Source organism: Vipera ursinii (genome assembly GCF_947247035.1).
Source record: "Vipera ursinii genome assembly, chromosome: Z".
Lineage (NCBI taxonomy): Eukaryota > Metazoa > Chordata > Lepidosauria > Squamata > Viperidae > Vipera > Vipera ursinii.
Genome location: NC_139517.1, coordinates 12,277,647 through 12,394,968, shown reverse-complemented (window position 1 = coordinate 12,394,968; position 117,322 = coordinate 12,277,647). Strand labels below are relative to the sequence as shown.

Genomic DNA, 117,322 nt, shown 5'->3' with positions numbered 1-117,322 from the left:
ACGCATCTTCAAGTTCCTAAGGTTGGGAAACGCTGTTCTAAATGATCATCTCAGCCTCCCAAATTCTTTATTAGCAATTTGAATAATTAATAATATATATTATTAATAATTATTAATATATTAATAATATATATTATTATTCTGAGGTTTTCGCAGGTGTTTGAATGTGGTTATTCGGGTTTTTTGGTTATTCGGGTTTTCTTTGGTTATTCGGGTTTTTTCCCATGTAGAATTGAAGGTGTAAAAGCAACGTTTTGACGAAAGCCCATCCGTCATCATCAGGCTGGTGGCTTCTGCTTCCTATATAAGCAGTCAACGAGGTTCAGCAGCGAACCACCAAATGGAGTTTTCCCGTCCGGGGCTATTGGGAAGAGACATCTGAAGGGAGTGAGGATCACCCTGCTAGCTTCTTCCCCTTGAGTCTTCTCTAAGGTTTGTGGGAGTGGGAATGGGTTGTCAAAAGGCAAACAGGCTCTAAAATAGCATGTTTTTTTAAAAAAAAATCTTGGCCATTTTAAGATGGGTGGGCTTCATGGCTGGCTGGGGAATTCTGGGACTTGAAGTCTACCCATCTTAAAGTGGCCAAGATTGAGAAACACAGTTTGAGAAGGTTACACTAGTAAAGAAACTAACGCCTTAAAGGAGGGCGAGCTTTCAAGTTTTGTTATATAATTCAGATGTGGGATCTCTGATATTTCATCATTCAGATGCAAAGCCCAGAAACTGGGCCAGCCTTAGAGTCATGCTATAAGGATGTTGCTTATGCTTTCTTATCAGCTTAACCAACAAAGAGTACAGAGCCATATGTCGGCTAAATAACAAATGGGATTTTTTTCAGACTGTTGAATGAGGAAAAAAACCTACTTTTCTGATAACGGTAAATAGCCAGTTTAAGGGGAAACAGCTTCAAACTATTGTTTGATGTTAATTCCATTCTTCTCTGAAATCTATAGAAGATCCATCTATCTCATTTGTATCGATTTGTATCGATTTAATCTGAAGTTCACTAAAGTAGGTAAAGGTAAAGGTAAAAAAGGCACATGAGTGCTAGTCGTTTCCGACTCTAGGGGCCGGTGCTCATCTCCGTTTCAAAGCCGAAGAGCCAGCGCTTGTCCGAGGACGTCTCCGTGGTCACGTGGCCGGTATGACTAGACACCAAAGGCGCACGGAACGCTGTTACCTTCCCACCGTAGTGGTCCCTATTTTTCTACTTGCATTTTTACGTGCTTTCGAACTGCTAGGTTGGCAGAAGCTGGGACGAGTAACAGGCGCTCACTCTGTTACGCGGCACTCGGGATTTGACCCGCCAAACTGCCGACCTTCTGATCGACAAGCTCAGCGTCCTAACCCTCTGAGCCACCGCGTCCTTTTCACTAAAGTAAGAAATGTTAAATTAACATTAAATTAAGTCCTGATTGTATTTTCCTTCTTAATCCATTTGTCCCAAGGAATTAAGGGAACAGATATATTTGCTGTCCTCTAATTTTCTTTACCCCTTCATGGATTACTGCCTTGTCGTGGCGAAGAGGCTTGCGTAATTCAAGGAAGCTATGAGCTATGCCGTGCAGGGCCACCCAAGACGGACAGGTCATAGCAGAGAGTTCTGACAAAACGTGATCCACTGGAGAAGGAAATGGCAACCCACTCCAGTATCTTTGCCATGAAAACTCTATGGACAGTAGCAAAAGGCAAAACGATATGACGCTGGAAGATGAGCCCCTCAGGTCGGAAGGCGTCCAATATGCTACTGGGGAAGAGCAGAGGGCTAGTACTAGTAGCGCCAGAAAGAATGAAGCGACTGGGCCAAAGCCGAAAGGACGCTCAGCTGTGGATGTATCTGGTGGTGAAAGGAAAGTCCAATGCTGTAAAGATTTATTCTCCATAGGAACCTGGCATGTAAGATCCATGAATCAAGGCAAGCTGGACGTGGTCAAACAAGAGATGACAAGACTGAACATCGACATCTTAGGAATCAGCGAATTAAAATGGACAGAAATGGGTGAAGAGCCTAATGCTGGGAAAGATTGAGGGCAAGAGAAGAAGGGGACGACAGAGAATGAGGTGGCTGGATGGAGTCACTGAAGCAGTAGGCACCCTGTCTGACTAGCATTTTATTATTAAAAAGACTAAGTTTTCATGAGCTGCCTTCTAATATAATTTGTTAGTTTAAAAAAATGCGATCAGATTTCTGTGATAGATGATTGACACATAGATAGACAGATAGATGACAGACATTTTTGCCACTGTAGGCTATAATAATAATAATAATAAGTTGGAAGGGACCTTGGAGGTCATCTAGTCCAACCCCCTGCCAGGCAGGAAACCCTATACCATTTCAGGCAAATGGCTGTCCAGTCTCTTCTTAAAAACCTCCAGTGTTGGAGCATTCATCACCGCTGGAGGCAGGTTGTTCCACTGGTTAGTTGTTCTAACTGTCAGGAAGTTTCTCCTTAGTTCTAGGTTGCTTCTCTCCTTGACTAGTTTCCATCCATTGCTTCTTGTCCTGCTTTCAGGTGCTTTGGAGAATAGCTTGACTCCCTCTTCTTTGTGGTAGCCCCTGAGATATTGGAACACTGCTATCATGTCACCCCTCACTCTTCTCTTCGTTAAACTACATATACCCAATTCCAGCAACCGTTCCCTATATGTTTTAGCCCCCAGTCCCCCAATCATCTTTGTTGCTCTTCTCTGTACCCTTTCTAGAGTCTCGACATCTTTTTTACATTGTGGTGACCAAAACTGGATGCAGTATTCCAGGTGTGGCCTTACCAAGGCATTGTAAAGTGGTATTAGTACTTCACTTGATCTTGATTCTATCCCTCTGTTAATGCAGCCTAGCACTGTGTTGGCTTTTTTGGCAGCTGCAGCACACTGCTGGCTCATATTGAAGTGATTGTCTACTAGGACTCCGAGATCCCTCTCACAGTTACTACTATTGAGCAAGGTACCACCTATACTATACCTGTGCATTTGATTTTTCCTGCCTAAATGTAGAACCTTACTTTTTTTACCATTGAATTTCATTTTGTTAGATAGCGCCCAGTGTTCTACCACAGTTCTTATAATATCTTTCCATATCAGACTCATTACAGAATAACAGAATAAGAGAGTTGGAAGGGACCTTGCTATAGGCTGGGACTACAACTCTCACAATCACTTGCTTCAACCATGCTGTTTTGTGTTCATAAATTGTTCAACACATCTGGAATGTGCCAGCCTAAATGCTTTGGAAGTTAATGTGAAATAGGATCAGCTTATAATGTCCAACTTCTAAATATGTTGGATAACAATTCTCAGGTAAGGTCTTCCGTGGTATGATAAATTTAAGGTTAATGTAGATTTAAGAATCATTGTATTAGAAGTGCCATTTTGAGAATATAAAAACAGACTGCACCTGAAAATGCCTCTCTGGATTTCAGCACAGGGAGCATTTTACAGAAAAGACACAACAAGAAAAATGAGTGCCTTGTCCAAAGTTGCTAGAACAGGAATATACAATGAAATCGAGAGGAAACTGGCTGCCGAGGAATTTAACTTTCAATAGTTTTTCTATGCCTAAGAGAAAGATTTAAGGTAGATAACAGGACATTTGGAATTAAGAAGCAGAAGACAGAAATTTAACTCAAACTGTGTACACCTGATGAGCATATAATTGGAATAATGATTAATTTTGTATGGAACTTTGAAACAGAAGAACAACTGAACGATTACCGGTATATTATAAAATGGTCTCCAACGTACTGATGGAACAGTGGGAAAATATGTAGTTAAAAGGACTGAAATCTAGATTATAACTGAAAAGAGAATATTTATAAAAGGTTGGTGTGTGATTTTGGAAAAATTGTCGAGAATGTACGAAAGTTAATCAAATTTCTTTGGGAAATGTGGACTACGTGGACATGTCTATAGGCCTTGTGGAAAGGGGAGAAATTGCTGAGTTCAGATGCATATAATGATACAAAAAACTTTAAAGATTAGCATTCAACTGAAACCAGGATTATTCTCATTGGAATTAATGAACATTAAATTAGAAAACACCCATGGAAGATTATTTTTATAAATGATTACTGCTGCATGGTTATTATATGAGCAAAAATGGAAATACTTTGAACTACTCACAGCAGTACAATGATTGATGAAGATCAGTCACTAGCATATTAACCTGTTGGATTAGAGAAAGATCAACAACTATGTTTATTAGTGACTGAAAACCCTTTATGGACTTTTTGATGGAAAAAAGAAAAATGAATTTGTGATTTATAGGTTTCAAGATCAGAAAGGGTAGCTTATGGAAAGAAGTAATAATGTAGCCTTAGAAGGGGGGCAAAGTAAAAATTTTATAACTGTCAAAAAGATCAGAAGTATCTCCATTATAATCTTTCTTTTTTTTCTATTTTCTTTGTTATGATATATTTTTTATTAGCTGTATTCTCTCTCGTGGTTTTTACTTCGTTAAAATGCCTTTAATTAAAAATTATGGATAACAATTCCCAGACAGATTGGAGAAAATGGGGATTGTAAACTCTTCTTGCTGGCAAAAAGTCAGGTTTGATTGAGGGCTATCAGGTTTCCTACCTTAAACCTCAAAGTTGCATTATGATAATCAGTATTAATTTAATTGACACAGTAGTCTTCTGAGATCAATTTTGGACCCAGGCTTATAAATGGAAACCGAAACAAAAATATACTGAACTTCCATAGCTCCATTTAAGAATAGAGCTGAATTCAAAATGTTTGGACTCCATTTTTATATATATATATAAATCCCATTTATATCCCGCCCTTCTCCGAAGACTCAGGGCAGCTTACAGTCTAAAGCACAAATCAATGTGCTTAGCAATAACAATATATTGTTGACATGATGTCCTTCTAAAGAGCAGGAAAACTCTGGAAAATATAAACATTTATGACCGTGGATGATAAGGACTTGTCATGTTTGACAAGAGAGAGAATATTCCAAAATGATATTTTGGGAGGAAGTGCTATATTATTTTGAGTTATTATCATTACATTACGCATCATTACATTAGTCCTTGACCTACAAGCACAATTGAGCCCCAAATTTCTGTCGCTGAGTTTTGCCCCATTTTATGACTTTTCTTGCCCCGGTTGTTAAATGAATCACTGTAGCTGTTAAGTTGTTGAGTTAAGCCCTAAATCGTGCTTTACAAATCACAGTGCTGGCTTCACCCCATGCCAAACAAATTACATGCTGATTCTGCATGAGAGATTAACTCAATCTGGGAAGCCATACTGGGGTTAGTGGTCTTTGATGCCCCAGCTACAACTCTTAAGATCTTGTTATGATATTATCCATGTTTTAAGGCCCACATCACATCCATGTAAATAAGATAAACATTGAGTATTAATTATGCCATCTAAAGGAATTTATTACCTCTGGCAGCTAAATAAATGACTAAGAGTCATGATGGTTTATACAACTGCCACAAAAGAATATCAACCTCTGAATTGTTGTTGTTAGCTGTGAAGTCGTGTCCGCCCCATCGGGACCCCATCGGGACCCCATGGACAACGTTCCTCCAGGCCTTCCTGTCCTCTACCATCTTCTGGAGTCCATTTGAGTACCAGTCCTTTAAAAACAAGAGATAGGAGACATGGTTGTTCTTATGTAATGGTCTCCAGCCTTGGCAACTTTACAATTTGTGGACTTCAACTCCCAGAATTCCTCAGCCAGCATGGCTGCTGAGGAATTCTGGGAGTTGAAGTCCACAAGTCCTAACATTGTCAAGGTTGGAGACCCTGTCCTTATGAATCCTTTAGTTCAGTTTCCAAGAACACCTGCTATGGGAACAAAGAAACTAGAAGAGGTGGACTTTGCGTCTGGTCCAGTACGGCAATTCTTATCTTGAATATTTATCTTCTATCGATGACTCTTGTTCCAGTGCAGAAAAATGTTTGCAAATCTTCTGATTTATAAAACCAAAGAGTCCACAATATAAATGGTGATGAAATGGGGAGTTCCCAAGCAGGAAGCGGAAACTCGGCTGAAATAAATATTCTATATAAACTCTAGAGTACAAATAGCATGTTTGGATAGGAGACGGAAACACAAAAGCGGTGTTTGCACAAAAATTTGCTAAGTACAGGTTACTGTAACCTTGGTTGGTGGTTTTGGCAATTTGATGGGCCAATCCACCCTTTGCGATTAATTTATGGCTCTCTTTTTCATTCCAACCCCGAAAATGGAGAAAACGGAATGAAGCACGATACATTTACTCTCTTGGGACAGGATTGGGTAGCTAGGGCCCCTTTACGACCTGTGGACTTCAACTCCCAGCATGTCTGGCTGAGGAATTCTGGGAGTTTAAGTCCACAAATCGTAAAGGGGTCATAATTGAACACCCTTGCTGTGGGAGAATCATGCAAGTTGTAATTGTTAGTAGAAAAATAAGGATGGAAAGATTATTGTTGGATTCAGGGATAAGAATGGGACGATGGGGTACTTGAGTGGGGGATCAAGAATCTGAAGAAGAAATGGGTGCCAGAGATAACATTTTTGAGAAGCGGACAGAGGGTGCAAAAAACTTTGGTAAATGGAAAGGCCAGATTAGTCGAATCCATATTCAATCTGTGGTTGAAAGAGAACGATACTTTCATTGATAGCAACCGTGAGGCAAACAAGAAAGGAGACTAGAGACCCAGACAGAATTGAAGGAAGTAGATATTTTTGGACTCCATTTCTCTTACTTTAACCCTCTCTCTTCTTCTGTTTCTTGGCCCACAGATCTGCTGGTTTCACCTGTTCCAATCCCAGAAAGGCTGTTTCAATCCTTGAACATTCCAGGAATTCCCAAGTTTTGTGTTCTGGTCAAATGACATGCACAAAGGAATGACTCAATGTCTGTCAGGAAGCAAAAGGAAAATTAAAGTTTTCCTGTCTCGTGACACGTGAGTCAGCTTGTTGGCCATAGCAGGTAAGCCTCAGGGGACAAGAAGCATTCCTGGCTACTAACATTCCCAGATGAGCTTTGCAGCACATCTGGATGAGGCTGTAGCCTTCTGAAAGCGTGCGTTATGTGTTGCTAGACGGGCGCAGAGGAGATCTGTGTTTAAGACCTGGGTGATGTGGGTGGCTCAGGTAGAGAAAGTCCATAATCAGTTCAGAAAACAGGTCTTGGACAATTCACTGTTGGTCTAAACTTGCATTCAAGGTTGCTGTGATGAGCATGCCCACCATGATGAGTACACTTCGCTGCTTCTGATGCCATTTCTCAACATCTAACTATCATATTATCATCTACTATCTACTCACAGTGGCTCAGTGGGTTAGGACGCTGAGCTTGTCGATCAGAAGGTCAGCAGTTTGGCGGGTCGAATCCCGAGTGCCGCGTAACAGAGTGAGCGCCTATTACTCGTCCCAGCTTCTGCCAACCTAGCAGTTCAAAAGCACGTAAAAATGCAAGTAGAAAAATAGGGACCACTATGGTCGGAAGGTAACAGCGTTCCGTGCGCCTTTGGCATCTAGTCATGCCAGCCACATGACCACGGAGATGTCCTTGGACAAGCGCTGGCTCTTTGGCTTTGAAACAGAGATGAGCACCGGCCCCTAGAGTTGGAAATGACTAGCACGCATGTGCGGGGGAACCTTTACCTTTACCTATCTACTCAGTGGAACAACTTGCCTTCTGAAGTTATGGGTGCTCAATCGCCGGAGTTTTTAAGAAGTGATTGGACAGCCATTTGTCTAAAATGGTCAAGGGTCTCCAGCTTGAGGAGGAGGTTGCATTAGATAGAAGACCTCCAAGGTCCCTTCCAACTCTTTATCCTGTTATTTGAAGGACACCTTCCCCCTTGAAGACTGTTTTATGATCTACACCAGTTGCTACGAAGGGTAGAAAAATAAGAGGGCTTGCCCCACTATTTTAAAATCCATTCTCCATGTATGGATAGAGTATGTCAGTTCTGTCTCTTGGGGTAATGGAGAAGCCTTAATGGAAAGTTTGCAGATTCGTCATCTTTAAATTAATGTTCTGTTCTGCGACAGTGAGGTTTCAGCTCCCTGCTTCATGGTGAAAATACCGAGGTGATCTTTGACTGCCAATCTGCTGCACCAAATCTTTCTCACAGCATCTTTGGGATGATAAAGTAGGCAGGGGAAATTCTCTGTATACCAGTGCAAGCATTTGCTAGGAAGAGAGAGAGAGAAATATAATACAATTGGGGAAATGCAGATCTATGTTTCTCAGCGTTTTTCCCCCTCTGCATCCCTGCCAACTTTGTTTTTCTCCTATCCCCAACATCACCACCCCTGTCCAGGCCGTATCACTAAATATGGTCATCAGGCAAAAAAGCTAGTGCAGTTTTAGTGTCAATGACACAGTATTTGCAATGTAATAAACTTTGCTCTTCTGGGCCCTGCCTTTACATGTCTTTCACCTGTAGCCCCCTTGAGATATCCTAGGGCCCCTGGAGGACCATACAGTCGCTGGGTGAGAACCATTAGTTTAGTTGACATCCTACTGGAAGCAAAGATTTAGCTTTTAAAAAGTAGATGTTGGAGGTCACTTATTTCTGGATGGACAAACATCTTACTAGTTAAGCGTTGTTCCACATTATAGTAGATAACCCTTGTTTTGCTGGAGGCATTTAAGCAGAGGCCAGAAACCTGCCTGCCATCAGTTAAGCTGTATGAAACCATGGCTTATTGGACAATCTACAATTGGATAGGCCCACATGGTGCATTAAGCTGCAAACTGTAGTTTACAGACCGTAATAGCTGAGCTCACAAATCACAGCGTACTAAAACCAAGCAGACAATCCCTTTCTCGTTTTTGCATGAATCCAACATACAATTTTTTTTGGCACTTACTTGTTGATTTATTTTTGGAGGCCACAGAGGCCATGCAAGAAGAGGGGCCCTCTTTTGTGATTACCAGAGTGGTCTAGAACGACTCACTGTGGCCAACCCACCAAGGCCAACTAATCATGGGGCAACTCGCCACGGGACAATTCAACGCTGTATTTCACTGTTGTTATTATTATTATTATTATTATTATTATTATTATTATTATTATTATTAATAATAATAATAATAAGTTGGAACGGACCTTGGAGGTCATCTGAGTCCTTCGGGAGAAGGGCGGTATACAAATTAAATTATTAAATTATTAAATTATTAAATTATTAAATTATTAAATTAAAATCTAGTCCAACCCCCTGCTCAGGCAGGGAACCCTATACCATTTCAGACAAATGGCTGTCCAGTCTCTTCTTAAAAACTTCCAGTGTTGGAGCATTCACCACTTCTGGAGGCAGGTTGTTCCACTGGTTAGTTGTTCTAACTGTCAGGAAGTTTCTCCTTAGTTCTAGGTTGATTCTCTCCTTGACTAGTTTCCATCCGTTGCTTCTTGTTCTGCTTTCAGGTGCTTTGGAGAATAGCTTGACTCCCTCTTCTTTGTGGCAGCCCCTGAGATATTGGACCATGTTTTCGTCAAAATTATTGTAATTCTTGTATTTCTGGATTGACTTTATTATTATTGGCCACATTCTGTTGAAATTAATTTAACTTTTGTAGTTATTGAATTGTCCCATGGTGAGTTGGCTGTGCCAAGTTGGCCAAGGCAAGTTGTCCCGTTCCATGAGTCTGGAGTTTGCGCAAGAGCACACACACCACACTGTGTAACACCTGCATCTTCCCACAAGCACAGAGAGTTCTTGCATAGTTTTCAGAAGCTCCAGAGGCCACACAAGAATGTGGCGTGCTCTTGTGTGGTCTCCAGACTCTCTGGAAGTCACACACGAGGGCCCTCCTCTCATGTGGTTTCTGGATTCCCCACAAAAGCACATGACAACGGGATGTGTTTTCCTTCCTACAAATCAAGGAAAAAATATTTACAATTATGTAGGGCTGCCTAAATTTTCTCAGGTGAGGCTGATATTTCAGACTTGCCTATCTGGGAAGAAAAGGCCAAAGAACATAAACTTCTATTGCCAAGATAATGTATCTTCTTAGCTGGACAATATGATTTGATTGAACCATTTCACCAACTAAAGCTTCAAAGAATCTTTTGTTTTAAATGAGCAGGTGTGAATGAATTTATCTTCTGCTTCTCGGCGACTCTAGTACTAGGTCTATTGATTCTTGCAGAAAACTGTTTCACCGCTTTTGAATTCTTGACATAAAGGAGTCACTGCCTTACAACCTTTTGTGGATTATATGCAAAGGGCAACTGGCAAATCCAGTCCCCCCCCCCCCCCCGTGCAAAACTCTTTTGACCTGAGATCAGGTCAAGTTATCTCTGGTCTTGATCTTGACCAAGAATACCATTTTTCTCCCAAGGGGGGTGGTCGCCAAAAACTGGTTTTACAAGACCAGAAGCAGATTGGAGCTTTGTGTCCAGGGAATATCCCTTTGGGGCAAAAATAATCTGGGGTAGTAATTACTACAGCTGGTAGTTTCTCTGACTGCTCTGCTTGCTAAATGTGATATACCTGCCTTAAGGTATGTGAAAGATCAAGCAGAAAATAGAAAAGAATGGAATTTCTATTTCAATGGCTTGCATAGGAAAAAAAAAAGGAATTTGCAGAGAGCCAATTTGTATCGAATAAGGAATTCAAACAAGGAATTCAATTTTAATGTTGTTTGCATGGTTTCTTCCTCACCCATTTTTTTCTTTCCCCACCCATTCAATTCTTTGCCTGTAATCAGTCAGTCATCCTTTTCCAAGCAGTATACGTAATTTTCCAAAGCGGACTAAAGCTGAAAGATCCAACTTGGCTCTCCCTGGATTAACTCTTTAATATTCAGAAAACCTCCTTTAAAAAGATGAATAAATCAAAATTAAGAAACCTGTGTTATAACACTGATAGCCTGAATTTCCTTTAAGCTGCTCAGGGCAAGTGTACTTTTTCCCTACAGCGAGTTTATTGGAGGCAGAGATAAAGGACAACTCGAAGCTGATTTAATGGGATCGTGCTGAAGAATTTAAAACTGGATTACCCGGCTTAATTGATCTTATTCTGCTGTCAACACTTCTGCTTGTCACTACCCCTTGATCTTCCACCTCACCCTTGGGTAATCCAAAAGAGCACCTGCTTTGCCACGATCCCCCTTACTCAGCTGTTAGTCACAAAGGGAATTGATGGAATGCACAGGGTTAATATTAGTGACATCCTCTGTGTCGTTACATAATCCTAACTTGTCTCGAGTTCTCCGACAGCCGGAAATCCACCATTACAGAACATTGTGGCCTCCAGTAATTGAATAATTGACAATCATATGGCACCTTATTAAGCCTGAAGGACGGAAACAAGTACTTACAAAAGGATCTGTTCTCAGCATTGAAATGCAGTTATCTCCAGGGTGAGATCAGGCTGACTTACAAGTGTGTGTGCGTGCGCGTGTGTATATGTGCACCCAAGGATAGGATGTTGCCTCAGACAAAAATGCTGTGCCATCTACACCAAATTTTACAATGTCCTATCCCATTTGTATGGCCCAGTTTGATCTCCGACTTCTTCTGAGCTGTGTTATTGCCTCCCAAATTTATGCAGTTAAGGAAGGGCTGAAAGAAATGTGTAAACCAGTCAATTTGAAGTCCTTGGTAAACTATGCCTGAAAGGGCCCCACTAGTTTATGTGATGCACACCCAAATGCTTGGAATCAAGGATGTTTTAGCTTTACTCTCTCTGATAGTCTTTTCTAAATAACAGAGAAATGGAACAGACCTAGACCAATAGGATAGAACTGGATCTTGATCTTGTACAAAAATGGATCCTTGAGAAGGGTTTTAATATTGGGTTAATTGATTCAACAGGGATGCAGGACTGAACAGGATTACCAAAGGTGGTCAGAATCGGGATGAAACCGAATTCTCAGATGATTACAAGCAAGTATTCTCTTCAGCCAACTTCTGCGTACAGAAATATAGCGTATGGCTCATCATTATGAATCATTTTAATGTTTGCCCCTTTTTAATGTTTGTAAGCTGCCCAGAGTCACCTCCAGACGACATGGGCAGCATACAAATCTAATAAACAGATGGAGGTAATGCAAAGGCAAGAACTGCTAAGCGGAGGGTCTAGAATATTCAATTGCAACACCTACAATTACAGGTGAAACTCGAAAAATTAGAATATCGTGCAAAAGTTCATTTATTTCAGTAATGCAACTTAAAAGGGGAAACTAATATATGAGATAGACTCATTACATGCAAAGCAAGATAGTTCAAGCCGTGATTTGTCATAATTGTGATGATTATGGCATACAGCTCATGAAAACCCCAAATCCACAATCTCAGAAAATTATAATATTGTGAAAAGGTGCAATATTCTAGGCTCAAAGTGTCCCACTCTAATCAGCTAATTAAGCCATCACACCTGCAAAGGGTTCCTGAGCCTTTAAATGGTCTCTCAGTCTGTTTCAGTAGGAATCACAATCATGGGGAAGACTGCTGACCTTACAGTTGTGCAGAAAACCATCATTGACACCCTCCATAAGGAGGGAAAGCCTCAAAAGGTAATTGCAAAAGAAGGTGGATGTTCCCAAAGTGCTGTATCAAAGCACATTAATAGAAAGTTATGTGGAAGGGAAAAGTGTGGAAGAAAAAGGTGCACAAGCAGCAGGGATGACCGCAGCCTGGAGAGGATTGTCAGGAAAAGGCCCTTCAAAAGTGTTGGGGACTTTCACAAGGAGTGGACTGAGGCTGGAGTCAGTGCATCAAGAGCACCACACACAGACGGATCCTGGACATGGGCTTCAAATGTCATATTCCTCTTGTCAAGCCGCTCCTGAACAACAAACGTCAGAAGCGTCTTACCTGGGCTAAAGAAAAACAGACCTGGTCTGTTGCTCAGTGGTCCAAAGTCCTCTTTTCTGATGCGAGCAACTTTTGCATCTCATTTGGAAACCAAGGACCCGGAGTCTGGAGGAAGAATGGAGAGGCGCACACTGCAAGATGCTTGAAGTCCAGTGTGAAGTTTCTAGTCTGTGTTGATTTGGGGAGCCATGTCATCTGCTGGTGTTGATCCACTGTGCTTCATTAAGTCCACGGTCAACGCAGCCGTCTACCAGGAGATTTTGGAGCACTTCATGCTTCCTTCCGCAGACGAGCTTTATGGGGATGCTGACTTCATTTTCCAGCAGGACTTGGCACCTGCCCACACTGCCAAAAGCACCAAAACCTGGTTCAATGACCGTGGGGTTACTGTGCTTGATTGGCCAGCAAACTCGCCTGACCTGAACCCCATAGAGAATCTATGGGGCATTGCCAAGAGAAAGATGAGAGACATGAGACCCAACAATGCAGAAGAGCTGAAGGCCGCTATTGAAGCATCCTGGTCTTCCGTAACACCTCAGCAGTGCCACAGGCTGATAGCTTCCGTGCCACACCGCATTGAGGCAGTAATTGCTGCAAAAGGGGCCCAAACCAAGTACTAAGTACATATGCATGTTTATATTTTCCAGAGGTCCGATATTGTTCTATGTACACTTGTTTTATTGATTGCATATAATATTCTAATTTACTGAGATTGTGGATTTGGTAAGCCATAATCATCACAATTATGACAAATCACGGCTTGAACTATCTTGCTTTGCACGTAATGAGTCTATCTCATATATTAAGTTTCCCTTTTTAAGTTGCATTACTGAAATAAATGAACTTTTGCACAATATTCTAATTTTTTGTTTCACCTGTATACCAGCAAGGCCATAATCTTTCTTCCGTAAGGAGTTGGACAATGGGCGCCACTGATTTATGCTGTACTGTAATCCTGTTGAGGTTAATATCCCTGCCAGCTTGACTTTTGCTGAGAGATCTAGGAATTGAAATTGATACATTTGGAAGTTGGGAGTGTAGATAATAAGTTGGAAGGGAACTTGGAGGTCATCCAGTCCAACCCCCTGCTAAGGCAGGAAAACCTATACCATTTCAGGCAAATGGCTGTCTAGTCTCCTTCCAGTGTTGGAGCATTCACCACTTCTGGAGGCAGGTTGTTCCACTGGTTAATTGTTCTGTCAGGAAGTTTCTCCTTAGTTCTAGGTTGCTTCTCTCCTTGACTAGTTTCCATCCATTGCTTCTTGTCCTGCTTTCAGGTGCTTTGGAGAATAGCTTGACTCCCTCTTCTTTGTGGCAGCCCCTGAGATACTGGAACACTATCATGTCCCCCCTCACCCTTCTCTTCGTTAAACTACACATACCAATTCCAGCAACCGTTCCCTATATGTTTTAGCCTCCAGCCCCCTAATCATCTTTGTTGCTCTTCTCTGTACCCTTTCTAGAGTCTCGACATCTTTTTGACATCGTGGTGACCAAAACTGGATGCAGTATTCCAGGTGTGGCCTTACCAAGGCATTGTAAAATGATATTAACACTTCACGTGACCTTGATTCTATCCCTCTGTTAATGCAGCCTAGCACTGTGTTGGCTTTTTTGGCAGCTGCAGCACACGGCTGGCTCATATTGAAGTGATTGTCTACTAGGACTCCGAGATCCCTCTCACAGTTGCTACTATTGAGCCCACCTCAAATACCTCTTCCCTCTTTTCGGCTTCAGCTTACAATAATTTTTTATACACATTTGAACTGCATGGATCTCCTTTTTTCCCCAGCGCTTGTCAGGGAAACTTATCAACAATGCTTATCCTGTTTTCTTTGATAACTTGTGTCAAAGAAAAAAAAGAAATCTGGGTCATTTTTCCCTCTTCCTTTTTAGAACCTGCTATCCCTTCCAGACCTCCTGTAAAATACGGCCATCCTTCTGTAGGCGTTTACCTCATTCCTTAGCTGCATCCATTTTACACAATCAGCAAAAAGATGGGAGATTTATTTGTACATCCACATTCCCACCTTTCTGTATTTGCATAGACAAATGTCTGCACAGGTTACAATCTCAATTATTTGCACTTCAACGCATAAAAAGGGCCAGTGAAAGCCAACTTTTGCATTCAGTGAAGGCAGACCTCTTTTTAGCAACCATCTGTAGTTGCAACACTGACGGAAAAAAGTTAACTTTGTGACCAGTTCTCACGCTTACAACCTCTGCAGGTCTGTAAAGCAAAGAAGAGCGGAAGTAACATCGTAAGCAACTGCAGTGTCACAAGCTGCTTGTCCCAGTTGTGGCTGCTAAATGAGGACTGCCTGTACCTCATGGGAATTTCAGTGATGTAAGTAAGTAGGAGAGCAACATCACTCTTAATAAGACTCTGTTCCTTGTATTCTTACATGTGAGATTTTGAAAACAAATGAGCCTAATAACCACAAAACATTTCTACACTGGTTTTTCCTCAAACATTTATAAAAAAAATTTTTACAGGAAAAAATGTATGCTGAAATTAACAAAATTAGCCCCGGGAGTCTCTTAGTTCAGACCTGAAGGACAAATTGAATCTAAAGCAATCTCTTTGGCGTTAGCATTTCCTGTATGACACAAAACCAATACAATTATTTTGAGAATTGACTGAAAACATCTTTATTATTCAGCTCTATGTCCGCCCCTGCCTTGCAGTTACAACCACACAATGAAAATATATTTTTGTAATCTGGGATTAGTCCAAGTACAGTCAACAAAAAAAAAATAATAAAGACAGGCATACAAAGTCTGTACACAAACTCAACATGGGGTACACAATTTGCAATGAAGTTAGACATCATACAAAATAAAAAAAAGTTTATAAATTCACACGGTCTGGGATCTTGGCTCAATAAGGTCTCTCACGGCGGTCTTGTCTGTGGTCCCCTCTGCAGGGCGAGAAGAAAAAAAAATGAAATTTAAAATTACAGATGGTGACTACTAGCTATAGTTAGCAGTACTCCAGAGGCAAAGCTATTATGGGTGAAACTGGTTGGTGCTTAGGAGTGAAAAGCCTGATACACATCCTAATAGCCTCTGGGAGGCTTTTTATTCAGGTGCAGAAATATGGTATTTATTAGCCACCCATCCCACTCCTAGAAATAAATTTTACCTAGAGTCCATTTTTCCTGGTCCAAAGCTGCCTCTGTCTCCGCCTCTTCCACCGCGGAATCCACCTCGGTCTCCCCCTCGGCCTCCCCGGAAACCACCTCTGTCAAAGCCTCCCCGTCCCCGTCGTTCTTCACCAAATCCGCCCCCTGGGAAAAGAGAATAGATTGCTCATCTCAAAAGGACAACTGTTGTTTTCCTATATTCAGACCTTTCCATGAAAACGCATGTCCTGCGTTTCACAAAATGAAAACAAAAATTATCTTGGCCGAAGACCCGTCGTACATTTGTGTCCTTCCCCATTCAAAGCAAACAAGAAATCTCACTCCTGTAGATGATGCTTCTCTTGTGGTAAGAACTCTTAGTAGTTAAGTGCAGCTGATCCACTCCCTAATACTCACCCATATGTGGTCCCCCAGGCCCATCTGGTTTGGGTGCTTTGCACTGATTGCATTCATTGCGCCACGAAAAATTCATGTTCTCGCAGGTCCTACAAGTAGGCATCGTGGGAAGAAAGCCATTACAAACCAAATCAAATTCACAACTCACTACCATCTTCCCCGCCACACAAATTGCTACAGATTTTACTTACGGATTGGGACACTTCCAGTCTCCAGCACGCTGCTGCCCGCCTCCGCCACTAGGGAACCCACCCCGGTTGCCTCCACTGGAGCCACTGCTGCCGCCGCCGCCACTGCTGCCGCCGCCACCAAATCCACCACGGCCCATTGGTCCTGAAGAAAATTCAAGGGAGCAACTAAGAACGTTTTCTTGCCAGGATTTACTGCCTCATCCACTGTTAACAGTTGTTTCTCAACCTCAAGCCATTTCACACATCTTCCAATTGCTGAGGTCAAGAAGTACTGCACTATAAGATATTCCTATCCATTTTTACCTCCACATCCTACAACAGAACTTGGTCCTTCACTGCTGTGCTGAAGGACCGATTCTTGCTCTTCTCTTAAAATAGGGACAATAACATGACAGGAAGATGGATAAGCAGATGCTCCATTACTTTTCAGTTCCAAAGATAAGTCTTACTCACCTCCTCTACCGCCACGGCCTCTTCCAACACGGCCATTCCCCCCTCCTCGGTTGAAGTCTGCTCTCCGGGTGGCAAATGAAACTTTAATTGGGTTGCCAGAGAACTCTTTCCCTATGGAATTGGGGGGGGGGGGGAGAGAAACACTTTTGTCCATTACTGTGTTCATCATTAACACTACTTTTTATTTCACTTAAATTCCAATGGCACTGAGACAGTTCCTATCCTATCACTTTGAACACAGCCATACAAATTCCCAGCAATAAATATACAATTCCAAATCAGCGGCCTACCATCAAACCAATCAATGGCAGCTTTTGCAGATGGGGGATCATCAAAAGAAACTGTGGCTTCTCCTTTCAGTTTTCCTGTCTCACGGTCTGTATACAGGTTAATCATAGGCTGCCCAGTTTTCTTGTTCATCTGAAAAGACACAAGAGATGACATTCTGGTCAAATGAAGTTTTCATTTCTGCTCATACTATTTAGGGACAATATTTGTTTGCTGCTCATTTCTGGAGACTGTCCCCCATCTCAAAATATAGGATTCCGGGCAGCTTACAACATTAAATAAAAACATAAAACCCATAGCAGCTGACGCTTACTGTATAATCAACAAAGAGCAATTGATCAAATAAGCAAGGAAGCAAGCAAACAGAAGCGTTCCCATCTTGCATTGGAGCCCCAGGTTTAAGTACAGAAGCAAATTTTTAGGGCCTTTTTTCTGTCTGTTATGTAGATTTTGTCTGTGAAGTATAAAAATGTTAACTAGCCTTTAGGTGAAAGATACATTATGAATAGAAACATGTGAAATCATCTTGGAATCTACTATTTTCTTGCTTCAAGAGCAATACAAATTTTGTCTTTATATGTGATTCACAAACTAGATGGGTGTTCCTCTGGATTCCCACTAGCGTATTGCTAAATGGATCCGTGATAGTGTGGAGTATTTGCTTACCTTGATGAGGCCGATCTGCTTAAAGTATTCTGAAACCGACTCAATGGTTACATTTTCACCAAGTCCTTGGACAAAGATGGTGTTATTGTCAGAATTATCCTGCTCATTAGCTGCAAGAAAAGAATTAAGACTTTTAAACAAAATAAATCCCAAACAACACTTTAAGTATCAAATCATTCTGGGTTGTACAAATTTTCAATTCCATTTCAAGATTCCTTTTTATCGAAGTGAACATTTTCTTTGACTAAGTGCCACAAATCACCAATCCTGCATTATTAATGTTGAAAGTTGTTTGTTTTTAACACAACTGAAATCAGCTAGTTTAATGGTTTGTTATTCACAAGCATCCCAGAGGTCATAAGGCAAATTTGAAGATGCCCATCAAAGTCTCAAGTTATCCTTGAGGACTGCTTCACTGGCCTTGAGGAACACAAGTCCTTTAAGACAGAATACTTATCATCAATTCAAAGCTTTGCTTCGATTATTAAGTGGCATGAGTATCAAAGCAGTCAAACAACCACTTACCAGAATCGTGACGTGAGCCTTGGTCCCGTGGTCCTTTTGTCACATGAAAACAAGGAAGGAAAGATTCAGTTAGACAGAGAGTGGGCTCCCCACTTTTTTTCACATCATCACCATCACGACCACATTAGAAACAGGCCAGTGTTGAACATATGCAGCCTCACGATTAGAATATAGGAAAACATACCCGCCCAGTCAGAAGCACACCATGTCTTAATTGTGAGATTATTACATAACCAGTTTAAGCACTCTTTCTGCCAGGACATATAGAACCTAATTTTTGCAGCTTTGAAGGGAGGAGCGTGGCCTCCAGAGACACACTCAAAACGGTACAGGATAACCACCCGGAGGAATCTACTTTTCCACTTTCAGAGCATACATTAGTCACTGCTACCCAGAGTCTTTTATTGACCCTTGATCAGTTTATTTTTTTAAACCTCCAGCACCATGAGGCCTGTGGCAGAATTCTGCAACCTATTCCACTTCATTTTCTTGAACACAAGAGCTATGTGTTAAGTAGACACACCACCTTATACCACAGAACGCATTTTGAGTAAGTCCTTTTACAAGATTAGATCTTTAGTTTTGATAAACCATCAGGTTCTTTACTCGCATCAACCATTCTATTAACATATTATATACACAGATTTCTTTAAGAAACATTTTGACACCTTTCAGCACATCCAATCATAATTACTTTTGAAAGCGTATGCCCAACACTGGTCTCAAATGCATTAACAATCCTATGTAGACCATTTTAAAATTTTTGTGCCAAGCCTTTTTCAGCAAACCCTATGGGAACGTTCCTTAAAACCAATTCGTTTAGTTTGGTACATTCACGTGTCTTAAAAAAAAAAAAAAGACCACCTTTTATGTAACTTCGTATTAAAACCAAACTTTCTTTAGAATAGAAGCCTATGAAAACATTTATTTGTCGAAGAGCTCTTAAGAGTTTCATACAGACAAAATTATACATTCCGGTTTGGAGGGAGCGGCCCCTCGCATTTCCTTCTTGTACCAGTGGTTTTTTAAACAAGGTAACATAAACCTTCATTTTTCCATGTTTCTTCAGGACTGCATGCACTTCCATTAACACTTTTTAAGCCAACATTTGCATGTGTGTTTCTAACAAGGGACAACACACAAGCCCAACATTTATGAAGTGAATTTTTCCACGTGTTCTCCCACAAAACACAAGTCTAGGTTTCATTATTTTTTTTTCCAGTCTTGTTGCATAACATACAACCAAAATTGGCCCGAAGAACTTGGCTGAGTAGAAAACCCAGAACGTGGAAATCAGCGCCACAGATAACAACCAACCATTTTGGCATATGTGCCACAACAGGGAGTGCTCCCATAGGTTTTTATCTGATAAACGGTGGCTTTTCATTTCTTTGGCATACAAACACGAGTCTCCGAAAAATAATATAATAGAAATACACTTTTGTGGTTCAAGTTTTTGAACTCTTTGGACTTACCACCAAATTTATTGAAGCCACCACCTCGCTCACCACCGCTGAGGAGATAAGTTAGAAGATAATGATGCTTTTTCCATGGCTAAAAAGGTTTTGTTGCTAGAAACTACACCATATCCATTAAGATGCTGGCCAACACTTATGTTTGATTCTTCCTGAAGATCTAAAGACAACCTGCTCCACCTTTTTCTTGCCCTCAGCATTTTTTTTTAAAATAAAGCATGATACCCTTGAAAAGGTTTGCAACTGCTAATGTTTAGTCAATCTTGCTTCCGATCTTGAACCCGTTACATGTGGCGTCCTGATGCAGCTTTGGGGACAAAGTTGTTTTCCTTGTAGGTGTTCCTAGTCTTGGCATGACTGGTGAACCAAGCTTTTGTTTTTAAAATATTGCATACCGTGCACACTGTTATTTCTAGGCCACTTTTCTCAAATTATTGTTTTTGCAAAGCCTTTGTTGCATACAATCCTACGTGCAGATATCTGCTTTGAAAGCGTGTATAAAACCCATTCTCTCATCAGAATACTCGTAATATTAAATCACTCAGCTCTAAACACTGCATTATCTGCCTGCATTAAAGATCTCTCTCCCTTCCTCAGACCCTTAACTAACATGTGGAAGGTGGAGATTTGATTAAAGTTCATTGACTTTCACACCTGTGGCACACAAAATGCAGAATTTGTTAACAGAGCAGGTATTGTTAACAGAGCAACAACTTTTCATAAGCAAACAATCCTTCAACTACCCATATCTATACTCACCTCTCTACTATCTTGTCTCCCCCAAATCAGAACCCCCACATGGTCAATGTTGCTTAGCAATCATTGGCAGTTATTTTCAAATACCAACTTTAGTCACCCCTTGATTAAAAAAAAAAGGAGGCAGTACAAGTACCTAAGAACAGTTTGAGGATACTACATGGTCACTCGTAAACCACAAGTACAAGAAATAAGTAAACATGAACACATCCATTTAAACCCAATTTGACAGCCATTACATGGCTAAACCATAGCATTCACCCCAAGGAAAGCTGGCTTACAATTTGCCCAGAAGCATGTTGCTGAAACAATTGTAGAAACCTCAAGTTGCTATCAGCATATAAACCATGCCCCTCATTAGGTTAACACTGGGGTGGAATTGAAGGGACAATCCTATTATCAATCTCCTTTCTGCAAAAATTGTAGTAGTATTGTATTTAGTAGTATGAGAATCCTCTACGTACTTGTACATGACTGTAACGTGTCACAGAGAAGTATAATTCACCTTTGAAGAATGGTACTGATACTCATATCAAGTGCACCTTTGAGGTTGTCAACAAATCCAGGTAGGATTACAAGATGAAAATACCGTATTTCACCCCATGCACCAACTTGTTACTGCGATGACTGATTTGTCAGAAATTTTAACTCCTTCACATGCAGGTAATAGAATACCTTTTTGACAGCCATTAAGAATTCACCCAGTACAAAAAAAAAGCACACCAATTGTGTACAAGGTGGTTTTCCCAGCCTTTTCCACCAAAACTTGTTTTCATTTTTCAAATTTTGTACCCTCCCAGAAACGCTTAGCTTTTTTCAAATACTAAGAAAAAAAAAATTTTAAACCCGCTCCCTCTACCACAACAACCTGTTAGACACCTACCCCATGCCACCTCCACGGCCACCTCTGTTGCCACCTCTACCACCACTCCGATCAAAGCCACCTCTACCATATCCTCCGCCGCCACTTCCTCCTCCACTGCCTCTGCCACGACTGCGGTCCTGTTGACCCCCGTATCCACTTTGATCCTGGCTGCCATAGCCTCCTCCACTACCACTTCCGCTCATGGAGGACTGATCCTGGCCATAGCCACCAGCTGGAGAATGGGGAAAAACAAAACAAAACACCACGCACCAAGATTATACAACATGACCTTTGACCTCCGACAATAAGAAAACATGAGTAGGGAAGAGTAAAATTCTTGCGGTGGTCCTACTCTCCATCCCACCAGAATCGGACATTATATTCTCTAGACTTCCCCTTTGCCAAAATCTAAACCAAGATGAAGCCAGGTGCGTGAATCAAAGGACAATGAGTTGGGAAAAGAAAAAAAAAATCTACTCACAACCGCCGCCACCTCCTCCGGTGCTGCTGCTGCCATATTGACTCTGCTGGCCGTAGCTCTGAGGTGGGTTGTAGGAAGGTTGCTGCCCGTAAGAGCTTTGCTGCTGGCTGCCATAGCTTGACTGCTGGCCATAACCCCCGCTTTGGGGCTGCCCGTAACTGGAGGTTTGGGAACTGGTGCCATAACTGCAGATTTCACACAAAAAACCAAGCATAAAGAATACCGTTCTAGCCTCATTCAAAGTACACCCATGTTTTTAATCCTATTAGGATTCTTCAGGTTCCCAGCTCCAGACCCATCCCACAACTCTGAACAGGAAGGGGGGGAAAAGCCCAGGAGTTAGCCCATTTACCTTCCAGTGCTGGAACTGGTTGGCTGCTGAGAATAGCTGGGATAGGATGATTGCTGTGCATAGGATGACTGTGACGTCTGACTACTGCCATATCCCGTGGATGAGCCATAAGCTTGTGGTGTGGACTGAGTGCCATATCCAGCTATTATGTTTAAAACAAGGGGGGAGGGAGTTCAGCAATAAATCAGCATTAAATCTGGTGTCGTTATCAATGGCTGCCGGATTTCCCACCATTACTTACAGCTTTGAATTAAATACAAGAGTTTGCATTTGGTTCAAAAGGTATGTTTGTTTGGAATATGCAGGAGGATGTAACACAACACCTGCCTACAACCCACTAAAGAGATATATTTGTTGTGCCAAGACCACATAGCTGCATCAGTCTCCCAACAATAGCTATATCATCCTGCAAAATGACATGGTTGCTTTAATAACTCAAAGGGTGCTGCATTTGCTTCTGAAGTACAGCACAACCGTAACACGGATGTTTTCATGAACAGACACTATTGCCAAGTTGGGAAATACAAAGGTCTCACAACCTTACAGTCATCTTTCTAATCCCAAATCAAATTCTATAATTTTAGTGAACAAGCAAAGAAATTCCAATAATTATCACCAAACTTTATCATGGGATGGGATGCAACAGGGTCATATCCATATTTTTGCCTCTATAAACCAAGTCTATATGTTGGTGCGTTATAGAACTGACTTGGAAAAAACAAGCCAGAATCACTTATTTCCCCAGCTCAGCTGATCTCTCACATTTTCCTATGTAGTTATGAAGTTCAAAAATAAGACTACTGTACTCACAGCCCTGCGTCTGACCATAAGATGAGCTGTAACTACTTTGGCCATATCCAGAAGTATCCGCTGATTGCCCATAGCCACCATAACTCTGCTGTCCATATGGCTGGCTAGTTTGTTGAGAATAACCTTGTGTGGGTGGAGTTGGGTAGGCCCCATAACTAGTGGAAAGGAAGAGATAAAAATCAGCCAAGTAAGGAACTTATTTCCACAATGAACTTTCAGACTGTATTTTTGCTTTTCACTGTATATCTAGTGTATTCTCTTTAAATTACAAAGGTTGCAGGTGCATTTCCAAGATAGCTGATAACTCCACAAATGAGGGAATTGTGCTGTGTAACTCTGAAAACTTACTGGAAATACTCAGAAATAGACAATACATTAAACTTCTTCTACTTTAAAAACAGCTTTAATATTCTCTATGGTTGGAACAAGTTAATAGTTTTCCAGGAGCCCTTGGAAACTTTAGCATTATGGGGTCATCCTGTTATCAAATTGCATTAGGCAATTTAATGAATATTCTAAAATAAATGAAATTTTAAGCATCATTCCCTAAGGGCAACTGGGCTAGACATACTATTTGTAAGGAATTATGGTTATTAGTACAGTTTAATCGCTAATCAAGATACAAGTCTGAATTTGTGAATCAGATTTCTGGACAATTCAGTGCCACAAAATCTTCACATTTTTATAGAAAAAAAACTTGCCTACTGAATGCATGATATATCAAAATATCAGAGAGAGAGAAAGAGAGATAGGTAGTACCTTTTGATAAACAAAATAAAACAAACATGTTACTCATAAATAGAAAATTAATTCCAATGTTATTTACCTCTGTGTTGTTGACTGGCTATAATCTGCAAGAGAATTGGGAAAATTAAAACAGATCCACTTTACAAATTTTGAGAACCTAACACAGTGAAAGGCAATCCCCAATTTGTATTACATTTCACAGCATCCCCAAGAATCAGGGCCAAAAGATGCCCAGTTTTATTTCAATTTCTGAGATGTCACAAGTTATATAGCATTGGCCATACATCTGTACAAAGAACTGAAAATGTTTTGCAGTCCATGGCTGTCATTCACTACTCAGAATAGATACATATGGTCAAGAGCTGTATCCCAGTGCTGGTTCACAGTATTGCACAAAAAAAATCTAAAATCTGTTTGCCACCTTGGCATGAGATTTGCAGAATGTGACAATAAAATATATTGTTACACTTCAAATGCTACCCATTATGCACAACACAAATGTGAAAAAGCAGAGCTTGCCCCTGTAACATCACATTTAACTTTGTTGTAGCTGTTACCTGGATTTTCAGGTTTCATTAGTTTTTTTAAATATTAGCATTTAAACATGGCATCCATGCCTCCTTTTGAAGTTCCAGAAACCATTTTTTTTAACCAAGCTAATATTTTTAATGTAAAAAAATAATCAATCTTTCAGCAATTAAATGGAGAGCATATTCTGGGAATCCTTGGGATACACTTGCCAATATTAAAAAAACATACAAACCTGACTCAAAAAAGGAATGATGTATGTAACCCATAAATTTGTTGCTGACGAAATGTTACCTAGAACCAGTACTTTCTACTATTTCTCGTCCAATTCATATCTTCTACTGTTGTTTTCTAATACATCAGATATACTGAAAGCATCATTTTGATAACCTACAAAAACTTGACCACCCTCCATCTTCAATTACATCTTTTGCTTTGCCTGAAGTATCCATGACTCATGGAATGCATGTGTGAAAAAGCCAACTTTGCAAAGTTAGTGTCTCTTTCCAAATTCAGAGACCATATTTTTCATCTTTACACCAATCTGGATGCTTGAGTTTTAGGCAACAGCTGGGGATGATTCTGGTAGTCAGTTTAATCAGATTTGCAGAACTTTTTTTTTGGGGGGGGGGGGGCAAAATTCAAGAATCCTTTCAGTTCAGAAGGGGAGGGGGTAAGAATTAAAAACTTTGAGGGAACAAACTGTTACCTGGAATGTTAGACTTCATTATTAAGACTTTTAAAAGGGTAATATTAGCATTTTTTTAACAATTGCAATCTAGGCCTCTTCTCATAATTTTAAGAAAGCATGTTTTTCTCTTCTTAGCCAAGGCCATTTTGGTATGTCAAGAACTTCCTTTTTTGGCAACTACACAAATCTATTCTGGAAGTCCTTGAATATACTTGCAAGTGTTGAGATACAAACTTGACTAGGACAGGGAGTATGTCACTCATAAATCTGCCACTTGTAATAATAAATAATAAACCCTTATTGTCAAAGTACAACATGTGTACATTGAGATTAGCTGAGCCTCCCCCCCCTTGCTCTCTCCCCCCAACACACAGTAACAAACCCTCCATCCTACCACACCATGTGAACCAACTACACCACACACCGGCCTCCCAAGCCAATTCTGCATAAGATTATGTCCCATTTAAAAGCCTAACAGCCCACGGATAAAAGCTATTTTTCAGCCTGTTGGTACGGCTGGCTATGTTCCTATATCTCCTACCGGATGGTAGGAGAGTAAAGAGATACCGTCCAGGGTGTGAGTCATCCCTGAGAATCTTCCTCACTCTTCCAAGGCAACGAGCCCTGGCGATGTCATCCAGTGGTGTCAGGGAACAGCCCACAATGTCTTGTGCTGTGCTCACTACCCTCTGTAATACTTTCCTATCCGTGGCTGTCAGACCAGCATACCAAACCATAATACCATACGAGAGGACGCTCTCTATAGTAGACCGGTAAAAGAGGGTCATTAGCCGTTGTTCTACCCTGTTCTTCCGCAAGACCCTAAGAAAGTGAAGCCTCTCTTGGGCCTTTCTAGCCACCTGGGTTGTGTTAACTTTCCAGGTCAGATCTTCAGAGGTAGACTCCCATAAATTTAAAGGAGGAAACTCTCTCTACACAGTCCTCCCCGATGTAAAGTGGGGCAGGTTCCTCCTTTTTCCTCCGGAATGTTCAGGTGCAAGTTGTTGTTCCTACACCATATGGATAGTTTTTGTACCTCCGCCCTATATGCTCTCTCATCCCCACCTGTAATAAGACCCACCACAGTTGTATCATCTGCGAACTTATCGCAGTGGATGGGTTAGATGATACACAATCATAAGTGTATAAAGAGTACAGGTAGGGGCTAAGCACACAGCCCTGTGGCGTGCCGGTGCAAAGCTTCAGGGGGGGTGGACAAAGCAGACCCAACCCTCACTGTTTGTACCCGATCCCTAAGAAAGTCTTGAATCCAATCGCAGATGGCAGGGGAAGAATTTCAAGTCAGTAGAATATATGAGAATCAATGTCTTCTTATTGTTTAAGTCTCATACATAATCAATGTCTTTATTGTTTGATCATTCGCTTACTCATGTTTCACATGTACTTAATGTATCCCATCATTTGTTTCTGTACCCTATATAAAAATATCTGATCCTCCTTAATAAATGCTTTTTTTTTTTTTGCTTTGCCTCAATCGCTGCATTCGGTGTTTTGGATTTTGGGATAGGTGAAAAAGACCCCCTTTGCATACGTAACGGTGTTTTCTCTCAAATTCAGTCAAGTTAGGACTGCCCCGACCTGAAGACCTGGCTCTTTGAGCTTTCCGGCCCAGGCTGAGAGTTTTTAATTGGGGTTTTATATTTTTCAGGGATCAAATTTAATTATTTTTAATTGTTTTTAACTTTTGTATTGTTGACGTTTTTTAAATACCTTGTAAACCGCCCTGAGTCCTGGGGGGGGGCCCGAAAAGGGCGGTAGATAAATTCAATAAACTTCAACTTAAATTAAGGTTTTTTCCTTCAGCTCTAGCCTGGGACAGCAAGCAATTCCTAAGTGCTCCAATTCTCCTTGTGCAAAGGTCCATTAAAAAAAAAAACAAAAAAAACCCATCCAACAGCCCACGATGGCAAATAACAAGCAAATAATAAGAACAGCGGGGGGGGGGGAAGAGCCAAGGCCGCGCTGTCAAAATGAGCGACAAGCTCAACAAGGACTGAGGGGATAATTCACCTACCCATAAGAGCAGAAAACAGCTGTTCAGGCTCAGTTACGAGCTTGAACAGATTTAGATTCGGCTGAAGGTGTGTGTGTGTGTGTGGAATTGGGGCCGAGCCCAGCGGCTCCTTTTCCAGCCCCAACTCTGAAGGGAAGACGGGCGGGGAGTAGCGCGCGCTTCCCTCAGCGGCCGAGCAGCCGTTTGGCCGCGCGTGGGCGAGCTGGCATTCTAAACTCTAAACTATGAGGCGCAACCGTTGAGGAAGAACCCGGATGTAACACTGCGACAAAAAAAAAAAAAAAAACCACACATACCAGGCTTCTATGCGCACGCGCCGCCGGCCCACACGGACTCGCGGCTAGACGAGGCAGCGCATGCGTGCTCCCGAGTTGCCTGGCGGTTCAAAAAAGCCAGCTTCGCCCCGGTTTTTTTTTCCCCTCCTCCAAACGTTCCGTCTCGCGCATGCGTGGTTGTCGCGGTCCCTCAAGAGTTCCGCGGAAACCCCGTTTCTCTATCTCTCTCTCCGCTCCCTCCCTCCCCTCGGGTTCTCACGCTTTCCTAAAATGGCGGCAGCGGATGGCGCAGTTTTAAGAGCGATGGCTAAGGGGTCGGCAACCTCGGCTCTTTTATGACTCGTGGACTTCAATTCCCAGAATTCCTGAGCCAGCTATGCTGGCTCAGGAATTCTGGGAGTTGAAGTCCACGAGTCATAAAAGAGCCGAGGTTGCCGACCCCTGGTTCGATGGCGATGGGCAAAGAGCCTTCCGCGGACAGGGAGAAAGTCAATTCGTTCAACCTCCCTTCCCCGGTCTCTTTTCAAACAGGCCAGGATCTAGAAACCAGCCCAAGAGCTCTGGCCGCCCCCTCCGTCCGTCAAAAGGGGGGCGGCTTGTCCCGCTCCCCAAAATAAACGGGGCAGAGGCTCCTCATCTCGACCGATGCCTCGCCTCTCGGCCGCCCTGCGCGCTCTCTCTCAAAGCCCCGCCTCAACGGAAGCCCTGAAATCTCACTGGCGGCTTTCTCTTGGCAGTCTCGCCCGAAAGCGCGAAGCGTCGGCTCTTTGGCTCCGGGTTCCGATCCGAGGCACGTCCGCCTCTTCCTCTTTCCCCGATTCCTCCCTCCCGCGATGGATCCCCCGGAATTGGCACCCCTGCGGTAAAACCTCTCCACGGAAACCCATTGGCCCTACTGCCCCATCGCTGTGACCACGAGGACTAGCGACTTGACCCTGCTAAAATCAAGCTTAAAACCCTGCGCGCACGCAAGCACGCACGCCCGTTGCCACGGGTGTAAGAGCCCGGCATCCCCTTCGCGGTCTCTCCGGCAAACCGATCGAGTCTCCTCTTGCCCTTCTCACCGTTGGATGCCATCGCCGCAGCTTCCCGATCAACCTTCCCTCCGCGTCGCCTTCGCCGCAAGTCCCGGCCGCTCCCTTCGCGGCAAATATACCCGCCCCTCCCCTTTCCTTTTGGGCAGCACCATCTTAGAGGGTAGGGGTGACCAGGGGAAGTCCTTTGAATGAGGCCAATTCCCTTGCGTTCAAAAAAAAAAAAAGAGAGAGACTCTCTCGTTCACTGATGAGCGTGCAAGCTCCCACCCGAAGTTTCTTTATTTGGAAATAAGACTTCCCGCATCAGCGGGAAGAGATTTAGAAAGCCAGCTTCTTTCCTCCCCCCCCCGCACAGTCGAACTGGTGCCAGCCCGTCCTGCTGGGTGGGCATGAGATCACGACGGCAGCCTGGGCGCAACCAAAGCACGAAGTGGAGGGGGGGGATCAGGGGAAGAAGCTGTCCCTGTGGGCCTCTGTGGTGGTGGAACCGGGGGTGGCGTCCTTTTTTGCAAGGCAACCCTATAGGTTAAATGTCAGAGGAATCTAGCGTTATTTAAAACGGATTTATAGACCGCAGGGGTTAGCACACTTCGGATCTAGTTCTGAGCAGTTTAATAATAATTTTTATTTATTTTTTTATTTTAATTCCATTTACGGTATATCCCGCCCTTCTCCGAAGACTCAGGGCGGCTTACAAGCTTAGCAGTAGCCTTCATTCTATGTATATGCCTGCTTATTAGGGCTTTCACACACACCCCAAGCGGCATTATTACAAAGTCAGCTTAATTGCCCCCAACAATCTGGGTCCTCATTTTACCTACCTCGGAAGGATGGAAGGCTGAGTCAACCTTGAGCCTGGTGGGACCCGAACCTGCACTAATTGCAGGCAGCTGGTGTTACTTAAGGAGGCATTAGCCCACTGCTCTACCAAGGCCCACTGCTCCACCAATAATAATAATAATAATAATAATAATAATAATAATAATAATAATAATAATAATAATAATAATAATAATAATAATAATAATAATTATTATTATTATTATTATTATTATTATTATTATTATTATTATAGTTGGAAGGGACCTTGGTGGTCATCTAGTCCAACCCCCTGCTCAGTTCTGGGAATCCAGCATCGGTCGCTTCTAAGAGGACAGAGGCAGGCCCCGTGAAAGGCATCGCTGCAATTCAGGCCCATCGTCTTTCTGGACAGGAGGGGGAGAAGATCTGGCCGAGCGGTCCACCCTGTTTCGCCTCTTGCCTGGTGTACTTTTGCACGCTCCGCTTCTGAAAAGGGCTCCGAAACTGTAGCCAGCGCTGGGGCAAAAATCTGGCAGCTCAGCCCCCCGATCTTGCTAAGCCCACTTAACCAGCATAGCACACAAGCCAACAAGAGCCCTTCAGAACATTATAAGCAAATCAAAAGACCCAGCAACCCCAGAAGAAAGGAACAGGAGTCACCTACAATATACAATGTAAGAACTGCAACAGTCACTATGTAGGTAGGGCAAACAGGCAGAAGACTGGCAGAATGCATCCATGAATACCAACTGGCCGTCGAAAAGGCATGACGAAAATTCTTTCATTTCACAACATGTAGACAGATTAGTTTTAGTTGGGGAAATGTGACAATCCTAGACCAGGCCAAATCCAAAGATGCCAGGGAATTTCTAGAAGCCTGGCACTCGTGACAATTCAGCCATCAATAGACACGTCACGTAGACATTTAACAACATCTATAGAATCTATAGAATCCCGAGTGCCGCGTAACAGAGTGAGCGCCTGTTACTCGTCCCAGCTTCTGCCAACCTAGCAGTTCGAAAGCACGTTAAAAAAAATGCAAGTAGAAAAATAGGGACCACTCCGGTGGGAAGGTAACAGCGTTCCGTGCGCCTTTGGTGTCTAGTCACACCCGGCCACATGACCACGGAGACATCCTCGGACAAGCGCTGGCTCTTCGGCTTTGAAACGGAGATGAGCACCAGAAACAACTAGCACACATGTGCGTGGGAACCTTTACCTTTACCTTATAGAATATGCAAAAGAGACAATCAACCAGCCCAAAAGAGAAAAAGATTCTGGCACCTCCCCATCAATAATCAGCACTCAGGTCAGCATAGATTAACTCCAAGGTCAACTTCAGATCAACAAGCAAGCAAGCAAGCAATACCCCAGTCAAGAAACTGCCACAGAGCCATTAGTAAACAGCCCAACCAAAGGATCCCTAAGACTGCCCCCACCCATCCAGACAGACAAGACACCAGAATATTAACTGACAGTACTAATGATGTTACCTACAGTAGTTTCAATTTTAATTTTAATTTTAATTGGGGGCTTTTACCTTTTCAGGGACTGTTGTAATTTTTTAAATCGTTTTTAACATTTGTATTTCTTGTTTTAATTACCTTGTAAACCGCCCTGAGTCCTTCGGGAAAGGGCGGTATACAAATCTAAATAAATAAATAAATAAATAAATAAATAAATAAAGTAATGAAACGTTAGAAAGAAAAAGGAAGAAAGCTCAGAGAGCACCAAGGGCCCCTTCATTTCAACCCTGAGCTACAAATATTCTCCTTCATTGGTACTAAAAGTGGCTGTTTTGACCTAGCAAGCCACAAATCCACCTCAATCAGCTTATACGTGCATAACGTGGGTTCAACATTCGAGGGAGTGCTTGGAGCAGGCAGGGCCTTTTTAGTGGTGGCCCCCTGAAGCAGCTCCTCAAGGATGACAGATAGGCTATGTTTGCTATGTTTCCCATGTGTAAGAAATGCTAGTTTGCGCCATCTGGCTTGTCTTCCTTTCTCTCATTCTGCCAACTACAATCCTCAGAGTTGCTTGCATTTCATTTTATTGATGACATGGAATTTAAGCATCATTTATGCTGCAGATTAGCACAGCGGCCTGTTTTTACAGAGAGACTGATTCAGAAGTGGATGCATCGGTATAAAACATGAATGTACAATAAATATAAGACTTAAAATGTATGAAGAACAGTTGCAGGCACTAGATATGGCTAGTCTAGAGAAAAGGACTAGGGATGACATAGCAGCATTCCAATATTTGAGGGGCTGCCACAAAGAAAAGAGGGGTCAACTTATTTTCCATCGGAAGGCAAGACAAGAAATAATGGGTGGAAACTAATCAAGGAGAGAAGCAACCTGGAATTAAGGAGAAACTTCCTAACACTCAGAACAATTAACCAGTGGAACAGCTTGCCTCCAAGAAGTTGTGGGTGCTCCATCACTGGAGGTTTTTAAGAAGAGACTGGACAGCCACTTGTCTGAAATGGTACAGCAGGGGGTTGGACTAGAAGACCTCCAAGGTCCCTTTCAGCTTGATTCCGATCCTGATATATTTTTTTTATTAGATCCCACATTTGAACCGATGAACAGAAATGCGTGCACTTGCACAAGCATTAACTCTGCTGTGAAATTGGCTAAAAGAAAATGGCCCCTCTGGTTGACAGATTTTGCATCCTATCCATAGCCTGCCTCTTGTTCAAATTTTCCCATTGACTCGCACAGCCTTCCAAGACGTCACAAAAGCGTGCGAGCTTGGGCTTTGGATGAAAAAGGGAGGAATGCAGTGGAGAAAGGCCGCTAAACAAACATTTTCATCTTTTGGGCAGCTAGTCTGCCTGGATACCGCGAAGAATTGATTTATCCTCCTAATGATAACCTGCCTGTTTTCAATGCATCAGTAACGTTGGTGTGTGGCAGCTTAATATTCTAATATATTGCAACCAACCTCCCCGGGCAAAAATGAGTAGGTATAATTTTCTACGGCAGTCTCAATTCTCCAATTCTCTTTGTTTTGCCAACATTTCAGATTTAGGAACTTGCAGCCTTCCCTCCCTGCTTCGCCAGAATGGTTTCTCCCAGGAACAAGGCTTTCCCTTTCTCTATCCCTAAAACCAGCTCCAGCCAGTTTTGAACCGCGCCCTGCCAATTTATGAATGGCCTGAAGCGTTGGCATAGTAACCCTGAGAATAAGGCAGCAGGCCAGAAATTTGAGAGATCGGTTGCAGGAAATTTTGGGCCTTTGCACGTTGCGGTATTTTGGGTTGCTTTTAAGGGCACGTACAGTTTTTGTCATGAACGATGACTGCAAAATGCATTGCTGGGATGAATAGAATAGAAGCTGGAAGGGACCTTGGAGGTCTTCTAGTCCAGCCCCCTGCTCAAGCAGGAGGACCTATATACCATCTCAGACAAGTGACTGTCCAGCCTCTTCTTAAAAACCTCCAGTGACGATTTCTGGAGTCAAGCTGTTCCACTGGTTGGTTGTCCTCACTGTCAGGAAGTTTCTCCTTAATTCCAGGTTGCTTCTCTCTTTGATCATGTTGGAAGAAAAGTCTCCATCGTGGTTCCTCCAAGTGGGGAATAAACATGGCAACTGCTTTGGGAAGAAGGTTGTACTTTTATTGCAGAGGAAAGGCAGACAGAAAGATGGATCCAACAGGAAAAGAAGGGCTGAGCACATGTGGGTAGTGGGTTTTTATACCCCCTGGACTCTATTGTCTGGAGTTATTTCCTGTTTCAAGCTTTGTATTTCCTTTGTCACGTATTCTGTCCTGAGCCTAGGATTCTTGCCACTCTAGGATTCTTGCTGGTTGTCTGTCCCAGCCCACCTCCCTGGGGCAGGGGTATGTAGATTTTACAAGTCGGAAGTCTTCTTAGCTTCAACCTTCCTGAATGGTTTACATCTGCATTTCTATAGAGTTGGTTTCCGCTTGGGGGAGGAAGACTTGGGGCTATTAAGAAAAACGGCATGCTTTTCTGCCTTTTAAAGATCCTTTTAGGAAATATATTTTCCTGCCCTTTTAATATTTCCTTCTCTGGGGAGCTGACTTCCCACAATCAGTTCCCAACCACTGTTTCTTCTCCTGCCCTCTGGTGCATTGGTGAATAACGTGATCCCCTCTTCTTGGTGGCAGCCGGTCAAATACTGGAATACTCCTGTGAAGATGACTCCAGCACAATGCAAGCTGAGTCGATCGGCCTCCTTTCTCGCTGCACCACCAGCATCTGGTTCCGGAAATCCCTCTGTTAATAATTCTGTCCCTGTTTTCCAAGTTACATTTATCCAACCCACCAGAGTGGGGCGACAGGGGACGTGACGGTTCCCCTCTCTTAAGAAGGTCCCTCTGGTGTGAGGGAAGTCAGCTCCCCAGAGAAGGAAATATTAAAAGGGCAGAAAAATATATTTCCTAAAAAGAAATTGAAGAACCAAGAAAGCATGCTGAGTTTTCTTAATAGTTTCAGGTCTCCTTCCCCCCCCCCCCAAGCAGAAAACCAGTTCTATAGACATGCACTTGTGAGCCATCAAGAAGGTTAGAGCCAGGAGCTTAGGAAAGACAAAGACATACCCCCAGCCTCAGGGAGGCAGGGGCTGGGACATACACACAACCAGCAAGATTCCTAGCAAGTCACACCTAGACTCAGGATAGAATACGTGACACAGGATATACAAAGCCTGAAACAGGAAATAACTCCAAACAATAAGAGTAAGGAGGTATAAAAACCCACTACCCACATGTGGTCAGTCGTTTTTTTCTGGATCCATCTTCCTGTCTGGCTTTCCTCTGCAATAAACTGTAACCCTCTTCCCAAAGCAGTCGCCATGTTGTTTATCCCTGGCTTGGATGGAACTACGATGAAGACTTTTCTTCCAACCGGTGGGACCAAAAAGAAGGGTCTTCTCTGTGATGACTCCCTCCCTGTGGAACATCATCCCCACGGAAATAAGATTGGTTCCTACCTTGACTCTTTCAAAAGGCCCTGAAGACCTGGTTTTGGCAATAGGCTTAGGGACCCCAGGGTAACATGGAGCCCATTAAGTGGTTGGTTTGATTGATTTTGTCAACAGAGGTGGGTGGGGGTTTATTGGCGTTTATACTGCAATTTAATTTTTATAAGCCACACAGTCACTGACTGAGTCAGGCAGCTGTATGAATTTTCTTAATAAATTCCTGTCATCTTACATTTTGTCAGCTTTTTTCTCATGAGAGAAAAAAGGTAAAATTTTGAATTACGGATTTGGGGATGGGACACTAAGTCAACACTGACACCATGGGACATCATCCATTGAGTTTCTTGAATTGCAGTCAGCACTGGATGTAATAAAGCTGGCTGTTCCCTTGAGGCCATAATCAGCAAGCAGAAACTCACATGCACTGGTTATTTGATGCAAGTGGATGATAGACCAGGAAAAAAAAAAGGCCTGTGTTTGGCAAGGTTAAGTGAAGATTAAGGGAAATAAAAAGATTTGGTGGAGACATGGCATAAATTGGTCTCAGGAACGCCCTTGCAATTTTTACACATTGCTGCCAGGGAGATATTGAGACAGTGGGCATCTATCCTTTCAGACTGTGAACTAAACTCAATGAAACCTAATAATTTTAACTATGATTCATATTAATATCTCTCAAAGCTCACACAAAAGTTTGCTACATTTGGGAAATATTTAAAATCACTTTTGAATGAGCTTTTTAAAAAATTCCAGCAGGGTTGATTTCAATACCGTAGTCCTTGTATTGTCTCCAGTGCTTTTTTGTAAAAGAAAAAGGTGCCGGACCTCACACATGTCATACAACCCGCCTTGCCTACCCTACAAGGTTCCAACCAAAAAAGGTGCCGGAACTCTGTTCTGAGCGTTCTATGAGAAAAAAAGCCCTGATTGTCTCCTTTAATCTCACAGAAAGACATTGCAATAGAGCAGACATGTCAAACACAAGGCCCAGGTGCCGGATCCAGCCCGTGAAGTGGTTTCATGTGGTCCACAAAGCCATCCTGTAAACAGTGAGGAAACGGCCCCCGCTGCCTTGGCCCCGGCCCAGGCCAGTTGGGAGCCAATGTACAATTTTGTGGTGGTCATCTATGCTGAAATACATTGTCTTAGCTCCACGAGGCTGTCTGGAAACAGCGAGGGACCAGCCCCTGCTGCGTCTGCACTGCCCATTGGGCGCACGCTGGGGAGATATCACCCTTTGTGAGGAATGAAGAAATGCACCATCGCTTGGAAGTGGCCAGCATATGATCCTGCCTACTTCAGGCAGGCTAGGGCCTGGGCAGCATTGCGCTTCTCTCCAGATTCGTGCCACCCGGCTCAGCCTCTCGGCACTGTCAGGAAAGTGCCCCACTGCCTGCCAAAACCCAGCAGGCTGGGCGGCATTGTGCAGATAACATCGACTCTCACGCTGCTCATGGCATCCCCTCCCCAAGAGCCCACCAAGCCGGATATGTGAAGTAGGTGAGGGCCATGTGCTGGCCACTTCCAGGCAATGGTGCATTTCTTCATTCCTCATGAAGGATGACACTTCCTCATCTGCGTTTCTTGCCTGTTTTTCTCCCTCCCTCATCTCAAATATTTTCCTACCACTCGAAGGAAGGAAGGAAGGAAGGACAGGGAGGGTCTGAGGGAAGTCCTGCCTTAGTCCTGCCCTGCTGCCCTTTCATCATCCCCTTGCCCCCTCCTCCTGGCCTATCCTGGGGGGTCTCCGATCCTATTGCTAAGGAAGCTTTGGATACAAAGCCAGGTCTCCTCATATGGAGAGGGAGTGGGCCTCCCTCTTGACTTTGCCCTCATACTCATCATGAGCAACCTGGCTAAGGAGAGCAAGCACAGCAGCAGCAGCCTTGAGGAGGAGGTAAGTGCAGCTGGGCACCACCTTGAGGAAGTGGAGCTGGGCTTAGTGCCGTGGGTTCTTGACAGCTGGTCTGGGCATTTGACTTCCATGCCACCGTCCAACCTCCCCACCAAGGCCTGAGAGGAAAAGTGAGGCTCCTCCAGTGGACCATGCCTTGGCACTTGCCCTGGTCCCATCTTCTTTGACCAGAGGCCCTCAGATCTGTCCCATTCCTGCCCAGGACCCCATAGGTACCCTTGATGCGAATGATGTAGAGCTGGCCACGCCCACCCAGTAGGCCACGCCCACCCGCCCCGCCAAGGGCAACTGCAATGCTGATGCGGCCCTCAATGAAATTGAGTTTGACACCCCTGCAATAGAGGGATCCATCCTCTTGTTAAATAATTCAATTTAAATCAAGATGCTGCTGCAAATGAAGCCCCGCCTCTTCTTATGCAAATAAAGCAAAGATCATGATGTCACGGCCACCATCTTACCCTTTTTTTAAACATACCTGCCGACACTGTATCCCTTATTTGCCCATTTCACTAAAGCTACAAAAAAAGTGACTTCCCCATTTTAACAGCAACCAGCTTTCTTTAAAGTAAAAAAAAAGGAACAACATAAAATATTGAAAAGGGCTCATAATCTGAAAATGCTTAGCCAAAGGCTCCCTTTTTTAAAAAATAAAGAGATCGGCTTTGAATGGACTATGGCATTTTCATCCTCAGGTGAATTCTAGTTGCTTAGGCAACAGGTGGAAGACCTCTAGTTGTCTTGGCAACAAAGTATGCCAAGTCTCAGCTGCCTACTCTACTAGCCTTCCCACACGGCGTTTTTTTTTTTTAAAAAAGCCTTTCCATTGTTTTCTGGAGTCATATGGATGGCCTTTGGAGTGCTCGGAATGGCTCTTGCGAATCTTTTAACGTAGGTATGTCTCTTTGCTTAGCAGTCAAGAATGAAAGCAGTGAACCAGCGGCTTGAGAGATTAGCAGAAAATTATTAGGTGTTATTCCCCTATCGTGGAAAGGAGAAAATAGCAAAGGAGGATTGTAAACCACTGTTTTTATGTGCCACAGATCTGACATGAGCGATGTGCTGGTTTATAAATTATGCTGCTTTCCGTGACACAGATATACAGTGGCCAGGCTTCATGCCAAACATTAAAAATGGAAGTGCTGGGAATGTTTTGGTTTTGTTTCTTCCCGTAATTTGCAAACCTGTCTAAAATAATTTTGTGACTGTGAATGAGCAAATCTGATTCCTTTGACAAAATTCTTTTTTGAAAATTATATACATATATCCGCAGGTGATCTTATAACTTCTTTGGTATGTGTCTGATGCGCTCTCTCTCTCTCTCTCTCTCTCTCTCTCTCTCTCTCTCTCTCTCTCTCTCTCTCTCTCTCTGTGTGTGTGTGTGTGTGCTTGTGTGTGTGTGTTTGTATACTTATCAGGAGAGACTGGAGGAACTGAATATGTACAGCCTGGAGGACAGATGGGAAAGGGAGGACATGATTGAAACCTTTAAATATATGAATAAGGTTCTAGAAGGCAATATTTTCAATATTAAGCAAAAATCAAGAACACGGGGGCATAACCTCAAACTGACAGGAGGGAAGTTCAAAAGTCATGTTAGAAAGTGTGACTTCACAAAAAGAGTAGTGGAAGCTTGGACTGAGTCATCAGTTACTCAGTTTAAACATGCTTGGGATAAATACATGTCCATCATCAGCCTTTTAAAAAAAGACTTCCCATATGTCTATATATCTATATCTATCTATCTGTCTGTCTGTCTGTCTGTCTGTCTGTCTGTCTGTCTGTCTGTCTGTCTGTCTATCTATCTATCTATCAATCATCTATCTATCTTAGATATAGATATAGAGATATAGATATAGATATAGAGATATAAATATACAGATACAGATATATAGATATCAAGAAGTTGATATGCAGTCCTGGCTTATGTGTTCCATGCCTGCTTTATAAGAATATGGATATTTTACCTTTGTGGTGGGATGCAGGTGTCGTTAATTAATTCGAGCCTCCTAATTGTGTAGTCAGAACATTTCAGGGGGAAAAATGTATATTAGACTCTGAGCTAAACTTTGTACTAAATTGCTTTTTTTATCCCCCACAAAAAACCCTGGCAGTTCTTCTCTGTGTAATAATCCCAAGGGGTTCCATTGCCTCCAGTTCCATTCTGGGGAGATGGTCAGATCTTTTCTTCCTACATTGCCACAGAATTTTGCCTTCCTGACAAAAAAAACCAAAAACAAACCATGATGTAAACAGTACAATCTGGCAAATGCCTGTACAGAAGGAAGTCTGTCCTTCCATTCCATGACGATTGTTCTGCTTTGAATTTAAAACTGCAGATATCTTAGTGGAAATGTTGGCATGTATCTTTCCTTACTTGCTTCCAAAGAGGATTTTGTTTCCTACCAAATTTAATGCCAGATCTTTCCCTCAGTTGATTTCTTTAAAGAAAATTACAAAAATTGGGCATTTTTCTGATATCCATAAACATCAAATTCAAAAGACCACTGAAAATCACATTTTTATTATCAAAACCATTTCTCCTCGCTACTAAAAAGGTTAAAGAGTCATTAGAACAGAACAGAACAGAACAGAACAACAGAGTTGGAAGGGACCTTAAGGTCTTCTTATACCAGGGGTGTCAAACTGCCGGCCTGTGTGCCGGTTGCATCATATGGAGGCTGCACCCAACCCGGCAATGCAAAAAAAGTCCCTATACATCACGACACATCATATGATGCGGCAAGTTTGACACCCATGCCCTATACCAGGGGTAGGCAACCTCAGCTCTTTTATGACTCATGGACTTCAACTCCCAGAATTCCTGAGTCGGCATAGGAATTCTGGGAGTTGAAGTCCATGAGTCATAAAAGAGCCGAGGTTGCCTACCTGTGCCCTATACCATTCCAGACAAAAGATTGTCCATTTGAATTCAACTCATCCCAGGCTGACTCAACCCGAACCCAAACCCTTTGTCTCCCTCAATATTTTTTTTGACTTTCCAGCCTCATCTACAAACCTGATATCTCCTGGTTGTTTCCAGTCAAAGACCTAACCAGATTTGTCTCTGCTTAGCTTTTCAAGATCAGCCAAGGTTGAGTAGCTGCTTCCATTGTGGGCTATATTGTGGAGGCTTCTTCCTTGCAGTCTTAAGACATTGTTGTGTTCTCTTGATTTTCACCTCTCCACAGATGTAGATGTCCAAACGTTGCCTCTAATTCCTGCAAAAGATGCAGGTGAGGTCCTTGCCAAAGAATCAGAAAAATATGACCCAAAAGTACCGCCTGTGAAGAGTAACCATAGTCTTCTGGTGTTTCGACCTCAGATAACTACAGATGTTCAACGAGAAATAGAGCCTCCATATGCCCCCAAGGTTGAAGAGCATTATTACCAAATCAACTGGCCACAAGCGGTGCTGCAAAGGTGGGCCACTGAGAAGTCTAACCGGGAGAAAAACCTTAACCTAGTCTTCAGCCAAGGACAAACCTTTGCGAGTAGAGAACCAGAAGCTAAGAAAAGAGACCACCAGGAGAGCACTGAAATGGCATCACAACCTCAGTGCTCAGATGATTAAAGAACATGACATTATATTGGCTCTTATTATAGGAATGTAGTGCTGATTTTACAGAATTGGTCTGGTTCATTTCAGCTCCCTAGTTCTCAGGCCTATCTGCATGTTTGCCTTTAATAAATATGATGACCCTTGAAAGGTTTTTGTGGGGCAGGAATGCTTTGGCTGGAAATGCGTTTCTATGGCTTTGTAAGAAACATAAAAGCAGTCCTGGTGATGTCTCATAATCTAGAAAAGGAATGGGGAGTCCTAAACACTACTCTGTAAATTTTTCAACCATGAAGCGTCCTAGGAAGCGTGACAGTTTAGCAGTGCAAATCACTGGAAGGAGTGAATCTGAAATTTCCAGCCTCATTAAAAGACAATATGAAACTTTACATCACTGCAGACGGATCTGAGGTGGCTCAGAGACCCACTACAATGGCTTCGTTTAGAATGAAACTCATCAAAATTAGTTGAAGCATCAAGAGTATTTTTTTGAAGTCCCAGAATGATCAGAAATTCCAGCTTAAGGCCATTGTTTGTTTCTTTTTTAATTACTTAATGAAATACAGGGTCTACAGAACTAGAACAAGCGAGGGCCCTGAAAACATGGTCTGAGATTCATCATCCAGACTTTTAGCACTGTGGAGACTGCAGGAGGAGAACCGTGGGAGACTGTGATAGCAGAAAAACAAACGAAATGAAGATCGGAGGGATCCTTAGAGTTCCATAGTAAAAGTCAAGTCAGTATCCGAAATTTTTTTCCGGTAGTCTTCATCAAACCACTCATTTTGAGCCACTGTGAAGTGGTACTTCCAGTCACCGACCGTCCCTGTAAGGCAATCACACCATATAGTCTGCTTGGAAATTTTAAGTGATGCTTTCTACAAGAGCCTTAGAAATGGTAAAAAAAACAAAAAAAAACAAAAAAAAACCCAACCAATAACTCTGGACATTAATTTCCTCTGAACTTACTGTACAGCAGTTATCAACAAGAGATAACTGTAATAAAAATGTCCTAGTGGGAAGCCTTTGCAAATTCAGCCTTTCGAAGAACATTATAGGTAGTCCTCAATATATAACCATTCACTTAGTGACCGTTCAAAGTTACAACAGCATGTGACTTATAGCCCATCCTTGCAGCTTACAACCGATGCAGCACCCCCCCCCCCACATTCATGTAATCAAAATTCAGTTAATTGGCATCTGGCATGTATTTACAATGGTTGCAGCATCCTGGGGTCATGGCCTAGGCCTGTTTAATAACCTATAATGTCTGGTCCCGATAAATCATCATGGAGGAATACTCCAGTTCCTAACACACATGTTCCGAAACACAGAAAACCTGTCTTTCTCCAGGATTCCTCTAAGTTTCTTGCAATGCAGGATACTTAAAGACAGTTCAGTTCTAGTGACTTGCCGGGAAGTGGGAGAAAGCCACACCTTTTCTCATGAATGGAGAAATGGACTGGTCCATGACAGACAGTGGTGCATTAGCTCGGTTAACCAAGGGGTTGTGCTTCATGACTTCGAATGAGGTGTGATGCACAATCTTGTCTAGAGTTGCCACGTCTAATTGCTTCCCTAGAAACTGCATGATCTTCTGGATTTCACGCTTTGGGTCCTGTGTGAGATGAAGGATAGCAGAGATGGGTAAAAGAGAAGCAGAAAAGAAGGGAACTTTTTTTGGAGAACGAGAAAAGGTGGTATAGGGGGCCAGCCTCCAAATCCTCAAACTGATTCAAGGTGTGCCTTGATGATCTCACCACCATTGTTTTGCAACAGTGCTGCCTCCTGGCTGGGCAAGAGAAACACATGTTGGCAACCTGCTGGCAACCAGTCCTCATGCTAAAAAAAAAAAAGACCACTCACAACGAGCAAATTGCAAACTTTGACCTAGTGGTTAAGGTTAAGTGGTTAAGCTAGAAACCAGAGGGCTGTGAATTCTAGTTCCGCCTTAGGCATGAAAGTCAGCTGGGTGTCTTTGGGCCAATCGCTAGGAAATGGAGTTCTAGTCCCGCCTCAGGCTTGAAAGCCGATTGGGTGACTTTGGCCCAGCCATTCTCTCTCAGTCTGTGAGATGGTCTCATGAGGTCGATGGATCGTTAAGGTGCTTCCAAATGAAAAAGGCAGCACGCAGAGATGCAACCATATGATGCTCTATTCAACGACAGATTAGAGAGAAAGAATTACTTGGCATGGAGGCATCCATGCCTGCGTGAGAGAACAGAGAGCAAGCAAGCATAGCATAACTGGAACAGAACAAGAACAAAGAGCAGCCCCTTGAGCAGAGGTATTTATGGGGGGGTCTCAGCCCCTCCCTAACCATAAAACTCTCTCGCCAATGGGGCTGCAGGGGCCGGGGACCCCTGACCCACCAGTGGAAGCAAAGAAGCCTCTTTGCTCCCATCTGATGACCTTTTTGGGTAACTGCCATGGCTGGCACAAAACATCTAACAATTCCCCTTCTTGCCAGCCAATGACAGGGACCAGTGTATGTGTGTGAGGGGCGAGCAGGTGTCATAGACATGCACAAACACGTTCAGAAGACCAAACACAAACGCTTACACAGAAGGTTGTGCCGGTCAATGGGAACAGGTTTGGTGAACAGATCAGCTATCTGGTCAGTTGTGTTACAATGCTCAACAAGAACAAAGAGCAGCCCCTTGAGCAGAGGTATTTATGGGGGGGTCTCAGCCCCTCCCTAACCATAAAACTCTCTCGCCAATGGGGTTGCAGGGGCCGGGGACCCCTGACCCACCAGTGGAAGCAAAGAAGCCTCTTTGCTCCCATCTGATGACCTTTTTGGGTAACTGCCATGGCTGGCACAAAACATCTAACACAGTCCACTACATCAGGCTCAAGCAACAAGCCAATTGATCAATTCCTGTCCCAACCAAAGACATAACGCTCATTGATCTGGGAAAAAAAATGAGAAGAAGAAAACAATGAGCAAATAAAGCTACAACCCTACTTACTTTACAAAGTAGACCGAAATAATGCCACGGCAGCACAGATCTTAACTTAAGCTCTCTTAACACCCAGTTAATTTTCATAACATTTTCCAAGTAAGTGGACATTGTTCCCAAAGGGGGAGATCATTGTTGCCCTTTTAAAAATTGTAATAAATTCTACGATCCCATAAAGAGGAAAAGAACTTTTATTTTTAAGATCCCCGTTGTTTTCATTGGATTGCATAAAATTGCGAGGACAATCTCATCTCGCCCCTTGCAGAAGAATGAGCTACAGAGGAAAAAAACGTAATTTTCCAATCCTGTTTCCATTCAGACTTTCCTTCCAGAACTCACTTTTTTAATGTCTTCATAAAAGAGATACAGGACACGGTAAGTATCTTTTGCTTTCCACCAATCCTTTACGTGATTGTACCAAGAGCCCCAGGCCACTGGAAAATACAAAACAGAGAAAGAGAAGCCATCTAGTTCAGAGTCAGGATCCCAGCGAGATGCACAACAACATTGTTTTTAAATATTTGGGGCTTCCTGCTCTTCCATTCATACCCTGAAAACATTGCAAAATGGCCCCCGTTACAAGCGAAAATGTGTAGCTCTTGGTTGAACTGTGGGGCCCTTGTTGCTTTCTGAGCTTGGTTGTTTTCTTGCAAACTAGATAAAAAGGATTTTGCAAATCCTACTCCATCTAGCGCTGACGAAGTTACCTAGTTGGGTAATGAAATGTGTCTAAGAAAACAACCAAGCTCAGAGAGCACCAAGGATTCCAGAACTGCTTCTGCCATCATCAACCTGCCTTTGCTGCAGATGGAGATTTTCCCTCTAGTGCAATTCACTTTCTTGTAATGTAAGGCTTACTAATAATGCACCTAATAATCATTTCCCGCATGGAATCTGCCCTTTCCCTCACCGAAATTCCCCATCTCCTTATTACTTGTTCTTTTCAACAAAACAAAAAAAAATATGAGAAAAGGGTGCTGACTTACCTTTGCCTGCCATGAAAATCTCCAAATATTCCTCCCATGTTCCAGGATGGGGTAACGTTTTGTTCATTCTTTGGAAATGGAAATAGGACACCAGGCAGTCCTTGGGATTTCTTGCCATATAAATGAACTAAGGCAATAACAGCAGGAAGAAAAAACAACAACACACTCCTGGATTAAGCAATAAGTAAAAATAGCACGTGCTTGAGCGTTTCAAGGCCTTGGCAACTTTGAGACAGGTGGACTTCAACTCCTAGAATTCTGGCTGGGGAATTCTGGGAGTTGAAGTCCACATGTCTTAAAGTTGCCAAGGTCGAGAAACACTAGAATCAAGGGAAAGGGGGGGGGCGCGGCGGCACCACAGAGAGTTCCTCCCCATTGCCTTTAACTGTCTAGTTCAGGGATAGGCAATCTTGGCTCTTTTATGACTCGTGGACTTCAACTCCCAGAATTCCTGAGCCGGCCATGCTGAGGAGAAATGGAGAGGTTTCCATGCTGAGCCATGCTGGCTCAGGAATTCTGGGAGTTGAAGTCCACGAGTCATAAAAGAGCCAAGGTTGCCTACCCCTGGTCTAGTTTAATGAAGAGAAGGACGAGGGGGGACATGATAGCAGTGTTCTAATATCTCAGGGGCTGCCCCAAAGAGGAGGGAGTCAAGCTATTCTCCAAAGAGCCCGAAGGCAGGACAAGAAGCAACGGATGGAAACTAATCAAGGAGAGAAGCAACCTAGAACTAAGGAGAAACTTCCTGACAGTTAGAACAATTAATCAGTGGAACAACCTGCCTCCAGAAGCTGTGAATGCTCCAACACTGGAAGTTTTTAAGAAGAGACTGGACAGCCATTTGTCCGAAATGGTATAGGGTTTCCTGCCTGAGCAGGGGGTTGGACTAGATGACCTCCAAGGTCCCTTCCAACATTATTATTATTATTATTATTATTATTATTATTATTATTATTATTATTATTATTATTATTATTATTATTATTATTAATCTCTTTCACTGCCAAATTCAACTCTGGTTTTCAACAGTGTTAATGTCAGTTAAGCAATGGAAGGGTCGAGCAGCTCACTGTTGAACTTTGCTAAGGGTGGGGTGGGGAACCTTGGCTCTTTTATGGCTTGTGGACTATGCTGGCTCAGGAATTTTGGGAGTTGAAGTCCACAAGTCATAAAAGAGCCAAGGTTCCCCACCCCTGGCTTAGGGCATCAATGGGCCTTAATCCAGCCCTGACAAGACATCTCTCCCCATGGGACAGCAGATAAGAGATGTATTTTCCCCCTCCCCAAAGGTATACAACTGACCATCTCGGCAAGGAGGATTTCACTCCATTCACACAAACAAATGGGAATGTGGAGGAATTGCTCCACTTAGGAGCCCAACCTACTTCACGTGACTTTTTCTTTTGTGGCAGGGGCAGTGGTGGGATTCAGCCGGTTCGCCCCCACTTCGGCAGAACCGGTAGCTAATTTTTTGTTGCCCAGGCCCACAATGGACTTCCGGAAGCGGCCTCCATGCAGAGAACCGGTGGTTCCCCTATTTGAATCCCACCACTGGGTAGGGGACTAAGGTAGAAGCAACCAGGACATATGTTTGTCTTGAGGTAGGAGATAAATCTAACATGAAGTAAGTAAGAAGTTGGTCAATGACTCCATTCCTATTTAACTTGATCTTGAGATCTTCTGGAGAAGGTTTGGCAGCAACAAGAAATACCTTGCAGTTCTTGGTCCAGAAGGACTTGGGGAGCAGCTGGACAGGAAGGTGAGTCTTGAGGGTTCTTGGAGAAGGCATCATTTCAGCTTGGTCCACTCCTGCGTCAAGACACACCGAAGACAAAAAGGGATGAGAATCCATATTTGGACCTGAATTAATAGTTGAGACATGTCCGGCTACTTGTACAGGTTTGCCTGAGGATCTCTGGTTAGCAACTTCTCCCAGGCTTCTGTGTGGAAGTGGCAGGCTAGTTAGACCTACCCAAGGTTTGGCATGGCCTTGCCCATTCAATGAATGGGTGTCGATGATGCACAGAGGCCCTCTGACATTTCTCCAGGTCTCCTTCTTGTTGGATCATATCCACGATCTCTTGTATCCAAGTGGTACCTAAGGAGAGAGGGAGAGACCAACAGTGCTAGGCAGCAGCGATGTAGGCCTGAAGGACCACACAAAAGAAGCTGAAGTCTCCTATCACTCACCCTTCTGCAGGTTTCCCGTCACTTCTGCCAGCCCCGAAATGGGGACAGGGATTATGCAACTCTGGAAACCTCCTCTCTGATCATCATCAGGAAGATTTAGCAAAGCCTTGCAAGAACTATTTCAACTTGTACAGCAGCGAAGAAAGGTTGGGGATTGGATTTTGCAGCAGATCACTAAATCAGTTTAAATTCTTTCTGACAATACAAGATCATTCTTACACAATCTAATGGCCATCCCACGCAGCTGAACCGACTTTCTTGGAAAACCCAGCAGAGTTATACTGGATCAATAATAGGACCTGTCCAAAGTCAGGAGGGGTTTACTTTCCTCTATAGGTAGCTTAAAAGGGACGCGGTGGCTCAGTGGGTTAGGACGCTGAGCTTGTTGATCAGAAGGTTGGCAGTTTGGCGGGTCGAGTGCCGCGTAACAGAGTGAGCGCCTGTTACTTGTCCCAGCTTCTGCCAACCTACCAGTTCGAAAGCACGTAAAAATGCAAGTAGAAAAATAGGGACCACTACGGTGGGAAGGTAAGAGCGTTCCGTGCGCCTTTGGCGTCTAGTCATGCCGGCCACATGACCACGGAGACCTCCTCGGACAAGCGCTGGCTCTTCGGCTTTGAAACGGAGATGAGCACCGGCCCCTAGAGTCGGAAACGACTAGCACGCATGTGCGGGGGAACCTTTACCTTTACTTTACCTTATAGGTAGTTTGGGATACTATATACTCGCAAACTGAACGTGACTTCACCCCTAGATTCTTACCTGATTTGGGGTAAGTACAAAGAAGTACGTCATCTGGCTTGGCTTGGAAGCGCTGGATCTGATCCCATTCATTACAAGTGCTTTTTGGTAAGGGAATCCCTTCCACCTCGCCTAGTTTAGGGCGGGTCTCTGACGTGGGATCTTTTCCTTGCTCCATGGATGTTAGCTATAACATATAGACAAGACAGGCAAAAAAAAATCAGAGGAAAACAAAAAATTCTTTCAAACGTTCCCTAATGGATCCTTTGTAAGCAGGGTATTGGACGAGATCACCTCCAAGATCCCTTCAAACTGTAAGATTTGATGTTATTGGGAAAACTACATTACTAGTCAAATTCTTGATTTAACAGACTTCAGACTTAATGGGTTTCAGATTTAAGGGAAAATCTTTCTTTGCATTTAGCAATCATCCCTATTTGGTGGACAAAGCCCACTGAATTCAACTCAGCCTAGGTTATTTTTAATTTATTTAATTATGTAGTGTTATCATATAAATGGATAATTTTAGGAAAACAGCATACATTTGGATTTCATAGATACTCCATTTCCCCTTCATTCGGTAATTTTACTACATTTTTCCTCAAGTCATAAAGGAAGACATTGAAGAAGAATGAATGAACCTTTATTGTCAAAGTACAACCATGTATACACTGAGATTGGCTGAGCCTCCCTTTGTGCCCCCCCCACAACTCACAGTGACAACAAACCCACCATCTTGTTACACCATGTGAGCTAATTGCAGAACACACCGGCCTCGCAAGTCAATCATACATAAAATTATAAAATTATTTCCCATTCAATTATTTCCCATTGTGTGTACTCAAAGCAGTTTGTCTCCAGTTGTTATGCTTTCAAAGTTACAGGGTAGCCAGCTTTATGAAATTCAGAGCTACGATGCTAGCCAAGATTTCAAAACTACAGGTGCTTTGTTTCTATTAGAAGAGTTTTTTCTGACTAACCATCCCTTTGGGGGCAAATTGTCTTAAATTCAGGGTATTATGGTCTATTTTTAAGATGAATGTGGTAACCCATTATACCTAATCTCTTCTACTCTTTCATTTCCTTTTAAAATAAAACGATTGGCTGCTAGAACTGCCAGTCACAGCCTAGTACACAAGTTCCTCCTCCCAGTGATTTTTGGAAGGAGGGGGAAACTGAGGGGAAAGGGGTTTGGGAAGGAGGTCTGGAGTGCCAGGCCTAAGATCTCCATCTCTCCAGCCAGATGCTGGATTCTCTTTGGATTCTTATATCTGTAACCCTCGCTTAACATCCACAGTTAGCATCTATTCCCCGTTTCTCCATGGATTCTGCTTGTAAGAAACCAGCTGTGCACAAACAGTGAACACGTGACTCCGTGATGCAGCAGCGATGGTCATACGTGCAAGGACTGGTCCTAAAGTTACTTTTTTCAGCAGTGTTGTAACTTTGAATGATTGCTAAACAGGACAGTCCTTAAGCGAGGATTGCCTATAGTGTCTTCTGGGCTTTCTCCACCTTGTGAAACTGGCAAAATGATGATAATGTGCCACTTTCAGCCTGGTTTTAGGGGACTGGAACGTTAGGGGTGGAAGTGTCATCGACTTGATTTTGAAATTAATTAAATGCTTTTTAGGCACAGCAGGTGTGAAACTGTAATTTGCAAAGAATGTAAATTGCTTGCAAATAACTTTCGGAATAATTTGCAAATTGAACTTGCTTGCAAATAACTTTCCTTACGCAAACCAGCTACCTCGCATGTGTTGTGACTCACCCAGTGTTTAACGTGGAAAAAAGTCTCCTTAGTATGTTGAAAGTCTCTCAAGACATTGAGCAAAAGTTTGAATCTCAAATATTTACCCATGTTGTATGACTGTAGTATTATTATTATTCTTTTTTTTAATTGAAAAGTTTTTCAGTACATTTTATCTTTAACAAAACAAAAAAAACCCTCCCAACCCCCTCCCCTCTCCCCAACCCGCCCCAACACTGTCCTCACTTATTGATGTTATTTTAATTATTATTACCCTGTTGCGTTGCAAGTACAGAGAGCTTCTGTACCGGGGACAAATTCCTTGTGTGTCTCATTATATTCAGCCCATATTCTAATTCTAAATTTTTTCTCCACCCTGGTGGGGAATGTTTAATCTCCCAAAGTCAATAACTTTCAAGATACTCATGTACTTTTTAATCTCGTACGTACATACGCAAATTTCTTCCTTTGTTTCCTTTGCTGGTTTATCTCAAACACACCTTGTTATTGACTCTCTCCCTTATGAATAAATAGTTATTTCTTTAGAGGTCTAGAAAGTCCCCCCCCCCACCTAGGTTACATTTAATTTATTGGCAATTTATTTTGGTTGAGTATGTTTTAGTATAATTGTTGGCTGAACAGCATAGGCCAATTTTCCATCACATTTTAGGAGAGCTGGGTTAGTCCAGGGCTGCAAAAAAAAAACCACCCTAAAAACTCAGAAAGAGCTTAGTAGCACATTTTCGAGCTAACATTTTTTTTATTATTAAAAAGCACTTCTGTGAACAGAATGGGTCCCTTATTCTACTGGAATTTCCAAATATCATTCAACAGAGGTTCTACCAAGAACGGGCAACTTTTGGATCCAGGATCAACCTTGACTCCTGTTTGATCAAATCATGTCATATTCCCCAGAATGAGCAACATGGTATATATTTATATTTATATTTTATTAGATTTATATACCGCCCTTTCCCGAAGGACTCAGGGCAGTTTACAGGGCATTTTAAAATCACATCAATATAAAATACAAAGTTAAAAGAGAATTAAAAGATTAAATTATCCCTGAAAATAAAACCCCAGTTAAAATTCTCAGCCTGGGTCAGAGAGCTCAAAGAGCCAAGTCTTCAGGTCCCGGCGGAATGAGCGTAGGTCAGGGGCAGTCCTGAGCTCCACGGGCAGCTGGTTCCAGAGGGCAGGCGCACCCACAGAAAAGGCCCTCTCCCTGGGTGTTATCCTCCGGCAATCTTTTACCGGCGGCACCCTGAGAAGACCCTCCCTCTGCGAGCACACTGGACGAAGGGAACTTGATGCTGGCAGCAGGTGTTCCCTCAAATATCCCGGACCCAAGCCATTTATTACAACAACATATTATTGCATCGTTCAGAGTTGGGAAGTATATGGAAACTGTAATGTAAGCTCAACTAGTTTGCCATTTTTAAAAACTGTAAGGAAAAAAAAACCCCGGATAGCCTCAAAAACGGAAGAAAAAGAATATTACAGCCCTAGGGACTGAGTCCTTCAACCAGCAGAGAGGGCTGCTCACCTCTGACTTATTAAAAGCCTAAGGTAAAGGTAAAGGTTCCCCCGCACACGCGTGCTAGTCGTTTCCGACTCTAGGGGCCGGTGCTTTCAAAGCCGAAGAGCCAGCGTTTGTCCGAGGACGTCTCCGTGGTCATGTGGCCGGCATGACTAGATGCCAAAGGCGCACGGAACACTGTTACCTTCCCACCATAGGGGTCCCTATTTTTCTACTTGCATTTTTACATGCTTTCGAACTGCTAGGTTGGCAGAAGCTGGGATGAGTAACAGGCGCTCACTCTGTTACGCGGCACTCGGGATTCGACCCGCCAAACTGCCGACCTTCTGATCGACAAGCTCAGCATCCTAACCCACTGAGCCACCGCGTCCCTTTATGAAAAGCCTAACCAACAATCAATTATATTTCCACACAAAGTTTGTACCTTTCCTGCATGCTCAAAATATTTCCATAGCTCTCCCATCTTTTAGGATGGAACAATAGAACAGTATAACAGAATTGGAAGGGACCTTAGAGGACTTCAAAGTCCAACCTTCCGCTCAAGCAGAAGACCACATACCATTTCAGACAAATGGTTGTCCACTCTCTTATTAAAAACCTCCAGTGTTGAAGCACCCACAACTGGATTTCCCATAATTTCTCCTAAAGTTTCAATCTCAGTAGAAGACATCAAGAAGATGTACCAGGAGTCACACTTACTTCAGACAGTCCTTTATGAAGATTTATATATATATATATATATATTCGTAGATTTTCACGGGTACAAGTTTGTAGGTCTTGGCGTATTCGGGTCTTACACAGGAAAAGACCCGAATACGCCAAGACATATATATACATACACAAACACACACACACACACTGCTGCTGCTGTTGACTTTCTATTCCAGTACCAAGTACTATACTTGTTCCCTCAATGTACACTCAGTTTTATCAACCTGGTATGCCTTTGGCCACGGTGGTTATAGATTGTAGTTGAATATCAATAAAAATAGAGCTGGAATTTTCACTTCTCGTCCAAGAGCCTTCTTCCATTCAGCCTGCAAAATCATGCCTCTTCAGTTAAAATAAAGGCTGGAGGTGTGGACTTACCTGGCCTTCTGTGATAATCAAAGCAGGACAGGATCACTTGTACTGGGAACCTGCTCAGGTGTTGCCCCCACAAAATAATGCCACCCAACTTGGTGTAAGTAATTAGACTGTTGTCGCATAAACCAATCACATTTTCAGCATCCAAGCAACTTCTTAAAGGAGCCGGTATCTGATTCCAAAGTCCATTTGATTTAACTATTTGATCAGTGAAATGGTAATGATTATCTCAACAGACTTTTGAGAAAGCCGAGTCTGCAGACCAAGTTTTTGTGGCAAAAAAACAACTGCAGTGATTCACTTAACAACTGTGGCAAGAACGGTCGTAAGATGGGGGTAAAGTTTGCTTAACAATTGTCTCACTTAGCAACAAAAATGGGTGGGAAAGCATGCAACTGCAGCTGGTCAGAGATGAGGAGATGAGAACTGCCTGCTGTACCTGATCCAAGAACACACGTAGGGCAGAGAAAAGGCAGGAGCAGGAAAGGTCAGCCAGATTACTCGTGAGGAGAAAGCCTCGCCCTTCTTAATGGGCTGCATTTAGCACAGCAGATAGATGGATGCAATGCTGGGAACAACATGTTCATTTCCTAGCTGTGTGTTTTCCGGTTGTGATTCCTGCCTTGCTTTGGATTGACACCGTGCCTTGAACCTGGATTGTGCTTTGTGAACTCTGGACTTTTCTTGCCTCGTGAAACCTCTTGTATTGTGGACTTAATTTTGCCTGGTGGGTTTATTTTTGATTGGGAAACTTTAGCATTGGCCTGCTTGTGGCTGGACGTAATTGGGACAGTTCTTGGCTTTTGGTGAAGGGAATTGCTGGGCAATATTAATAAACCCACTAAACCATGGTTAAGTGGGTGTGTGAGTGAGCAGGATAGCACATTGACTTGTGTCTGGTTGCGTAATAACCTAAGTTACAATGGAAACCAAAAAAGGTACTGCTGAATTTGAAGTTTTGACAGCTGCCTCCTCAACCCTCGCCGTCCTGTGATGGCATTTTGGGTCCTTGGCAACCGGCCCACATTCATAACCATTTGCAGCATCCCACGGTTACGTGACACCGATTTGTGACTTCTGGTTTCTGGCAAAAACTGCCCATTGCAGAAATGGGTTCCCTTAATGACCATGGTTTAGGTTTAGTTTCCTGCTCTATGTTCGGATCTGATTAGTGTTCACCTTCCTTGTCCAGATTTTTCAACCAGTTGCTCAGAATTGTCCTCCTCCCGTTTTATTGATTCCTACCCTGCCTTTATTATTTTTACAAATAACTCAAGGCGGCTTTTGTGGCTAAAGCAGGACTTGAACTCACAGTCTCCTGTTTTCTAGCCTGGTGCCTTAACCGCTAGACCAGATTGGCTCTTTTATCTTCTACTTCCAATGAGACATCTTATGGAGATCCATCTAGACAGCACACTAAAAAGCAGAGACATCACCCTGTCAACAAAAGTGCGTATAGTCAAGGCTATGGTCTTCCCAGTTGCAATGTATGGCAGTGAAAGTTGGACCATAAGAAAGGCTGAGCGCCAAAGAATTGAGGCCTTTGAACTATGGTGCTGGAGAAGACTCCTGCGAGTCCCTTGGACTGCAAGGCGATCAAACCGGTCAGTCCTAGAGGAGATCAACCCTGACTGCTCTTTAGAAGGCCAGATCCTGAAGCTGAAACTCAAATACTTTGGCCACCTAATGAGAAGGAAGGACTCACTGGAAAAGAGCCTAATGTTGGGAAAGGTTGAGGGCAAGAGAAGAAGGGGACGACAGAGAATGAGGTGGCTGGATGGAGTCATTGAAGCAGGAGGCGTGAGCTTAAATGGACTCCAGAAGATGGTAGAGAAGGCCTGGAGGAACGTTGTCCATGGGGTCACGATAGGTCAGACACGACTTCGCAGCTAACAACAACAATGGAGATCCACCTCCCTTCTGCTCTGCCCCTGGCCAATTTTCTGTGCCCTCTTCTCCTTGTAGATCTCATTTTGTTGGTAGGCATGGCAACTTCTCCAGGCAGCACCCGGAGTACTTCTTTACAGTGCTCAGGTTAGTTTTGAGTGGTGGGATATTTGTGAGAAGGACCTACAGTAGCACAGAAGCTTGATGACCTTGTGTTAGCAGGCTATTGAGTGAAGACAACTGTCTTTATTAGGACAGGTTGGCATCATCAGCTAAAAGAATGAATGAAACTACAGGTAGTCCTCGACTTATGACCACAATTGATGAGTGAGACATTTGTCAGGTGAGTTTTGCCCCATTTTACAACCTTTCTGGCCACGATTGTTAAGTGAATCACTGCAAGTTATTAAAATTAGTAACAGGGTTGTTAAGTCAACCTGGCTTCCCCATTGACTTTGCTCGTCAGGAGGTCCCAGAAGGTGATCCCCATGATCCCAGGACACTGCAACCATCATAAATATGAGCATCCAGATTTTGACCCCGTGGCCGTGGGGATGCTGCAATGATTCTGAGTGTGAAACACGGTCATACGGTCATTTCGGTGATGCTGTAACTTTGAGAGGTCATTAAATGAAGTTGTAAGCTGAGGACTACCTGTATTCATATTTAGGCTAGGTGACCTCTTGTTAAAGGTTTGCCCAAAGAACAAAATCTTTTATCTCCTCTGAAGAATCTCGAAGAACAGAAAGGCCTTCTTTGGCCTTTTTCTCCAACGAGAAGAGGAACACGGCTGACGTTACCTAGGGTAGTTTGGTGAGGAAACCGTCTGCAAGAAAGCCACCAAACTCAAGAGCCCCAAGGATGCCAGAGAGGCTTGCATTTGCTTCCCCAAGGCAAGTCCTTCTCCGTGTCAAATGTCCCCTCAAATAAATAAATAGGTAAATAGATAAGCCCGCCCTTGTTCCCATTTACTGTCCTGTTCACACACACAAATTTTAGGACCTCTGCTAGAGAAAGTATTCTTCCTGTTGTTGTTAGTTGCAAAGTCGTGTCCAACCCATCGCGACCCCATGGACAACGTTCCTCCAGGCCTTCCTGTCCTCTACCATCTTCTGGAGTCCATTTAAGCTCATGCCTACTGCTTCAGTGACTCCATCCAGCCACCTCATTCTCTGTCGTCCCCTTTTGCCCTCAACCTTTCCCAGCATTAGGCTCTTCTCCAGTGAGTCCTTCCTTCTCATTAGGTGGCCAAAGTATTTGAGTTGTAGCTTCAGGATCTTCCTGTAAGAAAGGTCTAATTTCAGAGAATATGAAATTTTTACAAATGCAAAAAAAAAAAAAAAAGCTCTGTTCCTTAACATCGGCATTGAGATTGTACATAATTTCAGAAAATTAATTGTGTTTTCATTGCTCCCTCCTTTCACCCCTCTTTGTCTGTGTTCAAGTATTTCCGGCAACTGTTTGGACAAGTTCCTACAGTTTTCTTGCAAAGAAGAAGAAGTGGTTTGCCGCTGCCGCTTTCTTCCCACGGCTGAGAGAGACTAACTGGCTCAAAGTCCCCCAGCTGGTTTTGTGCCTAAAGTAGGACTAGAAATCAGTGTTTCCTGGTTTCTAGCCAGGTGCCTTTAACCGTTACACCAAGCTGGCTCCCTTCTTCTGCGGGCGATTGAATACGTGCCATCAAATTGGTGTCGACTCCCGAGATCCCCAACTTAACTCCAGGCAGTCCTTGACTGACAATCACTCATTTAGCCACCACTCGAAGTTACAACGGCACAGATTGCCCCTCGCCCTTATGACTGTCACAGAATTGTCAAGAGTCATGTAATCAAAATTCAAGGGCTTGGCAACCAACATGCATTTAATGTCAGAAGTCCTTACCACACAACCCTGGCTCCAAGAAGAAACAAGCCGTGGAGTTCACCGGTGGCTGGCTTTAATCGCCGAACGTTCTGGCATGCGTTTAGTTACAGAAACAGCAAACCAAGTTAGCGCTGGGAGCAATCACCTCCCAGCGCCTTACATATGCGTTTCCCAACTGGCCCCACCCTCCCACCCACCCCCACCTAACCAGCATCCGGTGTGCAAGTTGATATGAGCAGCGAGGCAGGACGGCCTGCAGGCTTCCAACTCCAGCTGAAGGCCTAGGACTGGGTTGATGGCACGTGTGCCCACAGAGAGGGCTCTGTGTGCCACCTGTGGCACACAGAGTGCTATAGGTTCGCCACCACGGTGCTAGAGGCATCCTGATTCCTGGTGTCTCCCTGTGCCGAACAGGTGTTCGGCGGGCTGGCGGTGGAGCCGGTGCCACCATGCTCTGCCAGTCAGGGTAATGGGGGAGGGAAGGGCTTGTCACCATTGTTTTTGTCATCCGCTGTATCTGGACGCCCCCAGGCGCTGTCCTTGTCCCCCTTCCCCCCCGTGTCGAGCCCACACAGGCTTGCCATTTAAGACAGTTGCAGCATCCCAAGGTCATGTGATCGCTATTTGCGACCTCTCCAGCCGGCTTCTGACAAACAAAGCCTCATTCGCTTAATGACCGCATGATTTCACTTAACAACTGCAGTGATTTGCTTAATGGCCACAGTCACAAAACTGGGTGCTACTCACTTAGCAACCGCCCTGGCTAGCAACAGAATTCTGGTCCCAGTTGTGGTTTTAAGTCAAGGACTACCTATAGCAATAGGGTTAATTATGTCATAGCAGGATATACAAAAGTACACACCCTACATGTGTATGAGTCCTGCAGGTGAGCTGCGTCCTCCGGAAAGTTTTGTTTATCACCACCACGAACAACAAAACATGGTTTTACATCGGTAGAGATTTCCATTTCCGATATGTAGTAGCTACAGGTATCCCTCGAGGAAAGATGAACATGCTGGATGTTTGAGTGTGCACTTTTTTTATTTATTTAAGTATTGTAATGGGAAATCATGGTTTTTCATTTCGAATCTCCACCCTGTAATGGAGAGGGAAGAGGGAAGAGCAGACAACAAACTCTTTATTCTGGATTTAATAGTCAGCTAAGATCAAGGGCAGAGAGGAAAGGTGCCAATAACATACGTTGCCTCGGGAAGAGGCAGAACCTTGTGGAATCCGTAGCCTGGATTGCAAAAGGGGGCCATGTCGTATTTCCCCACCCCCCACGCCCTCCTCTTTCACTGTTGTGCACCACGAAAAGTCTCTTTGCCGAGCGACAGGTAGATTCTAATTCCCAAGAAGGAAACCCGCCTTCAAATCTTAGATGGCAGCAAGGGAGAACTCTTCAGATGCTCCATCCTGTCATCAGAGTCCATCCACAGAGATGAAGAAATGCTGAGTGGCCAATCGTGGTGGGAATCCGGGCACGACGCGTGACGGAGGACACCTCCTTTTCACCGTGCATCTTCAAAGGCTTCAAAAGTCAAGCCGAGGAGGTTGGGAAAAAGGCCACAGGTGGGGTTGGCGGCGTGCAAGACGACGATGGAGAAAGAACACTGCTTTGCTCGGATGCTCTTGGTGGCCTTGAGCGAGTCTTTCCGCGGGGGAGGGAGGCAGGGAGGGGCTTTGGGTTGCTTGGGTTCAAGAGGCCACCCGAGGACCACCGAAGATGCACCAACGGGGGACTAGAGGGTGCATCGGGAAGCAGTGTACTGAAGGAGCAACCACGCGGGAGAGGAAGCCCTCTGTTCCCTCCTCACCACATCTAGGTGTCCCGAAGGATCAAAGTGCTTCGTGAGGGGAGCACAGCAGATGCTTAGGAATCCAGATGAGGGGGGAAAAAAACCGGTGGTGGAATCCATGCCAACGTGGGTTCGGTGTGGGGTATATAAAAGCTTTCTCCGGAAGCAAGGAAGGGGTCTTTCTAAATGCGGAAACTCTCCTCTCTGCCGTCGATGTGTTTGAGACGGAGGTAGACATCTGTGCCAATGCCCTGCAGGGATTGGAGGGTCAAGGAGCCACCTAGATATTCGGCGTAAGCCCGAGACGTTGGCAAGCCAAAGCCGAACCTGTGGAAGAAGGAATCAAAAGGGATGAAAGGTGTCAAACTCTCCGCAGCAACAAGAAGCGTCAGGAGCAGAGTCCTCTCTTCGAGGGCCGGTTTTTGGAGGAGACAGAAACCTCCAAAGACACCCTACATGGCTTATTCACAGCAAACTAACCTCACTGTGCATCAGATTGACTTGCATGCCCACCTATTACAGTAGGACCATGGTGGCGAACCTATGGCACGGGTGCCACAAGTGGCCCGCAGAGCCCTCTCTGTGGGCACGCACGCCGTCGCCCCAGTCCTAGGCCTTCAGCTGGGTTTGATAAAACCTTTTTGCGTTAGGCCTCCGCCACCGTGTGCAAAAAAAAGGTTCAATCAATCAATTTCAACCTCGCGGGGAAAAAAAAGTTCTCGCGAAGTTGGAATTGATGGATTGCACTTTTGAGTCCCACCCAGTCTGCCGTTACCACTGCAGCCACGCCCACCCAATGGGCCATGCCCACCCAATGGGCCACGCCCACCTGGCACCCGATGATAAATAAGTGGGTTTGGGGTTGCAATTTGGGCCCTTGGTCTCAAAAAGGTTCGCCGTCACTGCAGTAGGAGACGAGGAAGCCTCCGTGGGGTGTCGCTGCTTCAAGAAAGGTAAGCCCCTCTTCCCACCCCCCACCCCCCTAATGCAACCAAACTACTGAGCGATGACTATACAGGTAGTCCTTGAGTTATGACCGTAATTGAGTCATCAGTCGTGACAGTCATCAAGCGGGTCACCATATGACCGGATCTGATTTTGCAACCTTTTTTGGGGGGCCTACCATGTCTGGATTATCCCAAATACCTCCCTTCCCTTCTATGCCGTGTGCTCACCCGTGCATGGGGCCCGACTGGGCACTGTTCCCCATTTCCACCATGTTCCCAAAGACGCTGCTCAGGCGGGGATCCTGAGCGCTCGCTTCAGCCGTGGTAAAGTGGTAATCGGTGACCTTGTCAACATGATCGTGAGGGATTCCTGCTCCTCGGTCCGAAATCCTGCCAACAGGAAGAGAGACATGCAGAAGAAGCCATTCTTGACGCGGCAAACGTATGAGACTGGCTTGCCTTGGTAGAAGACCTTCTTGGTAAAAGATCAGATGGAGGGAGTGCAACTCCACTGGTCCTCTTGGGTTTCTCAGGAGCTTTGAATACCCACCATGGTATCTTCTGGGTCATCCGTGGTGGCACAGTGGTTAGGAGGCAGCATTGCAGGCTAATTCTGCTGACTGCCAGCAGTTCGATCCTCACCGGGTCAAGGTTGACTCAGCTTTCCATCCTTCTGAGGTAGGTAAAATGAAGACCCAAACTGTGTTTTTTTTTGGGGGGGGGCAATATGGTGACTCTGTAAACCGCTTAGAGAGGGCTGTAATGCACTCTGAAGCGGTATATAAGACTAAGTGCTATTGCCATTGCTGTCTGATAGGGTTCAGCCTAGGAAGAAATTTGCAGCAATTCTGGTCTCTTCTGTTGGGACGTGCTCAGAAGATGAATTATTATTATTATTATTTTGGCATTGATTTATAAAGTCCCAAGGGATTTATCTGTCTCCTCAGCTAACCTCTAGAGGTATGTGGGAGGTCATTCAGATCTTGGGGTGGAATGTTAACAGGATGCTGGCGATACCCAGCTCTGCTACTTCCTACTATCTAACCACCGTCATAAGGCCTTTTCTTTGGTGGCTTATAGGCTACGGAATCCCCTCACTAAAAAGGCTCATGTAGTTTCTGCTCTCTTTGTTCCATTTAATTTATCTAATTAAAGGCGGGGGGGGGGGGGTGAGTGCTCTGTAATTTTTGTTTTAAGAAGCCCCTCGGAGCATTAGAATAAACAGAAAGATGAAGTAAAACATTACTAATAAACAAAAATGCTTGCCGTATTCCTCCCTACGATGGAGATATTCATCTAGTCAACCTCAAGAGTAGGGCTCAATACAGTATATTCACAAGTATTATTATCTCGGTCCTCTAAGGCAGGGATGTTTAACTTTGGCAACTTTGGGATCTGTGGACTTGCAACTCCCAGAACTCTTCAGCCACCATGCTGGCTTGGGAATTCTGGGAGTTCCCATCAAGACTGCAGGCATCAGTAGCCACCTTAAGCCTTCAGTAGAGATTAGACAGCCCATGAACTGTTGGGATGATCGTTTCAGGGATATTTCCTTGCCAGATTCCTCAATGTCTACAACAGTGACAGAGCTTCTAATGCATTGTTTACACTGGAAAAGTTCTTAAATATTCAGGCAGATATTCAGAGATGTACAAAGCACAGTTAAACATCGGCAGATGATCGCAGGGAAAGATTTATGATGTTATTAAATGCTTTAGGGTAAAATGTTTTATAAAAATTGCCAAATTTCAATTCCACAGGATTCATCGCTCCTAGATTTGGATGCAATAAATAATAATAAAGCTTTATTGTCAAAGTACAACATGTGTACATTGAGATTAGCTGAGCCTCCCCCCGTGCTCTCTCCCCCCAACACACAGTGACAACAAACCCTCCATCCCACCACACTATGTGAACCAACTACACCACACACCGGCCTCCCAAGTCAATTCTGCATAAGATTATGTCCCATTTAAAAGCCTAACAGCCCACGGATAAAAGCTATTTTTTCAGCCTGTTGGTACGGCTGGCTATATTTCTATATCTCCTACCGGATGGTAGGAGAGTAAAGAGATACCGTCCAGGGTGTGAGTCATCCCTGAGAATCTTCCTCACTCTTCCAAGGCAACGAGCCCTGGCGATGTCATCCAGTGGTGTCAGGGAACAGCCCACAATGTCTTGTGCTGTGCTCACTACCCTCTGTAAGATAACCCATTTCAGGTGCCTGGGTTCAAAAACTGTAGCCCCACCGTGCATTGTTTTGCCCAGTTAAAGTTTCCCACAGACAGACAGGAGAGTTTTAATAGTACATAGATGTGCAAACAGTGCAGCAAAGGCTGTGTACCTTATGATGAGGTCAATGTCATTGTTGGCAATCGTGATGATAATGTCTGGCACGTTGTATGGGGTATCCAGGTGAGATTCCATAGTAGCTCTGAAAGAATCAAAGCCATGAAGCTATTATTCCATTAAAACAGCATTTCAGCTGATTGCAAGGATTTGAAAAAGAAAGTGAAATTAACGATTTCACTTTTTAAAAAAAAAAAGCTTGCAGTTTAAGCTCAGAATGTGATAGATTATTTCAAAGCAGTCTGCTAACATACAACTTTTTTTCCTTCTACCTCCTTCTTTTCCTACTACTGGTTTTCTTCCTTCCCTTCTCTCTTGGGAAGTCACCTCTTTCAATCTTTTATTATTATTATTATTAATTTTATTTGTATACCGCCCTTCTCCCGAAGGACTCAGGGCGGTGAACAGGGCAATACATGTTAAAAAGACAGAATACAAAAATTAAAAAAGATTAAACAAGTGACCAGAACTCTTAAATAGATTAAAACACATTTAACAGTAATAAAAACCCAACCCCCTCCCATCAGGCCAGGCCAGCTTGTTCAAAGAGATACGTCTTTAGATCGCGCCGGAAGGAGCGCAGGTTGGGTGCCATCCGGAGCTCAACCGGAAGACAGTTCCATAAATCCGGCATGCCCACAGAGAACGCCCTCCCCCTGGGGGCCACCAGTCGGCATTCTTTGACCGGTGGCCAGCTCACGGAGCAGAGGTGTAACATGGGAATATCGGGAGACTCCCAACAAAACTCTCGCGGCTGCATTCTATATGTCCTAATCCACTGAGCCACCACAGGGGGCTGGAGGCTAAAACATGTAAGGAACGGTTGCTGGAATTGGGTATGTGCAGTTAAATGAAGAGAAGGGTGAGGGGTGACATGATAGCAGTGTTCCAATATCTCAGGGGCTGCCACAAAGAAGAGGGAGTCAAGCTATTCTCCAAAGCACCTGAAAGCAGGACAAGAAGCAACGGATGGAAACTAATCAGTTAGAACAATTAACCAGTGGAACAAGGCCTGCCTCCAGAAGCTGTGAATGCTCCAACGCTGGAAGTTTTTAAGAAGAGACTGGACAGCCATTTGTCTGAAAATGGTATAGGGCAGGGCTTTTCAACCTTTTCACCCATTGTACCACTTTTAGGATATGGCAACATCCCAAGTACCACCAGTCACCTAGCAAGGTGTCAAAAACTTGATGAAACCCGCCCCCCCAAAAAAAAGGAAAGGAAAAAAGTGATGAGGTTCGCTTAGTGACTGTTCAAAGTTACAGTGGCACTGAATAAAGTGCCCCCCAAGCCACAGCTGAGCAAGACACCTGCCTGACCACCCGGCGGCGCTCTTCCTCTTGTCCGAGGTTTTCATTGTTGTGAGCATTTCTGTTGAGGATTGGCAGTGGGGGTGGGGTGGGGGGGAGTTTGGTTTTTATTCCCCCCTATCTGCTGGGTGGTTGCAGCAGGTTTTGGTCACTTCACATGACCCTGGGACACTGACCATCATAAATATGAATCAAGTCGCCAAGCATCTGGAGCCTGGCGCTGATCCTGGTGCTTCCGCTGAGCCCTGACAGCCCTGCAGCTGTCTCTTGCTCAGGCTTGTGCGGTGCTGCCACCGATTCAGCTCATTCCCCTCCACCACTGCCACTTTTTTAGGATGGTCGCGTACCACCTGCCAGGTGCCAATGTACCACAGGTGGTACCCGTACCACTGGTTGAAAAGCCCTGGTATAGGGTATCCTGCCTGAGCAGGGGGTTGGACTAGATGACCTCCAAGGTCCCTTCCAACTCTGTTATTCTATTCTATTCTATTCTATTCTATTCTATTCTATTCTATTCTATTCTATTCTATTCTATTCTATTCTATTCTATTCTATTCTATTCTATTCTTCTATTCTATTCTATTCTATTCTATTCTATTCTATTCTATTCTATTCTATTCTATTCTATTCTATTCTATTATTATTTTCACTTAAGGACTGTGGCAATAAAGGTTCTAAATTTGGATGTGATTCACTTAATGTCTTTAATGATAGAAACTCCAGTCCCAATTGTCATAAGCTGTGACTGCTCCAACACTGGGAGTTTTTAAAGAAGAGAGTGGACAGCCATTTGTCTGAAATGTTTAAGGGTTTCTTGCCTGAGCAGGGGTTGGACTAGATGACCACCAAGATCCCTCTCAACATTATTATTATTATTATAAAACTTTTATTCATAAAACATGAAACTCAGTCAACTGAACACTCAAACTGACTGGCACTAATGGTTGACATGGGTTGCTGCCAGCATCCTAGGTATCAACCAGGTATCTCCTTAAAATGTAAGATGTTCCAAGTAGCGCAGTTTTTTGTAGCTTTGCTGGAGTTATTGCAGGAAGTTGTTGTTATTATTATTATTATCAATCATCGTACAGTCAGCCAGACTGTTCAGACTGGATTTGGCATTTTTGTCTACCTATCGAGTCCTTACCAAGGACCTGGGATAGGCAGATGTGGATGTTTGATGGTATTACAGATATCGTCGCAGGATGGAAGCAGTTCCCAGTAAGGCCGCCTTTTGCAATTGACTAATGGCGAATTTGTCAATGCCAATGGTGTTCAAGTGGTGCTCCAGTTGTTTTGGGATTGCACCCAAGGCGCCTATTACTATTGGTGGCATTATTATTATTATTATTATTATTATTATTATTATTATTAATCTCCCTCGTGATACCCATCCATGACAGATGCCTGTTTACATTCTTGACATTCCTGTCTTCTCATGCAAGTAAATCCACCAAATTAGGTCCCAATCCCCTAAATTAGGTCCCAATCCCCCTCCCACTAACAGTGCTCCGGCACTCACCGCATTGCGTTCTTGAGCAACTCTGGAAGGATGTAATCCAGAGGCATCGGAATGAAAGGGAAGCGAGCTGCCACGTGCCCATTGATCCGCACCTGAGGCGCATTCCCATACTTGTGTTCACACAGGCGCCTGTGGAAAAATGGGAAGGGGGATAAATGGAGGCCCACATTTCTTATTAAGTGATGTTTCTGGGGACAACCTGTGCTAGAAAAAGACTGATTAGTTTCCACCTTTGCAGGCATGCTGACTAAACCAATCCCGTAGTTTTGGTGTTCACTCCTGATCCTTTTCTCTTTGATTAATGGAACAGGAGCAGCATTCTGTCAATCATCAGGCACAAATTCAATCCTCACCCGTATACCGAAGAGGTTATAGTCATAAGCAAATCGGATCCATCTTTTAATCGGTCTCCAGTTATTACACCATCCAAAGTTTTGAATTTTAAATTATTCTTTAAATTCAACTCAACATCTTTTATTGGGTTATTTTGTGCTTCTATTTAGTTTAAATGCCTTTTAATATAACGCTTGATGCTATGGCATGATTCCGATCGATCTGCAATTAGCAGAAGAATTGCAGGGTGGAGGAAGCTAACGGTTACAGGCAGTCCTCGACTTACGGCCACGATTGGGCTACAATTTCTGTTGCTAATAAGATGATTGTTAGAGTCAGTTTTTATGATCTTTTTGGCATGGATGAATCGCTGCCGTTGTTAAGTGAGTTGTGAGGTTGTTGAGCAAATCTGGCTTCCCCCAGTGACTTCAGAATTGTCAAAAGCCAACCAGGAAGATCGCAAATGGCAATCTCATCATCGCTCCAACCATCGTAAATATGTGCCCTTTGCCAAGCTCCCAAATTTTGATCATGTGACAATGAGGATGCTGCCACAGTTATAAGTGTGAGGACTGGTTGTAAGTCACTTTTTTCAGTGCCGTTGTCACTTAGAACGGTCGCTAAATGAATGGTTGTAAGTTGAGAACTACTTGTAATCTACAAAGCCTAAAAAAACAAAACAAAAAAGAACTATCTAATATGGCCACTAGGTGGAGCTATTGACTGTAGCATATTATACTACAGGTTAGTCCTCAAGTTACAACCGTTCCCTTAATGACTGTTCAAAGCTACAACAGCCCTGAAAAAAAGTGACTTACGACTTTTTTTCACACTTATGACTCTTTTAGCATCCCCATGGTCACGTGATCAGAATTAAGATGCTTGGCAACTGACTCACATTTATGACACTCGCCGTGTCCTGGGGTCATGTGATCCTCTTTTGTGACCTTCTGACAAGTGGATTCACCTAACAATTGTATTATTAATTTAACAACTGCGGGGACTCGCTTAACAACTGTGGCAAGAAAGGTCGTAAAATGGGGCAAAACTCTCTTATCAAATGACTCACTTAGCAACATAAATTTTAAGCTCAATTGTGGTCGTTCAAGTTATACCCGTATAACCAGTGTGAAACCAGATCAACAGCAATAAGTAAATTACCTGGCGAAATCTACCCATTTTTCAATTATTTTCTTTGGCGACAAACGGGTGCAGATGATTCCGACAAAATCTGGCTGCAAGAAAAGGCAATAACAATAACAATAATAAAAATGATGCTTCAGCATCGGATGGACGCCATTCATCCCAATGAAATATTTAACCTAAAAGCTGTCTTCCCTCAACCCCGAGGCCAAAATCTAAAAGCTAATACTAAAAAAAAAATTTGGGCTGGGCAGGCAAGTTCTATGGGCTGAGGAGTCAAAAGCAGAACCTTGGCGGATGGTTGCTAATTTCTCCTGCCAGACAATTTCTGCTTCCTTGGTCACTCCGGAACCTCAAACCTCTCTTTATTGCCGGAGGAAGGAACGTTTGATCTGTCTGCTCTGACGAGGAATCCTGCCTGAATTTGGGTGCCTTGGAACACGGCATTGTTAAGATGCTCTCTCGGTATGCCTCCCAGAGTGCTTCGTTGTTGTTGTTGTTTTTAACGTAAAAATGTTTTATTAAATGTTTTAAAGACAGCGTAAAAGCCAACATAAAACAGAAACTAGAAAGAAAAAAAGAACAGGGGGAAGGCCTTCTCTGTGGGCGCCCCCCGGCTTTATGGAATCAGCTGCCGGTTGAGCTCCGGACGGCACCTGACCTTCGCTCCTTCCGACGCGACTTGAAGACCTACCTGTTTGAACAGGCCGGCCTGGCCTGATGGGGGATGTGATGGGGGATGCGTTGGGGTTTTTTTATTGGGGATTTTTTTACATTTTTCGACTGTTTTTAGTTTGGGCTCGTGTTTAATTCTCTTTTAATTTTTGTAATTTGTATTTTTATATATGCCCTGTTCACCGCCCTGAGTCCTTCGGGAGAAGGGCGGTATACAAATATAATAAACTTAAACTTAAACAACAAAAGTGCAGTAAGAATCAACAGAAAGAAGCTGCTTCTGGATTCCTTTGCGGCAACTATAAAATACGATTACAAAAGTATCTCTTACTCTGTGGAAACACAGAAAATAATGATAATAAAAAAAACCCTCACCTTTTCCCTATTCTCTGGGTTTCTTTTTCTAAAATTATCAGAACCCTAATTCATAACTGCATTTTTCTTTCCCGTTTCATGTGTTAATAAGAGGTTTCCAGTCCCCTTACAGAAGGAGAGAGAGGAAGCTAGCTGTGGGTCTGCGAAACTAAAAAGGGAAGAAAGTAATAGAGTTGTATGAAGGTGACTTGATTTTGTAAAGTTTAGAAATACACCTGAAGGAGCATGAAGATACAAGTATAATTAGGAACGAAAAGGCTAAACTTTATCCCAGTACATAACAGCTGATGTGATCTAGGTTGTTGTGGCTGGCATGGAAACAAACATTTAGGTTAGTGAGACAAGCAAATTATGCTCCAAAGGTTGATGATAATGGAACAGCTGAACTTGAATTGTGGGGAAATTGTGTAATATTCTTAAGGAGTAAAGAACTTGAGGCAAAATTATTCTGTTACGTGATATGAATCAGTGGAGGAGAAAAAGAGTGAAGGCATACGAAAACAGTGACTGGGGCCGTTTGAAGCTGCATTAATGAATCAGAACGACAAAGAATACATAATACAAATAAGCATTGTTCTATTCACAGGTACACAAGACAGAGAAATGAATATATATATCTAAAGGCATAATTGATCTGATTGTTCATGAAGTCTGAGAGAATTAGTCAGGGATGATAAGAAGTCATTATGTACTGTGAAGAATAGATCTTGGGGGGGGGGAAATAAAAAAGAGGTAAAACAAATAAAACTAAATTGGCAGGAATAGCCAACATCCCAGAAGACAAGCTCAGGATCCAAAAAGATCTTGACAAACTTGAACAATGGGCCCTATCCAACAAAAGGAGTTTTAATGTGGAGAAAAAGCAAAGTTTTATATTTAGGCAGGAAAAATCGTTTGAAAGAACAATCGCAACAGAGATATATTGTGGAATGGAGAAGATGGATTGAATATATTCAGAATAAATATGGGACTAAAAAGTTTCATTTAGCATTTGAATAAGTATTGGTTTATACAATGTATTATTAGTTATTAGTTATTTCTTAGTATGTTTAAGGTGAGTTAAAGTGGGATAGAATTTAATGTTTTATTTTAGCTTGTTAGCATATTTTAGTTTAAGTTTGTAAAGTTTATACCCTGTATTCAGCTCTGGGAAGTCGGGGGGGGGGGGAGGGGAGGGTAAGGGAGGGTAAGGGGGAGGGGAGGGGGAGGGAGTGAGTTCTTTTTTTAAAAAAAATGTACTGTAAAACTTTTCAATTAAAAAAAAGAAAAGAAAAATCAAAGGTACAAATACAGATTAGGCAAGACCTGGCTCAAAAACAGCAACTGTGAGAAGGACCTTGGAATCCTAGTGGACAATCACTTAACAATGAGCCAGCCATGTGCAGCAGCAGCCAAAAACGCTAACACAATCCTGGATTGTATAAACAGAGGCATAGAATCAAGATGACATGAAGCATTAGTACTGTTTTATGAAACCCTAATAAGACAACACCTGGATTACTGTAACCCATTTTGGTCAACGTATGAAGAATGGCTACAGGACTTGGGTTTGGCTAGCCCAGGGGTCAGCAACCTGAAACAGTGAAAGAGCCACTCGGAACCGGTTCCCTCAGAAAAGGAAAAACTGGGAGCCGCAAAAAAATGTGTGCACATGGGCGTACATGCGTGCGTGCGCAGAACAGGGTTTGACTGAAGAGTGGAGCCAAGGCAAGATATGCACCTACCCTGCATATCTGAATTGATTGGTTGAACTTTTTTAGTCCCATTTTTTATTTTTTTTGGACTGCACATGGCAGAGGACTGGGAGCCGCAGGAGACGGCTGAAAGAGCCACATGCGGCTCCGGAGCCGCGGGTTGCAGACCTGTGGGCTAGCCTAAAGAAAAGAAGAAACAGGGGTGACATGGTAACAGTATTCCAGTATTTGAGGGGCTGCCACAAAGAAGAGGGCCTCAAACTATTCTCCAAAGCTCCAGAGGGCAGGACAAGAAACGATGGCTGGAAACTGATCAAAGAGAGAAGCAACCTGGAATTAAGGAGAAACTTCCTAAAAGTGAGGACGATTAACCCGTGGAACTACTTACCTCCAGAAATCGTGGGTGCTCCGCCGCTGGAGTTTTTAAAGAAGAGACTAATCACAAGACACTCACTTATCTGAAATGCTATAGGTCCTCCTGCTTGAGCAGGGGGCTGGACTAGAAGACCTCCAAGGTCCCTTCCAGCTCTATTCTATTCTAGTCTAATTGAAATAAATAATAAATAACAGAACTGCAGGAGGAGAAAAGTCCTTAGAAGAAAACATTACAGGACAGATTAATTTTCCTACAGAAAGAATGGAAAGTGGACATAATGGAAGAAGTTGTAAGAACTGCTTGGAACAGTGGGAAACAATACATCTTTTTTTCTTACTTATTTTGCTCTTTTCTCTTCTCTTCTGATTTTTCATACTTTCCTATGAAGTTGGAATTTCACTTTTTTCCCCCCCTCCCTATACTCAAACTGCCCTCAGAATCAACTTTGTTTTCTGTACTTGTCAAAATCTACCTCTCTTCTGAATTCTTCACTGCTGAAAAGGTCTGCAAACTGCTGAAAATGGCCGATTCCTTTCATTGTTATCAATGCTTTTGGAGGTGTCCAAAGAAATTCAGGAAAATAATATTTCTAATTTAATTTGTGACAGCCTGGTCACCACAGCATGGGAAGGATTAAGGCAAATGGCACAGATTTAGGGAAAGTTAGTAGGGATGATCAGAAACGAGAAACTTTGTAGAACATTGTTTGAGGACATGTTTACTGTGAGAAGATTGAGTGGCAATGTGAATTTTAAAAAAGGAAGCCACTTTCAGTCAATCAGACTTGATCCGGGTAATCTTGGTAACAATGCAAAGGTGAGTTGCTACTACTTCTTCCAGCAGTTTTTGTCTTCTTGTTTTGGCCTACAACTCTTAAGATTTCCTAGTGGCCTCCCATCCAAGCTGGCTTAGCTGCCAATATCAACCACGATTGGCAGGTGCTGCCAACCTCCTGTGACCTGGCAGAACTGAAGAAGCTTCTTGGATGAGAAGCGAAACTTCTTCAAGGAAAAACAAAGTCCATTGTCCTTCTGAAAAAAAAGCACTTTGGGGATAGTCACAAGGCTTGTATTTTTTTTTTTTAAAAAACCTTGGAGAAAGTCTGGCTGAACAGGAAAACATCATGTTTGCAGCCAGTCCAAGGCCAAGAAAAACCTTTTGAAAAAAAGCTATTATAGGGATGAGCCATAATGCTGGCTTGGATGGGGGAACAGCTTCAGACCGCTCAAAAACGTGAATCACAATCAAGCTTAGCTTACTAACAGAGAGGTTTTGACTCCTGCAACTCAGATCTAATTTTCCTGATCATAAAATCTCAAGTTCAATTCAAGAAAGACTGTACTTTGTCTTCATGCAAGGCAAGATGGTGAGTAGCCAGCATCCGGATGCCTAAGCGGGATGTAAGGGTCTTGTCCAGAAAGGAACGGATCACCTTCTCGTCCTGGAAAGAAACAGGAGAGCTTCTGAGATTCAAAGCAACTGAAAAACCTTTCCCCCCAACTCAACCTTCCTCAAATGTTCTTCCCCTTGAGGGGCGCTTGCTTTTAAACAGGCCCAGATGGGACTGAAATGTTTTCCCCGCAAGAGAGATCCAAGAATGAGCTGCCTTCATTATATTATCCATTTCCCCAAAATTAACTCTGTGGTTCAGATGATTATAGCGACAGGAGTGAAATCAGAAAGGTTTCATAGCCTGGAGCAGGCTTGGATAAATAGTGTCTCCTCATGAACTTACTCTCTAACCAGCGCTTCTCAACCTTGGCAGCTTGACGAAGGGTGGACTTCAACTCCCAGAATTCCTCAGCCAGGCACCCTGGCTGAGGAATTCTGGGAGTTGAAGTCCACAAGTCTTAAAAGGGCCACGTTTGAAGACCCCCCTGCTCTAATTCTTCTAAACTCCTCTCAGGCATCATCTACATATGAAAGCGATTTCAAGCCCAATTCTTATGGAAATCTCTTGTGAAGTTTTACTGAGAAGAAAATCCAGTTTGTTGGATAGACTTCCACGAATCCCACCAATTCAACTATTTCCCACTTGAAGTAAACACATCTCTGTTTTCATGAGCCTTGGTGGAGCAGTGGGCTAATGCCTCCTTAAGTAACACCAGCTGCCTGCAATTAGTGCAGGTTCGAGTCCCACCAGGCTCAAGGTTGACTCAGCCTTCCATCCTTCCGAGGTAGGTAAAATGAGGACCCAGATTGTTGGGGGCAATAAGCTGACTTTGTAATAATGCCGCTGGGGGGGGGGGGAAAGCCCTAATAAGCAGGCATATACATAGAATGAAGGCTATTGCTAAGCACATTGATTTGTGCTTTAGATTGTAAGCCACCCTGAGTCTTCGGAGAAGGGCGGGATATAAATGGGATTAAAATAAATAAATAAAATAAAAACGAGGGGGAAGATTTGGGGGATTTCTTCCAAGCATCCTTCTGAGAAGAAGGGTCTTTTCACTGATAATGGAGAAGCTACCTCTTGGCTTCGCAATCCCCTGAAACTTTGACAGCCTTATCTTCATCCCTCTCAAAATAAGGCCTTCAACCACTGACTTCTTTGGCTGTTGCCCAACAGCTTCACCAACTTGGACAAGCATCCTCCCAGTTACCTGGATGTGTTTGCGACATTCCCGCAAGCCCTCTGCCAGCAGTGTGACAATGTCCTTGTGGTCATCCAGGAGCTGTCGGACCAGTTTGCAGTACTGGGCCTCTGATTCTTGGTCTTTGATCTTTTAACACAGAAGAAGAGACGAAGGGAAAGCATTCAATGAGGGAACTGGGGCTACTGAACGATGTAGTCTAAAATGGCGGGGGGCTCGTTGAACTTGTCAGGGTCTTAAGCCCACAGTACAATTCAATTTAACCATTCTCATTTATTTTATTTATTAAATTTATTGGCTGCCCATACCACTATCAAGTGGTTCTGGGCAACCATTTTTTAATCTATTTTGAAATATATATGCTGTTTCTTCTCATGGTTATAGGGCAGGATTCCACAGACTGGACAATATTGATTCCAAGGAGCCAATACCATTATTATTGGGAAAGTAGTTATTATTAACTACTATCATTAGTACTGTTAATTACAGTAGACAGACACAATTTTATTTTAGTCACGGAGCAATAAAAATACAATCAATAAAATGAACAACACAAAACTATCCCCTACTAACAAAAAAAACCCACAAAAAACCACCTATTAGCAACCATCTGTGGGCAAAGCTTATATACATCACGTAGCAAAATTTGGCTACTTTTAGAGAAATAAATTTGCCTTGATTATTTTCACCGACAGCGCAGATAAAAATCATCAAAGTTCCCCAGAAATTTAAATAAAAGAGGTATAGTCAACTGGTGGCGAATATCTCTGTAGAACTGGCAGTTACAGAAGAATGTGGGCTGTTCATTAAAGTAATAATTATTAAATTAATTTCATATTAACAAATGTTGTGGGGAGTCAATGAACCATCTGAAACTTCACGAAGGGGTAGATGGGCTGAAGAATGTTTTATGCACCTCACAATGGCAAAAATTAAATGTTTTTGCTGCCAACGATACTTACTAGGGGAAATTCACTCAGTTTCTGGAAGGCTCGAATGTAAAGCTCGTGCTGTGAATAGAAGAGAGGGCAGGAATGAGTGAAGCAGAAGGGCCATCAACAAAATCATGCAATGTGCACTCTCCAAATTCCCAGTCTCCCATTAGATTTTGAGAAAGAAAGAACTGAAGTGGGTTAAACACAAGAGGAGAGAGAGACATAGTGGGATGTACTGGGCCTTTCCCCCCCCCCCCCCGAGAGCTCGGAGTAGCTCACAAAATGATGGTCGGGGACATCTATTGGCCTACACTGCAGGGCTGCTGTAGAAACAGTAGTCACTGCTGTGATAATGCTGCCTCTGAGGGAAAATGAAATCTTGAGGCCGTGTCAACCAGCACAGGGGCCCTCAGCCTTGGCAACTTTTAAGACTTGTGGACTTCAACTCTCAGGATTCTGGGAGTTGAAGTCCACAAGTCTAAAAGTTGCCAAGGCTGAGGAACCCCTGAACTAGCAAGTTAAAAATGTGCACTTGACCAGGCAAAGACTTTAGGGGGTTTTTTTTAAGCCATTGTTGAACGGAAGCAGAATCCAGTACAACGTATTGAAGAAAAATGATATTCAAGGGAAGACTCTTGCCATCAAATTACCTTTGGGGAAAGCAATAGAACCAGTTATTTGATTAGTTATTCCTGTCATTTTTTACTATTGTTATTATTACTACTATTTTTATTCCCACATAAACCTCACCCTCCAAGAAAGAGTAAGCTAGGCTGTAAGCCAGGGGTCCCCAACCTTGGCGACTTTAAGACTTGTGGACTTCAACCCCCAGAATTCCCCAGCCCGCCATGCTGGCTGGGGAATTCTGGGAGTTGAAGTCCACAAGTCTTAAAGTGGCCAGGTTTGAGGACTTCTAAGCCATTGATTTCTTAAGTTGCCTGTATGGGTAGTCCCCGGCTTACAACCTTCATTGGGATCAGGATCTCCCCTGCTAGGCAAGGCCGTTGTTAAGTGAGTCGCACCCGATTTTCTAACTTTTTTTTGTTTTTTTTCCACGATTGTTGAACGAATCACTGCAGTTGTTTAACTGAATCCTGCGGCCGTGAAGCGACTCTGGCTTCCCCCATTGACTTTGCTTATTCGGAAGCTGGCTGGGAAAGGGGCAGTTGTGTGATTATGTGACCCTGGGGCATGGCAACCGTCGTACACGCATGCTGGTTGATCCCGACCGTGTGACCATGGGGACGCCGCAGTGGTCATCAAGACACATTTTGCACTGCTGTGGTAACTTCAAAAGGTGACTAAACGAATGGCTGTAAGTCGAGGACCGTCTGTACATAACCCAGTGAGCAAGTCGACTCATTCTTCCCTTTAGCGAAAAGCCCCGTCTGTCTCCGCTGCAAAGGCAGTGAGAAAGTAGCATCTGCTCCCCCAAACTTCAGCCCTTGTCGGGGAAGCGACATCCAAGGAACATCTCCCCTGCTGAAATAACCCTCAGTTCCGACTCTCATTGGAGCCGAGATTTGGGAATAAAGACAAAATCATCACTAAAATAGAGGCCAAAGGTCTCCGGACCTAGTCGGTGTAACTTTGCAGGCGCTAAAGAAAACTTCTCTTTGATTCTGCATTGCCGATAGTCCTTGACTTACAGCCATTCGTTTAGTGACTGTTCAGAGAGAGGACTGGGCCTTGCATTTTGCCCCATCCCCAACCGCAGGAGCAAAATTAGGGTGCTGGGCAACCAGCATACATTTATGACGGTTACAGCATCCTGGGGTCATGTGATCGCCACCGGTGACCGTCCCAGCCAGCTTCTGACGAGCAAAATCAATGGGAGAAGCTGGATTCGTTTAAGGACCACGCGATTCACTTCACAATGGCACTTAATTGCGGCAATAAAGGCCGTAAAATCGGATACAGCTCGCTTAACTCAGCCGTGGTGGCGCAGTGGCTGGAATGCAGCATTGCAGGCTACTTCTGCCGACTGTCCGGCTGCCAGCAGTTCGATTCTCACTGGCTCAAGGTTGACTCAGCCTTCCATCCTTCTGAGGTCGGTAAAATGAGGACCCAGATTGTTGGGGGGGGGGAAATAGGCTGACTCTGCAAAACCGCTTAGAGAGGGCTGTAAAGCCCTGTGAAGCAGTATCTAAGTCTAAGCGCTATTGCTCTTGCTATTAACAACTGCTCTGTTTAACAATGGAAATTCCGGCCCCAACTGTAGCCGTAAATCGAGGACTACCAGCCCTGTGGCTTTGAAAAAGAGTCGCTTGAGAAAGCAGGTCGTGAGATCCTTGTTCTGTAATGTGAAGGAAGTGATTATGCCACCCCTTTAGGGGTGGATGATCAGAACCTCAACAGCCTTAAGGGCCTCGTCCGTTCCCCTGCTTTAGAGTCATGGCTCATCTCTTTCCGATGCTTCCCCGCAGACCTTGGTGCGCCTACCACATGGAGGATGGTGGGGTTGCAGCCAATGATGAAGGGAAGGCTTCGAAACCCTTTGATGCGGTGAGCAATACGGACTGGCAGCTCATGGTGCAGGTAACGGGCGCTTTTCTGTAGCAAAGCATAAAGGGAGATTGTAGATCAGCAGTCTCCAACCTTTCTGACGGGGTGGACCGGCGGCGGCAGCGGCGGTGGTGGGCGGTGGGTGGGGGAAAAGGAAATAGGGGTTGGTTTCACGCACGTGCACTGCTTTCACAAATGCAACTTCACGTGCACTCGCCCACCATTTCCACAGCCCGGTTCCGAATGGACTGCAGCCCGGGGTAAATAGAAGGAGAAAGGAGTATTAGATATGTTTCTCACCTTGAGTTACTTATATACATTGATAAAGGCAGGATAAAAATAATAGAATAGAATAGAATAGAATAGAATAGAATAGAATAGAATAGAATAGAATAGAATAGAATAGAATAGAATAGAATAGAATAGAATAGAATGAAGGAAGGAAGGAAGGAAGGAAGGAAGGAAGGAAGGAAGGGAGGGAGGGAGGGAGGGAGGGAGGGAGGGGGAGAGGGAGAGAGAGAGAGAGAGAGAGAGAGAGAGAGAAAGAAAGAAAGAAAGAAAGAAAGAAAGAAAGAAAGAAAGAAAGAAAGAAAGAAAGAGGGAGGGAGGAAGGAAGGAAGGAAGGAAGGAAGGAAGGAAGGAAGGGAGGGAGGGAGGGAGGGAGGGAGGGAGGGAGGGAGAGGGAGAGGGAGAGGGAGAGAGAGAGAGAGAGAGAAAGAAAGAAAGAAAGAAAGAAAGAAAGAAAGAAAGAAAGAAAGAAAGAAAGAGGGAGGGAGGGAGGAAAGAAGGAAGGGAGGGAGGGAGGGAGGGAGAGAGAGAGAACTGGAATTTCCTTTTATAAATTTAGACTACAAACCAAAGAAACAAATTTTTAAAAAGCTATAATTAGTAATATTCATCAGAAGGAAGGTTAGGGTTATAACACAGGAATACCAGCCATGTTAACATGCAGTGTTATTGTTTGTGTACCTGCTAAACTTGTAACCAATCTGAGGAGGAGCTCTTTCAGTGGGGTAAAGAACTACATCTGTCACCCAAAAGAGCTTGAAGAACATTTTTAGATATTTTATTTTATTTTATTTTTTTAAAAAAACCCAGCAGCCATCGGCATGTGTATGCAGAGAAGTGCATAAGGTATCAGGACTACAGCCTTGGGCAGACGGGTTGGACTAGAAGACCTCCAAGGTCCCTTTCGAGCCCTAAGATTCCATAATTTTATGATGATATAAGCGACTCTCAAAATGTGAAAATTTGTATCTGCCTTTTATTTTCATTTCAGACAGCACTGGAGACTTTAGTTTGGTGGTTAAGGCACCAGACTAGAAACTGGGAGACAGTGAATTCTAGTCCCATTTTAGGCATGAAGCATGCTGGGGACTTTGAACGTAATTCACCTCACAGAATTGTTGATGTGGAGAAAATAAGAGGAGGGAGGAGTATTAGGTAGTTTTCTCTATTATTTATACATACAATAAAGAATAGATAGATAGATAGATGATAGATGATAGATAGATAGATGATAGAAAGATAGATAGATAGATAGATAGATAGATAGATAGATAGATAGATAGATAGATAGATAGATAGATAGATAGATAGACAGACAGACAGACAGACAGACAGACAGACAGATACTCTCACAGCTCTTTCGTCATTCAGGCCAGAGACCCCACAGTTGTCCAAAGCTCCCTCAAAGAACAGAAAGCTTACAATCATGGACTTAATTCCACTTTTCCCCTAAGGGCCCTTTTGGCCCAGCCCAGCCACTTGGCTTGCTGGTTATTGTAGCTAGGTAAAGGCAAAGGTAAAGGTTCCCCCGCACATGCGTGCTAGTCGTTTCCAAATCTAGGGGCCGGTGCTCATCTCCGTTTCAAAGCCGAAGAGCCAGCGCTTGTCCGAGGACGTCTCCGTGGTCATGTGGCCGGCATGACTAGATGCCAAAGGCGCACGGAACGCTGTTACCTTCCCACCGTAGCGGTCCCTATTTTTCTACTTGCATGTTTTACGTGCTTTCGAACTGCTAGGTTGGCAGAAGCTGGGACGAGTAACAGGCGCTCACTCTGTTACGCGGCACTCGGGATTCGACCCGCCAAACTGCCAACCTGATCGACAAGCTCAGCGTCCTAACCCACTGAGCCACCGCGTCCCTTATTGTAACTACGTGTTTTAATTTCAAACACCCTCTGCCTTAAACCAAGGATTGGTTTGCACGCTCCCTGATAGTGCCTACATTCTAGAGATTTTGGGAGGGGGGGGGAGGAATGAGGTTTTGGGGACCTTTTCTTTACCTTAATGCTGCAGAAGACACAAAACAGAAGGGACAAGGCAGAGAGATTCTCAAACCAACAAAGTAAAGTGCATACTTAAGAAGAAAGAATGGGCATTCAGTTGTACGTGCCACATTATCCTTTTATTAACAGTTGTAGCAGGGGTCTTCAAACTTCGCCCTTTTCTGGCTGAGGAATTCTGGGAGTTGAAGTCCACAAGTCAGAAAAGGGCCAAGTTCGAAGACCCCTGCAGTGTAGGTTTAAACCAGAAGTGTCCAACCTTGGCAACTTTTAAGACTTGTGGACTTCAACTCCCAGGATTCCCCATGCTGGTTGGGGAATTCTGGGAGTTGAGTTCCATTGGTCTTAAAGTTGCCAAGCTTGGACACCTCTGGTTTAAACCATTTCAGAATATTTTTTGGGGGGAAATGATTTATGCTTGATTGGACCAAATACCTCTAAACCTAAGAAACAGAACGACAAATTAAGCTTGCCATGAGGGAGGGAACTTTGAAGCAGGGGCTGCTTCCTTATCAACAGATTTTCCACGTGCTTGATTGTGTCACCTGAAAAAGAGAACGTTTCTGTTCTAGATACATAACAGAATCATACGATGCGGCTTTGCTAGGTCACACCTATGAGGAATGCACTCTTGGATACCGTCTCCCCAAAGAGACTTCCTGCACTTAAAGAATTAGCATACAAACCAAGATTTCTCAATATTTAGATGAGCTCCTGAAGCAGCTATAAATCCCATAATTCCAAATGGGAGGGAAAGGATGAAAAAAAAAAGATTCAGATAATTGGCAAGTAACAACATGGAGGTAATCTCACACCTACCAAAAGGTGACTGCCATCTTGAGAACGTCCAGAATACAACATGGTGGTGGGTGTCAACCTCACAGAGGGCTGCAAAGAGAACAGAAGACATGTTGACAAAACCTCTAGAGGCCCCCAGGAAGGCAATAAGCACAGCATCAAAGGTCCCATGACCGACATTTTTTTCCCATTGGCTTGCTGAAGAATTCTGGGTACTGAAGTCCAACAAGTCTTAAAGTTGGCAGGGTTGGAGACCCCTGCTGTAGTTTAAAGCTTTTTCTCCAATTCACGATGCCCTCAAAAGTTTGGACGGTGACCCTCTTCTGAGCACGCGGAATTAGAAATCAAATTCATTCCGTGACGGTATGTTAAGATGGATTGGCGCCAGGTTTTTGCGATTTTTTTAAAGTGTTTTGTGATAGCGTTTTTATAGTTTTTAAAACTATTTTATATGTTTCCTTAAATCTTGATTGGGAACTGCCCGGAGCTGGCTGAAAGATGGGACGGCTATATAAATGTTTTAAGTAAATAATAAAATTTCCAGACACAAAATAAAACCCTCAGCCAGTTACAGTGGCCATCAACTCGCTTGCTCATCTTCTGCAACGCATTTTTATCACCCATCCATAAATTGCCCCAGCACCTGATGTAGAGAACCACAGAGAATATATGACCTTGGAGAAACTATGCAGGGATAAAAAAGGTAAAGGTTCCCCCGCACATGCGTGCTAGTCGTTTCCAACTCTAGGGGCTGGTGCTCATCTCCGTTTCAAAGCCGAAGAGCCAGCGCTTGTCCGAGGACGTCTCCGTGGTCATGTGGCCGGCGTGACTGGACGCCAAAGGCGCACGGAACGCTGTTACCTTCCCACCGTAGTGGCCCCTATTTTTCTACTTGCATTTTTACGTACTTTCGAACTGCTAGGTTGGCAGAAGCTGGGACGAGTAACAGGCGCTCGCTCTGTTACGCGGCACTCGGGATTCGACCCGCCAAACTGCCGACCATCTGATCGACAAGCTCAGCGTCCTAACCCACTGAGCCACCGCATCCCTCTATGCAGGGATGATGGTTTACAAAAGCATGCTTCAAGCTCAGGAAACAGGGAAAATGTGAATAAGGAGTCCACTCGGATTCACTGCTAGAGCCATGTTTCTCAACCTTGGCGACTTTAAGATGGATGGACGACTGGCTGCAAAAGCTGATGAAGTTAGCAGAGATGGCTGAATCGACTACTTTAATCAAGGAAAAGAGTACACCTAACTTTATTTTTTTTTTAACCTGGAAACCATTTCTGGACTTTGTTCTCGTGGGGGGTGGGTGGGGGAAACTGACACTTTGATTTTGGGTTTTACTGGTTAGATAGGTCTGTTGTTATAGAAATGGCTAGTATCCATCACTATGTAAAAGTAAAAAGTTGAGGCTGTACGCTATTACTTTATACTTCTGCATTATAAAAGGAGTCAGAAAACAGGGTTTTTCCTCTTTCCTTTTTCCTCCCCTACTTTCCCATTGTTTTGTATTTCATATTCCGATAAACAAATATCATTTGCAATGCCGAGAAAGGGGTTGCCACTTGTTGATTGCCTGTGAGTTGGGGAATCCTAGGAGTTGAATTGCTCCCATCTTCAAGTTGCCACGGTTGAGAAACACTGAGTTGTGCTGGTGGAATTGTTTTAATTGGGAGTGAGCAAAACAGGACCTCAAAGTCAAGGCTTTGTGTCTGTGGCATTCAAAGCATATTGGCTGTCTTCCAAGGAAATGGAAGTCTCAAGACTAACTCCACCCAACCTCCTTGCCGTGAACACCGAAAGGGCATTAACTATGCCAAAACCAACAGATCGGTGGCCAACTAGGTCAGGCACCCGCCAGGAATGTAACATGCGTGCTCCAACCTGTCCTTTTATTTTAATCCTGGGATAACTATGTTCCTGCCGTCAGGGTGCCCGAGCTAGTTCTGATCCTGTCTCAAGGCAGAGGTTTTACTAGAAGGCGTTGGAGAAACGGGAATGGCTGCCCCTTTGCCTATGCTTTATTGCAGGGGTCTTCAAACGTGGCCCTTTGACGACTTGTGGACTTCATCTCCCAGAATTCCTCAGCCAGCGTGCCACAAGTGAAGTCCACAAGTCATAAAAGGGCCACGTTTGAAGACCCGGGCTTTATTGGGTTTCGTCTTGAGCTATGAATGGGGACTCGGTTGCAATATCTATTCTCAGTCACCTTATGAAGGACTTTAGTGCCCATTCACCTGCAGGCCACACCCTCCACATATCTTGAAGGGAGATTTTGCAAGCTCCCTGTCGAACAATGCCTCTGTCCTTGCGATAGTGGCCAAGTGGAGGATATTCTACGTTATGGCCTTCACTGACCCGTTCGCAATGACATCAGGACCAAATCATTAATGGCCGATGAATTCAAGGGCTCTGACTAGCTTCTTGCATAGGGGTGGGCAATTATGACAACTTCATGACCTGTGGACTTCGATTCCCAGAATTCCAGAGCCAGCCATACACGGCTGGCTCAGGAATTCTGGGAGTTGGAAGTCCACCGGTTATAAAGTTGCCATAGTTACCCATCCCTGTTCTTGCAGATGTGTTTCCAGCTATCAGCTACCAATTACTGCCTTGGTTCTACTGTCATTTAAACTTAGAAAGAAATACTTAAGTCCTTAATTGTAGCTGGGATTTATTTGGTTGCAACCTTTTTTACATCTAATACAGGTAATCCTCAACCTATGACCGGTTGTTTAGCGACCCTTTGAAATTATGACAGACCACCTTATAACCTGGTTCTGAAATTCCAATGGCTGCCCCTCCCTCTGCCGTTACAGGACTGCATTTCGGGTGCTCGGCAACCAGCCCACATTTATGCATTTTCAGTGTCCCATAGTCACATGACTGCGACTTATAATTTTTTTTTGCCAAAAAGCAGCATTTACTTCTGGTTTTGGGCAAAAACAGCCCATAGTGAACAATGGATTCACTTAACAAGTGCAGCAAAAAAAAGGGTTGTGAAAATGCATCCACTCACATGGTGACCCAGCTTATGAGTGACAAGCCCAAATGGGCAGGCTCCATTATAGCAATAGCACTTAGACTTATATACCTCTCCATAGTGCTTTACAGCCCTCTCTAAGTGGTTTATAGAGTCAGCAAATGCCCCCCCCCCCAACAATCTGGGTCTTCATTTTACTGTCCTCGAAATGATGGAAGGCTGAGTCAATCTTGAGCTGGTGAGAATCGAACTGCTGGCAGCCGGCAGTCAGCGGAAGTAGCCTGCAGTACTGCATTCTAACCACAGTGTCACCACGGCTCTTACGATTATGATTGTAAGTCGAGGATTACCTGAATGTGTATTACTCTCTCTTATAATTTCATTGTCTCGTTGTTATTTGACTGTATGATATGGCATTCTTGTGTTATGACCTGGGGTCAAAACAATAAATTTAACTTCATTGATTTCCACTCACCTTTTCAGCGGCTGCGTCAATGGCAGATTGATTGTAGAAAGAGGTAACTGTCTTAGATCGCTCCCTGGCCAGTTCGTGGTGCTGATCAATAGCCGAAGAGGACCCATACCGAAGTCCGGGGAGAAGGAAGGGGAGCACGCAAGGGGCCTGGTTCCCTGTGGCTCCCAGCTCTATCCTCAGCAGTGTTTTCCACATAATTCTCTTTACCATAGGCGCCTGAAGAGAGAAAAATTGTGCCACCCCACTTCAGAAGTCCTTCATTGTATCAGTTTGACCAAGATCCAGAGTCCTGGCTATCTGTTTTAGTCACCACAATGTAAAAAAAAGATGTTGAGAAGGGCAGAGAAGAGCAGCAAAGATGATTAGGGGACTGGAGGATAAAATATATCAAGAATGGTTGCTGGAATTGGGTATGTCTAGTTTAATGAAGAAAAGGACTAGGGGGGGTGACATGATAGCAGTGTTCCAATATCTCAGGGGCTGCCACAGAGGAGAGGGAGTCAAGCTATTCTCTAAATCACCTGAAGGCAGAACAAGAAGCGATGGATGGAAACTAGTCAAGGAGAGAAGCAACCTAGAACTAAGGAGAAACTTCCTGACAGTTAGAACAATTAATCAATGGAACAACCTGCCTCCAGAAGTTGTGAATGCTCCAACACTGGAGGTTTTAAAGAAGCGACTGGACAATCATTTGTCTGAAATGGTATAGGGTTTCCAAACAGGGGGTTGGACTAGACAACCTCCAAGGTCCATTCCAACTTTGTTTATTCTGCTCTGCTCTGCTCTGCTCTGCTCTACTCTATTCTGCTCTGCTCTATTCTGTTCTGCTCTGCTCTGCTCTATTCTGCTCTGCTCTGCTCTATTCTGCTCTGCTCTGCTCTACTCTATTCTGCTCTGCTCTATTCTGCTCTGCTCTGCTCTGCTCTATTCTGTTCTGCTCTGCTCTGCTCTATTCTGTTCTGCTCTATTCTGCTCTGCTCTGCTCTATTCTGCTCTGCTCTGCTCTATTCTCCTCTGCTCTGCTCTGCTGTGCTCTACTCTATTCTGCTCTGCTCTGCTCTATTCTGCTCTGCTCTGCTATACTCTGCTTTGCTCTACTCTGCTCTGCTCTATTCTGCTCTGCTCTACTCTATTCTGCTCTGCTCTATTCTGCTCTGCTCTACTCTATTCTGCTCTGCTCTATTCTGCTCTGCTCTATTCTGCTCTGCTCTGCTCTGCTCTACTCTATTCTGCTCTGCTCTACTCTATTCTGCTCTGCTCTGCTCTGCTCTACTCTATTCTGCTCTGCTCTGCTCTGCTCTGCTCTGCTCTAATCTGCTCTGCTCTACTCTATTCAGCTGTTCTGGGGACAACCAAGCCCATTTCAACTATGAAGGCCATGACTGCTGTCTACTGTTTTGACCCCCTTCCTCACCAACATGTCACTGTTCAGCCTTATGGAATACGTTGCACTCCCCCATGCAAAGATGGCTCCCTCCTTGTTAAAATTTAGAAGAGAAATGATGACAATCCTTTTGGATTGTGGTTATTTCTCTCCTAAATGGTAATGAGGACACAGCCATCTTTATAGGGGGTGCAACGTATTCCATAAGGCTGGGCAGTGATATGTTGGCACCAAAACAGGCAAAACACCAGTCACAGTTGGGAATATCAACAACAAGCAATGTTGTGTTACTGGCGGGTTTTACTTGACTATGCCTTATTGTTTTATGATTTTTTTTACACATGCAAGCTGCCCAGAATTAATTAACCATGCTGGCATAGGAGTGGTGCAAAATAACAGATAAGAAACAAAGCAGAAGCAGTCATGAACAACGGAATATTTCTGTGCCATTGTGATCATTTACTTTCCTTTGCTGAATCTTCAGCCTGACCGAAAAATTGTGATCTGAACACAAGGTGTCCCAGAGGACAAATTAAAGGCGTGGTTTAAATGAGGAACAAACAGAATAATCTATATAGGGCAGCATAAGCAAACACAGCTTGGTAAGCAAACATCAGACTTAATGATATACAGAATATATCCTCGAGGACGCTCTTCTGAACATTTGTCATGGGGGAAAAAAACAGAGTACAGGTAGTCCTCGACTTAATACAGTTGTTAACTGAGTTTTGCCCCATTTTACAACCATTCTTGCCACAGTTGTTAAGTGAATCACTGCAGTTATTAAGTTAATAACATGGCTATTAAGTGAATCTGGCTTCCCCATTGACTTTGTCAGATAATTGCAAAAGATGATCACATGACCTCCGGATACTGCAACCGTCATAAATACGAACCTGTTGCCAAGTGTCCCAGTTTTGATCACGTGACCATGGGGATGCTGCAACAGTCGTAAGTGTGAAAAATGGTCATAAGACACTTTTTCAGTGCTCTTGTAACTTCAAATGGTCACTAACTGAATGACTGTATGTCAAGGACTACCTGTAATCTGTTTCCATTTTTTTTAAAAAAAAAAATAGTAGTTCCCTTGAAATGTAAGCCTATATTTCCAACTCAGGGTGTTACGTTAGGAACAGCTTCTGAGTAGCTGGGTAATAGTAAACATCTCACGAGTAAAAATTCAGTAGCTTCCTTAAACAAGGAAAGAAACTAAGATAGTTGCTAAATTGGGTCTGAGGATAGATTCAGCCAGAATGACTGGATTCACACCTCTGTTTATTTATTTGATTTACAGTTGCAAGAAAACGTATGTGAACCCTTTGGGATTACGTGGAGTTTTGCATGAATTGGCCATAAAATGCGCTCTAAACGTCATGTAAGTCACAATAGAAAAACACAGTCTGCTTAAAATAATACTACACAAACATTAGCTGTTGTCCTGTTTTAATTGAACATAACATGTAAACATTCACAGTGCAGGGTGGAAAAAGTATGTGAACCCCTAGCCTAATGACTTCTCCAAGAGCTAATTGGAGCCAGGAGTGAGCCAACCTTGACTCCAATCAGTGTGATGATATTGGATGTGTTGCTGACAGCTGTCCTGCCCTTTAAAAACACACACCTGTTTTGGGTTTACTGGTCTCAAGAAGCACTGTCTGATGTGAACCATGCCTCACAGAAAAGAGCTCTCAGAAGACCTATGATCAAGAATTGTTGACTTGCATGAAGCTGGAAAGGGTTACAAAAGTATCTCCAAAAGCCTTGATGTTCATGTGTCCACGGTAAGACAGACTGTCTACAAATGGAGAAAGTTTAGCACTGTTGCTACTCTCCCTAGGCGTGGTCGTCCTGTAAAAATGACTGCAAGAGCACAGCGCATAATGCTTAATGAGGTAAAGAAGAATCCTAGAGTGTCAGCTAAAGACCTACAGAAATCTCTGGCACATGCTAACATTTTTGTTGACACATTTACAATAAGGAAAACATTAAACAAGAATGGAGTACATGGGAGAACACCACGGAGGAAGCCATTGCTGTCCCAAAAAAATATTGCAGCACGTTTGAAGTTTGCAAAAGAGCACCTGGATGTTCCACAGCACTACTGGCAAAATATACTGTGGACAGATGAAACCAAAATTGAGTTGTTTGGGAAAAACACACAACACTATGTGTGGAGAAAAAAAAGGCACAGCACAGCAACATCAAAACCTCATCCCCACTGTAAAACATGGTGGAGGGAGCATCATGGTTTGGGGCTGCTTTGCTGCCTCAGGGCCTGGACTGATTGTTGTCATTGATGGGAAAATGAATTCCAGAGTTTATCAGGACATTTTGCAGGAAAACATACGACCATCTGTCTGCCAACTGAAGCTCCGCAGAGGATGGGTGATGCAACAGGACAATGACACAAAGCATACAAGTAATTCAACAAAACAATGGCTTCAACAGAACAGAATACGCCTTCTGGAGTGGCCCAGTCAGAGTCCTGACCTCAACCCGATTGAAATGCTGTGGCATGACCTTCAGAGAGCGATTCACACCAGACATCCCAAGAATATTGCTACACTGAAACAGTTTTGTGCAGAGGAGTGGTCCAAAATTACTCCAGATCGTTGTGCAGGTCTGATCTGCAACTACAGGAAACGTTTGGTTGAGGTTATTGCTGCCAAAGGAGGGTCAACCAGTTATTAAGTCCAAAGGTTCACATATTTTTTCCACCCTGCACTGTGAATGTTTCCATCTTATATTCAATTAAAACATGACAACAGCTAATGTTTGTGTAGTATTATTTTAAGCAGTGTTTTTTATTATTGTGACTTACATGACGTTTAGAGCGCATTTTATGGCCAATTCATGCAAAACTCCACGTAATCCCAAAGGGTTCACATACTTTTTCTTGCAACTGTATACTCCATCTTTCCTCCAAGAGCTGAAGGCTACATCTAGGGCAGGTGTGTCAAACTCCATTTCATTGAGGGTCTCATCAGCATTATGTTTGCCCTCAAAGAGCCAGTTGCTGTCCCCTTCTCTCCCTCAGGCTTGCTCCACAGAAGCCTATCCTATCCTATCCTATCCTATCCTATCCTATCCTATCCTATCCTATCCCATCCCCTTCTCTCCCTCAGGCTTGCCCCACAGAAGCCTATCCTATCCTATCCTATCCTATCCTATCCTATCCTATCCTATCCTATCCTATCGTATCCTATCCTATCCCCTTCTCTCCCTCAGACGTGCCCCACAGAAGCCTATCCTATCCTATCCCATCCTATCCTATCCCCTTCTCTCCCTCAGGCTTGCCCCACAGAATCCTATCCTATCCTATCCTATCCTATCCTATCCTATCCTATCCTATCCGTCTCTCCGTCAGGCTTGCCCCACAGAAGCCTATCCTATCCTATCCTATCCTATCCTATCCTATCCTATCCTATCCTATCCCCTTCTCTCCCTCAGGCTTGCCCCACAGAAGCCTATCCTATCCTATCCTATCCTATCCTATCCTATCCTATCCTATCCTATCCTATCCCACCCCCTTCTCTCCCTCAGGCTTGCCCCACAGAAGCCTATCCTATCCTATCCTATCCCCTTCTCTCCCTCAGACGTGCCCCACAGAAGCCTATCCTATCCTATCCCATCCTATCCTATCCCCTTCTCTCCCTCAGGCTTGCCCCACAGAATCCTATCCTATCCTATCCTATCCTATCCTATCCTATCCTATCCTATCCTATCCTATCCTATCCCCTTCTCTCCCTCAGGCTTGCCCCACAGAAGCCTATCCTATCCTATCCTATCCTATCCTATCCTATCCTATCCTATCCTATCCTATCCTATCCTATCCTATCCTATCCTATCCTATCCCCTTCTCTCCCTCAGGCTTGCCCCACAGAAGCCTATCCTATCCTATCCTATCCTATCCTATCCTATCCTATCCTATCCTATCCTATCCTATCCCCTTCTCTCCCTCAGGCTTGCCCCACAGAAGCCTATCCTATCCTATCCTATCCTATCCTATCCTATCCTATCCTATCCTATCCCCTTCTCTCCCTCAGGCTTGCCCCACAGAAGCCTATCCTATCCTATCCTATCCTATCCTATCCTATCCTATCCTATCCTATCCTATCCTATCCTATCCTATCCTATCCCCTTCTCTCCCTCAGGCTTGCCCAGAGTCCTATCCTATCCTATCCCATCCCTCAGGCTAGCCCCAGAGGAGCTTCTCCTATTCTATATCCTTCTCTCCCTCAGGCTTGCCCACAGAGTCCTATCCTATCCTATCCTATCCTATCCTATCCTATCCTATCCTATCCTATCCTATCCTATCCTATCCCTCAGGCTAGCCCCACAGAAGCTTCCCCTATTCTATACCCTTCTCCCCACCTCACTCATCCTCCTTCCCGCCAAAACCCCTCCTCTTATATCCTCTCCTCTCCTCCCTCATGGGTTCACTCACTGCCCAGTTGGCCTTTTCATGCAGCACTCATCAACTGGAGCTGCGTCTGCTGATTCTGGGGTCCCCACCAAGCCCCACAGCTCCGGCTGACTCTTCCCCCGAAGACTGTGTGTGGCTGCCGGCCACACACACACACACCAGGCCGCCTCAGCAGAGCCCCAGCAACACTGCAGCTCCAGCTGACTGTCCCCCAGGCCTTTCTGGCACTGCTATAGCTTCAGCTCCACCCCCACCCCCCACACTACATACTCAGTCACCTCCTCCTACTAGTCTGCTTGTGGGCCAGAACTAAACACATCACAGGCCGGCTGGATCTGGCCCGCAGGCCTTGAGTTTGACATGTCTGACTTAGGGGGAATCTTCATTTCATCCCCACAACACAACCCTGAGAAGTCAGTTGGCGGAAAGAACGGGACTGGCCCAAAGTCACCCAGTCAATCTGGATCTCCTCATTCTCAATCCATCACCTTCGCCGCTTCAGGTCCTGGGTTGAGAGAGTGGCTGGTCCAAAGTCACCCAGGGAACTTCAACAGCTGAGAATGGGATTCAAGGTTGAGACTCACCAATGCTCATCCCTTGAGCCAATGCCTTTAATCCAGTATTGGCCACCTCTGGCAATCTCTAGTTGTGAGAACTTCAACTCCCAGAATTCTTCTCCGTGTCTACGCTGGCTGTGGAATTCTGGAAGTTGAAGTCCACATGCGTAGAAAATGCCACGGCTGGGAAACCTTGCCTTAATTGCCAGGTTATCTGCTCAAGAGTAACAAAATCCCACTCCAACCATCCTCGGCATCTGTAGTACTTACTCTTAAGAGGACAAGTCACGCGGATGTCTCCGTGGATGCTTCTGTTTTTCGCTGTCCCCTTGGGTAGGGCCTTTGTGCATTCCCTAAAGGTGACAAGAGATGACCCAATTCACTCATCTAAAGCATGACTGCTTTATCCCTTGATAGCTGATGGATGGATGCTACTGGAAAACACTCTACATAAGGTGCTTTTGTAGAGTGAGCATCCCCCTCGTCAGATACTGCCAGTCGGAGTCCAGACCGGTCCGGACAGTTGTTGAGGGAATCCCTGCAGTTGTTAAGTTGGTAAAATGGTTGTTAAATGAATCTGCCTTCCCCATTGGCACTGCTTGACAGAAGGTCCCAAAAGCGGATCGCGTGACTCCGGGACCCTGTAACCGTCATAAATATGAACCAGTTGCCAAGCGTCTGAATTTTGATCATGTGACCGTGGGGATGCTGCAGCGGTTGTAAGTGTGAAAAACGGTAATGTGTCACTTTTTTCACTGCCGTCGTAACTTAGAACCGCCACTAAGCGAACTGTTGTAAATCGAGGACTACTTGTACAGTTAGCAAGTCTTAAATGTAACAGGAATAACCAAGAGAAATTTAAGAGGCCTGTAGAAATACTTTCACTGGAGAAAGAAAAAAAAAACCCTTCTCATTTCAACAGCTGGAGTTGTTTGTAACGTCTGTTTTGGAAAGATGCACATAACTTCCTGACAGTGAGGAGAAGTAGTAACCAGTGGAACAGCTTGCCATCAGAAGTTGTGGGCGCTCCATCACTGGAGATTTTTAAGGAAAGACTGGACGGTCCCTTGTCTGAGATGGTATAAGTCAGAGGTAGGCAACCTTGGCTCTTTTAGGACTCGTGGACTTCAACTCCCAGAATTCCTGAGCCAGCCATGCTGAGGAGAAATGGAGAGGTTTCCATGCTGAGCCATGCTGGCTCAGGAATTCTGGGAGTTGAAGTCCACGAGTCATAAAAGAGCCAAGGTTGCCTACCCCCTGGTATACGTTCTCCTGCTTGAGAGGGGGGGCTGGACTAGAAGACCTCCAAGATCTCTTCCAGCTCAATTCTATTCATCTAACATACCCACTTTTTTTTCTTGTGTTTGGGTCCCCTTCCCCTTATTTCTCTTGTTCTGCACCCTTCATTCTTCAATCTAGGGCAGGGGTAGGCAACCTCGGCTCTTTTATCTCACGGACTTCAACTCCCAGAATCCCTGGGCCAGCATGATCTAGGGCAGACATGTCAAACACAAGGCCCGGGGGCCAGATCCGGCCCGCGAAGTGGTTTTATGCGGCCCGCGAAGCCATCCTGGAAACAGTGAGGGAACGGCCCCCACTGCCTTGGCCCTGGCCCAGAGACCCTCCTCCTGCCAGAGACCCTCAGATCTGTCCCACTCCAGCCCAGGCCCCCATAGGCACCCTTGATGCAAACGATGTAGAGCTGGCCACGCCCACCCAGTAGGCCATACGCACTTTAGCCACACCCACCCAGTAGGCCATGCCCACCCAGGCCACACCCACCTGGCCCCCTGAGGGCAACTGCAATGCTGATGCGGCCCTCAATGAAATTGAGTTTGACACCCCTGATCTAGGGAAATGCTCAAGAATTCTTCCCCTTTGTTAATTACTAAATTACATTCTCCCTCCCTCCCCACACTGCCTGTCGTAAAGTGTCAGATGGGTTATGGGACACTAGTTCCCACTTTTGCTTCAGTATTTCTCAATCTTTCTCACTTTAGGAAATGTGGACTTCAACCCCAGTATCGCTGGGGAATTCTGGGAATTGAAGTCCACCTATCTTCAAAAGTGGCCAAGGATGAAAAATACTGTTCTATTCAACTTGGATTCGCAAATAAGAAATTCCAAATATTTCTAGAATCTTCTACCTTCTGTTCCACTATCGTCTTAGCACCAGGAGCAACAAAGATTTACGCCTGCCTGGGACAAAAAGCATTTGCATTCCTTTTTCACGTGGGTACATTACTTTGTGTACTTCAACCGTCTGTTCTTTCTCTAATCAGCCACTCAAAACAAATATATATTTTCTTTTGCTTGCCTTCTCTTCCTCCAAAGCAGATCTTTGTGTTCTGATCGGCGCTAGAGATTCAGCAGTTACTTTTCAAAATCTATGCAAAAGTTATTGCTGGTGTGTGCCGGTGCAGACCGAAATTTGTTTTGCACCCAGCAAAGAATAAATGATGCAGCTACAGGCAGTCCTCAACTTATAACCACAACAGCCCAAAATTGCAGTCGCCTAAGCAAGACGGCTGCTAAGTATGGTTGGCCCCATTTTACGACCTTTCTTGCCACAGCTTTTAAGTGAATCACTGCAGTTGTTAAAATTAGTAACGTGGCTGTTAAGTGAATCTGGCTTCCCCGCTGACTTTGCTTGTCAGAAGGTCGCAAAAGGGGATCGATCATATGACCCCCCCGGGACTCGGCAACCGTCACAAATGCAGGCCAGTCGCCGTGTGTCCGAATTTTAACTATGTGACCACAGAGATGGTTGAAAGTGTGAAAAAAACGGCCATAAGTGAGTTTTGTCGGGGCCACTGTAACTTGCAAATGGTTGCAAGTCGGGGACTACCTGTTTACCAAATCTCCCTTTAAGCTTCCATCTTTAAACTGCTAAAGATTGCAGAGTAAAACTTTTAACAGCCTTATTCACCTGTTTTGCTCAGTTCTTATTTATTTGATCCGTATCTTGCCTTTCCTCCAGAGCAAAAAAAAAAAAAAAAGGGGTTCTGCATGCATGCTCACATATACTCATTCTCTGCCGGGTCTTCTACATGCCTTGACTCAAAATGATGTTTTAAGCACCATTTTGTAACATAATAGTAATATTGTGAGAGTAATCTCCACGGTGTCCCCCTCTCAATGCAGGGCATAGTAGTAATTTTCTTCTACCCTTTGAATAAACCTGCAAGGTGGTTTGGGCTGAGAGAGAGAGAGAGGCTGATCCCCAAATGTTCTCTTGCGATCTGGAGATGTTTTATAATGAACCAAGAGAGCTTTCCAGACAACCTTACAGGATGACTGTCTTCCTTTCGATAGGCGGAAATCTAATCTAATCTTGTTTTAGGATCACATCGGCATGATGGCTCCTCCATACAAGGGCAGAAGGAAAAACCTTGAGGAACAGGAGGACACCTCTCCAAACCGCCGCCGTCCTGTTCGGAGACCTGCTGTGTTTGTCAAACATGGACGAACGCGGCAGCTGAGGAAACGGGACGGCGGCGGTTTGGAGAGCGCGCGCGCACCTCTCCAAACCTCCGCTGCAGGCAGCAGTTCTGCAAACTGTTTGGAGAGCTGCTGCCTTCGTCAAACATGGACGAAGGCAGCAACTCTGCAAACGGGGCAGTGGAGGTTTGGAGAGCTGCGCGCGCTGCTCCCCAAACCTCTGCCGGCGGAGGACTGGGAGCCGCAGGAGACGGCTCAAAGAGCCGCATGCGGCTCCGGAGTCGCGGGTTGCCGACCCGTGGTCTAGTTTAATGAAGAGAAGGACAAGGGGGGACATGATAGCATTGTTCCAATATCTCAGGGGCTGCCACAAAGAAGAGGGAGTCAAGCTATTCTCCAAAGCACCCAAAGACAGGAAAAGAAGCAACGGATGGAAACTAACCAAAGAGAGAAGCAGCCTAGAACTAAGGAGAAACTTCCTGACAGTTAGAACAATTAACCAGTGGAACAACCTGCCTCCAGAAGTGGTGAATGCTCCAACACTGGAAGTCTTTAGGAAGAGATTGGACAGCCATTTGTCTGAAATGGTATAGGGCTTCCTGCCTCAGCAGGAGATTGGACTAGATGATCTCCAAGGTTCCTTCCATCATCATCATCATCATCATCATCATCATCATCATCATTATTCTGAACAAATTGACTTCAGTTGAATAATAATGATGATGATGTTGGAAGGAACCTTGGAGGTCATCTACTCCAACCCCCTGTTCAATCTCTTCTTGAAAGCCTCCAGTTTTGGAGCATGCACAACTTCTGGAGGCAGGTTGTTCCACTGGTTAATTGTTCTGTCAGGAAGTTTCTCCTTAGTTCTAGGTAGTTTTTATTATTATTATTGTTGTTGTTATTATTATTATTTTCTCCAGAAACCCCAGAATCCATGCACCCACCTCTTCTCCAGGTCTGGCACAGCTCCCTTCCACACAGCTCCCTTTTTAATCCCCCCAGGTAACCCCCAAAAGCCGACATATATCCACTCTGTCTGGCCCCTCTCCACAACCTTCTCGTTCTCGGCAATGCCTATACGTACAAGACAGCTGAGCTCTGTCCGTGTCTTTGGCCTCATTTCACCCCAAGCAGCTGAAACCTGCGGGGAGGGGTAAGGCTACAGGACTTGAAAGGCGCCGGGCAAACAAGTTTTCGAAATCCCAGAGCGCCAGTAAAGTTTTGGGGATCTGGAAAAGATTATGGCGTCAACTGTCTCGTCAGCTGATGCCCCAGGAATCTGCAAACTCGTTAGGGACTGCAGTCAACCAGCAGGAAGCCATTAAAATGTGGACCAGGTAGCAAAACAGGGGGGGAAACCCGACAGAAAGCATTACTCAAGAATCTGCCAGCTTGTTTTCAATGGTGACTTTTAAGCACCGCAAGTGCTGCTACAGGAAATCTATGACCCTAAGCGTGCTTTCTTGCACATAAACTTCAGGGTCTTGTTTCTTGTGAGCAATTCACCACTCTGGATCTCTTTTTTCACTCTGTTCTCTTCCGTTCACACTGGCTGGATTCACACATCCAGGGTGACGAAACAAGAATGCGATTTGCGTAGTTTGGGTTAAGCATCGTGTGTGAAATCCAGCCAGTTATGGCTTTTTCAGTAAACCAGGGCAAAACAAGCCACGATGCGGCATGATATCTGAATTTACTCTTTTGTTTTACTGAGGAAAGTTTATTTAGCTTTCCTAAATATCATGTCGTTCCCTCCTCTTTGCATTTGCCCCAAATTTCTATCTCACATTTATCATTTTTGGGGAGTCGGGGTTCTATAAGATCCATTCCAGCATTTCTATGTTCCAGGTTCGTGGTTCTAATAAGGGCCAATAAGAGGTTTCTGGTTGTCAAAAAAAAACGGAAGTGCTTTTTCTTGTCTCACTGAGTCTTTGAACTTGGCTACATTGCCTTGAAGCAATCTCCACAGGAAGAGTGCCTAATTCCAAAGAATTTGGGAATTAAGATTGTTGTAACAGAAAGGTTAATAGGCCACTGCTTCCAGCATAGTTCAAGAAGCCATCTGTTCCTCCAATAGTAAATATTTAACTAGAAATTACTCTGAAACCTGCAGAAAGTTGTAACCTATTAGACTATTATCTCTTTTGTTAATTTTTTCTCATTTTACAATTGATAGACACAAGGACAAGGTTCTAGTTAAGAGACTAGAGACCCAGTATTGTTCTTCCTGTGGTCAAAACCATGGCTAATATGACAGTAATCAAAAGCACATTTTCACATCAATTAATCGCAGGATTTCAGCATATTCTGTTAAGGAACCCTAGCTAGTGCAGTATTTTTCATCCCTGACAACTTTTTAAGATGTTCAAATTTCAACTCCCAGAATTCCCCAGCCAGCGTGTGTGGGGGGGAGATTCTTCCTGCAGCCAGCAGGAAGTCTGGCTGGGGAATTCTGGTAATTGAAGTCCCCACACATCTTAAAGTTGCCAGGGTTGAGAAACACTGCCGTAAAGACTTAACATATCATTTCCAGAAGCATATTATAAAATGCAAGGCCCAAATTTCACAAGCCTTGAACTGAAGGCCTCCTTTGATGCTCATTACCTGAGAGATTTGACAGTGTGGGCAACACGTTTTGCAGAGTAATGTAGCTGCCATAATTCATCATCCGAAATACCTGCTAATCAAGCTTCAGGGCTAGTTTTTAGTCTGAAACTTAATACAGTGTCATCTCATCGTTTCTTCATTCAGCTAGTCTGCATACCAAGCCAACTACCTTGAAAACATGGCTCACATATTCCAATGTTTATTATCTTGACTTTCGGAAGAGATTTAAAGCAGCAAACACCACATTTTGTTATGAAAACACAATTCCACATTGCCAGCAGCAGCCCACAGATCTCAAATACGATAGCTCTTCCAAGAGTTGATATATCAAATCTCGTTTTGCCTTTTAGTCTGTCGGGCAATTCTGTATGTAATATAATGTACTGTATCACATACAATTTACACTGAATTGTATTAGAGTCCACTTGGGGGGGGAAAACCTCATTGAGGTAATTTTTTCCCCCAGTTGTTATTTTCTTTAATATTATATGTTTGCATTTTGGGGGGGAACAGCTGCCACGTACCAAGAATTTGGGGACAACCACCTCTTTCTTACTAGGTCTAGCTGTTTACATTTTCAGGTTAAAGCTAGTAAAGGGAAAAGAACAAGATAGGATGTCTTGGAGGGCAGCAGGAAGAGATCTAACGCCCAACGGGGAGCAGGTGACCTCTGCCAATCACCAGCCTTGTCATTCTGGTCCTAGCTTAACCAAGTGGATTAACCCAATTCAAACATTTTCAATTCCAGAGTTGGGATAATAAACCTCTGGATTCCTAGACGCTGGCGAACTACCGTACTACTGAACCAGTGCCATCAACGTGGGGGAGATCCACATTTCCTAGCCTTCTCTAACCCTAACCCACACCCCAGTCACTGCCCCAAGGAATCTGCCATTTGAATGGAATTAATTTGGAATGGCATGAATTCATTGGAACGAAGGAAGCAGAAATAAAACGAAGACAAGAAGAAGTCGCCTTCCATTCTCTCCTCCCAGATGTTTCACTTTGGGCCCTGCAGTGGTTGCTAGCAGTTTTGTTTTGTTTTTTTGCTCTTACCAACCCCACTGTCACATAAATTTTTTATTTATTTTTATTTTAATTCCATTTATATCCCGCCCTTCTCCGAAGACTCAGGGCGGCTTACAGGCTTAGCAGTTGCCTTCATTCTATGTATATGCCTGCTTATTAGGGCTTTCACACACACACACACACACCCCAAGCGGCATTATTACAAAGTCAGCTTAATTGCCCCTAACAATCTGGGTCCTCATTTTACCTACCTGGGAAGGATGGAAGGCTGAGTCAACCTTGAGCCTGGTGGGATGTGAACCTGCACTAATTGCAGGCAGCTGGTGTTACTTAAGGAGGCATTAGCCCACTGCTCCACCAAGGCTCTAGCACAGGGGTCTTCAAACTTGGCCCTTTTATGACTTGTGGACTTCAACTCCCAGAATTCCTCAGCCAGCGTGCCTGGCTGAGGAATTCTGGGAGTTGAAGTCCACAAGTCATAAAAGGGCCAAGTGTGAAGACCCCTGCTCTAGCAGTTGTGTCCCAACTTCCTTCCTACCCCCATATGCTTTTCATAACCCATGATTATCTCTTAAAAGGAAAACCTCTTTTTTTTAATGCTGCAACGCGTCCACTCAGATCTTCCCCCCCCCACACCCCCGGGGCCACCTGGAGTCCCCTCTCCCACCCACCCTGCCAAATCCATCAGGCGGCTTCCTGGGCCTAAAGGCGAATCCTGGTTCCGTCCCAGCGCCTGCATCCCGCTCGTAATAAAACCCAGGAAGCTCGCCTCTTTCTTACCTTCCGTGCCGGGGCAACAAGAAAGGAGAGTCCAGAGCCTGCCCCCCCTCCCTGCGCAAGCACAATGGTACGTTCCTTAAATGACACCTTACCGCCAAGCCGAAACGCCGCCGCAGTTTTCCACTCTTTAGGACCGGGCTAAACCAGCTGCCTTTTTCTTAGCAGAAAAAGGGGGAAACTGATGGCAGGCGGTTTTTTTTTTTTGACGGAGATAAAGGCAGCAATGCCGCATGGGAATTGCAGTCCGGCAAAGTCGCGTCCGTGAAGCTTGACAGGCGCTCGGAGAAATACGAATCCCAGAAAGCCCCGCGCGACACGGGAGGAGCTTAACGGGAAATGTAGTTATTAAAGAGCATCGGCTAACTCTTATGTAGCGATGGCAACGTAAAGGAAGATCGTGGGGATATCGAAGCAAGCGTTTATTTCAATAACTCGTTACAGTCCTGAAATGCATCAGCATTCAAAAGCGGTAAAAAAATAGAGAGACCAGGGTGATATAAGGGTATCTGGTCCCTAGAAAAAAAGCATGTTACAGATAAAATACACAGGATTAATCTCTACATTTATTTTCTTTATATTACAACACTGATGCAAAAGAAGCACTTCAGGTAGAATTGTCTTTGAGGTTCCTGAATATGTACTCCAGAACTGAAAATAGAAATATTTTCAGTACTACTTTTTTGTTGTTGTTGTTTTCACCTTTGGTATTTTATTTTTATTTTATTTATTTTAATTCCATTTATATCCCGCCCTTCTCCGAAGACTCAGGGCGGCTTACAAGCTTAGCAGTATTTTATTATCATTCCAAGATTTTTTCTGCTTGAGCTGTTTTTAGCATAATCTATCAATTTGTGTCAATATTCACTCTTTAAAAAGTAAATAAACCAATTTCTCTGGGAGAAATTAAAGAAGCGTATCAGTAGAAATATTTTTTTAAACAAAGTGGAATTTTAAGAAGGTACTGTTTTTCCTTTATGTGAAAAGAAATATTCTAAACATGTAACTTGAAAACGGGGTTGGTTTTTACATAAGCGTATACGTCATGATCATACAAGTCTTAACTGAGTCAATTAGACAGAAAACCAGTCTAGACTTTTGTCTTTGATGTCTTTATTTTTTGGATAAAACATTACAAAAGTTAAGTTCAGAGCGGATTGCATTAATAGAAAAACAGCGCCCACTGCTGCTAGCTGTGAGAACAGTTCCTCCGTTTTTTCAAATCTTTCTATTATTTCACCTAAAAATCAATGGGAATAGATGCTGCTTGTTATAAACATAATCATAATGTAAAAAAAACAACAACCCACATGTTCCTTCTGTCCAACTTTCTCTTCCTGCAACAGGAATAAGTAGCTAGAAAGTGATTATATTAAAACAAATGAAATATTAGCCCAGTGGCTGCCAAATATATTGTGTTATACACATAGAAATGGCTCAATAACTTTTGGTGCCCAATACAGAAAATCAAAACCAGTGTAGAGTTTAAAATAGTAATCTAAACTACCTTTGTAAAATTTAAGTCTAATGTGTTAAGTTTTATTTTAAATGGTTGAATATGTCATAATTCAATTTTCGTAGATTCACAACTGAAGAACAGTGCTCTTGGATTTATTTTTGCTACCAATAAAGGAAAATATTTGTAGCTCCGGGTTGAAATGAGGGATCCTTGGTGCTCTCTGAACTTGGTTATTTTCTTGCAGACGTTTCATTACCCATACCGAGTAATATCATCGGTGTTCAGAGGACAGATGACGTTACCTAGTTTGGGTAATGAAACGTCTGCAACAACCAACCTCAGAGAGCATCAAGGACCCCTTATTTTTATTAACTCTGGATTTTTGGTTTGCAAGAACATCTGTATACCAAAATATTTTTGAGTTTGCTTAATTACAAGTAGTCCTTGACTTACAACCAGTTGTTATGACAGCCTCATAATGGGTGCTTTGTTGCCTCTACAACATCCAGCTATTGTAAAATGTGCTCACAGCCTGATAGTCATGTGACCACACTCTGAGCTCTTAAAAACTAGCTTATATTTACATGTACATTTGCAATGTCCCCTGACCATGATTTAGGATATTTGTTTGCTGGTTTCAGGCAAAAAACAGCAAGTCAGAAGAATGGGCTTGTGTAATAACCATGTGTTTCAGTTAACAACTGGGGTGATTTACTAAACAAAAAGGGGAAAAATGTGATGTGGATGCTTCGGCTTACGACTGGAACAACTTACGACCTGATTTCTAGTCCCAACTGAAGTCATGTCAAGATCTACCTGTGACTCTTTATAGATGGGTTTGTTTATAACCTTCATTTCACAATCAACTAAACATAATAATTTGGGCTGTGGACCTAAAGCAGTCTCATATTTAATTTATCAACAAGATGTAGTGTTTGATTGTAATGAAAATAATTATCTGCAACTTACTACTTTTTTTTGCATTTATGCTTCACTGTCTGCTGTTTGGGATACACTGTTTCAGTGTGCCAAATAATACGGTCATTTTAACACCAGGCAGAGGAAATTAATGATGGGAAAAATACATCAAGCCTGGTTATCAGTGTGAAACCGTGTTGGTTTAAGCAGCCCCTGTTCAATGGGGAGATGCATTTAATATCATACTCCAAAATCCTTAAAAGTTTATTTTAAGTAGGGCTTCAAAATGGCAGGTATAACTGAATAAGCCCCTGCCTCTTTTAACACGCATGTGATGTGTGCCATGCAATGAAAAAGGGTCAGGTATCAATCACCTGGTTGCCCATATTACGTTGATGCTACCTACCCCTATATTAAACCTCCCGCAAACACCTCAATCCACTAATAAAACTCCTCCATTTATCATTTTCTAGACATCAAGAACAACCTCCAATTGTACAAAGTGAGTATATATAAAACAAGTGAAGAGAGCTGCGGAAAAATGCCACTTAACAAGTTGTAAAATCAAAACAGCTTAATTTGGGTTTGCACCATGCAAGGTAGCTTCCATTTCAGTTCCAGGTAGTAGAAATCAGGTAGATGAGATGTTTGTGGAGTCTGAAGGATGATAAGAGACATGCTGAAGAAGATGGCCTCCTGGGCAGAGAAGATGAAGTCGAAACTATCTAAGTCTACTTGGTCGTCTTCAAAAATAAGGTCCAGGGGTTGCCTGGGCCTAAAGGACGTGGAGTTCAGTGCCTTTTCGCTTTTGTCTTCGGCTGGGGTGGGCGGTTGAGGTAGCCGAGGCGCTTGTAGTTTATAAACAGGAGGGCAAAGTTGAGAACGTAGGTGCTGATGCAAACCACACAGAAATCATGCAACACATAAAAGAGGATGTAGGCCAAGTAGAGAGATCCAGCAATGGAGACAAACGAAGAGCCCACTAGAGTAATGGCTGCCAGGTTGTAGTTAAAGAAACCTATGAGGGGGAACCAGGGTTAGCTTTTCAGCCCTTTGACAGAAATGCTGCTATTAGGAGTTAATAGTAAAAACATGATTTGAACAGTGAGCTCACACCCTAGAGAGCAAGGCTCTTCAAACTTGGCAACTTTAAGACTTGGGGACTTCAACTCCCAGAATTCCTCTGGCTGGCTGAGGAATTCTGGGAGATGAAGTCCCCAAGTCTTAAAGTTGCCAAGTTTGAAGAGCCTTGCCCTAGAGAAGTGTTGTGTAGTGGGTTCTGAAGAGTAGGAATGATGCCAGGCAGATGAGTACAGTCAAACAGCTCTTTATTTGGTGACCATAACTGTACTGCTGGCTAGGGGTTACTTGTACTCTTTATATACCTTGCCAGGTATGCAGCCAGCCAATCAGATTGAACCTCTACTTCCTGCCAAACCATTTCCCGCCAGAATGGTTACAGTTCAACGCCTCCTAGTGGTGACTGTTATACAAGTGTTTCTTTAACCCTAATACATAACAAGAAGTGTTTTTCAATCTGAGCAACTTTAAGAGGCGTGGACTTCAACTCCCACAATTCCCTAGCCACCCTTGCAGGCTGCAGAAAGAATCCCACACACACACATACACACTGCTGGCTGGGGAATTCTGGAAGTTGAAATCTGAACATCTTAAATTTGTCAGTGTTCAAAACAGTGTTAAAGTTGCTCAGATTGAAAAACACTGCACAAGAGAAAGACTTAAAGGTGGCTTGGCTTGAAGATTTGCGTGAACCATGGTTCAGGGCTTACCATGGTTGTGTGAACTTACTTCGTGTTTGATCAAGCTATGGGTAAGCAAGCCATGGTTCATCATAACATGTGAGCCCAGCTTACATCTGTTTCTCATTTGTCCTTTCCTGTGCTCTGAAGATCACTTCCTGTTCTTTATCTTTGGTGTCCCCATAGTTCAACTCTTTTGCAACTCCCTGTATCACATTCCTTAGCTACTAAGCACATTCTGTCCTGCAAACAAACTTTTTTTGGGGGGGGGGGGGAAAGATTTTTCTTTTCTGCATTTTTGCAGGCCTGGGATTTGACCTAACATTTATCCTCTTCCATTTGTTTCCCACCCCTCCTATTCCAAATCATGATGCTCATGATTCAAGCAAGAATAATACAAGCAGTCCTTAATTTATTATCCGTCAGGTTTTTGCCAGAAACTAGCATTAATTCCAATTTCTGGCAAAAAACAAAACAAAACAAAAACCCACCTATTGGCTAAATGGATTCCCTTAATCACCCCCTACAAAGATGCTTGTAAAATTGGGCACAGTCACATGGCGACCTACTTAATGACTAGCATGACTTACGACTGCAACTCTGAGCTCAATTATGGTCATAAGTTGAGGACAACCTGTATTATGAATATTTGAGCAAGCCTGGAGATAAAGCAGCCAGCTGTTTCTTCTGCCAAGGAAGACAATGAATTAATGCTGGCTAGGGAGCCACGTAAAGAAACTGCACTAGCTAAACCTACTTGGATGATCGTTTGTGAAGGCAGCCTAGCTCACAAGAACCCTGTCAACGTCCAGCTCAGGTTTCCAAGGATTATTTTCATTTCTGAAAAGCTTACTGTATATTGAATACAAGGCCTAGTAAAGGCGAGGTAAAAACTAACTCTACACTGCCAAGGCATCAGACCATAGCATGTAACAATAACTTTCCCAGTCAAACCCCACCAGACGTAATGTAGCTCATGCAGACATGTTCTCTCTGTTATGAGACCCGTCTGCTATCTTCTTCACACCTGCTAGAAAGTCCTTGAAAGGTTTCCATACTGCCGACTTTCATAGAACTGCAAAGGTTTAGTTTCTCTGACTAACCCATTCAAAAACACCTTCCTCCCCCCCCCCTTATTCTAATGGCAAGAGGAAAACAGAGAGGCACGTAGCTGCCAAATTTTCACTCTTGACAACCCCACAGTGTGAAGAGCTCTAAGCGCTTAGAGCAGGGGTAGGCAACCTTGGCTCTTTTATGACTCGTGGACTTCAACTCCCAGAATTCCTGAGTCAGCACAGCTGACTCAGGAATTCTGGGAGTTGAAGTCCACGAGTCATAAAAGAGCCGAGGTTGCCTACCCCTGGCTTAGAGAAATGACAAGCTATACACCTCACCAAGAGCAACAGGGTTGTGAGGCAATCTGGATCTCAAGAGGACAAAAGGATGGACCTCTCTCTCCCATCATGCTTTCTCTTGCACATCCTCTGCCTGTGACTCACCCAGAAGTATCTGCAGAATGTAGAAAATAATCCCAAAAATGCTGTTTGGCTGATTGAAGAGGCTGTGAGGTCCCAGAAGGTCTGCCACCAAGCCAAAACCACGACCCCACCTGGAAGATATAATGCTGGGTGTAATGATTACAGCGAGGATAAAGCAGAGGTTGGGACTTGGAATTCCTGGGAATCTTGACTTGAAGCTAGATGGAGAAATTGGAAAACAACCCACAGTCCTGGAAGAGATGCAGGATATAGTCTTTCCTGTTGACACTTCACAGCAGGGAAATTGGACTTAGAGGAAACGGGAGAAAAAAAAAGTACACAGGTAGTCCTCGATTTACGATCATGATTGGGACCAGAAATTCTGTTGTTAAGCAAGGTGGTTATTTGGTGCCTCACGCCCCATTTTATGACATGACCCTGGGTCGCTGCAACCATCCGAAATACATGCTGCTTACCAAATGCCCAAGTTTTGTTCACTAGAGCTTGGAGATACTGCAGACAATTTTAAGTGTGTCAGGCATGAAGAGTCAGGACAACATTGCATATGTCTATACACAAGAATCTAATCAACTAATAGCCAGCACTAAAGCGGTGCTAGATAAGACTTAACAGAATTTAAGGAGGCTGGACTTGTTTGTGGGAACATATCAACTCCAGGCTAATTCCTGTCTTGACTCCACCCACCCCCCAGATACTGCCTTGTCTTTTCCTACAGCATGCACAGTAAGTTTTTCTAGGTCCATTGTAACATTAAACAGTCACTAAACAGATGGTTTGTAAGTCAAGAACTAGCTGTATTGATGCTTCTCAACTTTGTCGTTGGAGAAGATTCCTGAAAATACCATGGACTGGCAAGAAAACAAGCAAATGGCTCATTGAACAAACTAGCCCAGCGTTCTCACTCAAGGCACAAAAGACTAGCCTACTTTAGATACATTACAGAAAGATGTAGTTATCTGGGGAAGGCTTGAATGGGGTGAAGGTATCATTCTGCCCCTCCTTTGCCTCATATTTTATTTTATAGGCTCCCCAGCTCCCACATGCTTCCGGACATCTTACAACAACAACAACAAAAAACCTCCCAACTTATTAAATGAAAAATTAAACAACGAAGCAGAAGAGCAAAGTACCGTAGGAAAACCAAAAACGCAGTGAAAATAAAAAGGGAGCTTCAGAGTCCCTCTTACTGGGAGTCTTGTATAATTTCCAGAATGCCATCAGGTTGAAAGCCCCATGAATGTCTGGTGGAAAATTGGTTTGAGGAAAAAAAATGACACTCTTTAGTTGGCAGGACCAAAAGCTGACCCACCCTGCTGAACCAAACCAGACAGGCAGAGATAATTAAAGATAAGCAGTCCCTTATGTAACCAGGCCCGATGCTGTGCAAGGCTTTAAACCAGCATCATGAATTGCATCCAAAAGTCAACTGCCAATCAGTGCAGCTCATGCAATATTTGCAAATGATGGGAAACTGTGCCAACTTTTACATTATCTTTAGTGAAGCATGCAAAACCAGCATTTGCCTTTCCCGCGTCAGATAAGGAGGGCACATCTTTCTCCTTCTGTCCTGACCACTTTTTGCAGAGGCACGACTGAGAGCGTTTTAACAAACTGCATCACGGTTTGGTTTGGTGGTAGCAGAGCCACAGATAGAAGATCCATACAGAGAGTGGTAAGGACAGCTGAGAAGAATATGGGAAGCTCGCTTCCCATTATTCAGGATATTGCTTATAAGCACTATGTGCTTAGAGCTCGAAGCATTGTTAGGGACACCACACCCACCCACTTCACAGTCTGTTTCTGCTGCTCCCATTTGGGAGGAGGTTTTGAAGTACTTATAACAGAACTACTAGATTCTATAACAGCTTTGTTCCTTATACCATCCGTCCTGTAAATTCGCAAAAAATAAATTCTGTCATCTATATGTATACATTCGAACTAGACTGTGATGTTTCTCTGTATCATATATGTGTGCCTGTGTGTGGGTATATGTATAATGGTATTTTTTTGAGAGCTGAATGCCATGAACTTTCATTTTAATGTATGCTGATTAATGTACACTTAAAGTGACAGTAAAGATTCTATTCTATTCTATTCTATTCTATTCTATTCTATTCTATTCTATTCTATTCTATTCTATTTCTAATTCTAATTCTAATTCTAATTCTAATTCTAATTCTGTTCTATTCTCTTTTGTACCCTTTTCAGTTCTTTTCTCTCTTGGCCTCCAGAAGACACTCATCTGTCATTGGGGTTGAGAGGCATCCAAAAATCACTCAAGGCTTTTTCAGTAGGGCTGGAAGAGAGAATTCACACTACAGCTCAAATGCTGGTTCTGATGGGAAAGGCTGTCTTCCCAAAACTCCTTAAATTTCCTGGAAATTATGTTTGAGCCTAACCAGAGACCAAAATGAGAAGGATGCTTCAACTAAATTGTAGAGTGGAGAGTCCTGGGCCAGGAGCCACATACTTACTTGTAAACACAATGTAGATGAAGAGACAGAACAGGGGAGAAGAGAACCACAGAATCAAATCATAATCATAATAGTAAAGTTGGAAGGGACCTTGGAGGTCATCCAGTCCAACCCCCTGCTCAGGCAGGAAACCCTATACCGTTTCAGACAAATGGCTGTCCGGGCTCTTCTTAAAAACTTCCAGTGGTTCGATTCTATTCCAGGCTGGGATAAAGCTAGCTTTCTCCATAATTAACTTTCTCTGAACAGAAGGGCTGTCCTTTTCATTTGCATGGAGAATTTTTATTTATTTGTATCTCACCTATTTATTTTTTTACAAATGATTAAAGCACACCTCTCCTGCAGCTCAGGCATTTCCAAATACAGTGCAGAACATTATCCCAGGGAGAGTGAAGCCTAAACTCTGTGTAATTCTGATGTTGTGTTTTTTTGTAAAGGTTTACTTATGATCGCAATTGAGCTCAAAATTTCCATTGCTAAGCAAGTCCGTTGTTAAGTGAGTTTTGCGCCATTTTACAATCTCTTTTTGCCAGTGTTGTTAAGCAAATCATAGTGGTTCTTAAGAGAATCATGTAGCCATTAAACAAATCTGGCTTACATTTATGCACCCAAATTTTGATCACATGACCATGGGGATGCTGCAATGCTTGTAAGTGGGAAAGCTAGTCATATCTGCCTTTTTCAGTCCTGTTGTAACTTGGAATGGTCACTAAATGAATGATTATAAGTCAAGGACTACCTATCACAAGAGAACATATCCAGAAGACTGAAAGCTCAGATCACAAGAGACATTAGTCAGCTCTACAATATCAACTGTGCTGGGGTGGCAGTTTGGTCATGGAAGAATGAGTTGAAATACATTCTGTGCATGCACAGAGAGCTTCTGGGTGCTTGAAGCTAAGGCAGAATTTCATCTCCTTCTCCAGCCCTGGCTTTTCCAAAAGATGGTCCCCTTCAATTCTCAGTTAACAGCAAACCACCCCCACCCACCCCAGCTTTTCCCATCCTTCAGTCTTCTGCAATTCAGCTTCCTAAGCAAAAGGCTGTAGACCAGGGTGTTTCAACTGTGGCAGCTTGAAGATCCCTGGACTTCCACTCCCAGAATTCCCCAGCCGCAATAGGGGGATTGGTGCCTAAATACTGCCACCTTCCTGATGCACTGGGAGGCTTATCCCCTAAATATAAATCTTTAGAATAAAAGTTATGATATGACATGATAAAATAAAGCCTTTGCCAGAAGAAGCCATAGCAAGGAGGAATAAGAAATGACAAAAACAGCACTGCTCTTAGGGCAGGGGTAGGCAATCTTGGCTCTTTTATGACTCGTGGACTTCAACTCCCAGAATTCCTGAGCCAGCATGGCTCAGCATGGAAACCTCTCCATTTCTCCTCAGCATGGCCAGCTCAGGAATTCTGGGAGTTGAAGTTCACAAGCCATAAAGCGGCCTAAGGCCTAGGCCAGGGGTAGGCAACCTTGGCTCTTTTATGACTCGTGGACTTCAACTCCCAGAATTCCTGAGCTGCCTGGCTCAGGAATTCTGGGAGTTGAAGTCCACGAGTCATAAAAGAGCCAAGGTTGCCTAACCCTGTCTTAGGGGATGCCAGATTTACCCCCCTTTTGTACACGCACCGCGGTGTTGCACACACATCCAACAAGAGTTGCAACGGGATTGCCGCCCGCCACAGCCATCCCACACGCAGGGAGAAGTAGTAGTTTGACGAGGCTGCCTTAGCAGAAAAGAAGCACTGCCAGTTTCCCCAACAGCAGAACTCAATTGGCTTCTCCTGGGCTGCTAAGATCAGGCCAGGTTCATGCAGTTCCATGGACAGGAGACCACCAGAGGGCCCCAGGGCTGCAGGTTCGATTGGGAGGGCAGAAAAACTCCTTAAAAGGAGGCAAAAGGCACAGCCACTTCCGGATTTTTGCTAGGAAAAAAGTACAGGATGTCCCAAAACCAGGCTCGACTCTAAAAGCGTCCTTGCCCCTTGTCACTGCACGTTTTTTTTTGTTCGTCAGAAAGTTCATTTCTAACTGTACATTTCCCCTGCTCTCTGCACCTGTTGTGATAACTTATCTGGTAACCATAGTGAATCCCATATGACTAGTTATGCTATGGTTTCAGTCTCCACGTGCAAGATTATACGTGGTTTTTTTATTTCCTTCCTTCATGCACATCATGCATTCTCTGAAGCACGGTCCTTCGCCCTCTACTAAGGTGATTTTTACCTTAACACCCCTAAACCTCCGCCCAGGCGCGGCAGACAGAGCCAAGAACAGTGCACCTCCCGACTCTGAATTCCTGCAGCCCTGGATTTCCTGGTGGTCTCCCGTCCGGAATGAACGCCTAAACCTGGAATTGGAGAAACCTCGGGGAAGCCGCTCAAGTATCCTCCGCGCTTCCTCAAGACCAGAGGTCTTCAAACTTGGCCGTTTTATGACTTGTGGACTTCAACTCCCAGAATTCCTCAGCCAGGCACACACTGGCTGAGGAATTCTGGGAGTTGGAGTCCACAAGGCATAAAAGGGCCAGGTTTGAAGACCCCCCTGCTCAAGACAAACCTCCCCGGAGCCCGACAACTCCACCCCTTCCACTTAATGAACCCACAAGCTTAGGGGATGCAAGCTTAGAGGGCGGAGAAGGATCTGCTGGATCGGAGTTGGGGCACCACCGACCTGGAGGTGAAGACGCGGGAGCAGCTGATGTCGGCGTTGATGTCGCACATGGCCCGGTAGGCGGCGTCGCGCTCCTTGGAAGTCTCCACGTGCAAGGCGTAAATCGAGAGCGCCAGCCCCGCCGCGCAGAGCAGCAGCCGGACTGCGCGCTCCCACCTGGGCACCGTCATCCTGCCGTCGGCCGCCAGGAGAGGACACTGACCGCCCGAGCCAATGCCGCTTCTTCCAACCTGGCTCTGGGACACTAGGCCGCTTCCCATTGGCCGGCCTGCGTGCGTTCGAACGGGCGTCCCAGCCAGTCAGAGAGCGAAGGGGGTGGGGAGAAAAGGAGCAAGGCATGCTGGGGATTGCAGTCTGTTGTTGTTAGTTGCGAAGTCGTGTCCGATCCATCTAGACCAGGGGTCTTCAAACTTGGCCCTTTTATGACTTGTGGACTTCAACTCCCAGAATTCCTCAGCCAGCTGGCTGAGGAATTCTGGGAGTTAAAGTCCACAAGTCATAAAAAGGGCCAAGTTTGAAGACCCCTGATCTAGACCCTATGGACAACGTTCTTCCAGGCCTTCCTGTCCTCTACCAACTTCTGGAGTCCATTTAAGCTCACGCCTACTGCTTCAGTGACTCCATCCAGCCACCTCATTCTCTGTCGTCCCCTTCTTCTCTTGCCCTCCACCTTTCCCAGCATTAGGCTCTTCTCCAGTGAGTCCTTCCTTCTCATTAGGTGGCCAAAGTATTTGAGTTTCAATTTCAGGATCTGGCCTTCTAAAGAGCAGTCAGGGTTGATCTCCTCTAGGACTGACCGGTTTGATCGCCTTGCAGTCCAAGGAACTCGCAGGAGTCTTCCCCAGCACCATAGTTCAAAGGCCTCCATTCTTTGGCGCTCAGCCTTTCTTATGATCCAACTTTCACTGCCATACATTGCAACTGGGAAGACCATAGCCTTGACTGTACGCACTTTTATTGGCAGGGTGATGTCTCTGCTTTTTAGTGTGCTGTCTAGATTTGCCATGGCTTTCCTCCCCAGGAGCAAGCGTCTTTTAATTTCTTGGCTACAGTCCCCATCTGCAGTGATCTTTGGTCCCAGGAAAATAAAATCTGTCACTACCTCCATTTCTTCCCCATCTATTTGCCAGGAATTGAGAGGGCCGGATGCCATGATCTTGGTTTTCTTAATGTTAAGTTTCAACCCAAGTTTTGCACTCTCCTTCTTCACCTGCAACAAGAGGCTCTTTAGTTTTTCTTCACTTTCTGCCATTAGAGTGCAGTCTAGCGTTCCTTTAAATGGGGGGGGGGCCTTCCGCGCATCTCAGATTGGCTGGGGGATCCAAGGAGGTTATGCAGGGGTAGGCAACCTTGGCTCTTTTAGGCCTTGTGGACTTCAACTCCCAGAATTCCTGAGCCAGCCAATTCTGGGAGCTGAAGTCCACGAGTCATAAAAGAGTCAAGGTTGCCTAGGTCAGGGGTAGGTCAACCTTGGCTCTTTTATGACTCGTGGACTTCAGCTCCCAGAATTCCTGAGCCAGCATGGCTAAGCATAGAAACCTCTCCCTTTCCCCCTCAGCATGGCTGGCTCAGGAATTCTGGGAGTTGAAGTCCACGAGTCATAAAAGAGCCAAGGTTGACCTACCCCTGGCCTAGGTCTTAAAAGGCAAGGGCTCCCTTGAGTCCTGTGGAAGTCCAGTAATCCCATGGACGTGCCTTGAATTATTAGAGCAATGCTACATAAATGGTTGGAAAGGGATGTTTCTCCCACGTTAGACTACACGGCAGACCTGATGTTTGCATCCAACCACTGAATTCACCAGATGCAACCTTGTTTAGCGTTTCCAAGAGGAATGGGGGTGGTGGGGCCTTGATGTGATAGGTAACTCTTCCCACAATTTTGTAGACGGAGGCAAAAATGCCAAGAGTTTCTCGGTCTCTGCTGCTGGCCAGTAGTTATCCAGATTTGTTGTGGCCCAGATCCGGGAGCTTTAATTCTGGCTGGGGCTGCCCTTGGGCTGTGGAGCTGTGTGGCTAGAAAGAATACAACTGCTGGTTTTTATTTATTTAATTTGGTGTTAAAATATGCCTTCTTTATGACTTCCCAGGAGGAGGGACTTGCAGTTAGGTGCCCAAACGGTACATTAATTGGGAAGGGGAGAGAGAGGAAAGAGAAAGAGATTGTTATGTATGTGCTCTGTAGTTTAACCTGAAGCTTTATTTATCTAAAACTTTTTCCTCCCTCAGGGCAACTGACAGCAACAATAAATGCAAATCAGAATTAAAACAAAATGGCAAAGACAGCATTAACAAAAGGCTGGATAAAGCGAATTAAGGCCAAATTAAAATAAACTGATTTCTGCCTCGTTGCAAAATGGTGTGAAAATACATAGTTCTCAGGGAAGGTACTTTTTTAGTTGGAAGCATCGGCTAAAACGGCTGTTTGGGTTCACAGATTTTTTTTCCCCCAATAGAGGAACCAGGAAAAGAAAATCTTTAAATCCCGACCAAATGATTCAGAACAGAATTTCCCAACTGTGGCAAAATGTGTTGGCTGAGGAATTCTGGGAGTTGAAGTCCACCTGCCTTAAAGTTGCCACGGTTGGAAAACTCTGATTTAGAGCCATTGGGCAGCAAATTGAGAAAGATTTTAAGGCTCCAAAGCAGAATTTAAGATTAAGCTATGGTGATCCCAACTAGCTAATTCAGCTGTTTCAAAGCGACTTGCTGGTGTTTGCTGAGCCTCAATGATTAACTGTGGAGCTTTGTTTTAAATAAACAGGAATGTCCAAATAATCCACTGAGATAAATCTCATGGACCATGCACCACATTCACAGAGCTGGGAGTTTGCCAAGGCCTCGATAATTTTAAATGTACAAGTAGTTCTTGACTTATGACCACAACCAGGGCTTTTTTTCTCATAGAACGCTCAGAATGGAGTTCCGGCACCTTTTTTGGATGGAACCTTGTAGGGTAGGCAAGGCGGGTTGTATGACGTGTGAGTTCCGGCACCTTTTTCTTTTACAAAAAAAGCACTGGTCACAACTGAGCACAAAACTGTAGTTGCTAAGTTCAGAAAGTCATATAAAGTGATCATATAACCCCATCATAAATATGAACCAGTTGCCAAGTGTTCAAATTTTGATCACATGACCATGGGGATGCTGTAATAGTCATAAGTATGAAAAACGGTCATAAGTCATTTTTCCCCCAATGCCATTGTAACTGAGCAGCCACTAAACAAACGGTTGTAAGTCAAGGACTACCTGTATGTATGTAGTTATTTAATGCATTGCTTTCCTTTATTTTTATATCAACAGGACAATAAGCCTGAATGTGACTAGGATCCATACTTGGGAGAACCTGTCCTAGTTACATTTACCCAAGGAAGAAACAAGTATCTTCCTAGTGGTTAAGTAGCGTTGGGGAAGCAAATGTTTAGTTCTATAATGGCCTAAAAAGATAGGACCAAAGGAATTGCTACTCTCCTAGCCAAGTACTTATTATTTTAAAGGAAGGAAGGATTTTTTAAAAAAATCAGGCATGTTCAACCTTGGCAACTTTAAGACTGGTGGACTTCAACTCCCAGAATTCCTCAGCCAGCCAATGAAGTCCACCAGTCTTCAAGTTGCCAAGTTGGACACTCCTGATTTAAAGAGTATGAGATAGGGTAGGATGGATGATGATGATAACTTTATTGTCACTTTGAATGTACACCAATCGGCATACATCAAAATGAAATTTTGTTGCATACAGCTCTCAAAGGGTCACCACCTCCGATATATACTCCTTGTTCAGGGCCTGCTCAAATTTCACATTGTCCATTTTAGCTGTTGTGACTCAGGGCCAGCCTGTGGGTTCGGCAGCCGGCTCAGATGTATCGGATGACTCAGATGAGGGGGAGGAGGAGTGTGTGGGAGACGAACCGGCTGATGATGGCTTGGAGGCTTGGCAGAGCTCCCAGCCGGGGCCCTCTTCTCAGCTGCGTGAGCCTGATAGTGCGGAGGATGATGACCCACAGCTGGCCCTGTTCAAGGACACCCGACGCAGGAGGCAGTCGAGCAGGACCAAGCAGAGAAAGGCTGCGGGTCTCCTCGGGAGGAGGCAGAGGGAGGCCACGCCCTGAACTCTAAATAAAAGGAGTGTTTGGGGAAGGGCTGGTTGCTGAAAGCAACCCTTCCGTTTGAGGATTCAAGTTCCAGTGTTTTGTTTCTTGTTCTGTTGTTCGTGTAATAAATCTTGGCAGACGCTTTGCAGCCTCAGACGCTCTCCAGTCTCTACTGTTTGAACAGGGGTTTGCCTTATTACAAGGCCGGTAGTTGGCTGGTTCAGAACAGTTTGCTTTCAGCCTCCCACCCCTTACTACTACGATGGAGCAGCTTCGTGCCGAGAATGCTCAGCTCACCCAGCAACTCACTTTGCTGGCAGCTCAGGTGGCTCAACTGCAAGCTCAGGTACATGCTGCACCCCCACCCAGGAGGAAATGTCAGATAGCTATGCCGGATAAATTTGCTGGAAATCCAGAATTGTTTCCTGCCTTCCTGGGACAATGCCAGCTTTTTATCAGCGTGAGAGCAGCTGATTTCCCCACTGACCGAGATAAGGTGGGATTCGTGTTAAGCCTTCTGTCGGGGGATGCAGCTCGTTGGGGCACGCCTCTGCTGGCACAGCCTAGCCCTTTGTTGGATAACTTTGGGGGGTTTTGTGACCATATGCGCCTCATGTACGAGGACCCGATTAAGGCGCAGACTGCCACCCGACGCCTGAAAGCTTTGAGGCAGGGTCAGCGCCCCCTACAGGCCTATATCAGCGATTTCCGGCTGCTTAGCCAGGATTCCGCCTGGAATGAGGCTGCGCTCGTGGATGCCTTCCAGGATGGCTTGTCGGAGGAGATGTTGGATGAGCTGGCCCGCGTGGACATTCCCTCAGACCTGAATGGGCTGATCCATCTTTGTCTGCGGATCGATGCCCGGCTGCAGCAGCGAAAGAGTCGCCGTGCCATCCCACAGACCCCTGCCGCTTCTGTTGAGCGTGAGCCCCCAGTCCAGAGGGAGGAGCCAATGGAGCTGGGTGCCGCCAGGTCCCGTCTATCGGTGACGGAAATGGACAGACGACGATCGGGGGGGTTGTGTTTTTACTGTGGGGACCCTGGACATTTAGCTGCTTCTTGCCCAAAGAAGCGTCAGCGGGCATCAGTGACCAAGCCTGCCCCGAGAAAGTCCCCTGCTTTGCTGTCGGGAAACGGCCCGAGCCCGATCTAGACGGTGTGATAGATCGGGCGACCCACAACGACCACGCCGAGCGACGCCATTCCGATGGTGCCTGTGAACCTCCACGGCATTTGATTCTGGAGGCACGTCTGATCCTTCCTGGCAAGCCAGAGGGGATTCCGGTCCATGCCTTAATTGACTCTGGGGCTACCACTAACTTTATGGACTCGGCCTTCGTGGCCAAATGGGCTGTTCCCCAGTGTCCGGTGGATCCGCCCATGCTAGTGGAGACTATTGATGGTCGAGTGCTCCTGTCCGGGCCTATTACGGCCGCCACGCAACCAGTGTGTATGGCCATCAGTTCCCATGTGGAGGCCATCCAGTTCTACATCACTTCGGATCTGCACTTCCCCGTGGTCTTGGGACTGGCGTGGCTCCGGGCGCATGATCCACAGATCTATTGGTCTCAGAACTTGGTCACCTTCCCAAGTTTGCAGTGCGTGGACCACACCCGCCATATCTGTGCCGGCCAGGTGGAGGGTTCCTCAGGGGTTTCCTTGCCTCCCGAACTGTCCGACTTTGCTGACGTGTTCAGCGAGTCAGAGGCGGACCAATTACCCCCGCACAGGCCCTATGACTGCTCCATTGATCTAGTCCCTGATGCGCCTCTCCCAGTGGGGCGTTTGTACTCCATGTCGGAGCCCGAGTTGGCTGCATTGCGGGACTTCCTGACAAAGAATTTGGCTCGTGGTTTCATCCGGCCCTCGTCCTCGCCAGTGTCTGCGCCCGTGCTCTTCGTCAAAAAGAAGTCGGGCGAGTTACGGCTTTGCTGTGACTACCGGAAACTCAACGCCATCACGGTGCGTAACCGCTACCCGCTGCCCCTCATCCCCGAGCTCTTGGACCGACTCCGGGAGGCTAAGATCTTCACGAAACTGGACCTGCGTGGAGCTTACAACCTCGTCAGGGTTCAGCCGGGTGATGAGTGGAAGACGGCGTTTGGTACTCGCTATGGACATTTCGAGTACACGGTGATGCCGTTTGGCCTGACCAACGCCCCCGCTGTGTTTCAGCATTTTATGAACGACATCTTTCGGGATCTGTTGGACCAGTTTGTCGTGATTTACCTGGACGACATCCTGATTTACTCCCCGTCGCGTGAAGCGCATCATCAGCATCTCCGTCAGGTCCTGCAGCGCCTCCGGAAACATCGGCTGTTTGCCAAGTTGGAGAAGTGCCAGTTCTACCAGGTGACCATCGATTTCCTGGGTCACCGCATTTCTCCTGAGGGCATCGCCATGGAACCGAGTAAAGTTGAGTCGTTGCAGAGTTGGCAACCCCCGCGTCGCGTGAAGGATGTTCAGCGACTTCTTGGATTTGCCAACTACTATCGAACATTCATCCCTGGCTTTGCTGCCTTGACAGCCCCCCTCACCCGGCTCCTGCAGAAGAAGACTCGGTTCCAGTGGAACGCCCCCGAACAACAGGCGTTCCAAGCTTTGAAGGACGCCTTCATGAAGGAGCCCATCTTGAAGCATCCTGACCCGCAACGGCCGTTTGTTGTGGAGGCGGACGCCTCCGACATTGCCATTGGGGCCGTGTTACTCCAGGGAGCGACGCCCAACGGTACCCTTTTCCCCTGCGCGTATCACTCTCGGAAATTGAACCCCTCGGAGCGCAACTATACCATCTGGGAGAAGGAGCTGCTGGCCATCAAGGCGGCGTTCGAGGCTTGGAGGCATCATCTGGAGGGGGCGCGGCATCAAATCGAGGTCCGGACGGACCACAAGAATCTGGAAAGCCTGCAGACCGCTCGGAATTTGAACCAACGCCAGATCCGGTGGTCCCTCTTCTTTGCGAGGTTTGACTTCCGGGTGCGGTACATACCAAGCGGGCACAACCAGAGAGCGGATGCTCTGTCCAGGAAGCCCGAGTACACCCGAGTGGAAGACAAGCTTCCGCCCAGGACGGTGATCCCCGTCGAGTCTTTTGCTGCGGTACGGGAGCCGGTGGATATACGGGCTCGGATCCGGGAGGCGCAGCAGCAGGAGGCGTGGGTGGCTCAGCGGAAGGAAGAGGTGGGGCCAGATTCGCCTTGGTCGGTCACGGATGGACTCCTGTATTATCGTGACCGGCTCTATGTTCCGGGAGGGCCACTCAGGGGACTCGTCCTCAGCCAGTGTCATGATAACCCGGCTGCGGGGCACTTTGGCCTGTTCAAGACTCTGAACCTGGTCTCCCGTACCTTCTGGTGGCCCCGAGTCCGACACGACGTCCAGTCTTATGTCACCTCCTGCATCCCATGCAGGCAGGCCAAGTCAGCGACAGGGGCCCCGCCTGGTTTACTGCAGCCTTTGCCAACACCCAAGAGACCCTGGGGGGCTGTGTCCATGGACTTTTTGACGGATCTACCCCCATCCTCCGGCTTCACGACAGTGTTTGTGGTGGTGGACATGTTGACCAAGATGGCGCACTTCATCCCCTGTCGCGGCTTACCGTCAGCTCGCGCCACTAGTCGCATGTTCATCCAACAGGTGTTCCGGTTGCACGGCCTTCCCGATAGAGTCGTCTCCGATAGGGGGGCCCAGTTTACAGCCCGCTTCTGGCAGGAGTTGATGCGGGCGTTGGACATTAAGGTTTGCCTCTCGTCCGCGCATCATCCTCAGACCGACGGGGGTACCGAGAAGGTCATCGGCATCTTAGAGCAGTATCTGCGCTGCTACGTTAACCTGCAGCAGGACAATTGGGTGGACTATTTGGCCATAGCCGAGTTTGCCTTTAACAACTCGCAGCACACCTCCACGCAGATGACACCGTTCTTGGCCAACGTGGGTTATCACCCCCGGTTTTTCCCCCTTTCTCCCGTGGACTCACCGGAGCCGGCAGCGAACGAATTCATGGCGGAGTTACAGGCGATCCATCGGTTGGTGCGACGGCAGCTGGAGAAGGCCAAGGCCGACTACAAGAGGTTCGCCGATCGGTCGAGAAGGGATACGCCTCCACTATCGGTGGGGGATCGGGTCTGGCTGTCCACCAGGAACCTACCATCCACTCGGCCGGCGAGGAAGCTGGACCACCGTTACCTTGGACCGTTCCCAGTTGAGGCCGTCATCAACCCGGTCGCCTATCGTTTAACTCTGCCACGTTCCCTGCGCGTGCACCCCGTCTTCCATCGGTCCTTGTTGGTCCCCGAACAACCGGCTTGTCCACTTCGCCAAGCGGAACCTCCCCCATCAGGACCTCGTGATGGAGGCAGCACCCCCGAGTACGAGGTCGCCAGCATCAGGGATTCCCGCTGGCTGAAAGGTCGCTTCCAGTACCTGATCGAGTGGAAAGGGTACGGGCCGGAGGACTTCACATGGGAAGACGCGACCGCCGTTCATGCCCCTGCGTTGGTGACTGCTTTTCACGAACAGTTCCCATCCCGACCGCATCCGGATCGGCAGCCCCGGGGGAAGGGCCCTGCGGTGCGGGATAGTGTTGTGACTCAGGGCCAGCCTGTGGGTTCGGCAGCCGGCTCAGATGTATCGGATGACTCAGATGAGGGGGAGGAGGAGTGTGTGGGAGACGAACCGGCTGATGATGGCTTGGAGGCTTGGCAGAGCTCCCAGCCGGGGCCCTCTTCTCAGCTGCGTGAGCCCGATAGTGCGGAGGATGATGACCCACAGCTGGCCCTGTTCAAGGACGCCCGACGCAGGAGGCAGTCGAGCAGGACCAAGCAGAGAAAGGCTGCGGGTCTCCTCGGGAGGAGGCAGAGGGAGGCCACGCCCTGAACTCTAAATAAAAGGAGTGTTTGGGGAAGGGCTGGTTGCTGAAAGCAACCCTTCCGTTTGAGGATTCAAGTTCCAGTGTTTTGTTTCTTGTTCTGTTGTTCGTGTAATAAATCTTGGCAGACGCTTTGCAGCCTCAGACGCTCTCCAGTCTCTACTGTTTGAACAGGGGTTTGCCTTATTACAAGGCCGGTAGTTGGCTGGTTCAGAACATTAGCCTCTAGGGAGTGAATGATGGCAAACAGGACAGATGGAAATGGGGCTCCATGTGGACTAGCCCTCAAATTCGCTTGTATTCTGACAATGGGGGCATTTAAGCTGACTTTGTAATAATGCCGCTTGGGGTGTGTGTGAAAGCCCTAATAAGCAGGCATATACATAGAATGAAGGCTACTGCTAAGCTTGTAAGCCGCCCTGAGTCTTCGGAGAAGGGCGGGATATAAATGGAATTAAAATAAATAAATAAATAAACCTCGCCTTCTTTCCTTTTTCTGATCCTGACTCTTCCACCTTTTCCTTTAAGAGGCCTTGCTTCTTTTCACCCTTGGAGCACGCTGCTGCCGCTGCCACCAACTCCTCCAAAAGCCTCTCTCTCTTCCTCTGGGCCTGCCGACAGCCTCATCCAGTTCCTTCGCTCCATAAGCTCCAGGTCCTCTCTGCCTCCTCTGTAAACAGCCCTGATTTGCAGTAGAATCCATCACTGGGCCAGCAGTCAGATCTTGCTGCTGGCAGAACAAATTCAAACAGCGCCAACGACTTTTAACGGTCTCACCAACAGTTCCAAAACAACTAGAAACTCGCCAGGCCAGCAAAGATTGTCGGTCGTATGTCGTATGTTACCTTAGTTCCACCATGTTGCTCAAACACATTAAAATCTTCCTGATCATGTGGCCTATAGCCCTTACTATCCCTCCCAAAACTATTCACCTTCAAGAGCCAATGCAGCCGCAGCCATTCCAGGCGCCGCCATCTTAGAAGAAGGGATCCTAAAGCAATCAAAAGCTATTCTAACAGGAAAAATCTTTCTTGTGTTTATGGGATAGTCTGTGTACTGTATGAACTCTTCGGAGAACAGGGATAACTGGTTGGTTGGCACATTTAATAGGAGCACAATGCTGCAATTTTATGGCCCAAGGTCCCATTTTATAGGTGTCAGCTGAAATGGGTGTTCCAATGCTCTGTCAGGATAAGAACACTTGATCTTTATAGCCAAATGTTAGAAGATGACCTTGTCTTTTATTAATTGCACTGTCTTTTATTAATATTTAACTTTAAACAATGTAATGCCTACATTTTGTGCTTTTTATTTATTTTCATTTCATTTTATATATTGCCTTTTGTCTGAGGAAGCTTTGCAAATAGCTGAGGAAAGGAGGGAAGCGAAAGGCAAGGGAGAAAAACATAGATATGCCCAATTGAATGCAGAATTCCAGAGAATAGCTAGAAGAGATAAGAATGCCTTCTTAAATGAACAGTGCAAAGAAATAGAAGAAAACAATAGAATAGGGAGGACCAGAGATCTTTTCAAGAAAATTGGAGAGATGAAGGGAACGTTTAATGCAAAAATGGGCATGATAAGGGACCAAAATGGCAGGGACCTAACAGAGGCAGAAGAGATTAAGAAGAGGTGGCAAAATTACACAGAAGAACTATACAAGAATGAGCTTAACGTCCCAGATAATCACAATGAGGTGGTCACTGACCTCGAGCCAGACATCCTAGAATGTGAAGTGAAGTGGGCCTTAGAAAAGCTGAGCAACAACAAAGCTAGTGGAGGTGACAGTATTCCAGCTGAGCTATTCAAAATCTTAAAAGACAATGCAGTAAAAGTGCTACACTCAATTTGCCAGCAAATTTGGAAAACTCAACAGTGGCCACAGGATTGGAAAAGATCAGTTTACATTCCAATTCCAAAGAAAGGCAGTGCCAAAGAATGTTCAAACTATCGCACCATTGCACTCATTTCTCATGCTAGTAAAGTCATGCTTAAAATCCTACAAGCTAGACTTCAGCAGTATGTGGATCGAGAACTACCAGAAGTACAGGCAGGATTTCGAAGAGGCAGAGGAACTAGAGATCAAATTGCCAACATACGCTGGATCATGGAGAAAGCTAGGGAATTCCAGAAAAACATCTACTTCTGCTTCATTGACTATGCTAAAGCCTTTGATTGTGTGGATCATAACAAACTGTGGCAAGTTCTTAAAGAGATGGGAGTACCAGACCATCTTATTTGTCTCTTGAGAAACCTATATGCGGGTCAAGAAGCAACAGTGAGAACTGGACATGGAACCACTGATTGGTTCAAAATTGGGAAAGGAGTCCGGCAAGGCTGTATACTGTCGCCCTGCCTATTTAACTTATATGCAGAGCACATCATGAGAAAGGCAGGGCTAGATGAATCAAAAGTTGGAATTAAGATTGCCGGAAGAAATATCAACAACCTAAGATACGCAGATGATACCACTCTAATGGCAGAAAGTGAAGAAGAACTAAAGAGCCTCTTGTTGCGGGTGAAGAAGGAGAGTGCAAAACTTGGGTTGAAACTTAACATTAAGAAAACCAAGATCATGGCATCTGGCCCTCTCAATTCCTGGCAAATAGATGGGGAAGAAATGGAGGTAGTGACAGATTTTATTTTCCTGGGCTCCAAGATCACTGCAGATGGGGACTGTAGCCAAGAAATTAAAAGACGCTTGCTCCTGGGGAGGAAAGCCATGGCAAATCTAGACAGCACACTAAAAAGCAGAGACATCACCCTGTCAACAAAAGTGCGTATAGTCAAGGCTATGGTCTTCCCAGTTGCAATGTATGGCAGTGAAAGTTGGACCATAAGAAAGGCTGAGCGCCAAAGAATTGAGGCCTTTGAACTATGGTGCTGGAGAAGACTCCTGCGAGTCCCTTGGACTGCAAAGCGATCAAACCGGTCAGTCCTAGAGGAGATCAATCCCGACTGCTCTTTAGAAGGCCAGATCCTGAAGCTAAAACTCAAATACTTTGGCCACCTAATGAGAAGGAAAGACTCACTGGAGAAGAGCCTAATGCTGGGAAAGGTTGAGGGCAAGAGAAGAAGGGGACGACAGAGAATGAGGTGGCTGGATGGAGTCACTGAAGCAGTAGGCGTGAGCTTAAATGGACTCCAGAAGATGGTAGAGGACAGGAAGGCCTGGAGGAACATTGTCCATAGGGTCGCGATGGGTCGGACACGACTTCGCAGCTAACAACAACAACAACATTGCCTTTTGGAATGGCCCATCTCCTTCACAAAGGGAGTCTGGGTGGTGTGAGAAATGTACATGTTGTAATTTTCCAATTCTGTTAAAGGAATAGGCACTTACCTAAGATACATTTAGGAAAGGACATATACAGTAATAAGATGAAGAAATAGAGAAATATATATACTGACTTAAAGGATACTTTTAGAATAGGGCACACTATTGTAGAATAACATATAGCTTATGAATTCATTTTATATAAGGCTTATTCTTTATAAAAATTGCTTAGAGTTAGTATTTTAAA

General features: G+C 44.5%; 4 protein-coding genes across 7 annotated transcripts; all 4 read right to left on the bottom strand.

Moving 5' to 3' along the window:
* Positions 1-15,404: 15,404 nt before the first annotated feature.
* Positions 15,405-28,597, bottom strand: FUS (FUS RNA binding protein). Of its 2 annotated transcripts, none has more exons than XM_083378063.1 (15): positions 28,525-28,597; positions 24,011-24,035; positions 23,185-23,339; positions 22,375-22,516; positions 22,023-22,207; positions 21,560-21,773; positions 19,921-19,958; positions 18,446-18,478; positions 17,921-18,030; positions 17,257-17,386; positions 16,967-17,077; positions 16,514-16,655; positions 16,323-16,411; positions 15,926-16,070; positions 15,405-15,701 (listed from the first exon to the last, which is right to left on the bottom strand). In XM_083378063.1, exons 1-15 carry the CDS (start codon positions 28,535-28,537, stop codon positions 15,662-15,664), a joined length of 1,572 nt encoding a protein of 523 aa, XP_083234189.1. In that variant the 5' UTR covers positions 28,538-28,597; the 3' UTR covers positions 15,405-15,661. The 2 variants fall into 2 exon arrangements, with proteins under 2 accessions (XP_083234189.1, XP_083234188.1); XM_083378062.1 differs by lacking the exon at positions 28,525-28,597 and adding an exon at positions 24,695-24,743.
* Positions 28,598-40,023: 11,426 nt separating this feature from the next.
* Positions 40,024-46,785, bottom strand: LOC310648404 (sulfotransferase 1C2-like). The gene is made up of 7 exons (XM_083376222.1): positions 46,624-46,785; positions 45,644-45,769; positions 45,383-45,480; positions 43,672-43,798; positions 43,025-43,119; positions 41,160-41,340; positions 40,024-40,548 (listed from the first exon to the last, which is right to left on the bottom strand). The coding sequence occupies exons 1-7, from the start codon at positions 46,778-46,780 to the stop codon at positions 40,436-40,438; spliced, it is 897 nt and encodes a 298-aa protein (XP_083232348.1). The 5' UTR covers positions 46,781-46,785; the 3' UTR covers positions 40,024-40,435.
* Positions 46,786-55,760: 8,975 nt separating this feature from the next.
* BCKDK (branched chain keto acid dehydrogenase kinase) lies at positions 55,761-94,281 on the bottom strand. Of its 3 annotated transcripts, none has more exons than XM_083378079.1 (13): positions 94,155-94,281; positions 86,473-86,555; positions 79,836-80,051; positions 76,393-76,461; positions 73,223-73,333; positions 70,808-70,855; positions 69,855-69,974; positions 68,594-68,692; positions 64,150-64,223; positions 62,656-62,784; positions 59,819-59,908; positions 57,703-57,864; positions 55,761-56,854 (listed from the first exon to the last, which is right to left on the bottom strand). In XM_083378079.1, the coding sequence occupies exons 3-13, from the start codon at positions 80,043-80,045 to the stop codon at positions 56,710-56,712; spliced, it is 1,257 nt and encodes a 418-aa protein (XP_083234205.1). In that variant the 5' UTR covers positions 80,046-80,051; positions 86,473-86,555; positions 94,155-94,281; the 3' UTR covers positions 55,761-56,709. The 3 variants fall into 3 exon arrangements, with proteins under 3 accessions (XP_083234205.1, XP_083234206.1, XP_083234207.1); XM_083378080.1 differs by lacking the exon at positions 94,155-94,281 and adding an exon at positions 94,063-94,093; XM_083378081.1 differs by lacking the exon at positions 73,223-73,333.
* An 822-nt stretch (positions 94,282-95,103) lies between these two features.
* Positions 95,104-105,103, bottom strand: VKORC1 (vitamin K epoxide reductase complex subunit 1; the record flags this gene model as incomplete). Its single annotated transcript, XM_083378093.1, has 3 exons — positions 95,104-97,454; positions 99,696-99,805; positions 104,844-105,103. The coding sequence occupies 3 exons, from the start codon at positions 105,101-105,103 to the stop codon at positions 97,228-97,230; spliced, it is 597 nt and encodes a 198-aa protein (XP_083234219.1). The 3' UTR covers positions 95,104-97,227.
* Between the last annotated feature and the right edge of the window lie 12,219 nt (positions 105,104-117,322).

Bases quoted from the DNA above. Each gene is read 5' to 3' on its own strand.
- FUS (XM_083378062.1), bottom strand. From the start codon at position 24,728: ATGGGTTACATACATCATTCCTTTTTTGAGTCAG. The intron at 21,774-22,022 runs GTGAGTAGATTT...CCCATTCTCCAG, and splicing joins CGGAGGAGGTGGCGGCGGTT to CTGGTGGCTATGGCCAGGAT. The intron at 17,078-17,256 runs GTAGGCCGCTGA...CCAATTCCATAG, and splicing joins TGCCATTGATTGGTTTGATG to GGAAAGAGTTCTCTGGCAAC.
- LOC310648404 (XM_083376222.1), bottom strand. From the start codon at position 46,780: ATGGAGCAAGGAAAAGATCCCACGTCAGAGACCCGCCCTAAACTAGGC. The intron at 43,799-45,382 runs GTATTTCTTGTT...TTATTGCCTTAG, and splicing joins TCTGGACCAAGAACTGCAAG to TTCATTTATATGGCAAGAAA. The intron at 41,341-43,024 runs GTGAGTTCTGGA...CATCTCACACAG, and splicing joins TTTATGAAGACATTAAAAAA to GACCCAAAGCGTGAAATCCA.
- BCKDK (XM_083378079.1), bottom strand. From the start codon at position 80,045: ATGGTAAAGAGAATTATGTGGAAAACACTGCTGAGGATAGAGCTGGGA. The intron at 76,462-79,835 runs GTGAGTGGAAAT...TTCTCTTTGCAG, and splicing joins TTGACGCAGCCGCTGAAAAG to CCCTCTGTGAGGTTGACACC. The intron at 73,334-76,392 runs GTAGGTGTGAGA...GCTTTGCTACAG, and splicing joins AAGATGGCAGTCACCTTTTG to AAAAGCGCCCGTTACCTGCA.